Genomic DNA, 144,179 nt, shown 5'->3' on the forward strand with positions numbered 1-144,179 from the left:
TGAGATACCCTGCAGTGCCCGAAATGAGGCAGGATGCCTGTATTTAGCAATGGCCTCAGACAGCAAAACACACTGCGTAAATGAGGATAACATTTGCTCTGTCACTTCCCTCCTTCGTATCATCCAATTTTATTTTTTTTTTTATCTTTGGGAAGGTTAGTGAATATGCATTGACAGGTGGAAATAGTGTGGAAGTGAAATATTTTGGGAAAAGTATTCCCAAGAAAAAACCCCAGACTTTTGCCTTCAGATCCTTCTCTTTCTGTGCCTTTTCCAACAGATGAGTTCCTAGTAAGACTCAAATATATGGTAAGAAAAAGTACCTTGCTCAGTATTTTGTGACTTTGGAACTTTTCAGTGTGAGGCAAAACCAGACACATCTCATATTCCCTAATCTGGAATATGAATATCATCTCCTGGTTGTATTTTGTCCACAGATCAGTTATAGTGTTCTTCAGGGAGATGAGATCACCTTCTTGAGGGAAATTACAGCTAGAGATCTATCTTAGAACTTTTCCAATACCATGTATATCCATCTATTCATTTCGTTTCAAATGTTATTTTATTAATCTTTTAGGGGGCACATTGCAGTTTACGGTAAGTATATTTTTTTTTGTCATAAGAAGCTGTTTTATTATTAATATCTGTGTTTTCTAAATTGTACTTTTGGCTACTTACCTAATCTCATACAGTTATTTCTTTGTCATGTGAAATGAAACTCCAAAACTACATAAAAAGAATAAACTGAGAGAAATTAGAAATACTTAATTTGATGCGTTATATGTAGCAGAGGGACATGGTAATAATGTGTGCTATCGTTACATACAGATGTCTCTCTTCTGCCATTTCTAGCTAGCAAACTTATAGATGTTAAAGCAGTTCTTGGTATTCATCCCTCAGTGTGTCACTTTGCACTTTGTACAATTAATTTTTAAACCATTTTCTTTACTGCAATCTCCAGAGGATTTTACCTGGTTCTATAAAATATTGCAACAATCCTTTTTATGGATGTGTAATGCAACTTCATGTCACCAGCAAAAGTCATGTCAACACAGCTATATTTCTTGCCTAGCTCAGACATCAAAATGTTAAATAAGTTAAATCTCATATTTTTAGGAAAGCCTAGTAAGAACCTCCTTCCAATCCAATAAAACTCCTTGTATCACAATCCCCTGAGTTGGATGTATTTTATCAAATATATAATTTTCGTTGTCTCTGTGAAAACTTACTGTTTCATCAAATTTTCCCCTACTAATGGATGTAGTACAAAAATCAGTAGCTACTCAAAAATATTTTCCCCTCTTAAGATGCAGGAATTTCTTTTGGTCTTCTCTCAAGCACGGTAACTCTTTCAACTTGACAGATTCAAGGAAAATGTTGTTTTGATGGCATAGCTTATCTAGGTAGTTTGTCAGCTCAGTGTAACTTGCTAGTGGTCAAACTGAAGGTGCAGTTCTAAGAACCTGTAATTTAGTTATGCACATTCACTAACTGTTGCTTTTGATCACTGACTAGAATGTAACATAGAGATCAGTGTTCAGTTTTGTGGATGTGGAAGTGCGTGCCCATGTGTGTAGAAATTTTCAGAATCACAGAATTGTGAAATCATAAAAATGTTGGTTGGAAGATCATCTAGGCCAACCTCCTGATTGATGTGGGACTATGGACAATGCTGGATTAGGTCACAAGTGGCTCTGTCTAGTTTTTGGTGGATACAATTTGTCGTGTATTTGCTTGAGTGCTTTAACATTCAAGGAAAGCCAAAACAAATGGGTCACAAGTAAGAGTGACGTGAAATTCAGATTTGCATTTGAATGAATATTCGCAGATCTCTTTCATATTCCCTCGGGCCATGAAAAGTACAGCCACAGATTACTGAGAAATCTCTAGACTGAGTGATTGATATGGATTGTATTTGCCATGTAAATGTATAGTGTTTAATACTGTATCTACACAAATATAATGCTGATTGACAAACTTGCCCAGAAAGAGTCATCTCCTAGGAGGAAGAAGTTATTAACATTTTAAAAAGCAAAATCTTGAAGGAAGGCTGTTCAGACACTGCAAAGGAAGGTGGTACTTTGAAAAAATATGCGAAGGTATGAGCAGTCAATATTAAGGATTCCTTTGTTTTCATTGGAACAAAATTCAAGGTTTTTTTTTTTCAATAAGAGAAACACTTGATATGCAAACTAGAAGAATTCAAAAAAGGATTGAGGAGTAATTAATTTTATGATATACACTGTAAAATAAAAACAGAATCGTAAATTGCATATTTAAATTTTAAAAAATGAGAAAATGTATAACATGTTAAAGAAGTCTTTAGCATGTGAGCTCCACAGAGGACTACAAAGGGGAAGGACACTAGCTCTGAGCGTAGCCTACTTGCTCACAAGTTTCCAGAGAGCAATCCTCTAACACAAACAATATGCCGCTGTTCAGGGGAAAAAAGTAACATTTATTAGGTAAGTTTTTTTTTACCTAGGTAACTTACGGCACATGAGTAAGATATCAGTTGAAATAGTCACCATTTGCCGTAGTGCCCTGCTTTGAAGAATGAGAAAGTGCTTTCCATTTTAATGAGCAGTTGTAAAGGAGGATGTTAGTTCACACAGTGTCAGGGAGAGAATTGCCGATGGCATGAGCAAGAAGTATAATGAGTTTTGTTTTTATCAACAAAGTTTGCTGCATCTTCCAGTTTCCTTTTCAGTCTATGTGCACCCTCTTGTCAGAAAGAGTCCCTGCATCTTTCTTGACGTCCTCAGTCCTCTCTGCTTCTGTTGATCCCATACACCATTCTTTTCCTTTGCCTTTTGGTTCCTGTCAACCTTTGTCTTTTCACTGTTTCTCCTTCTGCTTATTGCTTCCTCTGCTGCCTGCTAAAATGAGAGACATCTTCTCAAAGGACAGCTGAAGTACCATAAATCTTAAAACAATGGGGTTTGTGACCATCTTTCCTAGGTTCTGATTGTCAAAAAAAAAAAAAAGAAACAACCTGACTCTTTTGAACAACTGTGTAGAGTGCTTTCATCTTCCACAAAATATCAAGGAAGGGCATTCAAGAGCATATGATCGTAGAAACCTATCACTTATTGCAAAACTTATAGTTAGCTTTTAAAATTGCAACTTCGGAAGGCTGCAGAAGTTGGTTCCTCACTTTGCTGGAGCACATCTGAAGCTGTGGGGCAGGCCTGCAACGTATTAAACTGTCTTGCTTCCTATGAATATTGCAAACAGCAAGCTCTCTGTGTGACTCCTGAGCCATGGGATGACTCACTGCAACTTGCTCTCTGCTGGAAGAGGACTTGATGTCTGCAAAATCCAATTCCTCTCCAAAAGCAGGAGGTGGCCCTGTGAGCCTCCCACACTAGCCCTCTGTAGACTCACCAGCAACAAGCAGAGCAAGGCATAAAAGGTAACGTAGGCTGTGTTTGAAGGCAAGCTGTCATCCTTGTAGTTCAACTGTGCCTAACCAAAAGTTGTTTTGAAATGCACTAACCTAGGGAACTAGAAATACAATTTCTTTAAGGCAACTCCACCTCTTTTTCTCTCTAGAACCTATAGCACTAGGGTTTCTCCCTCATTTCCAGTGTAATCGATATGAGGACTTACAGATAAGGTTGATAATTCTGCTTCTCAATCTTGCCTGAGACTCAATACGTTTCTTGAAATCACAGCCTTTTTATCAAGAAGTTACTGAAGGTGCAATTCTCCTTCGTGATTTCTCCAGCAGCAAGGGAGTTTCCAGGGCCAATCTATTTGCTCTTCTTCCCCACTTGCGACAAGTTATTGCCTATGCAGCAATACTTGTTCAACTGCTTGTGCAGTCATGACCTAAAATTGGTCATTGTAGTGATCCCATGTTTTACAAGCCTTGCAAAAAAAAAAGGGGAAGATGTCAAAGAGGATTTCTCAGCAATGGTGACTAGCACATGCATTCAATATTATTAAATACTTACAATATTCCAGGACTAGCACACCAACAGGAGATCTTGACAGCTGCCTGTTGGTTCCAGGCTCTCACAGATACTTATAATTAATTTTCTGCCCCATTCCTGCTTATTCCTTCAGCCTCCCCCCTTACCTGCCCTTCTCCCATTTACGCTCTCATCTGCTTTTAGCCTACATACTGCCTCTCCTTGGATTTCAGTATAGGTCCTCCATTCTCTAAGGGAAATTGTAGGAATTTTTTGTGCCCTGGTCTTCTATTTGGCCAAATATGAGAGGCTGGCACAGAGAAAAAAGCAAGCAAAGTGTTCTTCTGTAGGCAAGACTGAACTTGCAAAGGAGACTGAAGCTTCTTCTTCGAGCAGGACATTGGTCCTTGACTGCTGGTAGCACTCCTTATATCTTGCCTATGGCACACTTCTTTATAGTGACATTTATTGTTACATGTAGGGCAATTTATAAGGATGCGAATCAATGAAATATTCCATTAGTTTAAGGAAGATAGAGCTCCTCAGAGGTCTGTGGGTACGAACACAAAGTTTCTCCCAAGGCCACTTTGAGCCTGGCTCAAGGACCACTGGAGGCAGCTGGAATCTTTCAATAGGTCTAGGACCAGATGCAGCAGAGGATGAACCTTTTTTTCTCTTGGACTATCTGCCCTATTTATAAATACAATTACAGATGCAGTGGAGTAGCCTTGCAGTATTTGATCACTCACTGCAACACGGGAATTTTAAATCTGTGGGTGAACAATATTCATCCCATAGCAGCTCATCTTGTTTATTGTGATACACAATTACGAAAAGGTGAAAGAAATGAAAAAGTGAAGTTGATGTTTATTCTCCAATAATGAATTTCTTAAAGAGAGGTGTTTTCTTAGGAGCTATTTGCTGCAGGAAGCTTAGTAAAGCAGGTCTAATCCTGCTTAATATGAGTTACACATACAAGCGTAGATATAAACAATATATTTTAAATACAAATGGTCTACTGATTGAAATATGAAAACCATTGCTTCTTCCTTGCAATTTCAGTAGCTCATATAACAGAATTCCAAGATCTGTGTTTTTAATAGTAGTGTGTTTTTCCTTTCAGTCTCTCCCTCAGACTACTGGTATTATAAATGGTTTTTAACTAGAAAAACTTAATAGATGTCATTGAATTTTGCATTAAAATAAATTAATTATTACTCTTAGTAAGTGATCTCTTAGTAAGTTTTGTCCATCATGAGTAGAACATAGATTTGTTTGTATTCTAGAATCGTCACATTTTACAAGGTTGAAAAGTGTATAACAAATAATTTTAAATAATTTTTAAAGCACAAGTTAATTTTGTACATTTGCTTGCTGCCTTAGAGTGTTGTACTCATTTCTATGAGGCAGGTACTCAAACAGCCCTTCTCTAATAAGGTAAAAGTTGTAGAAAACACACATTTGAGAATTTGTAATTAAGTACTCAACTTGAGCACACTTAAAAATGCCAGAGGTAATGAATGATTCTTTGAAGCTTCTCGTTCATAGTAATCTTTTCGTGCTACAAAAAAAAAGGCAAGTAATACTGTGACCAAACAAAATTAGAACCATAAATCAGATTAGCCCCTTGCTTAGTTTTTCACTAAACAACCAGTTCAATAAATCACTCTGCATCGCCTATACATTATGCTTGCTGTCTTTCCTGTATATCTACATCAGTACAACAGTGTGCTGTACAATGTTATTTGATATATGCAAAGGAAGCCAATGGATATTTTTAAAAGAAAAGAGAATAAAAAGAGAGAATTTTTACTATTTTAAATACTGTACTATTTCCAGAGGATATTTGGTTGGAGAATAGGATCTGGCTGTAGCAGTGCAGTAGGAGCATGCAGTAAATTTCTATGATTTCTCCTACGGATACAGTCAGTTACTGGCTGCTATCATAAGTGACAGGATCAACTTCACTTTGTGAAATGTGAAGGTTAACTGTGTGATTCCTTTAGGTACACGTGAAATGACACCTTTGCATTTTCCTTTGAAGTTTTGTGTATGTGGTACATTCCTATCTATCTCTAATCTCACTGGCAGAGCTGGTCCATGACTGTCACAGTCTTTCACAAATTACCAACATGATTGCATTTCCCCGGCCTTGCAACACAGCCCTGCACAAAGTCCCACGTGCTTCTGCTCACACTTTTTTGCCAAAAATGCAGTAAATCTTTCCATGCGTTTTCATGGTATGGTCTAGAGACAACAGGAGTGTGAGTCAGCCGGACTCACAATGTTCAGAGAAAGAGAGAGTAGTACTGGAAATTTTATTGCAGTCAAAAGCAAAGAAAATCTGCTTTCTATTCCCCATGCTTCTACCAGTGAACAAACTGCAAAGACCTCAAATTTGACTGGCAATAAGGAGAGCTGACAAATTAGTGTCTTTTAGCCATCCCAAGGTAATAATAATGGATAAACAAATTAATAAAGAAATAAGAATTGGTCCTTGATGCATCGTTGATTAGATCCCTTGTCTCTCGACTCTGTTTCTGTGCTTTTTCTGTTATCTATTCAGTATCTCTAAATAGTTGGAAACAACATAAGTACAAACTGGAATGATGAGTACATGGGGTTTTTTTTATTAACATTCCTATCTTTTGAATCTGGGACATAAAAGCTGTTTAACACGTAATATTTTTATTTATAAGTATTGATTTTTATGTGAAAATATTTTTTTTCTGAAATCAAAACTATACTTAGGAACGGTGGTTCTGACCTAACTTCGGTTGGAAAGGTTCCAAGGTGGAGCTTGGGACTGTAAGGTAGATAAGTACTTGCAGGCTAGCTAATCATGGAATCATAGAATCATAGAATCTTAAGGTTGGAAGAGACCTCCAAGATCATCAAATCCAACCATCACCTTAACATTACCATTAGCTATCAATTACTATTCATAACAGTAGTAAATTGTTTGTCTAGGTCACAGGAAATCTTTAATCCGCATTTGTCAAAACAGGGACACACATGCTGCTGGTCCTGCATGGACTTTGCATGTTTTAGCTTAAGGTCTTTGGATTACAGAGGACTCTTTGTCTCATGTTCTTTTCACTAATGTTTGTGAATGGATCTAGTTTTCATTCTGTATAAAATTTTTAAGTAATTAATCCTAGAAATACTTGACAAAATGCAGCCTGCATTTTCCTGTTATTTTTATCTGTAAAGTGTGCCAAGAAAGAGAGATAATAGATACTATGAAAAATTGAGAATATTCTCCTTGTCTCTAGCATGCCTTTTGGCTTATTGAAGATATTTATAACTAAAGTATCAAACAGCCTGAACAGCTTCTCTTTTACAAAATGTTTTTGTTTACTACACTGCTTTTTTTTTTTTTTTTAACTACACTGCTTTTATAACTAAGCTGCACAGCTTCTCTGTGAATCAGCCAGTAGTCTCCCCTTTCTTTTCCAGATGAGGTAGCTGGGAAGCCATTCACTCTTGGCTTGATCCTGGCTAGGAATAGAAGCCAAGTCTGCGAAAGAGCTGACTTGTGTGTCATGGGGAGTCATGTTGCCATAAATTGGGCATTTTAAATCTTTGTAACTTGATAAATTGATAAATATTTTTTTTTAACCGTTGGACTTCAGAGAGCCCAGTGAAAGAAGAGAAGCCCGTCTGTCTCACAGTTACTTCCTGTAAACTCATCGCTTAAAGGCTAGATGAACACAGAGGTGAGCTGTCCTCTGCTGTTCTTTGCTGAAGTGGAAAAGTTGAATGTATCAACAAGTCATTACTTGTATTGTATTATTTTAACTTTTGTAATATAATATATAATGTAAAACTGTATTTATAAGACTCCTTGTTGGACCTTACTTGGGGAACTTGGATTTGTTGACATATACTGATTCATCCAAACTAGTTTTTGTAGTTCTTCATTTCCTTCATGACCAGAAGGTGATTCAGTCCATTGGAGATTTGAAATTAATCCTTTCTAATGAGATATCTTTGGTCACTATGACCTCTTCAGGAGACAAATTTGCTGGCTTCTGATTTTAAATCTTGTGTCCTAAACTCACTGCCATGATTGAGACACTTATCCACAGTTCTGTTCTGTACACAAACAAACAGGATCATTTACCAGGGATGTCAGTCTCACTCCTTATTCTCTAGTATTAAATTTTTGCTTTAAAAATCAGACATTTATATACAGGTTATTTATTAATATAGTATAGTATTTAACAATATTATATACTGAGAGCCTCATATGAGCTATGAAAATGAAAAAAAACACAAAGGTACGGTATAGCAGATTCTTAGTGACATTGTATATTTCTGCTAGTATTATAATGTACTGGGTGGGCTGGGCATAAAAATGTCTGAATAAGGAAAGGATTCTTTATCCTTATTTTCACGTATTTGTATAAGGCAAAAGACTACCAATTATACATTCCCAAGAAAAAAAATAATATATGTGAATATTGTTAGTGAAATAATTTTATAAAACTTGAGACCTTGTTGTCTAATATTACCTAGATCCTGACGTACTTGACTTTTCATCTCTCAGTCAGCCAACATAAGCCAAAAAGTGGCCTAAAGGCTTAGATGTTCCAGTGGTTACTCCAGCACAATCTAATCTGTGACCTCTATCCCTTTGGTTTTTATAATGTCCTTAAAAAAACATAGTACATTTAAGTATGTTAAAGTGCTACTGGCTATAATTAAAGTTCTGTCAGCCTTTCCATTATAAATCCCTCTTTTCAAGGTTTAATATCTCAGCGGTTTCAATTCCCACTGGGCTAAACTTGATACAGAAGCTGTCAGCATGAATGCAAATCCCTCCTACCTTCAAAAATATTTTCAGTTCATAAAGTTGCTGGTTTTTATTGAGTCCTACAATCTGCAAAAGTATTTCTGATTAGCTCCCCTCCCAAAGTCTCTCACACTGTCTTGTCTCAGCTTACATAAGTCAAGAAATAAGTGTGTCCTGACTTTGAAATGCAGAAACACATCGATGGAGTTTCCTTTTTCCTTGTTATAGGCTATACGTTGAGTGCAGCTTCTACCCGTATTGCAAACTGCTGACTTCAGGTTAGATCTCCAAACTCTTCCAGACTACATGTGCTAGGATGTGGAAAGTAAAAGTTAATTACCTTGGGCATAAAGTAGTATACCTCATACCTACCTTTTCTATCTTTATTCCTTAATACTGGACTGCATTCACTAAAACTTTGATTAGAGGCAAGTAGGTGACTCTGGGAGAAATTAGCAGACAACTTATTTAATGAATTTCTTAGGTTGAGGATAAGCCTATAGCCACTCAGTACCATTTTGCCTGACCATCTTCTACCTTAGTAATGCAAGTTGTATTTCTAGATAGGAAGGATAATGACTATTCTTGGTCTCCAATATCAGAAACAAGTATATCTTGAAAGCTGAAGCAGCTCATGCAGAGCACCTTGGAACTGGCCTCAGCCAGAATGAAAATAATTGTCAACAGTGTGATGGTCTTTTGTTTTCATTGATGTCCACATTTCAAGTTGTTATGGAACATTATAGAAAAAAAAGCATTGGTATTTCCCTATTTCTTACAAATGAAACACATTCATTCTTTTTTTTAGGTTTGCTCTCCTACATAGACTCTCAAACAATTGATGTCTTAATTAAAAAATATTGCATCAGAACTACTTCATCTCTTCCATTCTGAGTTCATGGATATTATATTCCTGAACAGCAACTCTGCTTTACCCTCTCTCCTCCTCCCCTCTAGGCTTGTATTTCTGGAAGTGGAGGCTATTTATGGGACTAAAGACCTCAGAAGTAGAGGGACTTGGATCAACCCATTCTGAGTGACTGCTTAAACTTTGGGCTATTACAAGAAAGGACCATCTGGCTATCAAAGTGGAGGAGGTCATTTCAGGGTTTGGAGCTCAATTTCACAACCACAAAAAAAAAAAAAAAAGAAACCTAGATGAATCTGCAAATGATATGGCATATCCAGATTTTGAAAAGTATTGTTTTTCTTTGGTGTTTCTAATTGACTACCCTTGGCATGCCAGTGAGCATGAGTCCTGCTGCTCTCAACCCCATTCTAGGCAGTGTGTCCGGAGACACATGTATGCACAAGGATTCATGGCTGTCTGTGTAAACTTTTTTAACACTGCAAAGGCAGAAAAACAGAAAAACCTCTTGGTGTGTATATATATATATATGTATGCATATATATACTTGTGAATACATATACATGTTTATACACATATACTTTGAAAGGATACTTTGCCTTTGAGTTTGTTTACACTGTGTCAGAATGGCAAAGGGAGAACTGAGATATTGTCAAAATAACTCAGATACTACTGTTTTATCAGCAATAGCAGGAGAAAAATGACAAGCTGTTCATCACAGAAGATCTATGTCAGGTCTGAAATAGACTTCAGTGCCAAGTACCACCTGGGAACAAAGGAGACGGCTATTTTGGGCCCTTATTAGCATTTCCTCTTCTCTACAGAAACCACTTGCCTTCTCTTTCAGAGGTGTTTGTGGCAGGTTAATCTTGGATAACAGCCAAACTCCCACCCAGTTGCTCACTCAGTCTACCTCCTCCATGGGACAGGAGAGAACATAGGATGAGAAACTTTGTGAATTGAGTTGGCTGTTGTGGGCAAACCAGACTCCACTTGGGGATAACTATGTTACTAGAAAATAAAGTGTTCAAGTAGTGGGAAACAAAAGAGATAAACATTAAAACCAACATCTTTCCCCTCCACTTTCCCAGGCTTAACTTCACTCCTTCACTCCTGACTCCTCTACCCACCTGTCTGAGCGGCACAGGGGCTGGGGAGCACAGGGAAGTTATGGTCAGTATGTAGTAGCTTGTCTTTGCCAGTTCTTCCCTCGAGCACTTTTCCTCTGCTCCAGCTTGGGTTTTCCACAGGCTGCAGTTACTTCCTTCCTACAAATCTTTCCTTTCCTCATATCTCTACACCATTGTAGGTACAGTGGTTTTAGAACTCAAGAGCTCCAGGCTTCCTGGAAAGCTGCTTATAGCTTATAGTAAATAACAACAACACCCATCTGTGACTTCTTTTGTTACTGCGCAGTTCTAAACAGCAACCAAGCCAAACACGGTGGAGTAAAACAATGAAAACCTCTCACCTTTCTTATACAGCAGAAGGTGCAGAGATGCCATGTTATTTCTACAGTTAGGTTTCTAATGCAAACAGATTTACAATGAAACTAAAAAATGGGCAATTTATTTTAGTCTGTTTAAACTGGTTGTGGTTTCATTAATACAAACAACTGAAAGAGTCATATTTCAATCGAAAATAGTAATTTAAGTGGAGATGTGTTAAGAAACAATTGAGAGCGGAGAGTTTTCTAAATGCTTAGGAAAAATGCTTGTTGCAACAAAATTAGGTATTTTCACATATAACAGCAATATGTTAGTGGAAGTGTAAAAAAAAAATCCACAAAATGAACTGTATGTAACTAGAACTAGTCTTAACACTAAACCCTTAATACTGCAACATTGGCTGCCCTGTCAGTTTAGCCCTTTATCTGCTTTGGCTAGAAAGCATTGACTGCTATAAGCATGTCAGTGGAATGTATCAATAGAGATGTAAGGACTTACCAGTCTAAGTAATAGCTCTATTGGCAAAGTGAATAAAGAGGTTATCAATGGGGGAGCAGTATATACCTCTACTCTGAACTGACTCATCCTTTGGGGTTTCACTTTTTGAACTGTCACTTCCTATATTATTTTGTTATTTACTGTGATATTAAACAACATGACAAATAGCAAGAATCATGTGGAAAGTCATCTGATACACTTCTGTCATGTTATCATGTTTCTTTTTCTTGTGACTGTCTTGCATCTGATAAGCACCCACAATTTTGACTAAAGCTATAGACCGAAAGGAAAAGACTACTTCTTTGCAAAAAAACTGTAGATTTTCTTTCACTGCAAATCAGGATATTTGATGTCCTTTCCAGCAGTTATAATTCATGGGCCAAACTCAAGAATGTAATATGTAGTAGTATAAACTATCTTTTTGAAAAAAAAAATGATAGGATATTCTGTTAGAAGCCAAAGATACTAGACATTCGTGAATATGACTTGGAACTAGCCTTCTGTGTGGAGCCCAAATTGGCTGGGGAGTAGGACTGGTAAGAGAAAAAGGTGCAAGAGATGAAAAGATGCACGCACCATAAAATAGTAAGGAGGAAAAATGAGTCAGAGAGATGGCCAGGACAGTTAGAACTAATCCTGCTTAAATTTCAAATAAAATATGCAATCAAGAAAAGTTCAGCGTCCTACTTTCTTGAAAGAAAAGTTGAATGCACAGTGTTGCTTTTGGTCTAGTTCGCGTACAGCCCGGTGCCAGAACACACAGCCACTTTGTCTGCTCAGAAGCCTACAGCTGTTGTGCTTTTCAGTTTGGTTCACTTGAGTTCTTTTGTCATTCAGGTGCACTGCCTTATTGAACTAAATCCCCACGTATTTGGAAGTCACCGAAAAGAGGCTACATTTGTAGGCAGTCTAACTGTGCTTGTTATTGTTTGTGACTTGAAGTGGGTTCGTAAGATGATGGAATAAAATATTAATGAAAATGCATTGGAAATGTGTTAAAGCAACCATTTCTGAAATAGCTAAAAAGAGAGCTTTTTTTAGGGGAAGGAAGCACTTTAGTTTTAGTTTTTAAATATATTTATATACACATAAATATAAATACACACACACAAACGAATGCACATCCTTCTACTTTTTAATGTATCCATAGATATCCAGCTGCAATCATGGAACTTCGTAATAAACTATCTTATTTTGTTTACTGGACAGATTAATTTTCTGATCTGCCAATAGTTAATAATGATCGTAATATGTGGGAGGAAGGTGCTATACCAAACACACTGGATTTTTGTAAATCTCTTTAACATTGGCAAGATCTAACAAAGATGCATGTTCCTATTACAAGATTTACACAATGCTAAATATTTTTAGATTGATTTCAGCAGAAGTACTCAGAGACGACTCTTGCAAGAGTCTCGAGAGGATCTAGTTTAGCATTAATTTTATACAAATGAAAAAGCACAACAAATGTAATATAATTTGAACATTTAATCTGTTTACCTTTTAACCTTTATGAAATGGTAGACCTTGCATTTTCAACGTAATAAATGATTTGCAGGAATTCTTCCCTAATGTAAATCTAAGATTTTTTTCTCATACCTATTGATTCTGCTTTAGTAATTTTTAATCTCTCTCAAACAAATGGTGGAAAGAGGAGTAACAAGAAGGAAATAATCAAATGATTGCACATAGATTATTATTGCAACTAGTTTTTCTATTGTTTGCAAATATGAGAGTATTAAACTAGAATAATGTACATCAAAGTGAACCAGAGCTCTATCTAGTCTTTTTATTTCAGCTGAGATCTAAACATTTGTCTCCTATGAGATAAAATAAACAGTAAGACAAGGACATACCAGCTCACACAAAACCTAGTAGGAGAAGCTCTGGGGTTTTTCTTTTTTTTGCGAGGCTTTTGGATTTGAATGAAATTAGATGGTATCCAGTAAATGTAACATTTCTCCCATGCTGTCTTTTCTCGTATCTGTATTTTCACAGTGCCATCTTCATTTGCTAGAATATACAGCAGAAAGTTGTTTGGGGGGAGTGGGCAACAAGGCCAATAATTTCTATTTTGAGCTTGGATCAGAACTCAGATGTGTTCCCTAATTCACTTCTTATCCACATCGTTAAATCCCTTATTCAAAGCTATGTAATGCACATCTGGGGTCTCTGCACCCTTATGGGCAGAGAAAAGCTGGTGTAAAGCTGTGATTGTGACTTCATTCTTTCTGTAGCATAACTACATCAACGTGAAGTCATGGGCTCTGGTTTTTTTTTTTTAAGAAATGGAGCAAAGAATAAAGTTTTCAGTTCTCCTCTGGGACAACTTTTGAACTTTTGGGGACAGAATAATTAGCACCCTGTGGTCAGTGTATAAGGGACATCTATGCATCTTTCCTCCTTTGGAGTTTTGGTATCTGTACTCCAGATTTGGCTGAAGAGGCTCTGATATTATAACACTTCTGTAAGTAAACCTGACAGGTTAGAACATGAGCTTATATTCTCTCTACAGAAATTTATGGTAACTAGGATTTCCCTAGTGAATACTGTTTGTAGAACTGTGTTTCTAACATTTCATTTCTACCTGCTGATCCTGCCTGCCATAGGAAACGTGAATGCTGCTTGATTCCCATGTAAGCTGAAAGTGTGTCAGGTGCTCTTAAATCTTACAACTGTGCATGGTTTCTATCTAATCCTTTACATTGACCTTATCACTACGATGACGCAGTGTCTTACCCACTACATGTAGAGAAGATCACTGTGCTCATAATTCTAGATCAGGTGTTTAGTAGTTACCAAGGGTTTTGAAATGTTCCAGATAAGACATGGTAAGAGATAATAAACTGAGATGATTGTCTTCATATATCCTCTGAAGGCAATTTGATTTTTCAAGTTATGTTTGCAATAACACTGAACACATAAAGACATTGATGTATTTTAACACTGTTGCTAGAAATCATAAACAATTTTTGTTGTTCTAACTCCATGATGGAAAAGAATCAGCCAACTTGTTTTGTTTGCCCTCAGGTCATAGCAAAGTGTTGTACAGTTCACAAAATTAAAAATGGCAATGAATAAGTAACTGAATTCTTTCTTGTGTGTTTCCAGAAATTAAAAGTGATTTATTTTCACTAGCCTAATCTTTACCTCTTATTTGTTCATTAATGTCTCTCTGACTTCATAGCTTCACAGATGTGGCTGCATTTTTCTGAGAGGCGCAAGGAAACTGCAGCTGCAATTTTATTTTTACTGTAAACTGCAGCAAAGCATAAGGTTTGGGTTATTAATGAAACTGCACAAAATTTGCTAAGACAAAAAGAGGCAAAAAGCACAGGGAAATGCAAATTTATCTGGACAAAAAGACTCTGTTCCTGGGTTAATTAAAAGAGGAGTGAAAGAGTAAGAATATGTTTTAAAGAGAAAGCAAGGAAAAACATAAAAATTCAAAGGAAAAAATAAGGTGTAAGTTATCAGCTGTAAGAGGTGAAAGGGCTCAGGACCTTTTTTTAACAAGCTAAACTCCTTACAGAGCAAAATCAGCTTTCAATGCACAAAAATTTTCTCAAGACAGAAGATATTTTTCCTTAAACTGAAAGACAGAGTGCTCCGTGTGATAGTTACCTCTCACTGTAGTGTTGGATTCCAGGGTGCAACAGGAACAGAAAGGATTGATGGAAAGCTGTGCACCTATCATTAAACATCAATCTGCTTCTCAGTTAAGAAAATCACAGAAAAGTGAGACAACATGACTGTACAATTTTGCATTGCATTTCCAACAGAATAATTACAAGAAACAGTAGTATGAGGTCTCCTTTCAAGTTTGTGTTAAACGTTTATGATCCATTGCTATTAATTGTTCATGGTCTGCAAATTAAGGAAAATACTTTATTGGCATAAAATCAGAGCAGTAATGAGAGATATGGTACCTTGAATACTAATCTCTCATCATTTCCTCCTGCACACCCTTGGTGTTCTACCTGAGCTCTCCAACTCCTGCTTCTTTAGACGAAGAGAGCTTCCTCAGAGAAAGCGGCAGTAGACAGAAGGACTCAGGCACATTTTTTTTTGCATTTACTGTTCCTGCCTCACCCTTGCCACAATTTTGAGAGCATAAGTGCAAAAGCAAATTATCACAGTGTTAGTAAACGTGATGATAACACCTCTGCTTTTACATGGTGCATGGGTTACCTACTTTCTTTGGCTTGTATACATGAGTAGTGAGGTGCTACACCTTTATCTTGCTAAGCTGTGCTTACTGTAGAGTAAAGGTAAAAACACAAAAAGTTACTATGAAGTAGCCAGTGCATCAACAAGCATTTGCATCCTAGCCTTTCTCATTGATTTGTTATGTGTATGCACGTACGCTAGAGGCATTTCTGCCACTGCTCTTTTCAAACGAACTAACCAGCCAAAGAGTCAGGATCTTTCCAATTGTTCTTTTAAGGAGATGAGTAATTTTAGAGTCATGATTTTCTTTAGTGCAATTCTGTGCATTCGATTTTCTACATGGAAAGAAACAGAACGCCACAGCTCATAAATTTAAATTTATTTTAGTTAACAAACTCCAAAAGCTTTCCCTGTACGCTTTTTCTCCTAAGATTTTCCCACACTGTCTCTAGACCCATGCTCTGTTTCAGCACACTTCTTCCAGTCTCTGGATCAACCCCTTTTGTGTCTGTTTCAACATGTGAATCCCAGCACAATTTCACACATCAAGAGATTGAGTTACTGAGCAGGCCTGGTGAAACAGAGTGCGGGCAGGTGAGAAGGAAGGGAGTAATCAGTGACATGAATCTGTCTCTAGCAGCTATTTTCAATGAATATGAGTCTACATTATGCCAAAATATCACAGTGAGAGCAGGTCAGTGGAGAAGCCACCAGCTCCTTTAGCTCCAGTGCTTGACTAAAAAGCTGTGCAGATGATTACCTGACCTAGAAACTGGCATATCCACTGCCATGGGGAACCTGCGACCATGGTATATGTTAGCTGTGGGCTGGTGAGGTACCACTTCAGCTGCTTCGGTTTCCAGGTGTCTAAGTCTGTGGGTTCAGTGAGGGTGGAGAGAATTTGCTTCACTTGCTGGCGGTTTGAAAAGCCACTGTGCAGGCCTAAGGAGAATAGGCATTTTACATTTAAAAAAAATAGCGAAGGAATTATGAGTTTTAGCATACTTTTGACCATTCTATTCAAAATGAGTTAATTAAACTCCAGAGATGAGAAGACCTATTGCAACATTGGGAACATTGACCTTTCCCTTTGACTGTCACCTTATTTAAATAATTCCAGGTTTAATTAACTGACTTGGAATGAATTGATAAAGGGTTACTGTCACTTAGAATTTCTCCTCTTTGAAATGCACCAGTTCTGTGCAATTGCTGTAGCCTCCTATGTTCACTCTAATTATTAAAGTGAATAGTTTTAAAAGTTAGATTTTTACTTTTAGGTGTCTAATAACTGGCTTGTAAATACAACTGGAAATGTTTACTAGGATAAATCATACATAACATATACATAAACATCCAAATATATGATGGTCTATAACATTTATCTGGATCAGTCACTCTTAAAAAGTTAGGTTTTTTGTTGTAGTCCACAAATATACAGAAAAGGTGTTGGTGGTGTTATTTTTTAGCATGAATTGTAATAACACTTCAGGAAGATTTACAAGTCCCAGCTTGCCAAACTTGGTAAGAATTCTAGCTCGAGATCCTGTTTATTGAAAAGTACCTTCAAAATACCTGAGAAAATAATTTGGCTATGTTGATCAAGATAGTCTGTAGGCTGAGGTTACAATTTTACCAGAAAAAAAAAATTAGTGTTTTTCTTTTTAACCTTTCTATTCTAATACACTCACACTTGCCTTTAGCTGGAAAGCCAACGAATGACTGAGAAATGAGAAATTTCTTCTCTTCTCTTGGAGAGGTGGAGGAATATCTTTCCAGTACACATGAATGATGCAGCCTTGGGATATTGTGCTCTGAGACTGGCACAGCTCTGCTGGCGAAAAAAAAAAAACCTTCTAGAGTAGTAGTAACAGCACAACTGCGCTTCTTCTGGTTTAATATAGTTCACTTTCTTATGGTGAGACTGTAAACTGCTGTTAAGCTGGTTTCACTGGTGTAAATAATATTTACAGTCCAACTGTTCACAGGTAGGGATCCTGGTATTGTAAACTGCCAAAGTGCTCATAATGCAGATTTGGCTTAAGATATCAAACTAAGTAATAGATCATTATGTCATCCGTTACCGAAATCCACAGTAGAAGCTCTGTGGAATATCTTAGTCTGAATCTCTAAGGTCAAGTATCTTCATTTTGTGGATCATAGATAGGACCATTACAAAAGATGTATCCAGAGTCAACATTCCGAAGAGGATCCAAAACATATAGCCACTGCTAAAGCGGGATGGTCCATTTAGAGTGAAATCTTGTGGCCTTATATGAAAATATATGGCACACACCTCTTTCCATACTTACAGTAGACATAATTTTTGGGATGCCTATTGGCGTGGGGAGCATGAACCTTGCAAAAATGGTTCTCATGCCTATGCAAGAAACCTACAGAAAGCCAGATCTGAATGTGTCAGATCTATCACATTTTCACTGGGTATACTGCTTATGTAGTAACATGAACTGGGGTCTTTTGAAGCACATTCAATAAAAAGTGCTTTATACGTCTTTCTGTGCTTTGTATGAACTGCTATAAAAAAGATGACTTCTCCCTGGCCCTAGAGCCAGGTGGCATCAACAGGACATCACTCACGTTGCTGAGAGCTAGATGTCAGAGCTGGATGTCACTCACACTGCTCAGAGCTAGCACCCTCCAGAGCAGATGGGCCATGTCCACATTGTACAGCCCTGTGTTTTCCCTTGGCTCCACGTGATGCCCCTTGGGCCATAAACCAGAATTTTTGTTTGTGTTTTGATTTCTTTTCAATACAGAGCACCAGAGTTACTGTGAAGGCTGTGTTGCAGCCTACAAACAAAAGGAAAGTGAGGAGCATGAAACTGAAGGTAAGTGTGATACACGGGTGTGTCTGACAGTGCAAAGCCTGCTAAAATACGGTGATAGGAGGATAACGGGAATTAAACAGATACAGCCTTATCCAAGTTGCCTTTTGAGGTTGATTTCTAGAGTAAACCATTCCCCAAATTGTGGTTGGAAGAGAAGTAGCTTGAGTAGTTGTAAACACACCCGGGAGACAGGTGACTATTAACAGTGTGGGCACCTAGAGCAGAGTGCCCTGTCCCTCTGTTCCTGGGCCCTCTCTTATTTAGCTGTACCAGCAAAGCTTGTCCACATAGTAGTCAAGATTTCCAAAATCATTTATACAATCCTCTTCACTTTCTTTCACCCTCTTTCTTTTTTTGAATATATGTATGTAATAGTGTATGTGTACATATATATAACTATGTTGAATACTATAGGTTAGTAATACCATATATGTGCATACTGTTATGTATGTATGTGTTGATGTATATGCAAGCATATGTGTGTAATTTTCTAGATTACTTTGAACTGTCAAATAAAGGTGTTTGTGGTTATTATTCATGACTCAGAAAGGCAAAGAAATAGCCCTAAGGAAGAGCAAAGAGAAATGCAGAGCTTACAGAAAGCACATCTCAATTTTATAGATGAGGATTTCAAAATATACTACCTGCTTTATAGTGTATCCTTATCATGAACCATCAATTACAATAGTCAGGAAAGTGATACTGTGGCTTAACGACATAGCACATTATTATCTGACCTAAAGAGCTGTGAGACACAACCTCCATCAAACCTCCTTTTATTATCACTTTGTACTTTCTGATCACATGGAATGGATTCTCTGTCTCCTTGTGTAACTTGCAGGGATTATTTCGCAATTCACTGGTGTCATTTGCTGTACCTCATAATTTGCCTGATGAAAGAAAACAAAAATACCAACTTCATTAAACAGCAAATAAAACTCAGAGTAAAGACAAAACATCCAGCATGAATACGAGTAATTAGTTTCTTGTTACAAACGAATGTTTTGAAAGACTGGCTTAATGGTTAGGTTTTGGTTTGGAGGGTTTTTTTCCCCTTTGTCTCTAATATTTTTCTGGATGTAAATACTGATAGGGTTTGACATTATAAGAACTTCCACTCTGCCTCTTTGACCAGTGTTGCAAATAATAATATTATGATTTATTCTTTTTGCAGTGCTTAGCACCTTTGATTGCAATGCATTCAGAGAATGTGTTTATGAGCAATACAAATTAAGTCCTGACCATAACAGGGATTTATGACTCTTGGAATGGGATTTAGTTCCCTAAATATAGGTATTCAATGACATACTATATGCACAGGGTATCTTTCTTGACCTCCCCATAATTGTCTTGTAGGTCCTGTGTCATATCTGATAGCCTAGGTGCCTATCTCAGAATAACAGAATCATAGAATGGTTCAGGTTGGAAGGGACCTTTAAAGGTCATCTAGTCCAGCCCCCTGTAAGAGTCAGGGACATCTTCGTCCAGATCAGGTTGCTCAGAGCCCTGTGCAACCTGGCCTTGAATGTTTCCACCTTGACCACTTGAAACAGCAAACTGCTATTTTTAGGTTCTTAGTCACTCCTCATGAGTATTTTATACATTCTCAAAATGAGAAAAGTAAAGATTCATCCCTAAAGCAATGTTATGTACAAAGATCCAACCGACTTGGGACAAAAGGAGCCATTCTGGACAGTGAGATCTGCTCCCTCACAAGTCTGAATTCAAATAAGAGATCTTCTGGCTATAGCTGCACTACAAAGTCCACCTGAGTTGGCCAGAATCATGGGAGATCAGTTGATAGCCAGATTACACAGATTAATTTTGAAATGGACATGAAGAGAAAGGTAGTACTGGAGTTAATTCTGCCATGAAAATACATTCACAACTGGACAGTGCTGGTTCCTTTTCGGGCAGACCCACACTGAATGTTTAGGAAAGAGGAGATTATTCATTCCCATGTCCTTGACTCTGGGGCCAAATCTCTTCTTCTGTTCTGTATCTTTTGGCTTGTCCTCAAGGAAAGTAAGACATTTCTACATTTTCAGATTAATTTTATGATTGTCTCTTCCTTACTACGAACCAAAGTGTTCAAAAGCACAGCAGCAGGCAAAAGGCTGCAGGAAAGCACAGTATCTGGAGCAGTCACAATGTTATTGGAGCTGTGCGAAACTTTGCTTCTTGGGTTTGACAGAAAAATTAGGAATTTAAAATGTTGTTTTGAGTCTACCTTGTAAGAAATGTATATATACTCCATTTTTGTCAGCCAGAAGAACCTCTTTGCTGCAGTAGTTTTCCTCAAACTGAAATAGTGCATGCATCTCTAAATAGAAGGATTAGGTAATTTTAAGGAAGATCTTTTCTCTCAGCTGCTTCTTGGACAGAAACAGTACTGCCAGTGGGAGACGAGATTCCCAACGGCTTCCTGGTGACCTGGCCTCATTAACCAAGTTGTAAAATATTCTGATGGGAGGAATCAGAGTCTCTCCTGCAGAGGCCATTCTGTTCTGATGGCTAAATAGCCATTCACCAGGGAGGAGCTGAGGCACCCAGCCTTCCGTGCAGGCATCCCAGGAATTAGGCTGGCAGGTTCATTCTTATTCTTTCAGATCCCTCAATCAAACTGTTGGAAAAGAGAATAAGTACATCTTCTCTCTGCAAAACTTTTCTTTCTGGGTTTTGACCCATTGTGAATGATATTTTTACATTCCTCGACCAGTACATAGGTAACAGGTTCCTTTGATTATAAAAATAAGTTATTTTAAGTTCCATTGCACTGCATTAGTGCAGCATTATTCTTATTCTTATTCTTATTCTTATTCTTATTCTTAGTATCGTCATCATCATCATCATCATTATCATTATAATTACTACTACTACTACTACTACTACCACTACTACTACTACTACTACTACTACTATTACTATTATTACTGTTGTTTATGTTTGAATCAATTGAATTCCATTTCAGGAATAAGTACCTGAAAAGTAATTTGAAGCCAAAAACTTTCTAATGAACTTTAATGCTACTGTATAATTTTTGTCTATTTTGCTATCATCTTGTTCGAATTCTGTACGTAAGAAGAACTACCACTACTTGCTGTGCTCCTGTTGGCAGCTTGCTTACATAAGTCGTAACTTCTATAGAAGCCCCTAAATAGCTTGATATAGTTTTCATACGCCTGATCTTCAAGCAAAAGTCTTTTTTATTGTGATGTCTTTACTCCTGCTCAAGCTGAGCAGCGAGAGAAACAAGTTCTCCATTTTCCTCCTGGGCAACTTGTACTCCACTTTTGCAGAAACTTGGATGATCTTTTTGAATTCTATCAGGAAGAGATATTCTTCCACAGTTATTTGGCACTGGCGTGCACTGGGCCACACAGCAGTGTCTGCTTGCATGCATTAAGCAGTACACAGAACTAGTTAAACTGGATGACTCTGTGGGGTTTAGTAAATCAATTGCCATTTTCATTTGGGACAGCACTTGAAATCCTAATGAGAATAACAACACTTGTAATTAGAAGTCTACAAAATCTTCTAAAATAATCACTTAAATTTAAAATGTAAATGTGGCTGTAATTAATTAGTCTATTTAGAATAAAGCTTTCTAATTAACAAATGTAAATTGGGAATTTTCTGTAGATTTCATAAGGACAAAAGTGTTTCTCATGGGAGCTGAAAGGAGATGCGTTTCCATGTGAATGCATATTAAACGCTGGTGGCTCACACCTCTGCACAAGCCTGGGGCAGTAAGAGGGGTTGTCTGTGAGAGGGTCATATTAACATCAGAGTCGTCGTACAGATTTTTTTAAGACCTGCAATGCAAAATCCTACTTTTTAAAATAAGAATGCTTTAAACTAAGGGTTATGTTTTTCAAAGCTGAAAAAACTGACAGAACTAAAACTGAGTTCCTCAAAGAATGTACAACAAAGATCCTGAAGTAATACTGTGTTGAACTCTGATCAGAAAGGATGACTGGCCATCACCTCTCTACTGAAGCCAGTAATAGATTATAGAAGTGAAGAAAAAAAAAATCCTCAGGACATTTAAACTTTTGAAATTTGATTTAATTGCACATCAGGTTCACACAGAGAACAAAACCTAATAAGCCCAAAGTGATTTTGGTACTTAGTATGTACCAGAAGCTGGAAATTCTACTTGGAATTTAGTATGTATCTATATATTTTTTTACTGTTAGATTATGTTTAAATTCTTTCACGACATTTCAGATGTACTGAGTCAGTGGTTACCCTGTTTCATTCCAACACAGACAGGAGAATTGAATTGGCAGATTGCTTGGGTATACCATACATCACTGAGCAGAAGAGTAAATAATATGTAGCTCCATGCTGCCATGATATTAGGTATTTTCATACCACACTGTGTCTGCATATGGGCTAGTCACTACAGTCTATGTTCAACTTCTACATACGGTCAGCTGAACAGCTTTTCAGACTCCTCTGACTGAGACTTGGTCCCGATTGACCACAAGAGCTTAGATACTCAACTCTCATTGAATACATGCCTTGTAGATACCTAAATGTGTATAAATGTAGATATCAAGATCTGCAGCCGCATCCCAGTGTCTCTGACTGTCCATGAAATAATGTCAATGTGAAAAAGATATAAAGCCCAAAATCTCCAAATTGAAATACATCTCTAACATTTTGCTTCAGAAGTTTTTTGCATTAATATGAGTGCTTCATTCCTGCAACAGTTTATGTTGAAACAACTTAGGAAGAAAGACAGAAAGAGTGAAGGAGAGAGGGAGATAAAGAGGGAAGAAGGAAGGAAAGACACAGAGAGAGAGAGAGAGAGAATGCCAACAAAAATTTTCCAACTAATGTAATGATTATGCACTATACTATTTTGGTGGAGCTGCCATGTGTCTAATAAATATGTTTTTCTGTTTATTTGAATAAGGCAGCCATCTGCCTTGCAGAAGGCAATGATTCCCAATTGTTACTGGCTAGAATCAAATTAAAACTGTTCTATAGAGATAATGGTACATCTCCCATTACTCTTACCCTTAGTTTTGGGATGTCAATCCTCTAATTAATACATACCTTTTAAAGTTCTATCATCCTAGTGATTTCAGTATGGTATAATAAACAGATATACATTAAGTAGAGAGATAAAAAAGGTAAACGAAAGCACCTTTCATTGAAGAAAATGCATTTAAGTTTGAATACGGGCCTCACTTTAGCTCTCTGAAGCAAATGGACTTTTCTCCTTCTTCTTGTGCAACGGGAGCATACCATGGTATTTCTGATACTATATTGTCCAGCAAAACAGGTTTTTCCCTAGCAATTGAGTGCTATTGAAAGGATCTTATGTTAATTCTTTAAAAAAAATATGTCACAACATAGAAAATATTACTCATTTTTAATATTACTTAATTGGGACTCCAGCAGTATAAGAAATTTAGTTCCTTGAACATATTGGAAGTATGATTGCAGTACGTCTGCAAGCCTCAAAAATTCCCATGTGAAAAGCAAAGATTAATTGTACAGTATTCACACCTTTTCATTGAAAACTAACACCATAAAACTGTACAAATTGCAATTTGTTTCTTTTTCCCACAATCCCTTTGGCTTTTAAGGGATGTTCCTCAATTAGTTGAACTGTGTTTCCTCTTGCTTGCTAAGCACTTTTGGTCAAACAAGGAATGGCAGAGGTCCACAATTAGATCAAAAGATCAATCCTAATGCACCATTTTCTCCTCACCCTCCTGCTTTAATAAAGTGGCTGCAGTTCTCCAGGGGACAACTCAAAATTCGAGTACTGATATTTCCAAATTAGCTGACTCTGTGACCTTGCTAGTAATTGCGTTAGTTTATCAATGTTCAACACAATTTATTACTCTCCAATATGTACCAAAGCGTTTATCTCTCAACACTAACAATATTAAAAATCTAAACTATCTGTTGAGAAACAAAGGATTATTCAATAAGAAAAATGCATAATAAAGTGGAAAACACTACACTGGTGGGTAAAAGGATTAATCTAGTAGCTAGTCACAAGTAATATAAGGCAAGAATGTTTATGCTGTATTATATTTAGGGCACTTTTTAAATCTCCAAAGAGCAGATAATTTAAATAAAACCTTTATTCTTCTTTCATTCATTCTCTCTCTCTTCCCCCCCCCCTTTCTTTTAAAACCAGGAATGAGCTACAGCTTTTTTATATCACTGAACATATTACCCAGGCTCCAATGAGAAAAAATGAAGACTGATAAAACCTTATCTAGGCATTTAAAAGTCATTTGGACACATTGATCAAAACTCACTCTGAAATTAAACATATTAAATTTAGATGGAGGAAAAAAGGCATTAAGTTGATGGAACCCAATTTTTGTATGAAGCAAACAAATGGCATCATTTCACCAACCTTCTCATCTTGATCACGTTGCTATGCATTATTTAAAATATGCACTTGATTTGGGTAGTTAATAAGCTATCTGTAAACTTGGAGTAAATTTGATTGTGGACAGTGAACTTCTAGTTCCTACAGAAAGATTATTGATTTGTTTTTACTTCTGTGAGATGTGAGTTTGTGGCATGGTGCCACCAACCATGAATCAGTGTAACTATCTCTGCTTATGGTGAGATAAGAAGTAGAAGTGCACAGAGTCTATGTGATCTTTTAAATGATCCCATTTACTTAGAGCTGTCAGCAGCTCAGCAATTCTGTTCGCCAGCAGCAAGCTTACACAATTCTGCTGTTGTGAGCATTGAATCTCCTCTAATCTGGAGGTTTCAGTTGAACTTCCAAATCAAATGGAAAAAAACAGCTAATATTTGCCCTATCCACAATTAAAACCGTGGAAACAGCCAACATGGTGTTCTAATTTCTGCCCTAGAGAAACACTGATTAAGTCTCCTGAAAATCTGCAAACTTCTGCATTCCATTCCTCTTGAAATTAGTTGTCTTCATTTACTTTGATAAGACCAATACTTCGACTTTTTAAGTTCATTGGGGCTATGCCCGCATTAGAGGAGGTGTGGAAAAATAGAAGCAGACACACAGGGAAAAGTGTTGCAAGTGACCACGTGCAACAACGTCCACACTGCCTCATTTTGGGGTGGAGGGTGACTTTGGACTAGTTCTATTCTCATCCTGAGAGTTGCGTGCCTCAGCTATCAAAGTGTTAGGTGGTTCCTGAAGAACAGTTTAGAGTTCAGCTCCAAATGAAAAGGATGCTGTTCCCTGAGGCTACACCACAGTGTGAACCAAGACAGCAACTGAGGATGACCAGGGAGTTAACTTCAACAATACATTCCTGATCTGACCTAAAATAGTAACACAGCCAATGAAACCTCATAGTAGATGAATTTTGCTAAATACACACCGTGGAGGGAAGGGATGCCATCCAGAGGGACCTTGACAAGCTTGAGAGGTGGGCCTATGCAAACCTCATGAAGTTCAAAAAGGCCAAGTGCAAGATCCTGCACATGGATCAGAGCAATCCCAAATCCCAAGCACAAATACAGGCTGGGTGGAGAACGGACCAAAAGCAGCCCTGAGGAGGACTCGGGGGTGTTGGTTGATAAGAAGCTCAAGATGAGTGGGCAATGTGCACTTGCGGCCCAGAAAGCCAACCACATCCTGGGCTGCACCAAAAGAAGCGTGGCCAGCAGTTCGAGGGCGGTGATTCTGCCCCTCTACTCTGCTCTCATGAGACCCCACCTGCAGTAGTGTGTCCAGCTCTGGAGCCCCCAACATAAGAAGGACACGGATCTGTGGAGTAGGTCCAGAGGAGGGCCATGAAGATGATCAGAGGGCTGGAGCACCTCTCCTATGAGGACAGGCTGAGAGAGTTGGGCCTGTTCAGCCTGGAGCAGAGAAGGCTTCGGGGACACCTTAGAGCGGCCTTCCAGTGCCTAAAGAGGGCCTACAGGAAAGGTGGAGAGGGACTTTTGACAAGGGTCTATTGTGATAGCACAAGGCATAATGGCTTTAAACTGAAAGAAGGTAGATTTAGATTAGACATAAGGAAGAAATTATTCACTATGAGGGTGATGAGGCACTGGAGCAGGTTGCTCAGAGAAGCTGTGAATGTCCCGTCCCTACAAGCATTCAAGGCCAGGTTGGATGGGGCTTTGAGCAACTTAGTCAAGCAGAAGGTCTCCCTGCTCCTGGTAGAGCAGTTGTAGCTAGATTATCTTTAAGGTGCCTTCCAATCCAAACCATTCTGTGATTCAGAAAAAAAAATAATATTTTCATTGTAATGATGCAGGACTCATCTGTAAGGTGAAATTAACAGCAGCTAATTTTACATTTTTAAGATTGGCAGCATGAGCTGAACCCCAGACATGTTCATTTCCCTTCGTGAACTGTAACAGGATCCTATATGATTGGCTTAGACTTCAATAACTAGATTTTAAATAGTGAGATGACTCCTACACTACAGGGAAATGGAAGAACCTTCACGACAGGCATAACTATCCCTACATCCAGTGTATTGCCTGAGAGATCTTTGTGTACATCAGTGTAAATACCTGTTCTTGTTTCCTCATACTATTTTAAAAAGGAATTTATTTTGAAGAGTACTGATCTTTTAAAGACATAATACTTTTATAGAAATCCAATTGTCACAATTCCAAGGTGCTTCAATACACTGTTTTACATGTGTGTTACAGAAAATCCTTATTTTCACTCAATATGTACCTTACTTCATGACTGAAAATTATTTCTTAGTCTAGAACTCCACCAGTTAACAGTGTGGCACACAGCCTTCTTCATGCACCGTCTTTTTATACTGCATCGTGTTGCTCTGACTTAAGGTTTTTTTCTCCATTCTGTTTGGCGTCTGTTGGTCACATTAGGTTACTGCGACTGGATATAATAGGACGTGACACATGACACATTTGAGAAACATGCTGAATGCAAATGTGTTGTGGGTTTTTTTTTTTTTTTGAGATAAAAGCCTCACAGTCTGTTATTTCAGTCTATTATTTACTTGCATTGCCGTACTTACTGATACAGCACCAGGGCTCTGATGTGCTAACTCCTGCACAAACAGAACAAAAGCATATATCCTACTACATGTACCTCTAGTAAATAATTACGTGCAGGATTCACTACACTAAACTTTAGGCAACCAGATGACATGCCTGAGTTTCTATTCACCCCAATATCTTTAAACAATTCCTGTCAAAGAGAGATTAATTCTCACCTCTGAGAGCAGCTATGATCTAGTCTACTTCTTTCTATTAATGATGGGAATAAATACTCTGGATTTGTGCAAGCACTAGAGAAAGCTCTTGAATAATTCTTGAGAAAGACAGTTCTTTGTTCCTGATGTGAGAGGTTGAGATGTCAACTGAGGTGGTCTTTGAAAATAGACATTTGACAGTTTAAACTCCTTCACACTGACTTTCTTGGGCAAGTCAGGGTACTCTGTGGGATGCATAGTGTTTGTGTCCTGCTGTGTCCTATATGAGCCATTAGGTTTTGAGGGGTACCTTCAAGGTCACATAATTGCTTCATGCATCTAGTTGGTTTTGATGGTGACGGAATCAATAGAAAGTATGGAAGGAGCAGAGCAGTTGTTGACTGGCATAGACGGTTTGGGGATGTTGTGAAATCTCCATCACTGAAATTTTTAAGAGAAAGTTGGACTAATGGCTTTCAGGGATGAATTAGGTACAATTCATCCAGTCCTGCCTTCATCACGGCTTTGAGTCTATAAATGCATTGATTCACCATGTTGGAATTCATTCTAGCTGCTGCTTTATAAAAGCCTGTCTCTTATTAATGGAAAATAAACTGCAGTCTGGATAATCTAAAGCTTGGCTTGAGGAGTTAGCATCATATTTGTGAAAGAAATTGGGAAAAAAAAAGTAAAGCTAGGTGGGTGTGTGAAAGCAATTTTGTTATTCTGCTTACGTAGAAAGTGAAATAGGCAATGTAGATAGATTTATGTTGCTATAGCCTTCCCCAAAGATCAGAGAACACAGGTTGATTTGTGTTACACTGCTGAAAACCAGCCACCTTTGGAGCAAAGCTGGACTTCTACATCACACTGTTTTCCCCTGGATCTTCTTCAGATTGTGCAGTGTCCATGTGATCCTCACTTATACAAATATCTTGTTTCTGTGGGATAGGGTTGTTTTTTTTTTTTGGCAGGGGCAGGGGTTTCATAAAGAGTGTGGAACTGCATGCCCTGGGACTGTGGTGGGATGTGAGACCGTGTGAGATGCCCAGGACTGCAAAATCTGCTGGGATAATGCTGGAGGACTGTGTGGGGAGAAAGAAGTCAAGTCTGGTACATACTGACTGTTGGGAGCTCTCGTTGAGGTCAGCTATCCACCAGACTCTGCAGATTTTCTCTTGGAGAGATCTGGTTGAAGGAGTCCACAATAGAGCCAGAGACAAGTTAACAGTTAAGCAGTGTGGCCAGAGACCCACTGCCAAAGGTCTTAATGGTTCTCTATTATTTTTCAGTAGAAGCATATTCTGACAGTCCATATCAAGGCTCCTGACAGTCCGTGCTCCTGATCCCTTATCCTCCTGCTGGCAGCTCCTTGATCAGCAAACGAAATAATTTCAACATCCATTACAAACTAAAAAAACCTCAACCCCACAATGCTTCTAGAAGAGTGTACTCTGTGTTGATTTGGTAATTATGAATCTCACTTCACCTCGAATCTGAGATTCTGGAAGGAAAACCTAAGGTTATTTCTGACAACTAGCAGTAGCCTATGGCTACTCCCCCACGCCTCTCCACTCTGCAATCTATGCAGAGCAACAGATCTCTTTGAAGGCATCTTCGTGTCCCTTCTTCATCTCCTCCCCTCCACTGTGCATGCCTAGAAAAGGTCTGGTTATCCCTGGCAGACATTGGAGAAGACTGATTATGTTCGTTGTGTCCCGAGTCAGCATTTCAGTAATTGATTTTGGGGTGTTATGTATTGTGAATTACTTCTTAATCACAGAGGCTCCTTCTTTGTTTCCCTCTGATTCTTGCCTGCAAGAACTGCTAAGATTTTCTCCCATTATCTTCCACTCATGTCAGATCTACTGGATGCGGCTCATTGAGACCTAAATGTATTTCAGATGTCACAGGTGGAGTCGCTGAGAGCATGTAGTGGGGGCATGACTCTGCTCCCATGGAAGTCAATAACAGTTTCACAGTTGACTTCACTTGAAAGAGAGCTCAAGCCAAAGCTCAGTGCTTTTGAAAACCATACCCTACATATTTAAATTCCTCTGCTCTTTCTTCATGAGCTGGATTTTCATAACAGTTTTCCTTCTTCCTCTGGGAAGACACTATCTACTATCTCCATGAAGCATTATAACAAAACAATTTAAAAAATAATGATGTCTGTGTCCTTTTATCACCACTTCAATCTATAAATGCTTTCTGCTATCTCATGAAGCCTGTACTGTCTCATAACGTTACGTCTCATCGTTGGGTTATTTCATTACTTCCCTGAGTGTATAAAGATATGTAGCAATATAATTAACTTCGTACTTTGGAGTGCTTACTACCAAGCTATTTGAAAATTATACCAATATATGGTCATAATAAATTGAATATTTAAGAAAAATTAGTGATACACAAAAATACTAGTGTTGCAGGATTCATTCACTTGGCTTGTAGCATCACACTAAAAGCAAGAAGACATGCAGCATACATTTTCTCCTGATGCAAGTAAGAGCACAATAATTCCATGTTAGTGGCATTAGTGACTAAAGTAATACCAGTGGAAAGCACAGTTACTTTTTTTTTGTGTTAATTGACAAATAGCTAAACATAGTTCAGGTACATTCACAGTTCTTCTATTCCACAGAAAATGTTATGTCACAGCCTTTCAGTTTGTCTTATGGGTCTCCCAAGAGTCAGTAAGAACAGCCTGAATCCAGCCCGAGCCAAACAGCCTGGGAAACCATTTAGGTAAGTGCTCTGTCCTGCTGTCTGTTGGTCAAATTGTAGAAAGAGACTGAAGTAGCTGACCTCATGCTCATGGGCAGTACGCAAGCTTCACTCTTCTTCACCCTCCCAGCAGCTCACGCCCCGTGCTTAAACTGTTCAATTTCAGATAAGGCTTTTGATGTGGAGAATAGAGTTGTTGCTATTTAACTGAAAAGCAATTGAATTACTTAATATATTTGATACTTACTTAGTAATTACTTGACATATTATGAGTGAGTAGCTCACCATAGCTGGACCCACTTGAAGTCTGGGTGGTGAAACCAAGGTAGAAGAAGGATCAGGAGGTCTTTGATGTATTAGGGGTGGTGTGCTTGCATTCAGGCCCAGCATGCCTGCAGGACTCAACCTTCTGCGCTGTGCTGACATCTGGCATCTCGCACCTTAGTGACACAAGATGCAAATTTTTCAGTGAATTGGAAGAGACAAGCTGGAAGACCCAAAGTCAAACTTCCCTTTTTATTCAGCTCGAAGTCACTATGACAGATGGAAGGGTTCAGCTTGAGCAGAGAGGCAGCACTGCCTTCTCCCACGTGGGAACAGAATCTCAGATCAAATGGATGGAAATCAGAGACGTTATTTGGACTGGGCCAAGCTAAGAAGGAGATGGTATAGGTTATGGTAGAGTTTCTCTTAAAAAGAATTAGTCAACATTCCCCTGCCTTGAAATGGAGAAGAACTTATCTGACAGGATTCATGGGCTCTAGGGCTTCACTATGTCCTAAGAGCAAGCCCTGAGATACACACATGTGAAAGTAAAAGGAAAATGAAAAGGCCCAACAGGTTAAGGATGCTGGCTGAAGATCTATTTACATAGTTGGTCCTGCCTCATTATCCAGTTCACCCATTGTTTTCCAGATGCTACTTTTAAACGCAGCCTTCATGCTGCTTCATGAGATTCACATTTTTATTTATATACATTTCATTGCTGGTTCAAACACTCAACTGCAGGATTTATTGTCTACTCCCTAGTCCAGTGAACTTATATGTATATATAAAATATGAGGTGGAATAATTTGAAGAGGTGAAATTGAGAGAGAAAATATCTGAAAGTAAGCCATACCAGTGTATGGAGTGCTCCCTTAGAGAGGACAAGGAATTTGGGTTAAAATTATTGTTCCTGATCAGAGGAAGAATCTGGACTTGACTATCCCTGAAGTACAGAATAGGACAGTATAATTTCACCTTGGTTTTCTTCCAAAAATGACCGATTTGGTGCCTCAGTCAAATTGAGAGCTCAAGAATATAAATAAGGAATAGGAATAGATTTCTCCCTTCACCTTAGAATTGAGCATAAATTTTTCAAGACTGATGCATCCTTTTCTTCAGTATTTCTTCTAGACTGTTTTAGTCCTCTCCTTTTTCACAGAGTGGTCTTCTTCATATTTCACCTTAAATGCTTTATATTTGGAGTACAGCGGTCCAAATAAGTACTGCAAATATCAGCAAGTATAAATGGCAATATATGCCTAAATGGCAGAATTAGCCCTTACTTTATTATTATTTTTCAGGTAGAGAGTGAGATTCAAGAAACCTTTTAGCAGCCAAAATTCTGCCTAGACAAATCTCAGGAATTCTAGAAGGAATCTCTGTTTGGAAGAACAAAACCTCACCCATCACTGCGGTGATGAAAGTTTTCATAAGTGGTCACTAAACAAGAGATTTCAAATAGAGTTGTAACATTTTGGGGTTTTTTTTCGTAGGTGTTGTATCTGACCCACTATGCAACAGGTTGCAGAGAGACTGGAAACTCCTGGTGACAAAAGGAGCTGTGCTTTGGGCCTATTCAACACCAAAATGCCAAGACCTCAGGAAAAAAAAAAAATAAAATACTTATGCATCTCTGACTGACACTTTGAAGTCAGGGGAAATTTGAACTTGAAGTTTTTTGGGATACTTTTTTCAGAGTTTTCTGTCTCTGAAACAGGAGTGTGACTGAGGTCTTATAAGGACATTGTGAGATGGCATTCATTAACATTTGACCACTGCAACAATGAAAAAGCTGATGACAATGATAGTTCTGTCTTTGGAAAAGTGTTTGAAGTGTTAAAAGCAAGTTTCTAAAATCAGTTTCACCTTGTTAGTGCTTTCAGCAAAGTTTGATACCCTTAACATGCATCCTTTTATTGCACTGTGCTATTGCAGGGTGTTAAGAGCAGTTGCTGTGCTCCACTCGAGAAGCGGTGGCAATTTGGCACCATAGAGTTACCTCAGAGAAGGGTTGTAGACTGTAATTACTTCATGTTTGCTTTTGTGTTTTGACACCACCAGGTGAGAGGTGTTGGTGGTGTGCATGGCATGGTTGTCATTAAATATAAGCGAACTGAATGTTTGATGAAGTGTGAGGTGGTAGCTGAAGAAAAGATAAAGCAAACTAAGCATGCAGAGTCAGACCTTCAAAAACAATCTTGATGTAAATGAGGAGAGGCTTTGTTAGAAGATCAGCAGATTGCAGAACTGTTCAATCCCCAAAACAGTTTGCAATGAAAGCATTTCATGCTATGCTACCGTAGTATGATAATTTTTATCCTATGGTTTTATTGCTGAAGCTGTGATATTATCGGTGTATATACATACCCATACAGGCAAACCTTGTGTAATGAGATTAATGGAAACAGCAATAAATATGTTTTCAACATCATGCAGCTGGCAAAAAAAAAATGAGGATTTTATCATGAAATGCATTGGGTCTACAAAAATATATTAATTTTTGGAGCACTTATTGTTATTATTGTTATTGTTATTATTTTTATTTCTAAGCCTTTCTAGACTTCATTCTTTCAGATAAAAACATGCATATCAGCTTTGCAGTTTGATTGCCTTATGGGCATAAAGCTTTGCATATTTACTGCCCATGAATCATATAAGTATGTGAAATCCAGTGAAGATTCAATTTTTCCTGCTAGATGCACCTCTAGCCGTTTAATTAAAATATGTATTATTAATAAAACTAGATTTAAGTCATATTTTTTACAGATATGACTGAAACATTAAGGGCAAATTGTTTCATACTTTCATAGTAATTTGCTTTTAACGTTTTGTGCCTTAATAAAAGTAATCCTAGGATAAGGTTTGTAGTGCTTGTGACTTCATGATGTTTAAGTTACTGAAAACATTTTTAAGAGCGTTCCAGGACAAAGTCACATTTACTTTTGAAATTAGCTCCAATTTTTTTCTGCAGAGGGAACCCTACGTAACAGCAAAATGCAATAAAATGTAACTATTTAGAAAACTGTGCTTGGTGCACAGATTGCAGTCTATTATATCCATCTTGACTAAATCTGTGTGAGGCTATTGCTTCATTCCAACCACTGAGAAACCTTTAGATGTCACAGTTTCCCTGTTCACTTATCTTCTATTTCGTGGGAAATTTCACTGGCTTTCCTGTAATGTACTGTACGTAGCAATACTGATAGCTGCAGTGTAACTAACTCATTTACACATACCTGTTGGTAAGAGATCGATAATACTCTACTTCATCTTATCCTGCCTACCATTTAATTCTGCATACATGTGGCTGTAACGGAGCTTTTGGCTGCCATGAGCTTATTAATTACTCCTAAGAAAGATTTGAATTTGTAATTTTAACTTCTGACTTATAATATAAGCCTAATGGAAGTGTTAACAATGGGAACTTGAGATCATATCTTCCCTGAGAAGAGTGTAAAATGCAATTAAAGCACATCACTCAATTGTGATAAAAAATTTCAGATATGGAAGTACATTTGCCAGTCAGAGAGGAAGCAGTAATTAAGTGACTAGGAGGAAGAATTTATATATTTTGCATTCAATTAACTATTTTTTTTTTTGCCTGTGAAAGATCATTGTATTTCTGTGCACAAGTCTGTTGGCATCTATGGTTTATTATTTCATTGCATATTCCTGAAATTAGTACGTATCAGTAAGTTTCCTTGACATTACAGATGCACATAACACTTTGGCAGTTGAGAAAAAAATATAGAGAAATCTGTGAGAGGTCTCCAGAGAGAAAACAGCTCTGTCATGAGACCAGCCTCCAGAGAACTCATGAAAACTATGTGAGGAAAGATTCCAATTTTATCTCAATTTAGCATCAAATTTGTGGCAAAGATATAACCGATTTTTAGAAGTCAAGTACAGGAAAATAATTTGTATTCTAAAGTACGCCTTTGCCACACAGTTATATCTGTGCATATAGCAAGTATACCTTATAGTTTGCATATACTAATGTGTTGCTGATTTTCATAATTATTCTTTTTTTTTTCTCTGACTATTTAAAGGGTAATTTGACAATATGAGATATGCCAAATAAAAATATCATAAATTAGTTTAAGGAATAAAAATGGCTTAAAGAATCTTGACTCGTGTCTTTTAATAAAAAGCACAAAGTTTGCTGAAATATTCACTTCGTACAAATCAGAACAAAATTATGCATGTATTTTCTTTATATTTGCCTGCTTGGTTTTTGAACCTTCCAGAGTCTCATATTCAAACTTTTCTATACAAAGTATAATTAGGAGAATATTTATGTTAGAAAAGGAAAACAAAGATTCCCATTTAATGACTTCTGAAACTAGGGCTTTAAGAAAAACTGTCATGAATCATGTTATGATCTCATAACACTTTAAGAATAGCAGTGCTGGACTGACGGCCAGATCTCTGGTCAAACACTTATTTCCATAAACAACAACAACAAAAAGCATGTATATGGGTAAAATATTATAAAGTTACAGATACCAAAAAGACAAAATGTATTCGGGAGTACCAGTCTGATTTGTTACTGGCAAAATGTTCTTTGCTGTGGGGAGTCACACTGTAAAAAAGCAAGACATAGTCTTGGAAATTTAAAACTATGGTGCAAAACAATAATAATCAGAAGTGACATTATAATGATACATATCTGCTATATAACTGTACAAGTGTGTACACTGTTATCTTAACACTACCAAAATACATTTAATGTATTTTGTCAAAAAAAAAAATACTGACATGTTTCCTCAAGTTGAATTGTTGACAGTAATATATAGAGAATCTGTTACACTTGTATAACATACTGCATAAATACCATACTTACTGCATAAATTCAATAATATTCTGAAATATGCATTCTAAAAACATATTCTAAATTCAGAAGACATTTACTTTGTCATATTTGTAGCTGTCTTTTCTGCATTTCTATCTTTGAATGATTAAGCTGATCTCTCATGAGTGCTAAAGGAGAGAGTGAATATTAAACTTACATGCCTAACACCTTTTGGGAAATTTTACAACAAATCTTTCACAAATGTTCATTTTAGAAACTTGTTCTCATACAGTTTTGCAAAGAAAACCTTGTGTTTCATTTTTACTTCCTATTGCAAAAAAACAATCTTTAAAATAGACTATTGTTTAGAATACAGAAATGACATATTCCTCATTCACCAATCACCTCTGAAAAAATCCACATTGCTGTTTTAGTAGTAGTACATAAATTCAAAATTGGATGAACTCACAAATATTTCTGATATAGAGGATATTATTTAAAAAAAAAAGTTAAATTCATTATATACATTGTTTTGTAATGAATTATTAATCCAATCCTACTTTATACGTGATTTGACATTGTTTTAATTAGTGTAGGAACTTCAGACCCTTGGTGCAAAGCAGTAAAAAATTTTATTTCCCTACCAAACATAGCCTTGAAAACAGAGAGAAGTAAGAGATAAATCCATGACATCAAAAAGAAAGTATGCGAATCACAGCTATCAGACAATTAATTTCTTTTTCTATTGATTTCTGCACTGGTTTAGAAGAGGTACTGTATTTCAGGTGTCCCTACAGTTCATGCTTTCTGTTGTCGAATATACTGAGTTGTTTATCTCTTATATCAAGATTTGTCCCTAGCAGTAGAATTGAAAATAAAATGCTATTTTTACTGAATCCAAATAAGACACAATTCTTAAATCAAACCACTGTTTATAACTTCATGTGTTAACTTTGCCTACTGATTTAGTTCCAGATTTCGTAAATTCTTTCATCTCAGCACTATTATTTTAGATCTTATTGCTATGGTTCTGTTTTCCAGTACAAGTATGATTTGTGAAAGATCAGATCCTACTTATCTGTGTAATTTGTCATTCTATTATCTGGAACTTTAGACAGAAAAAAAAATGAACTCTTAAAATGTCCAGTGTTCTGATTAAAGCTATGCACACAATATATTTCACCTTTAATATGACTGTCATATTAACAAATCTGTTTAATTCTTTCTGTTTTCCTCATTAATATTACTTCAGTACTATTGTAAAGAAAAATCATGTTTGATATTTAATTTCTGTTTCTACACTGTTTAACCTAACTACACGGGAAAATGTTATTAAGAGCTACCACAGCACAGAATAACTGAAAATACTAAAAGGACACCAATATATGTGATGAATAATGACTACTCCTTCTCCAAATGTTATTTTTCAATATCTGCTAATAGCTGAAATAAAAGGTGAGAGAGAGTTGGACGGGCAGGCAGACAAACTGCAAGTACAATTTGGCAAAAGAACTTGAATGGCATTCATTTAACCAACAGATGTCTACATCTGAATACTCCTTCCTAGAATCAATGGAAATAAAGAGAAAAGGCACTTCCAGGATGAGATTAATTTCATCCTAAAGTAGACATCCAGCTCAGGTCAGATGAGCAATTCTCTAGAATAACTTATTTAGCCACTTCTTTGTAGACACCTACAGAGTAGACATGTAGAGCCAGATGGAGAAGCTATCCTTTCTTCTGTTCATATGGGATCGTAACATCTTTACTTCATTCCATGTTTTTATACGTCTTCTTTTACTCTGAAAAAGGGAAAAATCTATCCTTTTCTCTCACCACAGTCATTTACCTCTGGAAAAGCAAGAAAGAACAACTGCAGAGAAAATCTTTGCTGGGACTGAGAAAATTCCACTGTCTTACGAAGGAAGAGTGGATGTCTCCTATATTTTGATTTTGCTACAATAGTCCCAGTAGTTTGTTTCTCTTTAAGCAGCGCACTGTTTAGAGGACAAGCTCCACCACAGAGTTGGCCGGCCAGAGGGATTATACTGTAGGTCACAGGAGTAAAGCGGTATTGGTTATTCATGTTTAGCATGTGGAAAGCATTTGCCTGTTGCTAAAGAAGTGTCCGCTGTTTTTACTGATCACACAACAGTATTGGCAATGAGTGCACAAATCAATATGCACACTATTCTTCCTTGTACCGCAGATTTTATTGCACTGCTGGTATTTTTGACCTCTGGGAGCGAACTCGATGCTTTTGGTGGGCCCATGGGGCAAGCATATTTGTAAAGCGCTGCACTAATTCACTGCAGGAACAACTTTCTGCTCTAATAGAACATACTTTTGGTAAAATCAAAGAGTCTCTGCTCTAAACATCCACACATAAAAGAAAACAAATTGTTCCATCAATAGTGGAACTAATGAGTTTCTTTTCCCTTGGATTGTTTCCTGTGTACCCCACACCTTTCTGCTACAATAATCTTCCTTCCAGGTGGCACTCTCACCATAATACCTTATCTGTCCCTCGTACCATGACTGCTTTAGAACACTCTCGGTTGCTCACTGTGCCCAGCCCCCTCACCAAAGTACTCTGTGAATTGTTCATTGACTAAAAAGTAAGGTACTTGTGGCTTTGCCTGTTCCTCTGTGGGAGGATTCCTCCATTACTTCTACCTCTCCTTTCCCACAGTGTGAAAAAAAAAAATTATTCGTCACATGTTTTTACACACTTGGAGTTCGATTCAAATGTCAGTGGCCAACTGAAGGACAAATTTTAGATAAACATATAGCAAACAGTCCTCCTAGGAAAATGGGCAGGGCAATGGGACAGAGCACTGTCGGATATTTGTCTGGTTACCTCCTTTTCATCTTTTCTTACCATTCTCTTCTGCAGACCTCTTTCGTCACCTATCTCTTCCCAGTCATTGACTCAAGAGGAACAGCTTTCCCTGGGCTGACAGACTGTACAATGGCTTAGTCTTAAGATGCTCAGCACAGCAATTTCAAGAACTTGTCACTGGGACTATACTTGTCTTTATCGAGGCTGTAGGGTCATGGAAGTACCATGAAATCAAGCACGCTCATTAAGGGGATTGATCTGACCAGAGGTAGATAGCTACTGCAGAGATACATACAGACGAGATAGTGGCCGTAGGCTTTCCATATGTGGAAATAAACTGGTGTAATTCTTTTTATTCTAATGCCAGCAGAAATATGTAGCTGATATATAAAGACCTTTTTTATACCACTGACTCTCAAGTGCCACTAAAGGCCACTTAAAAACTTCGGTAGCATGAATTCAATGCTTCCAGTTCTTGGATAGGCAGCCTAAACTGACCCGGACCTCAGGCCACATACAAGTCTCATTTGTCTTTGTAGCAGGTAACACCGGGGAACTCTGGGAAGAAACTCCAGCCAATTTTTCTCACTAGTGTTGGGCAAGTACCATTTCTGACCTCAAAAATCACTACTGAGAAGCATAATAACAGAATCACACAATCATTTAGATTGGAAAGGAGCTCACAAGAACATCTAAGTCCAAACTCCCTGCTCAGGTAGGGTCACCTAGACCAGGTTGCCCAGGGCCACGTCCAGTCAGGTTGTGAGTATCTCTTGGGAACTTCTGCCAGTATTTGACCATCCTCACAGTAAAAAAAAAAAACGCTTTCTTGTGTTCAGGAGCAGTATCTGTGCCACAGTTCTACCTGACACATGAAATAAAGAAAACCAGTTGTACTTCATAATCATTAAAGGCTTTGTGAGTTAATTTAGATCTATAATAATGGTAATTTATATACATCTATATAGATATATACATTTAAACATATTATATCTGAAAGGTATATGAATGAACAAACATATAGAATCCACCTCTTTAGGATGTCGTGGTTTATAAATAGTATCTTAGAAAGCTACATCCTATTTTAAATCCCAAAGACAAACACTTAGCTTTGCTTAAGTCAAACCCAGACCTTCCTGCATTTCTCTGAATGTAAAGAAAATGCTTGTAAAACAATTCTTACTGATAAACTGTATGCAATATGATTAGCCATTTAGGATTTAAGGTACCTTGGAGAATGAGTTTTTGATAACTGAGCTGACACTGTGTCCAGAATACGTAAGATATTGCAAATGAAGGTCACTATCAGCTCTGGTTTGAATCTATGCAAATAGTAATGTATCAATGCACTATAATGAACCACTCAGCTCCGACTGTCACATAGTTCACCATGTTTAACTGAATTCTGTCTCCTGTTTTGATCCTGATGCTTTTTTTGATCCTTTTCTTTGGGGCTTGTGAGTGTGTTTGGAGTACAGGTATTGCTTGACAGAGTCAAGCAAAGGACACATCAAAGGAAATTCCAGTTACTTATAAGGAAGAAATTCTGCACTCTGAGGCTATGTAATCTCCATCCTTGGAGATACCCAAAACTTGCCTGGAAAAGAGCCGTGAGCAACCTGCTGTAACTCTAAAGCTGGCCTTGCTCTGAGAGAGGCTGGACCAGGTGCATTGCAGCGGCACCTTAAACATAAATTATTCTGTGAACTTATACAGGGGAAGGAAGGAATTAGGGACAACATATATCCCCACCCTCCCTTGTTTTCACCTGCTTCACATTCCATCTCCCTTCCTTACAATAGCAGCTGTTTTCAGCATGAGTGCGGAGGTAAAGGGCTTGATGCAGCAGGAATGGTCCTAGCTGGGAGATATTGCCAGGCGCAGCATCACTTTTGCCCTCTAACAGGGCCATAGGAGCCCCAACAAATAGGTCAGTAGCTTATGTTACTGCTGGCTTCCAGATTAAGTTATGTAGGTGCTGTGGACAGTGGCACCCTGGCAGCCCCCGGCTCTTCACAAGCCTAATGGTTTACAGCAACAAAATCACTGTCAATTTTACCAGCTAGTCCTAAATAACTTTGCTGTAAGAAACCTCCAACCACCTAAGACAGCCTGTGTAAAGCAGTGGAGAATATAGAAATAAATGAAGTGGAGATATTTACATATTTAATTAGATATCTACCAACTAAAGATGAAGGCTGGAGCCCACACAGGTGAGCAGACATCTTTCCAATGGCTCAGACTGATGTTGGATAAAATTCTTCCTTGGTTATTTGGTACAAAAAAAAAATGTACTGAGCTGAAGTTTCTTTAATAATTCTTTAAAAGCAAAAGAAAGAAAAATACTCAATAAAGGAGGTATGACAACTAAAGCATTTCAGTTGCACATTCTGCTAACAGATCTCATAGAAGATTGTAGGGCTGTTCAGTAATCTCGCGTTAGTCTTACAGGAGAATTGATTTGGTCAAAAAGGTCAGGAAGAAATAGGTACTCTACATGTCCTCGTGCCTCTGCTGCAGCCTGCATCAGAGATTATATCAGCTGCAGAACATGTGCTACATGAGCATACATTACGTTAGCACATCCTAAATTTTACTTAATTTGAGGGCTAGAAGGAAAGAAAGAAATCCTAATCTGAGAAATTCTTTTTTTTTTTTTTTTTTTGGAAGGGGAAATACAAACAAACTGCAGAAATCTGTTTATGATTGGTTCAATGGTTCGGAATTTACTGCTGAAAATTAATTCCCTGAGACAAAGAAACTTACATTGCCATTGAATCCGTGTGTTGTTGAAGAAAAACAGATGTGCAATTGTCTAAGTGTGAGAGAAGCAGTTCTGCAACTCCAAAAATAAAATAAAAAATGGTAGTTCCAATACATTAGGTTTCCGTACAGGGGCTGTCCAAGCATAGCTCTTTAGCATTTGACTTTAACAGGTTGCTTCAATAGTGCAAAGAGCCAGGTGTGCTTCCTTCATAAGTATTTCCCTGTGTTCTCTGGGTCCTGAGCATCCTTCTGTCACAGTTTCGAGACTGCTTGGTCTTCATGTGGCCACAATTTACAGCGTTTCCAGGAGCAAGTTGTTCCAAAGATGTGTCCAGCCTACTTCTATACTCCAGTAATCTGCCAATAGATCCAGGTTTAAATCTATTACCCACTGCAAACGTTGCAGCAGCCACACATTAGTGTTATTGTCCTCATCTCCAAACCAAACAGTTGCAGCCATAAAATCCTTTACTTTTCATTGTATTTGACATTTGTTGATTTGTGCTTTCCTCGTTGTAGCTAAGTATTATTCAAAACTGAATTTACTTTGCACTTTTTTTTTCTTAGAATAACCACAGTAGAAATTCCTGTTCTGTTAGAAGTGTGGATATGCAGAATTGATGACTGTGAGGTCATCTGTTCTCTTGAGGACACCAGGCCCTCCAAACCAAGAGAGCAGGGGATTAGTTCTGCAGATTCTTGGATATGGCTCATTACTAGAGCATTTTCATCATGGGAACGTTTAAAGCCTTCCCTGAACAAGCCTTTATATCCAATTACATCACTCTGCAGTTCAGAGCAGGATTCACACTTTCAAGGAAAATAAATTAAATTTCCTCCTATAAGAGTTCACAGACAATTGAACATTGAATATATGGACATTCCATTTTTGTCTTTTGTTTTCATTGATTAGCAGGCATAAATACAAATAAGCACAAAATAATTAAAGTGCTTTTCAAAGAAAAATGTTGAAAACTGAAGGAGTACCCTGCTGCAGTAGAAGTATATCAGACTAATGCCATTTTTAGATTCTTCACTGCAACATCTGGATGGCTTTTAAAATAAATAAGTAGAAAGTTGTTTTAAAAACAGAATCTTAACTATAAAATCATCACTTTGTTATCAGGGAATGGCAAATCCCACTAGCAAATGCCCAGCTTTATATTTCTTTAATAGTTCGAAGTGCTGCAAAGCCTGAAATGGGTCAAACTGCTTTTAACCTGTCTGAAAAAAAATCTGAGGATGGGATTGTTCAATTCTATCAATTCTTCATTTCCTATTACCAGAAATCCTATTTGGGGGTTTCAATATATGAAAGGTAAAAAGATCACAAGGCAACACAGAAGCAGGTAAATATTGACAGATCCAAAGCACATACCAATGCCCTACTGAGAGTTAAAACAACTGCCTGTGCTGCTCAGGGACCAAGTCAATCCTATGGATGGGAGCTGTCAGGGTAAAACTTTCGACATTTTCTCATTTTTGCTGTATAAATGTGCTCCTTCTATTAGATTTCTTTATCCCTTTTAGCCTTTCTAAATGACAATTAAGTCTGCCTACCCTATCAATAGCAGGTAATTTATTTGTTTCTACAGCTGAGCCTGACCTTCATTGATTTTATTGGAGTAATTTGCTGGAAATGATTTTTTAATGTTAGATTTATTACAGAGGCACTTCATTGTCCGATAAATGAAGTAAATTGTATTTTAAAAGTAGCAAAATGAAGGAACCCCTGAAATTTGAATGAGTTTTTTACAAGCGTTTTAGCTCAAAATGTCCCTTATGCATCTCTTGTACAGACCCCAGTGTGCAAACAAGAGATTTTATTCTGGGTTTATGTATGCCAGCTTCCCTAAAGCATAAGCCTGAATTGCACCGAAGCTGACCTGAGTGCTGTGAGCAGCAGTGCTGTAGGGTCACCGGCCATGTGCCGTGATGGACTGTGCCCTCCCCGCCCACCCCAACTCATGCTGTGCGCACTCATTCAGCTCAACGGAGCTGATACTCCATACAAAGAAAGGTGTTGAAAATGAGCCTTTGGTGTGTTTCTCCTTGCTGTATTTCTCCTTTTATTGCCTGTCTCCCTCAGTTTTCAAACCCCTCGCTTGCTCAGCTGCATTCAGGAGGAGGATTTGTGATTTGCTCCCCTTTTAGATCTGCTTTCTGTAGTGGTTTAATTGCTCTGCGTACAGACACTGCAAACTGTCCTGCAGAATCGTAAATTAAGAATTATCTCTCAGTGTATCTTAAAATCAGATTTATGACAAAGACATAAGTTTCCATTGCATTTAGATTGAAAGAACAGGATTTGTTATGTTGTGTGCACTTAGAATCATGGAATAGTGTGGGTTGGAAGGGACCTTTGAAGGTCACCTAGTCCAACCCCCCTTCAAGGAGCAGGGAAATCTTCCACTAGATCACTTCACCTTTCAGGCCTTTTTGTGCACAAAAAGTGTTGCAACACCACGCTATACCAAGCAAAGTTCATTTTCCAGGAGCTTCCTGTGCAGCACTGCGTCTCTGTGCTGTCTCAGTGAAGGGCTCTGCCTTCGAGCCGTGACTGCAGCCCTGCGGGACCAGCAACGACGCTGAGCAGTATTGGCGCATCCTCCACTCTGGCGCAATGCCTCCCTCCTGCTGCCAGCGTTGCACTGTGGAACTAACGCATGACATTGGCTGCCACCGTGTTGTTCACACCACTTGAATAAAGTTGGTGTACACACAGCTTTTATCTGCTTTGTCTATTTAAATTGCAAGCTCTTCAGTGCGTGGATTATCTACTACTCTGTATCTGCGCAGTGCTCAAAAGACTGGGTGCACTTAGAAAGTGAAGGGATACCTTTCACTTTTTTGTGTGTGCACTACCATAATATATGATTAATAATAACAACAACAATAATAATACAGTAAGAGCACCTGCAATTATAATGACTTTCATGAACAGGAAAGGCGTCCTTTTGATAAATTTACATGGTTTTTTGTTTGTTTGTAAGTTAAGTTTACATTTTTCAGGGCAGATGGTGAAAGTTAGACTTGTAAAAGCTGTATTTAGATACCTAAATAAAAATATCATGACTCTCAAAGTAATCATTTATGTTGTTAAGAAAACTCACTGTTTAGATGCCATTTAGTCAGACAGGGTCCTGAGTGCTCTAACTGCTATTTTTTCTGCAATGGCCAAAGACACCATTAACAGTTTCAGTGGCTTTTTGGGCAGGCATCTCTGAGACCGTCATGTGGCACTTCAATAGAGGAATTCCTCTGAATACCCTACTCTTCCCACCCACCTCCCAAGCCAGTATAATTCCCCTTAAACAGGAAGCTGATGCCTAAGCATTTTGCAGATAGAAATCTAATCTGAATGGGTTGCACCTGAGGGAAACACCAGCGCTAGTGAGAGCTGGTGTTTCCCTGTGCTTCTACAAAGGATTGTATGAAAAATGAAATCTTGAGTTTCATTTGAGACTAAGGGATTCAAATCTCTGCTATTCTCTATCTGAACAAGGACTGTGAAACAGCATCCCAGCTGAATGCGTTAACCATTGTTCCTAATCCTAATCTAAGAAACGAAAAACAGTTGGGTTTTTTGAGTGTCTTGGTCCTCTGGACATGCATGCCTCTGGTCTGTCGGTTTAAGTGACTGATCTCCACATGCTCCTTTTCACTTCTCTCCAAGTTAGATTGCACATCTTTCTGCTTATTTCTCTTCTGAGGATCCTTCATGTGAGTACCTAACTGCCCACATGTTTCCTACCTGGCTGCCTGATCCATAAAATTCAACTTATTTTCAACAGCCTGGTCTGCTGGTCTGTTGATGTATCTGGAAGCAATGTGTGCTCAGTATTTTTGAAAATAAGGTGACTATAAAGTTGAATCTGACTTTAGCCTAATTTTTGGCATCTAGATACTAATATATTTAGGTTTTGTGGGTATTTATAGGCGAAAAAAACCAACCAACCAAAAAACCAGATAAGGAGTAGCCGTGCAATAGGCGGTTATTTAAACACCATTTGAAGCAACTTCCACAAAGTGTATGCCAGTGTTCTCACTTTATTTCACACTGTGCACTTTTTGAAGATAACATCAGCTTGCAAAACAAAACTTAAAAATACAAAACCATGAAAAGTTTTGAATACAAAACCTAGAGTGTTTTCAGTTTAAATTTCCTGGCTTGTTTCCTCTCTCTATTTCTGCCACCATTATTGATATAAGTAATCCATCAACATATTTTTATGGATGATTAAGAAAGGCTGACCTTTCCTTTGCAGGTACAAATAGGTAGTTCTTCAGAGGCTGTAAATGAATGACAAGATAATTCTATCCATTTAATATTGAAGTGATGTTGATAGTATCATTCTTCTCATGTTTGAAACAGGAAAGTATAGAGACCTTTCTCCCTCACTCTGCTCTGCTTTATGTGATGGATTTTCTCTCTGACTAATCGCTGTCACATTAACCTGCACTATTTCATCCTTCAGAGCTGTCAAGATAATGACGATAATCGAAGTGGCTCATTGTAGGTAAAGGAAATTATATGAGCAAAGTAATATCATAAAACAGTGTTTAAATATTTTAATTTCATTTGTCAGGGCTGCCCCAACACTTCATTACACATATAACCATCTCTCATCAGTGGAATTAGTGCATTATTCATTACTGTTAATTATTTTCACATAATGGCTGCCCTGATATATTTAACCTCCACATTATATCTCAGATAATGGGCCTGTAAAATTGAATTGTGTGAAGAGCGGAGTTCTAAAGCTCATTTGCAGAACATCAAAGAACAAAGAAGAGGAAAAGAATTCTAAATGGGACATTTCACCCAGCTGGGGCCAAACATTTGTTTCTGTCTGATTTGCATACAGAAAATAGGTGGTTCAGAAGTGGTTTAACATTGTACATGCTGTCTGCTCCTATTACACAGCCAATTAGAATTTGTTAATGTTCTGAGTGTTTGAGACAATTTACCAGCCAATCTATCGTCTGAATGGTAGTGAGCTGGAAAGTTAACAACAGAACAGAGTAGACCTTTCTGAAGGACAGACCACAAAGGCATATGACATATTAAGGTGTCACCTACAGTTAATACTTCTTCTGATGATTGTCTATATTGTAGAAATAAATTAACAAAAACTACTGCTCAGGACTAAGAAGATCCACATCTGTGAAATTCCAGTCGTACTCTGTTCATTACTTAGTTTTCTCTGGGCCAAATTTTCTTATGCAGTCTGTCATGTAGGATGTGGAAATGGGTGAGGAAGAGAACACAGCGTCCTGAACAAGTGTATCTGCATTGAGCGCAGCAAGCTGTGCCGGCAGACTTCATGGGCTCAATCCCACACAGTGCGTAAGCAATACGTATTACCACCCGGCTATCTCCAGTGGTACTCTGCCATGCTGGGGTTAATGTCTTCATTGGTGTTTCAGAGGATGGGAAATGTAAGACTTCCTTTTCTCTGCTTTGACAGGTGTTTTGAATATACACCCCGGTAAAACAAAGTCAGTACAGGTGTGGGACTTTGGCATAATTTAGCTTTTGAGGAGCCAGTTGAATTACTAGAAATAATTTCAGCTCTAAGAAACAACTTGAAGTCCACTGTGTGTCCACTGTGACTAACAGTGTGGATTTAACGGAATTGCCATAGTTTTTCCCATTTAGAGGCTTATCCATTATTCACAGATTTCAATGGACCTGAAAAGGCATTGAAATCAAAACACTTTATGGACATAGCATTTATCAACTGTTCAACATGTTATGAGGACTAAGGTCAGTTCAGCAAAAAAACAGACTTTTCAAACAGTTTATGGGAATTTTCTTCAGATTTGAGTCTCAGAGTATTTGTGAAATTCTCTGTAAATTCCCACATAGCTATATGAAGCAATTTTTGCTTTCATCAAAAATTTCAAGATAAATGACATTTTCTTCTGAAATTCACGTGCAGGATACACCTTTGTTCTGTTTCACACCTATAGTAAATTTTATAGATTTTTTTTTTTAAAAAAAAGCTTCAGATCTATTTCTTGCCTATTACAGAATAACTTTGGGCTGATGATGGCACTATGATCTCAGAGGTGACTCAGCCAATCAAAAATCAGAAAATGTTTAATGACTAACAATGCAACTCACTTGAGGTCATTAACATACCTTAGTCTTATTGGCTAAAAAATCATATTTCACAGGAATGATAAATGTCTTTTTGCTAAGTGGCAGTAGGTTTTTGGCCATATCATTAAATATTCATACAACATATACATAAATCTTCCCCTACTTGGCATCGTCCAGAATTCATTTGGAAGAGACCCATTTATTTCACTTTGTAATGTTTTAAGTTTTTTTGCAGGCTTCAGCCTCAACCTCCAAACTCTAGATATAGAGTAGCTAGAAAGGAAAGGAAAACTACATTTGCATGGACCTATCTTAGAAGCCTTCTCTCCTTAATCTGTCCATCCTCAGTGTTTATTTCTAATGAATTCATATACAGTCATTTATGCACCACGAAAGCTGTGTGAACAAAACCTGCTGTTGGTCTCTGCTTTCTAAACCATTTTTATTTCATATGATATTTTCATGGTACTGTGGAATATGGATAAAAAGAAAGACTAGAGAGTCTACTATATGAGTGAACTAATTTTTCCATACCTAAACATCATATGGACTTTGGTCAAAGACATGAAAGATATACAGTGTTCTCAGAGACGTTACTTTGGCTACTCCAAATAGGAATAGACTGATAAGAGTGATCTGTCTTTCTACTCCTGCTCTATCAGAATTTTTTTCTCTTCAGAAGCAGCTACTACTAAGCGGTTAAATTTGTCTTGTATCTGACTTTCACTCCAAGAAACATCTCAAAGTCAAAGCTCCCTACTCAGATGAACTATTCTCTATGACCCATGTATCCTGTACTGAAGAGACAAACATATGAGTCTTGACAGAAATGCAACTTCATGACACCAGAACAATGTTGTACTCTGCTGTTTATCTTTGACTGAAAAAAAAAAAACAACCCTGAAGTGTTGGATAAGGGAATCCAAGGAATTCCTCAGAAAGTGGAAGATGCCTGAAGAATCACAAGTCAATATAATTAAAATAACCTGTGATTTTGACTACAATGTCTTTTTATCCTGGATACCCATTATGTATCAGGTATGCTTCTCCTCAACAGTGTAGTGCCTATAATTCTATTATTACTTCTATGAAGTGGTAGTGGATAAGTTAGGTCCTTTGAAAATTTACAAAATACTGCAAAAATATTTCAGTAAACATTTCTAGGAAGTAAGTTTAAAAGCAACGACTAGAATTGCATTTGAGTGGTGATGAAATATGTCACTTGATACTGGAGATTTTTTTAATTTGTTTTGAGTAAAACACAATTTTTCCAAGATGCAGAACACCCAGAATTTTTACACAAAAACCTAGATCCTCCTTCCAGTCTCTAGCTATATATAGGTCTGTCCAATCTTTTTGTCATACATTACAAGGTATTTTTGCAAATTACTCATTTTCTGTGACAGATTAGTAGGTTATGAAAGTATATGTGTGGAATAATTGAATGCATAGATTTTACACTTGTCTATGCTATATATGGTATAATATTAATGAAACTTCCCAGCAGAAGGATCTGAACATAGGAAATATTTGTGTCAGATGTGGACATCTCAAGGCTCTGTGGCCCTATCGCAACAGTGCTCTGGTGCTAGAGGCTAAATTCTCTTTTTTCATTGCAAAGTCAGCAGGTAAAATGCATAAGCAGCACAGAGAGAAGGTAAAGATGATCCTCAGATACATCCAAGGAAGTGAATGACAGAGTGAGGTTCCCTCCTGGTGCTTCTCTCTTCTAGACTTCTATTGGCACAGGACCTCAGCTTCCATGGGAAGAGTTCACGGCAGATCCCCCAAGTGGCCTGCCCTGTCCTTGAGCTGTTCGTCTCACCCAGGTCCTACCGAGCTGTGGTCTGCAGCTTTGAACCTTTTCCTGAGTAAGTGCTGTCATCACGTGCTGATCATACAGAATAGAGACAGCACACTGGGTATGGTTCTGTTGTCTGAGTATTATGGGAAGAAAAGATCCAGAATGAATTACTCTATTTCCAGAGGGGGACAGGATTTTGGATACAGTCCAAACTGGATACAGGGTGCAGAACTGTATATATATATAATGAGACAAAAATAAATGAAAGAGAGTGTCTCTTGAACACTTTCCACAAACACTTTTCCCAGTCTATTCTACATAACAGGAATGGAGCCCCCTTTCTCAGGTGCTCTGAATTTCCAGGCTGTGTGTGATCTATAACTGCCTGGAACGAGGTTGTAGGGAGGCAGGTGTTAGTCTCTTCTCCCAGGTAACTAGAGATAGGATGAAAGAAAATGGGCTCAAGTTGTGGTAGGGGAGGTTAAGGTTGGATATTAGGAAACACTTCTTTACTGAAAGAGTGGTCAGGCACTGGAACAGGCTGCCCAAAGAAGTGGTGGAGTCACCATCCCTGGAGGTGTTCAGATGTGTAGATGTGGCACTCCAGGATATGGTTCAGTGGACATGCTGGTGTTAGTTTGACGGTTGGAGGTCGTTTCCAACCTTAAAGATTCTATGAGTCTATGATCTGCATTAGATGTTTCTATTAGTGTGCATCCTGTCTCAAAACTAAGATTTGCGAAATTGTCACAGACTCATGTCTGCTAATTGTTAATCACAAGGACAATTATTGTGACCAGATTTATTCATTAGAGGAAGGAGAAAAGCTTCAAATATGACAGAGAAGTGAGATGGTTCTTCAAACTTTAAGTTTCAAAACTGAGTTGAAAGAAATCTATCACTCCCATCTTTTCTAAACAAAGATTTTCAGGAAAGGAAAGAGAGAGAATTTTGTATCAGATGCCTTGAAAGTCCTATAGAAAAAAAAAAAAAGGAAGCTTCAGGGTATATCTGTGCTTTGCAACCTGAAAAAAAAAAACCCTAAAGGTTTAGAGTCAGTAGTGAACATGCAACCTCCAAATGTCACCCGGAAGTCAACAAATCTTTTAACTATCATTTAAAGAACAAGAAGGACATGGACCAGTTGGAGAAGGTCCAGAGGAGGGCCACGAAGATGATAAAAGGGCTGGAGCACCTCTCTTATGAGGACAGGCTGAGAGAGTTGGGGCTGTTCAGCCTGCAGAAGAGGAGGCTCTGGGGAGACCTGATAGCGGTCTTCCAGTACCTCAAGGGGGCCTACAAGAAAGATGGGGAAAAGCTGTTTAGTAGGGCCTGTTGCAATAGGACGAGAGGTAATGGTTTTAAAATAGAGGGGGGTAGATTTAGATTAGAAATTAGGAAAAAATTTTTTACGATGCGGGTTATAGAACACTGGAACAGGTTGCCCAGAAAGGTGGTGGAGGCCCCATCTCTGGAAACGTTCAAGGCCAGGCTGGATGAGGCTCTGAGCAACCTGATCTAGTCAGGGATGTCCCTGCTCCTTGCAGGGGGGTTGGACTAGATGACCTTTGAAGGTCCCTTCCAACCCTAACCATTCTATGATTCTATGATTCTATAAAGGGTTTGATAGAAATGCTTTAGAAAAAATATAATTTTTATTTTATTTTTCTCCAAATAAAGCCTTAGCAATTCTATTATTTTGCCACATTTCTATTGTAAATTTAAGGGATGATTTACCTCACTGAGGGGTGCATATAGTTCTCAGATTGTTTTAAATAACAGGATTTCTATAATCCCAGATAAGGAGTGTACTGTGCACTCCTTAGCTACACGTACCTTCTTCCTGTTACATGCACATCCTACTAAGTGCCCAGACAAAAGATGTCCTAAGGCTACCTCTTCAGACAGTGAGGTACTTGCTGACAGCTCTGGGCTGTAAGACAAATTAAAATAAGCCGATTTTTCAGTCTGTAGGTCTAATGAAGCTTCTGACTTTCACTTCTGTCGATGACTATGAATAAAATTCCCTGACAAGAGAGATGACAGGATGTTTAGTTTTCTGATGAGGGTGATTTTTAAGGTGAAGACCAATTCTGCAATTCCTATTTCAGTTCTCATCAGTGAGAATCTCCTGTCATTAGAAAAGCAGGAACAAAAAGTTTTCAAGTCCTACTTCTCCATTCTGACTGCTCAACTCCCTTTTCACTACTGCTCTGTGGACTGAGTGCTGCTTGGGGGTGGGATGGACACCTAAGTATATGTAGAGCAGCAATTCAATCTCTGAGTTTAATTTGGTGACATGAGTGTATAGTTGTATTTATCACATATACATTTCATACATATTTTTTTACGAACACTGCCTGTTTTGTTCAGAGCTTCAAAATATGACTTCAACTTAACATCCTCCCAGTGATGCACATCCTTATGCCCTCAGTCACTCACATTCATTTCTGAAAGCTTCGTTGTTTTAGAAGATGCAGACTACTAATTCACCAAACCAAAGAATCCTGTAAGTGGCAGGGACAAAACTACACTTGCAGTCTGGAAAATTATTTGAGAAAAAAGATTCTATCTCTCTTTTAGTGCCAGAAATATTTACATTATTATTTTATATTACTGAAAACTTACATATAACTTGCAACAGAACTTAAGATAGATTTTGCTCCTCATTTTTTCACGCCCTGAAAAGCACAGAAACTATATTTAGACTTTGCACAACAGATAGAATAGAAAACTGTCTTTCAGGACAAAGAATAAAATTTCCCATGAGAATATAATGCAATCATTTAATGAAATATACAGTACCAAGGAGCAAAGATCAAGTATTAATTTAGAAGTCTAAGTTGCTGAATGCCTTGTTATGATATTTGAAATTATTAATGAAAAAAAAACCAGAGAAATGAGAAGTGCTCATGAGAAATGAAAAATTATCAGCTGCAGAATGTTATTATTGTCTTTGAGGAAGAAAGGGAAAAAGTACATTAAAATGTACACCTAATCTTTATGGAAAATATTAAATCTAAGTTCACTAATCATTTTCATATCATTACCTGCCTAATTGTAAAGGTTAATTTCTTTCTTTGGACAGATGCTGAAAATACATATACTGATCAACCACGTATGTGTGTCAAGGCTGGTATGAATAAATTACCAAAAGTAGTTGATAAATTCCTTTAAGATACAGTGGAACAAAAAGATCTGGAAATGTTTGGTTGTTTCCCAAAAAAATTACGTTTGCAGAATTTCTTTTTTCATTCCTGTATGGGATCCACATGAAAAAAAAACATGTGACTTATTTTCACACTGCTGTCCAATACAGAGGTGAGGAAATGGCCACCCATCCTCTGACAAATGAAAGGTATGTCTATATTATTATTTCAAGTTGAACTGCTGATGTACTTCTGAAGTAAATTTTCCAGCCATTCTCACATAGCATGCTTTGGTTCACTTTGCAGAAAAAATCTTGGAGCACATGAACCAGGTTCCTCTTGGATGAAACAAACCCAAATTTTTTTAAAGGGGTCTGAGGTAACCCCTGAAATGTGTAGTGTGGATGTCAAGGTCTCAACGATGTTTCACCCTACAAACCTCTTCCTGTAGTTCTTGCTAAACAGATGGAACAGAAGCCAATCTACCCTGTAGATCTGTACCATGAAGATTTTGGTTTGCACACAGATCAAGTGGGAAGCCTCATGGAAAACAAAGTTAGACAATTATGGTGCAAATGCAGCTGAATTATTTAGGATGCAATCCAAAGGACAAGAAGCTTCACCATTCCTTTTTAACTAACTGGAAAAGATAATGCTTTTATGGTAACTTTAGTTGGTGTTTCCCTGTCTTCATTAGCTATGACTCTATATTCTGTACAGCTTTTTCGATTTCTGCAAACTCTTTCCTAATAACATGTTTTCTGACTCTCCACCAGCTTCTGCAGCAAAGAATAAAGGTCTCTCCATTAGATGTTCCTCATGCTCATTCATCCAGTTACAAACTGGTGTGTACTTCTAAATACCCATGAGAAAAATTGTTGTCTATTTCTTTCTTGCTATACAGCTATTTTTCAGTAGTTTAAAATGTTTGTGATTGTAATACTAGCATATACAAACATATGAATCTTTATATTGGTTTTACGGACAGCAGATTGGTTTTTAAAAATTCTGTAAAAAATTGCTGGGGAAAACCAAACCAAGAGAATATTTTAAAATGGTTTTTTTTTTAACAAATTTTTCTTGTCAGAAAAGTCCATACATTTTAGTGTTCAGTCCTGTCACTTGGTATAGATTTTTTTTTTTTTCTGAGGAGAAATATCTTCCCACCGACTCTACCACTGAGAGAGATCCTGGTTTGGGAAAATACCCATATTCAGAAAAGCGTAAGATAACTTTATGTGTCTGCAAAAATTAAAGCCGCATTTATATACTTGATTTTGTCATTAATTATCTCATTTAATAGGGTTAGGTCTTCAAGTCAGACAAGCTATATTACAATATGTTCCTAATAACTATATACATTTATGGAGCTTCATAAATTGTTTTTAAGCAAAATGGACCTGAAAAATTCAAGCATTGTCATGAACATTAGCGTTGGCAAGATCAGTAAAAAATCTCTCTTAAATGAATGGTCAGTGGAACCCAAATTTGCTGCAATTTGTGATGATCTGAGAAGAAAAGAAAAATGGTCTGCAGCTGTTTAGCAGGTGTCTCTCTAATATAAATGTAAGGTGCAGCAAGAGTAAATACCTCTTTGGAGTACGGAAGCAGTCCAGCAATATTCACCCACTTCAGCATATGCAGGCTTGAATTCATGTGAAAATCATCCCAGTGAATTTGATAAGAGGGTATGATTCCTAATTCAAAAATTTGTAAACAAAATGAATGCTTTAGTTTCAGTTATAGAATCTGCTTTGTTTGATTGTCCTGTAGTGCTTTGCAGTAGAGACTTATTTTCATTATACTTTTTTTTACCTAAGAAGGTCATATATCATAGCCTCTGTCATAAATCATAGCCTCTACGGGTGTATGGACCCCAAGGAAGCTGACTTATCCAAAGTCATACATCTGGTGAGTGACAGGAACAAAATTCTTGCTTGTTCATCATATGCTTTAAACGGCATTAAATAATGCTTATTTAATGTGGAGTTACGTAACGTGGGGGTCAGTGATGTACCCAGGTATATCTACAGCTAGAGACAAGTTTATAAGCACATACTTAGAGAAGCAGACATCCTTAAAGAGATGCTTGAGTTACCCATATGGTCAAAGAAAGAAGTATATATTTTCGAAGCACTCCAGAGGGAGATCCTGTCTGCACATGATAGCTATCTAAACTCACCCGTACCTGTCACCACCATTACCGCAAGCTACATAGCGGCAAACTCTTTTAACAGCCACTTTAATCGGCCAGATTTTCTTGACAGCTTAAAAACAAATCTTGGATTCAGAGCATACAGAGAACTACCATTTCCTCACACCATGCGTACAACTACAGATAAATACTCTTTCTGACAAGAGAAGCACTAGGAAAACTACTTTCCCCCACCTCCTTGTCCCCCTTATTGCTACTAACAGCAACAATTTGTGTTAGATGTACTCAACCTGGCTATACAGAAGAACATCAGAGAAAATTGCACACAAAACTTTTTATTTCTCTGAACCACTCCGTTTTTGGAGTTGACTCCTTCTTTGGTGTGAAAACTCTGTATTTGCTGGATTGTCATACGTCTTCTACCTGACGCAGCACACAGAAAGAAGGCATAAAATTTGTAGGGCTTTGACTGAAATACAGATTTTAATGTGAGAATATTAAATTTAGGAGAGGTTTTTTTATCTTTTTTCTTTTTCAGAAGCAGACACACTGACTATGGTATACTGTATGATAAAGGAAAAGAAGTTTTCTTCAAGCTCAGTTTTGTGTAGGTATATGTAGGGCTTTGGTTTTCTTTCTTTGACAAGAACCTCTATTTCACCAGCTAGACCTTATTTCAGTGCTTTTAGGCTTAAATTAAAATATTTACATAGTTAATGTGACATAGAAGCAGATATTTTATTTGAAAACATAAACACTAAGTAAGTCAGTGTTGTTTTCTGAAAGATTTGATAACAAAATTTTGATAAGAGGTTCCTTCTAAAAATGTCCTGATTACCTTCTGATACATAGGGCATTTAATAGGTAAAATGTTTCAATTTGTCCACATGCAAATACAGCCATCACGTCCAAATGGATATCTCTCTTCAGAAGTCATTAAATCTTCTGGCTCTCATCCTTGGAAATCCTCCCACTCTCCCTGCTTCTTTCACCCTATAATACAATGTTTTTTGTTAGACTTTTTCCTACTTGTTAGTCATTGCTGATAGCAACATTGGTGGTGGACAAGAGTTCTGAGTTTGGTGCCACAACATGCTTTGCTGTGGCAAAAAAAAAAAAAAAAAAAAAGCATGTTCTGCTATTAGACCTCTGACACAACCCATACAGACCAGTTCTTATGTCCGGATGTCCCGGCATTTGCACAGTGCACAGTGCTGTGCCATTGCCCAGTTCCAATGCTAAAGAGCCTGGAAGCACCCTCAAGGATTGTCTGAATTACCCACTTCTGGCTATATCTCTTCTTTTATTGGTGTGGCATCACCTTGCCAATAAAGATACCTGTGAGCTCTTGGCATGCCTTTCTGCAAAACCTAGAATAGAATAGAATAGAATAGACATTTTCAGCTGGAAGTGACCTACAAGGATCATCCAGTCCAACTGCCTGACCAATTCAGGACTGACCAAAGTTAAAGTATGTTGTTAAGCACATTGTCCAAGTGCCTCCTAAAATGCTGACAAGCATAGGGCGTAGATTACCTCTCTAGGAAGCCTGTTCCGGTGTTTGACCACCCTCTCGGTAAAGAAATGCTTCCTCATGTCCAGTCTAAACCTCTCCTGTAACAGCTGTGAACCGTTCCCGTGTGTCCTATCACTGCATAGCAGGGAGAAAAGATCAGCTCCTCCCTCTCCGCTTCCCCTCCTCAGGAAGCTGTAGAGAGCAAGAAGGTTGCCCCTCAGCCTTCCAGTATGATCTTCTCCATCATGTTCCCAGGATCTGAGGTAGGACTACGATGTCTGTAGTTCCCTGGGTCTTCCCTCACACCCTTTTTTGTAAATTGGAGTAACATTGGCTACTTTCCAGTCAGCAGAGACCTCCCCAGACTTGCAAGACCTTTGGCAGGTGATAGAGAGAGGTCCTGCTATAGCATCCACTAGCTCCTTCAGAACTCTGGGATGAATCCCATCAGGCCCCATGAACTTGTGAACATTCAGCTGATACAGCTCATGCCTTACAATTTCAGTGTCCACAAATGGAAAGTCACAGCTCCTGCACTCATGGTCATATGGACCAAGCACAATGTGCTTTGATCACCAGCCCCTATTTATTCATAAGTCTGATTGTTCTGATGTCATTTGTGTCCCTTGACAGTTACCACATACACAGCCATAGCTAATGCCTGAGCAGTGTACCCAAACTCCTATCTTGCTGTAAAAGCAGACCTACCCCACTGCTCTGGTTTTGAAGAAGCTCTGGCAGTACCAAAAGCCGTATGCAAAACCGTACAGGCACATAGGCTGAGAAAGGCTGGGCAGATCAGCTTTTATTTGAATACAGAACTCCCCATAGGAAATTGCTGCCCCATTGCACCCATTGCTCCACATCATCTTTCTCCTCCTCTCTGAGCTGCAACAACTAATACACACAGTTATCTTATTCTTGTAGAGTGCCCTCGTTAGTCTGATCTGTGAACATGAAGGACACACTGTACAGAGACTTCTGGATTATCTCAGGATGTCGGTTGCCCTGTGAGAACAGGGGGCATGACACATTTCTAGGTCTATGTCCCACAACACAAACACCATTTATTCATCCCCCAGCTCTGGTAGTTACTGATGTCTGACATGTTTTGTTAGAAAACTGTCACAGGCTCCTGCAGTTCAACAGGCTAGCTGGGAAGGTCCAGTTCCTAGGCTTGGAGGTGACATTTCTTTGTCTGAAGCAGTGCCTTCTGAGCAAAGCTCTCTTCTCTTCTCTTCTCTTCTCTTCTCTTCTCTTCTCTTCTCTTCTCTTCTCTTCTCTTCTCTTCTCTTCTCTTCTCTTCTCTTCTCTTCTCTTCTCTTCTCTTCTCTTCTCTTCTCTTCTCTTCTCTTCTCTTCTCTTCTCTTCTCGCTTCGCTCTGTGGCATGAACAGGCAAGCTGATTGACAGTGAAAGGGGACAAAATTTAGAAAGGGCACCAGTTTTAGACTAAGAACCTAACTGGGTGTGCTGCGTGACCAGTTTGTGTGTGGGTGGACATTGATGCTGGCTCCCCAGGGGGAGCCCAGCAGCATGGTGCTTCCAGATTAGAAATCCCTCTGCCTGCTGCATCGTCAACCTCTTCGTATGAAAGGTTTTTTGCGAAGTTATCTCAGACTTCAATCTCATCTTTGCTTCTGGAGAGGACTGAGCTTGGTCTCAAGAAGTACAGAGTGATTCCTGTCTAGGTTTATCTGGCTTAAATATTCCAATAAATGTCACTTTTGAAAAGGATACCACTGTGCCGAGGTGAGAATTTGGACTTCAGAATAATCCAGGCATTACTTCCTTCGTGCCTGGAGTTGTCTGAAATCAGATACCTCCAGAACAAAGAGATAATTTGGGGCTGTATTCAGCACTTTGGAAATAAAATGTGCAACACTGATATGTGCCTTGCCTCAAGATCCAGTGCTGGTACTGAGGAGAGGGTATGGCTTCTGAAAGTCACCCTGCCATGCACACATAGAGGACGGACAAACACCCTCAATCCTCTCTCCCTGAGTGGCTTCTCTGGAAGAAAACTTTGAAGGTACTGAGGCTAGAAAATGAGATTAAATTTCCCCAGAAAATGAAACCTATGTATTTGGGAAGAAAGAACAAATCTACTTTCTCCATTGCAACTTTTACCATTTATATGTGTATGTGGTATATATATGATATATTTATATATAAAAAGTATATTTGTATTTTTTATATATATGTGTGTATAGATATGGTAAAAGTCATGATGGAGAAGCAGGATTTATTCTTTCTTCCCAAACAGACAGAGATATAGATATATGGTGAAATAAAATAATTCTAAAATTTTTACTGACTGGAAAGAAGAGGGAGAGGGAGAAATAATGTATCTTCTATATATGCTTTATAATACTGGGAGTTACTCAGACTGGAGTGATAGGGGTTATATAAAAAGTGACAGCAATAAATAAATTATAGTTTCACATGAAATGATGAGAATTTTGAATACGTTGTTAAAGTAGTTTGGGAAACACTGAACAATATCAGTGAGTTGCTTTACATTCAGTCACTGGAACCATCTGTCTGTTGAATGACAGCTCTTCTGGTAAATGTAAACTATGTCGCTAGTGCAAATGTATGTGTTAACAGTAAACGTAAATGTCTTCAATGGAAACAGATTTTGTTCCCTATCAATTCATATCTCTCATGGTCTTATGATCATTGCAGAGCAAAAATACCTATCACATTTTAATACTTACATGGCAGTAGTCCTTATTTATGTAATTCCTTAACATCACTTGGATCTCGCCAAATAAAGTAAATGATGTCATGATTAAGATGAAAATATTTTCAAATTCACAACCTACTGAAACTTTTACTCCTTGCTGAAAAAATTGCATGCATAAGCTCATCCTGAAAAACAAAGTATGGTGATAATCCATAACTTAAAATATCATATATGATATACAATAGCATATATTTTGCTTATATTTCTTATTCTATTCATTAGTCTGTTTATCTTTTTCACTTGCCTTTGGTACTACTACTAACAGTTGAATGTACTTAGTCACTCGTTGACTTCCAAGTTCTTATGGAACTTTATCATTATTAAGAAATTATTTGTAATAAAATTAATTTGATAAATTATGTTGTTAAATTATTGCCTTTCTACACAACTCTTCCAAACAGTTTGTAATTTTATAAAAGTGTTTACCTTTAGTAATGAATCTTTAAAAGTTTCTTAAAAACAATTGTAATTTCATCAGTATTTCACAAACTATATTAATCTATGATTTTGTTATTACTTATTTATTTGTACTGCTGTGTGATCAGCCACTGATAACACACTTGTTTTCTCAGGAGAAAGATTATTACTCTAATAATAAACAAGACCAAAGAGTGGTAAGTATAATTCTTCTAGAGAGAATAAATTTGTATTCTCTTGCCAGGAAAGCTGGCAAGGTGTGATGGTTTAGCCCAAATTATCACACAGTTTCTCACTCACCCTCCCCCTCCCCAGTGGGACAGGGGAGAGAGTTGGGAAGGAAGGAAAACTCGTGGGTTCAAATGAAGACAATTTACTAAAATAACAAGGGAAAACTACAATAATAACAGAATATAAGGATATTAAAATATACAAGTGAACAATATATGTTTTCTCACCACCCGATGTCCCAATGACCGATACAGCCCGTCCCGAGCAGTGACCACGGAAACAAAACCGAGCAGCAAGCAAAGGAGCAAAAGGGAGCCAGCAAGGTAGAGGGAACGATGCCAGCAAACGAGGGAGAAAGATGGATGCCAGGAAGGCAGATACCCTCCCTGGCCAGCCCCTACTTATATACTGAGCATGACGTTTATGGGATGGAACACTTTCTTTGGCCAGTTTGGGTCAATTAGTCTGTCTGTCTTTCTCCCAGCTTCCTGCATTTTCAAATGCAAAATCTTGCAAAAGCGAGACTTGGAAAGCAGGACAGTGTCCTTGGTCTCATTCACAACAACTCGTATCATCAGGGTGTTTTATCAACATTCTTCACATATGAAATCCAAAACACACCAGCTACTGAGAAGAAAATTAACTCTATCCCTGCCAAAACCAGGACACAAGGTTACAGATAGTTTTGCATATTTAAAATACTTATCTTAACTTTTCAGATCTTTCTTCACTACTGACAAAATAATTCACAACGACCTGATATCTTGCTTCTTTTTCTTCTTATTGCCATTTGGTAGATCTCCAGGGTTTAATTGATAGCAATTTTTAGAAACTCCCTCTATGTGAAACCCGATGTCAATCACAACTTTGTTCAAAGCCCGTTTGATGAATTATAGGAAAATGGCAAAACCATTCTAGAGCCAAGTACTGCACAATTGTAATGAGGAGTTACTGGCATGTCAGTGACTGAGCATGACTGATGCTTGGTATCTGTTGAATTCCAGGGATCTATGTATGCAACATCAAATTGTGAACTAGTATTCATTACCTACCTGATGTCAATCCCAATACTTCCCAAGCTGCTTAACAGTTTAATACATTGTATGTTAAGGTTCAGATTCCCAAGGGAAATGAGGTACTCATATGCCTTTTCAAGTGTCTAAATCAAATATGGGAAAACATTGGCAACAATGCACCCAGGCCTGATCCTAAAAGCACAGAAAATCAAAATTTCTGTAGCTGTATGTGTACATCTGCCTAAGTCTTGGCACTGTTATGCTGTATTGGTGCCCTTCTTTCAGCCTCTTACTTAGGTCGTTCTTGGAGTCATAAAACAAGAGCTTGGCTGCATGAAGTGCAGGAATAGCCAGGTAAGGCTCTGCCCCCTCTGCACACACATACAGGAGGAGGATTTTTTTCTAACTTTTCCCCTCACAGCTTTGCCGTTAGCATAGTCTTGTAGGATGTGAGCTGTCTGGTTGCAGAGGATGCTATTGTGTCAGAAGGTGGATGAAGACAGAGGTATAGACAAGTGGCTAGGAAACTCTGTGTCACGAACCGATGAAGGTCCAGTTGTGAGAGGTACAAATTTCTCAGTTACAGAATTAAGACACAGCAGTGTCATACGCATATGTTGGTTCTTTATTTCGTTCACACACAAAGGGTAATGGGGGGAAGAGAAAGAGAAAGAGAGAAGAGAGAGGAATAGAGAAAAAGAGGGGAGAAAATACCACCACGGAGAGTCAGCGTCCTGAAAGTCCGTCTTACAGAGTGGGTGGGGTGGGCGCCTCAAAAGGATGACAATGCCACCACGGAGAATCGGCATCCCGAAGGTCCGTCTGAGTGGGGTGGAGGTCCACACACGGGTTCATGCGGCCACCCTTTTTGTAGTCCTTTGTATCAGCCCCTTCGTCTTGATATTTTTGGGGGCCTTCACCAGTCCTTCCATCTTAGGAGGTCAGGTGCTTCCTGCCTGTGGTTTAGCTTGTGATTGCTGCATTCTGCTGATCTGTCTTTATGGTGGTGGGTGTTAGCTCTCTGCAAATGCAGGGCCCGCTTGTCCTTTGTAAGCTGTGTGGTTATTTGAAGCATGTTGATACCTAATGTCCAGTAAGACAGAGTCCACAAAGTCATTTTACATCCCCCAGAGCTGGCCTCCATTGTGCAGTCACTTGGCAGTGCTGTGCAGGCTTGGTATCATCCAGGGCCTGAGTTCATGCACAGGGTCTGGCTCTATTCTGGGGAAAGAGTATAAAAACAAGATACCCCGTTTTGCAGTTTTTGGAGTTTTTAGGCATGTGTTGCTGCTTCAGCTACGAAAACAGGATATCTGTCTAGACATCTGTGGTTCGTCGATGTTCTGCTCGGTTCCTTCCATCGTTTAGTGATGTTGAGACACTGATTAACCTTTTCAGTCTCTGACACTCGGGTAGAAGGTAGTACTGATTCCTTCTCTGTGTGAAGGAGTGCTTGCTTTATGCAAAGTGAAACAGCTTAACAAGAAGACCGAGAGCTTCCAGACTCAGAATAACTGCTGTTTGCTGATGAAAGCATTCTTCATCCAGGTAGGAGGCATGGATTAGTGTCCCTCAGGCAGAGACAGGGGAAACTTAATGCAGTGCTGTTAATGCTCCAATCACTCAGGAGCTGGTCCCAAAGGTTATTGAGGTATTCAAGTATCTGAGACAAAAGATAATATCTACAAGAAGAGAAGATACACCACCGACTAAGACTAAGACTTTCTGTTTGTCTGATAAATGGAATGGAAATCATTACCTACAGAAGAAGTTGCTGCATTAGAGCTCATGAATGATAGGTAATGTCAGTCTTCCTACATCCTCAACTATTCTAGAATTTAATGCTGGCTGTTTTTAATTTTGCCCCTTTTAGGAGACATGTTGGATTTGAGGCTGTGGTTTGGACACATCTTCATCTCTACGTTAAACTCATTGACATTTTTAATAGGTCTTAAATATTCATTCTGAAGAAAAATTCTTTCTCTTTCAATATATCCGAGTTATCTGTTCTAGTTCACCTCCCCTTGCTTTACTTTCCACAAAGCAGGGCTGTAAACTTGGTTAGCCTTGCACCTTGTTTTCTTCAGGACCACGTAGGTTTAGAGCAGGTATACCAAAACTGAAGAAGGGAACCATGGGAAACTCCTATTTGTTATTTATTTATAAACTTGACATTACACATCATGTAAAATTAAAATCTTCAGCTTGTTCTTGCCCCAGTTATTTTAAGAACAGTCTCTTCAGAGCTTTAACAGCCCTTTGCCATAGATGGCACAAACATGTGCAGTTTCCAGTTGCTGAAATTTGTTCATTTTTGGCTGTGGCCTTCATTTTATTTAGGAGCTCATTCTAATAGAAAGGAAGTCATCATCTCTAGCTGGTTGAGTTTCAGAGAAGGCACGAAGTGCAGTACTGTTTCACATCTGAAATATGGCTGTAGCAGACATGGGAAGTGCAGGCCAGGAGGGGGACAGAACTGACGCACCCTGAGGCACAGTATTGTGTTTAACTGCCCAGTCATCCTTCAATCTTACATTTACTATGGATAAGTCTAGGGCAGCCCTAGTTCAGATGGGAGGTGCCACCTCCAGAGGAAGCAAAAAATAAAGTAAGGATGGAAATACTGGAAGAATATTTGGCCCTGGCAGGAGAGCGGTTTCCCATTTTATAATTACAGGTATAAAAAGTGCTAACTTAGCAAACTGCCATAATTTAGTTTCTACTAAATTGACCTTCCTTTTGGACTTTGCTAGAAGGCTTGCTTCATTAAAACTCATTGAGTTATTAGAGATATTTGGTTGAAAATTACTACAGGAGCACAAAGTATTCATGGCAGGTTGAATCATAACTTCAAAAGTGAGCCTTAGTAACTCTGAAAAGATGAAGTTGACTCAGATTTCAGCCCAGCTCTGCTGGTCCATAAACATGTATTTCAAACTTCTGTATTGGAGGGACTAGAAATATCTTGTAATAATTTTTTCCAGTTTAAATCTGAGGATATTTCTGATGCTTAAATTATTTTCTCGTTCTACTTAAAGTGAGTTTTGACTTCATCAGTTTACCATAAGCTGAGCAGAATGCCCTGTACTTTCTTCAATCATTAGACTCAAAGATTGCTCTACAAGGATGAGTCTTTTTAAGCTTTCATAAACATTTACCTTAGCATCTCTCTTAAAACATCTAAGCATTCTATTGTGTCACTACTCCATGTAGCTTCGTGCTCTTATTAAATCAAATATGTCATCTTGTGCTGCTGCCACCTTAGAGACACAGGAGACAGTGCTCTGGAATTGTCAAGGGACATGAGAATGTGGCCATTATATTTTATACAGCATGTTAAATGATTAATATTTGTAAATTAATGCATTTAAATTATATGTGCATGAGACACTCCAAGCCTTGCAAATATATCCGAAAGACTCATTTGAAAAAAATGCACCTGACAACTTCTCTTTTCCTGCTGGTGTCTATTTGGGCTGGTCGAGTGAAAAAGAAACAGTCGAGTGCAAGAGTTATAATACACAAGATATAGTGTATTTCTGTACAATTATAACACATTTAGGAAGGTGTTGCAAGGCATAAGACTGAAAGGCCAAATGACTTTACCCACTTGAGAAATGCAATAATTCCCTAGAAATGCACTGCCTGGAGTATATTATTACTGTTATGAAATAGAATTCATGAATAGAAAGAAGGAAAACTGTGAGGAGGGGGACAGGACTATCCATGCACGTACCGGCTAGTATTAAAGTGGGTATGACATCAGTCACAGCCAATCAAATAGGCTCAGTAATGTCCAAAGTACTACAGACATTTCATAATTAAGTAATGAGACATGACAGGGCATGAATTGTGTTGTATTAATTCTCGTCAAGTGTGTTGTTGTAAGGCAACAGAATAAAGGTTGGGTGCCATTGGTCCAGCCAACTGTGAATTAATCCTTTCCCTTTCTCACAATGGAAACCTCTTATGGTGGTTTTATGAAATGTTAGTTTTTAAAATATTTATATTGTTAATTAAGTGACGAGTTTCTAAGCCATGACGGCAATCAGCACAACTCTTTCCATAATTCTGGGCAGCGAAGTGTGCTATCTGCTACTCCCTACTCCGATCCTCCACAGTCAGTCAAACCAGCTGTTTTCTATTGTCCGTTCGCTAATGTATTTTAATAGTCTGCCTCCTAATGCCTGCTCTCATATCTGCATTCATTTGCATATAAGAAGCATCTAGGTATGCCAGTAATGGTTAGTAAGTCCTTTGAGCATATAAAGTGCTATGGAAGTGCTAAATATGGCTCTTGTTTACCATTCAAAGAGAACACTAATGTAGTGGGGGGTATTGTGCATGTCCCTTGTTAATCAAGACTTTGTTCCTCTCACTGTGATGGGGAGGAGTGTTTTTTAACACTAAACATAAAGCTTTTGAGTTTTGTGCCGTTGCAAAATTAGGGCATCCATTTTTCTTTGTTAGTAAATGACTTCCAGTTAGATCCCACTTACTTAAAATATCCGTTTTCTATAGTATTCTGTGTGGTACTCCACACTGCTCTTTAATTCAGTATAGACCATTTTCGTTGGTGATCTGAGACCGGCTCAGGGACCTAATGCTAGTGCTTTACATCTCCAGTAAAGGTTCGGGCTTTGACTTCAATAGGAGTCGATTCACGCTTAGTAAGCTCGTGGAAACCACGTTCCTGAACAGGCTGCAGATTTATCACCACATTCATCCTGAAAAGTACAGCATGGTTGTTTTGCTGTATAAAATCATGGAGGGAGATGCCTAGACAAGCAAAGAAATCCACCTGAGCATTTGTCTGTGATTGCTGTTCTGCTTTTATAGCTAGAAATGCTCTTTAGCACATAAAAGTGCTACTGAAGGGGCAGAGGTGGCTCTGTGACACGCATGCATGGGGCAGGATGTCACTGTAACCTACCAAATGTCCAGATGTTACTGTCAGTGAGAAAACCCAAAACTTCACTTCTGCAAAGAAATTGCAGAGCTGAATGCCAAGGTGTTTGTTTTGTAGATCCGTAGGAAGACAAAAAAGCCTAGGCAATATTATTCGAACAGGCATGAAAATGCTGCACTAACTAGCAGATATAGATGATGTGCTTTCCTGACCCTAACACCTGTTATTTAATTTCATGAGCAAAGATATGAAAAAGTTTATTTGGTGAACATTAAGCAAACACGTATTATTTCAAAATGTTGATAGTAATTGCACTTCTACATGTCATTCATTCACAAGCCCTTTGTACACTTAACTTGCCTCTGATAGTAATTTTCAGAGAGAGCAATTATTTAATAGCATGTGGTAACCCAGACACATAATTGAAACTGGAAACAACAAAAGGTATTATCCATATTTGAAACTGCAACTGTAATTACAGGTAGAAAAACTATAATTACCTGGGCTGGAATTGTTATTCATTATTGACATCATCATAGGATTTGAGCCAGTTCATTTATTAATGATGTTCCTGCAAAGAGAAGAAGAAATATCATTCTTATTATTGTATACTGTAATTACACACTTGATGTCCAGCACTTGGCTCCTAGCATTTTATGAAGTTTAGATTTATTCATACGTCATAAGAAAAATGTTTTCTTTTTCACCTAGACATCTTATTACTTTGTTTCCAAAAGATTATTTGAATTTTACTGGTGCCTCATTCTGAATGGTGTTGAGAGCTGTCCCTGGAGTAAGGAACACAGCAGCAGCCAGGTAGATTCTCAGTAGTATGTCGTATTGAAAATTGTATATTACATTGTATATAAATGTACATACAGGTCCATATACAACCCCAAAAAGAGATATATATAATGTTGTTAAAATAAGACGATATATTACACTGAATATTTTTAGAGCTCTTCTCAGCCTGACCCATTGCAGGACCTGCCTTCATCCAGTCACTATGCAAGGGCATGAAGCAGTTTTGTTTGGAAGCAGGCAGTCATGAATCAAGGCAATGTGGGAATTTTCAGTAAAAGGAAGCAAAATATTTCTTCTCAGTGTCTGGGTGGCCTGGGCCCTCTCAGTATCTGGATGGTATCTACTAATCCCCTTCTCTGCTGATTTTTTAGTATGCCCTTTGCCACTAAGACTTGAGCAAACTGACAATGTAAGGTCCATCTGGTCCAAACCTCTTAACTTCCATCGTTTACCCTTCTGGGCAAAGAAGTCAGGCTGGTGCCTTGGAATCTGGAACGATGGACACAATTTGTGTTTTAATTGTGAATTATTTTATGTGTGGCATAGATACTTCTTAGTAATGGACATGGAGTAATTTACTTAAACAAATAAATTAAAATAAATATAATTAAGATATTTCTAAATATGCATGAGTCCACGAGTAGTTCCAGGCTAATATGTACTTACCATATATACTTTGTTTTGCTCTATGGGCTTCTCAAGCTTTTGTACTTCCCCTACCTTAGTTTTCATCAGGTTTTGTGACAAGATGTAAATGACTGTTAAGGAAAAGAACATCACTTGGGTTAATAGTAGATTTGCACTAAGTAGTAGATTTGCACTAGGTTATCAAAGTGACAAAATCAGTATCTGATTTGGCTTACTATCAAATGTTTGATAATCTTTTTTCCCACCTTGAAAACACAGCCTTAGAAATATTTTTTTTTCAATTTTAAATTCTTATTAGAACAAAAAGTAAATATTTTCCTCTCCTTAATGACTCTTACTTTCCAAAGTTCACAGCTCAAGTCCATTGCCCATAGGTAGGAATTTAGTGCTATTTAAAACACCCTCGGTTTCAGCATTGACTCCTAGTGAGTGATTCAAAAGCTGGAACATAGGTGCCTAAGACTGTTTAGATGCCTTAGGATATCCTATCTGGCATCCAGCTGCTGCTTCAGAAGGGCTCCGGTCTCCCACAGTTCTTGTTTTATCTCTGCCAGCCTCATGTGGATGCTGTGAATACCCCAGGATGTTTAAAATTGTGCTAAACAACTACGCTTAAGCACCTGACTGTTCCCTGCTTGCAGAGAGCATTCCTGCAGCAAGCAGCATAGGTTTATGTTCACGTTTCTGTATTTCTAAATGCCCCATGTAGGGGCAATCCATGACTCTTCAGAAGCATTTGACAGCCCACTGTCTTGCCATGAATATTTACATCACTCTGCCTATCGTATAATAAAGTACGAAGCCTCGTATGCTCATTCCTTAAACAATCAAAACATACTTGTAGATTAATTTTAATGCACATATTTTTTCCACTTGAATACATCGTGATTAAAAGTTCACGACCTTGATTATATTATGCAATTTGAGAAATCACCGACAATGTCCATGGTGATTAAATATTCCACTTTGTAATTATTTTGTAACTTTTGTTCTGCTCTTTGCTCACTCCAAAAATTATCATAAAATTTTGAAAGATGTCCTCAGTGCAGAATATGTCCATAAAATATTAAATATTCAATTTTCCTCTATCATGGCTTGAAAAATTCATAATTACATGATGATCCACATAATAACTCATTCTGAAAAGTCAGATATGGCACTCCCCCTGTGACTGAGTTAATAATTTACTGCTGTGTGGGATTTTCACTCTGCACTGTTAGTCTTGGGAACATTTATTAAGCAAATGTTCATTTGCAAAGATCAGAATGTGAATGAAGAGGGTAAGAATTTAATGAGGAGTGACAGACAGGTGAACTGATTCCATATAGTTCTTTACTACAGGAGAAAGCAGATAGCTTTATCTTTCATAGCCTCGATAGACACATGAAATGAAATATAGAAGACGGGGCAAAAGGGAAAAAAAAAGGTGCTTTCCTACGAGGGCCAATGGAAGGATAAATCAGAGGAACTCACGAACATCATTCAGACCAGCTGAAATGGCTGTTCTTATTCTGCACCTTTGGACTCGTATAGCAGCAATATTCAGACTTTTTATTTTTGAAATCTTTGCCCATTTTTTTCAATAGAAAATTTTCAGCATTAAAGAAAAAAAAAAATCAAGTCCACGAGTACAGCACCAGCTTATGTGACAGCAATATCCTCCTGGAGAAGTTAGACAATTTTTAAATTTTTGTTTCAATATGCATTGTAGTTTATGGTCACCCTTTATAATTTCCAGATGTAAGAAACACGTGCAAGCAATATCATGTGGGAACTAGTATCACAACTTCACTTTTTTTTTTTCAGTAAATAATGAAAAAGTTTGCTACACTTTAACCATATAAGACCTTTACATGATTTTTTTTTATCTCATCTAGTCAAACCTAAGTTGAATAATATTGATCTTGGTTTTTCTTTGTAAATGCAATTCAAGAAAAATGAAATGCCACAGGAAAATTTTATATTTTGATTCAAGTTCAGTTTTGCAAAATATTGAGCATACCATTTCAGATATAGCAAAAAGCTAATACACTTATTCAAGACTTGTGAAAGAATTTGTTGTTTAAAAGCAGGTGAGTATCAACTTAGATGTTTTACTGACTAAAAGACAGTTCATCATTAAATGTGCCATGACTTCAACAAGATCAAAAAATTATCTCACAATCTATTGCCACGGAGGGTGTGTAGGGATATAACATGCAGCTATATTTTCCAATGATTTCCAAATGTAAGCTTCCAAATGTTAGGATTTATACCTTTTTATACCCCAAAAATATATTGTCTCATATGTCCTAACTGAAATTGGGCAAAACTGGAATATCCTATTGGTTTACTTTATTAATTTGCTTTCATTTCAGTACAGATGTTTTTCAGTGGATTTTTCTTCTCCACAAAAGTTTGAATTTCCTAAAATATTTTTGGCCTCCAGAGCCCTGAAATATCATTTCTGAAAACTGCAACATTTATTTCTGAGATCTAAGACAAAAACAACTCTCACGAAGATTCAAATTATTCTTTGGATGTGTTATGCTTCTTTTTTAATTTCTTTTTGGCTGTAGTGGATGATTATGTAATCAATTACACACTATACATTTATTTTTTGAAAAAGGAAATAGTACATCAAGGGAGATGTTGGGACAAAACTATCCAAAACATCATTTTCTGAAAAAGGTGCAAAAAAAAAATATTTTTGTTAAAAAGTTACACATTTTAAAAGAGAATTTGCAAACACTTGGCATCATTATCATTTTCCTGGATATATATTTCTCTGGATATAAAGGTTTCAACTGAAGATGACTGAATTTGTTTCAGCACTTGATTTGATTACAGCTTTTAATTTTCAAAGGTCAATCCATAGCTGTGCTGAAAAAGAAACAGAGGCTTTGGCCTAAATATCTGATGGGGAATCCCAAATTCCATCCTTTATTAGTGGACAGTTATCTGACAAATTTAAAAAATGAACAGACAGACACAGGAAAGATTTAGTTTAGTCACTCAATGCAATGACTTTCACCTGGGCTTAAAAATGTAGGAACTTTTAAAGAGAAATAAAGAAATGCCTTTTTCTCTCAACAGGCTAGGCAAGAAGCTGATAGTGATGAGCTCTGATATAGACTTCTGCACCATTTATATCAACACAGAGCCAAATGAGTCAAATCTCAGTGACCAGAGCATAGAAAGTAGGAAAGTTTGAATAGCAGGTGAAAGAGAGGGTTTGTGAAATGCACATCCTTCATTTCTCCTTCAAGGGTATGTAATATGAGAAAGTAATGAAGATGACTGACTAAAGCAGCAGTAAAGATGACTGGGAGAAGGAACATAAATGGTTGCAAAAGCTGGCAGAGGTAAAGGTAACTATCTCATGGAAATTACTTACATGCAATTTCTTAATGACTTAATTAAGTAACTAGTTAACTACTTAGATTATCTAGATACAGAACTCTCTGTTTTCAGGTTATTCCTAGTCTTTTCAAGGGTCAATTTGGAAGTATCTTATTTAACAACTTCATTTTTGACATGGCTCTGAAAATAAGAGACTGTGGACAAGGTTTGTTTTTAACATAAATCTGTGGATATATTTAAAGAGGATGAACTGGGATGTCATAAAGGGAGAACAAGGTGACATTGAGAACAGAAGAAAAAAAAATCAGAGTAAATTTAATCACACAGACTCAAGACATATAAAGAGAATTTTTCCTAGAGCTTATTGGTTAGATATGACAGAGATGGGAAAGACCTACTTACTGATTGCAAGAAAAGAAACTCATTTGACCAAAGACAGATGTATGCCATTACAGTCAACAGGGAGAAATAGGCAGCACTTTTATGGCGTAGTCCATTTCATCCAGAAATAGATATTTGGCAAGATTAGTGATTCCTTAGTGCCTGTTTCTCTAAAATGACCATAAAGGAACCCTAGGTTGACTACTTAGATATATCTGTGTGAGATTAATTTTATCTGAGAGAACTATGAGCCACAAAGGTGATGTGGCCATGAAAAAAAAAAAAAAAAACCAATCCTTAGGTATGTCTGTTGCAGTATTCCTCAATAAAGATAAAAGAGTGTCAATGCCTTTGTACAAAATGGAAGTAAAAGTTTGTCTGCAATAGCTTGGACTGCTTTCACTATTCATTTTGTGTAAAGAGTATGTTCAAACGTGAAGAGATGTAGCAGAGTTACTATGACAGATAAGTTTGGAATCTATTTCGTATGAACTTTGGGGTTCATCAGAAGTTAACAAACACTTTCAAATTCAAGTATAGCATTTCCAAAAAAAAAAAAGTATCATTGCCATGATTTCAACAAAGGAAAAGTGCATGAAAAAGGATTTAAGAGTGCCAGCCGTGGTTGAGGGGGACAAGTTTCTGCCCCCACTCCTTTAAGTGAGTTGTGGCTGGTGGTAATGCCAATTTCTTCACCATACCCCCAGGTCCAGCTCTCATTGTAGCTGCCCCATATCTTAAGACCAACAATATTCCTTGCTTCAACATCCACATTACTTCCCAAGCAGGGAATCCTGACTTCTCCTGTGCTGAAGTCTCTCCATTGTCACCATTATGACAAATAATATCTTGTACCAAAATTGTGCTCCTAAAACATTTCACCGAGATAGAAAAGAATAACACATTAATGAAGAGATGAACATGATTTCAAAAGAATAGTGGGCAGGAGATGTAAAAAAAAGAATTTTTTGGTGTCATGGTGAGATGACGTCCAAGAGTTCTCACCCAGACCCATTTCTTCAGTATTTTTTTTAAAAGTAACTCTTATACATATTTTTAACTGTCACTGAGCCAGACAAGGTTGTTATAAGAATCTAGGATTAAAGGAAATCACCAGCATTTGTAAAATGTGACTTAAGTTTCTGGTAGCTTTTATGAGTAAACATTTTTTTTAAAGTTTGTTGAATTTATGTACCTCATTTGAAGACTTTAAACTTACCTGCTTGAGGAGGCTTCTCCAGACATAAACTCTTCTTCAGCAGGTCCCTTTTCCTCAGCTGTTTGTATCTATGAAGGAGGTTAAATCTAGTTGAGTTTCCTAGTATATGTATATTGAGATAATTTTTATTATTTGCTTTAGATCTGTTTTCAAGGCAACTTTACTGAAAGAATATTGCATTTTTGTGCACAAGATAGGGATGGGAGAGAAGAAAGAGTTGAGTGCAATCTTGAAACTTTATCATAGGTACTTTGTGTGAAGTACAGCAAGGACTCACTCTTCTTTCTTCTGCAGACAAGGGTAATAATAATTAGTAACCCCCATGTGAGTTCTGAGCTTCTGCTACAGGAACAACGCTATTCAGACTAAGCATCTTGTCTCTTGAATTATACAAATTGTATCATCCAATGATTGGAGCAATTCAGTCTTTTGCTTCAAGGCCTGCGATTCAAGCCTAGATAAAGATATGTGAGTTTAGGTGTTGATTTGGAGGTTGTCTGCCTGAAAGGTAAGTGGAATATCCAGAGCTTGATTCAGTTTCCTGAACATAGATATTTACAGACAGGGCAATTACGCTGCAGGTCTATGGAGGACTTGTAACTTTCTGGTGCAGCAGCTGAAGGCCATGCCCTGGGGCATTTCAGCTGATAGCATGTGCCTGTATGAGGCCACCAGAACTGACCCCCAAGCCAATAAGAAGGCATAACTGTTCAGCCCACCCAAAAGTAGCAATCTGTACTTCCTTTGCAAACTCTCTCTCCAGACTTGATCAACAGCATAGACTAGACCTCCATGCTTGGCTTACATGCATTCACCCACACATAGACTCCTAAATGCAGAGGTCTTAACTTCAACCTGAATCTTGACTCTCAGACCCAATTCAGCTACTTCAATATATATGTTTAAATAAAGATATTTCAAGTTGGACTCCACTGGAGGTGCCCCAGGGTATCCTATTTAGTCTCCAGCTTCCACCTGGCAAGTGCCAGGGTCTCCCACAAGTTCTATATCAGGTTTACTACCTCCACACAGGTGACTCAAGGTTTGGTACTTTAGGCTGTGTGAAGTAGCAATAGATTTCTATATCTAGACAATTAAATCAAGCCCTCAGTGTTTCTTGGTGCATATTTCAGAGGAAAGGGGAAAAAAAACCTCAGAAGAGAGAGTAACCTGAATGTGAGGTGCCATAAACAATGAAAATAAGGACTTCTAACCTTTTCAAACATTTTAAAAATTCTACTTTTAAAATTTTGTTTTACTTCACTAGCATTAAAATGAAATATTTCCAAGAAATGTCAGTGCCGTATGTTTTCTTTTCTAGAGTGTGGCTTAAATGGTACACAGTGTTAAAGAACACTGCAGACTTTGCATTTTGTCTGTAAAAAAAAAAAAAATTCTCTAAACAGCTTTAAATTGCTGCTTTCAAAATGTTCTTTCATCATGCCATTCATGTACTCACGTAGTACAAAAGAACAGCAACTGGCCAGATCTCCCTAGGAGGGACAAAATCAGTTCTGCTGCTTTTATTCCACCTTATAAAAGACTTAGCACAAAAAGTTTTTGTCAGAACTTAATGCTTTTGGCTTTCTGCATGTAATAGTGGATGGTGCCTTGGGGCCAGAGTTCAGAACATCACTACTGAGCTTTAAACTCCACCAAGGCCAAAAGGAAAAAAAATAAAATGTCAGTATTAGCATTTGACAAATCAAATCGTTTGTTAAATGTAGAGAAAAACTGGGAGAAGCAGGAAAGATAGGCTTGCTGATTATATTGGGATATTTGTTGTTTATACAGTGTTATTTTGCAATGACATATACAAACAGAAGTTTTGTAGAGGCCTATTCAAAGTTTTGATTGCGTCTGTTGTAGATATAAGAGTATCTAGAACTTGAGCATAAGAATGAAATAAACACTTCAAGGCACATTAGAATAAAAAAACCCCCACTTGTTAATAGAGCACTAAGAACAATAAACTATGTGGTATAGTTTGGCTTGGAATGTTCATAATGTAGATAGTTAAAAACCTTCTTGTATAAACTACTCGTGTTAGTGAAGCCATACTGAATTTTCCAAGATATTTGTGAGTAAGTTAGTCCTTGACAGTGTTATAATTCCCATGATGCTATAATGATAACCAACATATAAGTATACTAAGGATATTCTGAAGTACTTCATCAATTGATTTAGTTTACAAATGTAAAAATTACATAGCTAAGGGGAAAATATATTTAGTGAGAAGATCAGATTATTTCTTCAGAAGTGCCTTCTGACCTCTGCTGTGTAGTTTGACTCTATCACACCAGATGAGAAATCTATTATCAGTATGGGATATACAAAACATCAGCTAACTAAAGAACAAGTGTCTAATTGGCCTATCTTTATCGCTGGTTTAATCTAACAAGCTACAGGACATATGGTTTAAAATTACAATCCACTTTCAACCTCGTAACTCCCTTTATTTAAAAAAAAAAATGAATAGAATAAAATCATCACTGAGGTCCTAAATTTCTTTGCAAAAAGTAGCTAAATAAAAAAAAAATGCTGCTAAATGCAATAACGAAAGAATGAAGGATGTTAAAAGTCATTTGGACCACCTGGGCATGATTAAGGAATAAGTTGCACTCAAATCACCTAATAAAAATATTCACAACGTGATGAAAAACTGTCAGTTAGTTTTGAAATACAGTAAAGAAATTCTTCAAATTAGATTACACTGAATGACTGTCTTTGACAAGATAAATCTTGTCTTCCTTTGATCTTCTGATAATGCGAACACATACTCTTGAGACATCTGGCAAGAAACACACAGAGGATCCTCACTTGCTAAAATCAATAATATCCATTTCCATGCCTGAGAGACAGAAACGCTGGCTAATAACAGAAAGATGCTCACTGGAGGCTGGAAGAACACTTGTTTGTGACTAGTTCAGTATGCCAGATTGACTGTTGAAGAACGATTCAGCCTGTTAAAACTCCTATATCCAGCACTGTCACATTTGGTTTCTGTATCTGCCAAATGCAGTAAAGGCCGATTATGCAAGTCAGCCCTGCCTGAGGGCTTGTCTATCTTGAACATTCAAATTTCCAAAACAATTCTATTGCTTTCTTTCATGAATCGGTATTTGTGCTCTATTTTTTTCAGTTTTACTTTTCACCTTGTTCTTCACCTCCTTTATGGCTCATAACATCTCTGTATTACGTGCAGATCCAAACGTATCTTAATATGCAGTGCAGAGTCAAATCCATGCATTTAATTTATGAAGGGTAAGTTATGTGATTTCTCTTTGTATATGAATATTTGTCTTCTGTGTTAAGAATGAAATGTTTGGTGGGGAGGAGGGCAAAATCTCTCTCTTTACTTTTCTTGCACATTGTCTGTTATTTTGGGGTTAAGAGCCATGAGCAGGGTTCTGTCAGGTTACCATAGGTAAAGTATGATTATGTGAAAAAATCTTCCTTACTATGAATATCTTAAAATAAAACTTGATAGAGTTAGCAAACACCTGAGGGCTATTGGCCTGCACTATTTCATTTAATCCTCCTGTGCATTTTTTTTAAGAAGTAGGATGTGATCACTTGCTACCTTTTCCAAGAAGCCCAGTCTCATTCTGTGCATAGTTAACCATTAATGAAGAGTAGTTGTGTGCTTTTTCTTCTTCTTATGCCACATCCATGACTCAGAAGATAGGATTCCAAATTTTCTTGTGGGTTTTCTTATGTTGCTCATCCACACATGATAGCATACTTTGGAAATGTGTTAATTTGTATTCATAATTGTTCTTTGAATTGAGAGATGTTTTACCAAGGGAGACCTGATTAAAATGTCCAGTAATCTGAGATGCCTAGGATCTGCTATTTGCAAACATTCAGCCTTTTACCATGCTATATTTTCTAAGCACAGTGATACTTGATTGCATCTGTGAATAATCAGCAATCATACAGATCAAGCCTCTTTACTTTTCTGCTTTCTTTACTCCAGAACCTTCTACTTCTTCTTCAGATTTTCACCTAATCATTGGCATCAGGTTCTCTTATCCCTTCCTCAGTTTCTTATACCTGTCATTTTCCCCAGTCAGGGCTAGCTCTTCATTCAAGTGCTGGCTCCTTCTCAGATGTTCTGCTCCCCAAATTAGTTGCATTTATTCTCTCTGATTTACCAGTTTTCCCCTGCCTCTAGCTCTTGGCCAACATGTTTATCCACCTCCCTTTGTTTCAACACTGTGGTTTCCTCTAAATGTTCTAGGTATCTTGTCTGAATAGTCTTAGCTTCAGCCATCCAACTCTTAAATAAGTCAATTTACAAAGTAACTCTTTATAACTCTTTCTTTCTTTGTTTGGTGTAGACTAGTAGAGCTTTCTGCACTGGTAGGTTCTCAAAAAAAAAACTCTGAAGAGATCTGAGTGGGGAGTTTCTACTGCATCTTTCCAAAAGTCTATGATAATAAATATTCACATAGAGAACCAAAGGCTCATTGACATTGCCTAACAATGTATCTTTCCTAGCTTTGCTCTTATAAACTCTTAGAACCTTCACTGGGGGGGGGGGTCAAAAAAAACCCCTCTGAGCTCAGCGTGTGTTCACTGCTTGCAAACACATTTAGATTGAACAGTTAGACATTTGCAAATTTTGAACTAACGAAGAATGAGCCTTTGCAAGAAATGTGAAGTCACTTTCCCATTTTAGGGGCAACAGCCCCTGACTACAATCACTGTTAGGCCGTAGCTCAGGGCTTAAAAGTTGGAAAAACTAAGTCTATGACTGTAGAAAGGGAAAGGGATCCATTAGATTTGTTGGAGGAATTGTTAGACTGAGATGTCAAGGACGACAAGAAGATATGAGGACAATATTAGCCGGTTGATTTTACTGCAGGAAAACACTGCATCCACCTCCCTAGCAGTGAACAGACTCAACGGCCATGGGATTGCAATACAGGGACAGCATGGCAAGAGGGAAATTGCAGCTTTTATGTAGCATACAGCTAACTTCCAGGGGGACTGGAAGAAAATTTCTCACACTGTGTTTGATATTACTGGCTGATTTGTGATGATGTACATCTTCAAATCAAATCACATGGAGTATGGGGGTCAACAGGCACATAAACTCTTGCTGTCCTACGAGTAATTGGGACCTCCAAGCAGGCCATGGTCCAGGAAAGGACAACTCTGTAGTGCTCTTTTGTCTTCAGAACTCCCTTGAGTAAATCTGATTTATGCAAGCTTGCCACTGAGGCCAGAGTCAGATCCCCGTTGTACAATAAATAGTGCTATTAAATGATTCATGTTTTATTTCAAGCATTCTCTTTCTAGGGCTGGCACTACGTTAGTCATACAGTTATGACTAACAGTATACAAAACCAAATAAATTTCTTCCACGTAACAGAATAAAGCAGTTCTGGTGAGCTAGAAACCAGTTGTAAAGTACAGAAGATCAGTGTAAATATATTGATGTAGTGGGTTGATTATGTACATTTTAACAAAATATATATTTTGAAGAGGGCAGGAAAATAGGTTTTGTATATTGTTATAGAGATATATTTAGCAGCTTTCCAAGTATATTTATCTTATGTTTTTCAGAGAAAGATTTTATTAGGGAAACTCAAATATATTATTTAGATAAAATCACTTATGGTACATTTGAGGTTTTATTCAAGTTCTCATATACTGTTAATTTTTTTTTTTTAATTGTGCAGTTTTGCAAAATTAGTCCCAATCAAGAGATTTGTGACTAAGATGAGTTTTAGGTATTTAGTTTTTAAAATAAAGATTTAATGCCTTTTCAAAAATGTAAAGCTTCTGACTTCAGTGGAGTTGGCACTGCCTTCTGCAATTCATATGGCTATAGGTACAGATCATGGAACTGTTTCTAATAAAATTGCTCCCAGAATGCATTATTGGAGACTTTCTACCCTTTTTTCTTCTTGCAAACAACCCATCTTCATATTTCTGGAATGACTGAGGCAGACTTCCTGCTGAGAGCAGCCTCATTCACCCACAGAAAACCAATTTTAATTCATTTCTTGAGCTTCAAAGGAGGGAGGAGTCCTGTGGAAAAAATAATAATAGGAAATAATTGTAAACAAATTATCGATTATCCAAATCTCTCTACTTAATGAACTGTTAGTATGTTTCCCTCTATATCGACTACCAAATAGGCGGAAATAAATTCAGTGTCAGCCAGGCTGGTTGAGTAATTGACGTCAGAAAATGTATACACAAGTGGTAAAGATCAACATCCTATGTACAAAGTACAAACAGTAAGGTTTATATCTCTACTGGAAATATGAAGTATGTATAAATTGGATACCAGTATGTATACAACATATACTTACATAGATGCATATGCATATGTGTAATTGCATATATATGTTCATATACATGTAAACATTTTAACATACTATATAGAATTATTGCCATAGAATAAGCTGTGCCTCCAAAAAGAAAATATTTTGTAAGATATGTAAACTGCAGTCAAGGCTGCATTGAACTACTCAAAAATTATTTGGTTAAAGGGTAAATACACCTTGTACCTCATAATGAAAATCTTATAGGTAGGGGTGGAGATTAACACTGCAGGCTGTCTGTAGAATATTAATAAAATTCAATATATTTTCTAAAAGGTATAATTTATGTTTTGTGGAAATGAGTCTCTTTTCTAATAAAATTCTTCTGTCCTTCATTCTGTTCATATAATTTTTCTATAAATCATCCTGTAGGAATTTTTTCTAAATATTCATCTCAGAGAGAACCTATTTAAATAAGCCCTCTTAGCAAGATATTTCAGAATTAAAATTACACCAAGAGCAATACTTTATCCAATATGCTTCCTTCTATAGAATGTCTTAGTGACTAAAACAATATTTTGTAGAATTACATTATGATCTGAGGTGATGCTTCTAGTATATAAATACTGTGTAAAAAAAGATCAACAAATTATCTTTAACCATTTTAATTTAACCCATCTCTGAACCTGTGGAAAAGTAGCTGATTTTTTCTCCACATCTGCATATATAGTGAAAAAAACCTAAGGGCATTGCATTCAGCTTCACCACAATGAAAGAATAAGAAAGGAGAAAAGTGCTGCTGGTTATACTTCATTTTCTTGGTTTTGCAGTAAACTAGAACACCATGCTCTTTATAGTCATGTAGAAACAAAGGCTGTGATTTCCCTGGAATTCTTGGGGAGGTTTGATCCAAAGAATGAGTAAACTGTATTTTTAGAGAAAAAGGTTGGAACCAAAACAAAAGACAGTTATTTTCATTGAAAGACAGCAAACAAGAAGTAAATGAAGGTTAAAATTCCGGAAGTGAGCCCATAATTTTATTTTATTCTTTAAGTTCCTACTTCCACAATCTGTAGAGGAAGTGCACAAAAGTTTTACTGTATGTGTTTCTTGGTAAAGGTCATATTTGCTGGAAGAAATGGCAGTTTTTCCCATATAACACATAAATCCTACTAGGACATATTTGTTTCTAAGATAAGTTTCTAGGAAACTTGGAAACTGAATATAGTAATGCTATATAGGCAATACTTGGTGCCTACAAAATACTAATAAAGCTTGCATGGAAACTGACGGATGCATAAGAGCAGGCAAGCAAATATTTCATTAAACAATCTGCAGTATAGACTAGCATTTCATATTTGGTCAATAATAATGTCATTACTAAACAATATACTATATTTATATCTCATTTACTACATATAATAACACATAGCAATATATAGTGGTATATAATGATACACACACACACACACACACCCCCCCTATATATGTACACATATATTACTTCTAGACATTATACCAAATACAGACAGCTTACTACAGTCACTTCTTCTCTCTCTGAGGCTAAAATGTTCACCTATTCCCATCTTTAGTGTCTGTAAGAATGGCCAATAAAGGAAGAAATGTAACAGTGCCACATGTAGATTAAACTGCTTCTAACATCCGCTCCCACATTGGCTACTGCTAGTTGTGGAATTGTCCCCAGCTTGCTGGCCTGCAAGTCACAGTACAGAAGAACATAGCACATTTTGGGCCCGCTAGGATTCATCTGCTCAGAAGAGGTCTACGTATAAGATGGTCGTTTTAGGATGACTTTACAATTAATGGAAAGAATGAAACTCTTCCAAGATAATATTCATTTAATCTAAAGCAAGTATTTTAAATATGTCAGGAGGAGTGTGATAGAAGAGTTAACTGCTGACCTTAGACAATCATGGGAATGGGCATGTGCAGGATGTTCAAAGAAGGAAAAGAATAATAAAAAGTTCTGCCAACTCATATTTGACAAACAAAGGAGAACAGTTGGACCCCCAGAATTCACGTTGAGTTTGGGTTTTTTTTCTATTATTGTTGTGGAAAGCCCAAATATTTTTGATATCCAGCCCCCTTTTGCATACTGTTACATTCTGAGCAGTGTTCCTGCATGTAATTATACAGCTCTTGAAAATATCTCCTGTCATATTAGAATGTGTCCCTATTAATTCTAATTGACCATCCTCTGGCTCTTGCATGATGATGTAAGGCAAACAGATATGGCCCACATTCTTTCTCTCTACCTTTTTTTTTTAATTTTATTGACTTTTAATACATAGCCTCATCTTTTCTAGAGAAGAATTTACATCTTCATTTTTTTTTTCTGAGTTTTTATCATCAAAAGGTCCTTTTCTGAACTTTTTGTAAGGTGCTGCACTTCTGCGTCTTCCAGAAACATCCTGTCTAGATGTGGCTGGTGGATTTGACCTAGGACTTACGGGATGCTCATGCAAGAACTGTAAGGTTGGATAGGGTACATTGGGGCATCTCAAATGACACTACACCTCCCTGTTTGAGCAACTGAATCCAAAATATAGAGTCTCAAATCATAGAATCAGAGAATGGTTAGGGTTGGAAGGGACCTTCAAAGGCCATCTAGTCCAAACCCCCTGCAAGGAGCAGGGACATCTTCGACTCAATCAGGTTGCTCAGAGCCTCATCCAACCTGGCCTTGAACATTTCCAGGGACCAGTTGCCATCACATAGGAATCTATATACATTTAGGTGCCATAAAAATATCTCACATATCCACATAGTGTTGGCAGATATGACATAAAATCTACAGTAGATGTGTCCTCCTCTGGAGCAGCAGCTTGATGTGAGGTGGAAAACACCAGGTCTCTCAAACATCATTGGATGTCAATGTGTTGACAACTAAATTAAGCCCAGAATCCCACCCTTAATTTAAAAATCGGGTAAATTCTGAGTGGTTTAATTGGATTTCCATAGTGCCTCCAGAAAATATGTAGGAAGCTCAACCTTCTCACAACTTTGAAAGGTACTTGCAGGAATAGAGCCCAAAGCACTCCGAAAAAGAAAGTTCAACTTTTAAAAAAAAATGTGCAGTTAACGTATGTTTTCCTCTTATTTTAAACAGTCTAAGAGGTAGGCTGCTATTGCAAAACACCTTCTGTAGTTGAAAGATGGAGATAGGTGCTCCTAGAAGACAGCTCATCTTGAGCAGTTGCACCTCAGTTGAGTTGCCTATGTGTAAATCAGATGCCCAGGGGTGCTCACCTGGCCTCCAGGTGCCGTTTCAAAAGGGCCTGTGTCTCCCCTAGCTCCTGCCTTACCAATCTGGTGCAGGTGACTCGGCTGTAGAGCATTTCGAACATCAGTTGCCTGTGTTGGTAGCCTTGTTATGTCCTCTGTGTCTACTTTAGGGGGAGCCCAACCCTCAGAAGTACCAATTCCTCTCTATTTGCTGTAAGAAGGCCTAAATTAGACCTTTCAAACAGTAAAAACTAGTAGGGCTGGCACGTGCTTTTTGCTGGTGAAACTGATCCCCACAGGAAGCATCAGACTTAAAGGCAGCCCTAATTTTTTAGAAGGATTGAAATTATCTCAGAGCATTTAAAAAACACACGTGACTGGTGGAGGGATTAAAACTTTTTTTTTTGTTGTAGAGCCTAAGATGAGTTTTAGGCACTGGGAGTTAGAGATACAGACTCCGTGAGCACGTCAGTTTCTAGCTGTCTGGTATAGCTTACCAATGCCTCTGACAAGTGTGTGGATTCTTTTTTTCCCCACAGCTCAAGATAGGATTATTTGAGGAGCTAATCTTTAACTAAATTTTTCCTTCTAAGATCTATCAATAAAGGGACCCAAAAAAAAAAAAAAAAAAAAAGGTGAGGTGGGAGGGTCGTGTTTGCTTCTCTGATGTTCTAGCTTCTAGAGTTCCAGAAAAGCTTGGTGTGCTCTGTTTAACCGCATAAATGCAACTATCCTTTGAAATCCTCTGTTCCTATTTTCCCTGCTGGAGCTGGGAGGTGCGGTTCTTCTTTGAACTTCAGCTACTTGCTAATAGCGGGAAGCTGGGTTTTTTTGGAAGATCTACATCCAAATCTGGTCTGCCTAGATTGTAGGAGGTGTTACACCTCCTATAAACTTATTCTCTCTCTATTTCTGTACAGTCTCCCCCTCCCTAAGGGCTTCCCCTAATGCGTATGTAGTCCTTATTCGGTCTCATTTTCTCTCTGAGAAAATCATCCAAATGTGTATGCTTGTTCTTTTCTGAGTAGCAAGGACCACATAAACCTTTTGAAACAGAAACTTGAATTAAATAGGAAGATATTTACCAATTTAGCATTTTGCATGCTCCCTATGATATTCATGTAACTGATATTCAACTTTTTACTAATTTTGTAACTACTATTTAGCATGGTTTCTTTTATCTCACTGGCATCTCTTACACATTGATAGATTTTTGTTTCCTCTGATTTTACTCCCTTTTAATGTTCACTTTACATTTTGACATGCTTGCTCTGATTTTCTTTCTGCAAAATCTTTCCTCTTTTACTCTGTGTCATTAGCAAAATACAAAATGCTGTATGTGTAGGTTTATTCTGATTTTGTACTAAGCATGAATAATTGTTAGATTCATGTTCATGAAAGACATAAACTGTACTTGTATAATCTCTATCAAGAAACACATTAGAATAGAATAAAAAAAAAATCCAGCACTGTTTGCTCTCTACTTCATAGCCATATATTTAATTAAGTTGTGCTGCTCCTAAAATTCAGAAAGCTTAATCTTTTTCTGTTCTTAAATTAAACTCCCTGTGCTCTACAATGACCAAAACAAATAATCTATGACCTACAAACAAGACACTTGCATTCCCTAAAGATTTACTTCATCTTCTCCTCTAGGTTATACATCTTTGAACCTCTCTTTTCTGTAACGACCTTCTGGTGCTCATTAGCATGCTGATTACCATTAACACAGCTATAATGCAGCAATTTTCTTGGTGTATGTCGAGGAGAAATGCTCATCTGAATGCAGTCAAGGGACAAAATTAACTGCATAAATCTACAGCACAAACTGGATCTCATCCAACTTTACATGAGTCTTCCTCCCTCTGCTAGGTGTGACATCATCATCTTGCTCCCTGCTGATGGCTTAATAAGTATCCCTAGGTTCCAAACTATTTAATTTACCCCTTCTCTAAATTTTACAGTTCCAGTGATAGCTGGCCACCTTGCTGTTTTTCTCTTAATATATGTTTACCTTTATGTTTATCTGATTTTTTATCTGTCTCTCCTAATTAGTCCTCGAGTTACATATACATTTATTAAACAAAGGTTATTCAAAAGTATTGCATGTAGGTATGTACCTGTGTGTCACTACTTTCATATTTTGTGAAATAATTTACAGAGCAATGGAGTAGGATATTTTCTAGCAAAGAATATATTTACAGAACTAAGATTTTGGCTGAGATATGCATGTTCTGATTATAAAATAATTATTCCACATAAGAGGTGGTAAATATTGGCCTAAGTATGTTGCTTACTTTGACTCTGAAAGAAAAACTTTTCCAAGGAAAAAAAAACCAAGAATTTGTTTCAAAATGACACAAACAAACACAAAACCTGGCAATTTTTGTCACAGGATGGTGTGGTGGACCATGGCGGACTGCAGAGGGAAGAGGATTCAGGCTAATCTAATTCAATCAAAGGCGTAGTTTGGGGTTTTTTTTCTGATTGTTGTAATATTTAAAAGTAAACCCCCATAGTTCTCTGTATTTATATAGATCTTACTTTCATTCAATTATCCAGAACTAGTCTAATCAGGAATAAAGGGATTAGGGGAGGATGGTTGGAACTAGATGGTCTTTAAGGTCTCTTCCAACCCAAACCATTCTATGATTTTATGATGATTCAATATTATTTAGTTCTGATGAGGAAACACATAACTAGGAAACAAACCGGCTTTGGATATAAGAAGGAGATATTCAAAGAGAGCAAAAATGGGGAAAGAAGAGTGACAACTGACAAATGAGGAGGTAACTAAGAAGAAAGAGAGGAAGAAGAAATTAATCAGGATAAAGACTTGAAGGATGCAAATCAGATGGGAAGGAGGAGAGAAGAAGAAGAAAGAATCCTACTGAAAGGTACCATGGTCCTGGCACCATTTCTGTTCAGAGAGAGGAACTTGTTGACTCATTCTTTCTTGTTGACCTTAGGATCAGGTTTCCTAGGGCAGAGAAGGAAAAGGCTCTCATCCTGGCAGTGAATAAAGGACTTGGCTGGAGTATGCATCAAGACCTGGGAAACGGGTAGTTTTCCAAGCCTCATGAATAAGGTACGGCTAAAGTGGATAGCAAGGAAGAAAGAAGTTGCCAAGGAAGTGTATCTGTAATACACCAAAAAGTCTTGTCCTCTTCCCTCCCTGTGCAGGGCATACCCCTTCTCTCTGATCCTGACTCTCAGGAGCTGCACTGCATTCCCATGTTTTGTTGGGGAAAGAGAAGAGCCAGGAGGAAGACAAGGAGGAGAAAGCAAGGTATAACTTCAGTAGTGTATTAGTGTCACTTCCTGATGAGCCTTTATTGCCTTCTGCTGTGTGTCTTTTGCATCATGACAATCGTGTGGTATTAGTATAACTTCTGTGAGCAGGGACCATAATTCACATAAATTTAATAGACTCCTCAGGGTAGGATCAGTTAGAAGTGCACCAATCCTGGCAGAGGTTTGTTCAACTTGTTCTTAAAAACTTCCATTGATGGCACTCTTATGGCCTCCCTAGGCAGCTTAATCTACCATTTTACTGCTAGAAATATTTCCCAGATGTCTACCTGGAATCTCATTAATTTAAGGCCATTAATCCTGACCTCTTTCACCATCTTTTATATAGTCTAAAAAATATAACTATGTGTCTCCTCATTTTTCTCTCTACTTCACAATTCAGTTTTTCCAGTCAATGTTGCTAGTCATCTAGCTAGAGTATCAACAGTCAAGGGGACCAACAGGCAGGAATTTTTTTAAAAATAGTGAGCAAAATAGACACCACTGAAATTTTCTAGGATTAGTTCTGTCCTATGAACTGTAGAAGCATAATCTGGCCTATCGGCCAGCTAAAGGTAAAGCAGAAGAGTGGATATCTTGAAAAAGGTCAGAGAAGTATCCAAGATGAGAATTAGAAGAACAGTGGATGGGCATGCTTTCGTACTAGGCAAAGTCTGAGCACCATTCATAGGAGTTTCAGTTAGAAAATCTTTACTTTTATAGAAGTAGTCTTCTTGGAGCAGGGGTTGCAAAATAATCTCTAAATAAAGAAAGGTAGTAATTTTCAGCTGCTTGAGAATTCAAACATCTTTCAGATCATTGCCAAATTATGTTGAACTAGCAACACAGAATCATAGAAATTGCTCAATGGATTAAGAAATTATGTGCAAGTCAGAGGTATACAGTCAAAGGAACATACATGGGCATACACCTTAAGAAATCATTGCCCTCCCCTAAAAAAGAGGGGCAGGAAGATTCACCAACTCTGCCACAAAGATGTCTGTATCCACCTTATTCGTGGTGGACTCTCATAATTAATGGAAAGAAACAGACTTGTTTGGGATGTGATTTCTCTCATCTATTTTCATGGCCTATTTTGTGGTGACATGAGTCATTCTCTCCTTGGAAGTACCTCTTTCTTTCCAGGAACAGAAAAGGAATATCAGACAATAAGCTCCAGTGTAGAAGTCTGCAGCAAGTTAGGTTATGCGAATTGTCTGTAAACTGTGTATTTAGGCTGCCCTAGTCTCCATTTTCTGCCCACACACCAGACAAAGTCAGAAGAAAGGCCTTGACTCTTACATTGTATTTAAACCTTTGCTTAGTTCATCACTGTATTGGAGAAATCACCCTTTACATTCGATGCCCATGAGACAAAAACCCTTCAATTTTAATTTTGCTGCTCTTTGAGGCTTATTCTTGAGAGAAAAGTATCAATCCAATGACAACCATATCTTTGGAAACTAGGTAACTGGCTATATCATCATTTAAGGTTTATATAATGTTAATCTTGTACTTATTAGCATCTTATTAAATCCATTCATTTTTTATTTTCAGTATATGAAGAAAATCTCTTTATTGAACTCTCTGCAATGATGTCTAGAGAAGTGTCCAATTATGCTTTCCCTAGTACTTACTAAAAAAATATATTTCTGACCAGCTGTCGTGGTTTTGTTAGTGAGGGGGAGGCTAAGGTGGTAGCTTCTGTAGGAAACTGCTAGAAGTCGCTCCCCTTTGTTCAGGGGACTTGGCCAGGCCTAGGGCGGACCCACTGCTGGCCAAGGCCGAGCCGATTGGTAGCAGAATGTCCCATGATAATACCTCTGCGATAACGTATTTAAGAATGGGAAAACAGAAAAAAAAAGAGAGAGGAGAGAAGGTGTGAAGAAGCTGAGCGGGGGCAGAGGTGCAGAGGGGGAGGCGCAGGCCTCATGGGCCTTGCAGGCCTCACCCTCTGGCCTCTTGCCAGGCGGCCGACTGGGCCCGACTCGGTCCAGCCTGGCTGTAAGAAGTGGAGAGGAGATGAGAAGTGAATAAGATGTAAAAAAGATCCCAAGAGACATCTACCATCCTGTTGTGAGGAACGGCTGCAGACGCCAAGGTCAGTTCAGAAGAAGGGGGAGGAGTAATGCGGCTCCTGGCCAAGATTCCCCTGCAGCCTGTGGTGACGGCCATGGTGGAGCAGGTTGTCCCCCTGCATCCCATGGAGGTCCATGGAGGAGCAGAGATCCACTTGGAGCCCATGAAGGACCCAGTACCGGGGGAGGTGGATGCCTGAAGGCAGCTGTGGCCCGTGGAGGGCCCGCTGGGACAGCTGTTCTGGAGGGACTGAACTCCGTGGAAGAGATGACCCACGCCAGAGCAGTTTCACGAAGGACTGTGGCATAGGGGTGGGACCCCCACCATGGAGCAGGGGAGGAATGTGAGGAGTTCTTCCCCCAACCATGAAAGCAGCGGCGTGAAACAACGTATGATGAACTGACCGCAACCCCCATTCCCTCTTCCCCCCTGTGCCGCTCAGGGAGGGGAAGGTAGTAGAGATAATGTTAAGCTTGGGAAGAGGGAGGGGTGAGGGAAGGTTATCTTGTTGTCTGTCTCATTATCCTGCTGTTTGTAGTAATAAATGATCAGTTTTCCCCAAGTCGAGTCTGTTTTGCCCGTGACGGTAACTTTAAGGATTTCTCCCTGTCCTTGTCTCAAACCTCGAGCCGTTTTTCCTTATATTTTCTCTCCCTGTTCTCTCGGAAGGTGGGGGGAGTGAGAGAGAGACTGCGTAGTCTGGTCCTGATCAGGGCTGAACTACAACACCAGCTAACAAAATTATCTGATTACCTGTTCCTCTTTTGCTTAGTGAAGTGTTGATTTCAGGGTTACATTAGAGTAGGAAGTTCATAGCAGTTTCTCTTTTAATTTGATGCAAATTCTTCTGATTATCAAAAACTCATCTGCTTAAAAAGAAAGGATTCACAAGGAAGATGCAGTAATAAAAAGGTTGGGGCTTTCTGGTAAATGTAGAACAGAAACAAAACTGGGAAAAAAAAATAAAATATTTTTGCCAAATATTGTTAACATGTGTCATCATGTTTAACAAGAAGTAAGTGTGAACAGCTTATTTTCCCTGCCTGATGACTGACTGTAGCCAGCAGGTAATAAATTCCCTTGTTGTTGCTAATAACACTGACAAAGAAAACAACAATCTGTTTAGTGAGCTGTATGAAAAATCGGATATCGATATCATATTAAGTCATCTAGAAACGAAAGTCCTTTAAGCATTTTCCAAACACAGAATGGGGCAACAGGAGGATGCTGCTGTGGTGATGAATTGTACACCATGCTGTCAGTTAGATGAGAAGGTTGCAGTGTAATCTCTTATTCTAGCTCCTATGTGATTTGGGTGTGAATGAAGATGTCATGAAAGTATAGGGTATCTAAAGCTCAGGTGAGGTTGTGCCTATGGTAACAGTTGTAAGACTTGGCTCTCAAGCATTCTTGCTGTACACCTGTCTATTAGCACCCCTATATATCAAAACAAAGCTGAAGCATCTACAGCAGCTTCATTTGCACCTTCACTTCCAAGGGATGGAAATTCAACACAAGGATGAACCAGAGCACAGCTCACAGAAAGGGACCGCAGGAAGTCATGGGAACTAGGATGTGCTGTAGCTTGAATCGCATCCATCGCTGTTAACTCACTTGTCTTTCTGCTGAAATGATAAAATTGAGGGAAGGAGGATGTCTTTGCTTTCCAAATTTATTTCTTCACATAGAACTCTGGATGCTGTGACCCTATGTATTCCCTGATTTTAGATAGCTAGATCAAACACTATGAAATGGAGGGGGATATTGAAAGTTCAGGGGCAAGCTGAGCATCAGGATCAAAGGAAGAGGAGGAAAATGCAGTCATACTTTACTTTTACAATAACAAAACCAAACACTAGTGCACATGTGGTAAGAGGGAGAAAAAGGCACTGCTAATGGCAATCAGCATGTCCTACTGGTCCAAGGAATCCTAATTATTACATTTGAAAAAGCTGTATAATACTCTGGAGGACTCAGTTACAGCAAGCTAAGAAAAAGCATCTGCTGAGCAAATGCTGGCAGCTCTTCTGTCAAAGCCAGTGCTGAGCACAGCTGGGAATACACTATTATCAACACCAGAAGACAAATTCAGCAAAAGATTTGGGTGCCTGGTCCCAGAAATGGAAGGGGATCCAGAAAAGCCTGCAGAAACCACAGAAGCATCTAAGACACCAAGTATGCTTGTGCTTTGGCTGTAGAATTTATTTGGGGGACTAAAGTCTATTGCCTGGGCATGTCTGAGCATCCAGGTGTCATAAAGCCATTGAGACTTACCAGATGAGTTTCCTCTGCTTAAGTCCCTTGCTGGGCTTGACGTGTTGGATGCTGCATCACATCTGATGCACAGTAGCAACCCTGAAATCCACAGTCACAGATATTGTCTTTCATAAAATAAGCATTTCTCCCTTTCATATAATAAAATAATTCTTACAGTACTAGTTCAGAAACTGAGAGATCTCAGCTTAACCTGAGCCTGGCTTTACGATGCACAGCCTCACATCCTATACACATGGGACATACAGGGAAGGGAGAGCACAGATCTTCTTCAGTCACGCTGTTGAAGCTGCCCCACTCTGCAGAAAAGTTTTCAGTGTTTTGTAGAAAAGGAATAAAGGGGAAGGAGGAAGAAAGCAATAGTGAGAACAAGAAGCAATAGTGAGAACATGAACTCCTCCTGGAAGTATGGTGAGTTACTTGATCCTCCTGGAGAATGGGCTTCCCAGAAGATGTAATACCTACTTTCTTTATCCCAATTAGTCTAAGCAAGAGGTAGTTATCAGGCTGGGCAAACTAGGGCAGTTCTGATGTGAGTAACTTCTTGTCTGTGAGCTGATTTCTGGTTTTAGCTTGATATTATTATTAGATGTTTTTATTTGGGAGATCACCATTGTTGAAGAAATAAATCACTTTCTAAAGTAGATAAATAAAGTGGATCTAAGAGTCCTTGCTTTTGTCTGTCCCCATATTGCCATATGGAGTATGGTATCTTATGACTGACAGCAGCTGCCCTGGCTGGTACTGGGGTACAGCTGGATTGTGATGCAGAAGAAAAATGTTCTTCAGTGCACCTTCATCCCTGCTAACCATCCCCAAGCTGCATCTCAGCCTGCCCGGTCCCATCTCCAGACCATAGTACTCACTCATTCCAAAATAAATGGATCCCTGAAGTGCTCCCTTTAGTGTTTCTGTTTTCTTCACTTCATGCAGACCTCACCAAGTGAGGACTTCCGTGCCCTGATGAACTGTCAGCATAAAGTGGGGCAAGCCACAATTTCTTCAGAATAACACCAATGTTGTGCATTGATCTTGTACATATACATCCTACAAAATATGTTGTCTTTCTCTTTCTCATTTTTTTTTCTGCTCACTAAAAACAAATTTTAGTCTTTTTATTATTCTGATGAAGACATACAAATTTAAGATCTCATAATTTATTAACTGTTTGTTTAATTTCCTTCAAATCTGGCAGGAAATTCTACCTCAGATGCAGACCTCGTATGATGCTGTGAAGCAGATATATATATATAAAAATATATAAAATATATATATTTTATATGTATATAAATTAATTGCAATTTTAATATGGAAGCTAGTGTTTCTCTATAATCTTATGTTTGTTTATTAGTAACAAAGGATTAGGTGCTTGCAAGATATATAGGCTTTAAAGTACAAATATATAACGCAAGTAAAAAAAGAAGTTGGCATGAACCAAATCTACACGAAAATCTAGGAACTGAAGGATTTTGATAAGGGAAGCAAAAAGACACTGGAAATCTGTGATGAGTAGAATTAAAGATAACAGAAAGGAATTTTTGAAGTGAATCAACAAAGAACCAACGGAAGTAGTGGCGTGGAATTATACAATGTGAGTATTAACACAGAAAAGGCGGAAACATTCAATAAGCAAGTATTCCTATAGATGAGAAAAAGTCACATGATCTTAAAGTCTTTAGAGGATGATGAAACACTTTCCAGTCCAAAAGCAGTTCAGTTAAAACACATATACCAGAATTAATCAACCACAAATCAACAAGTGACTTCCACGCAAGAAATTTGGTAGGTTTCTAAAAGAGGAGCTCCCTTGGCCATAGATGCTGTCTTTTCAATAGCTCTTAAACTACTTTGAAGCTTAAAATTCATAGTGGAAAACCTAACATAAATAGCTGAGATAATAATAGACTTATTGTCCTGTGCAAAATAACAGATTACATGGAACTTCATTAACAAAGAATTAAAGCACAATAATATAATAAATGCCAATCAATATGGGCTCTTGGAAATCACTGTAATGTGATTAGAAGTTTAGTTGCTAAAGGTAATTGTATGAATACAACACACTAAAACTCCTGTGAGGCATTTGACTTGGTGACTTGTGACATTTTGATTATGAAATTAAAACAATATATTATATAGCACCAATTAAATAGATTAAAAACAGACTAATTTATAGCTCTCCAGATGTAATTTTAGATGACTAATCATTGTTGACTGGGTACATTTCTAGCTAAGTTCCAGTGTGTTTAGTTCTATTTAACATTTTTATCAATGACCTGGTATAAAATGTAAAATCATCACCAATAAAGTTTTCAGCTGAGATAAAGATGGAGGGTGCAGCTAATGATGAAGAGGAAAGATTGTTGATGCAGAGTGATATGAATCTCTTCTGGTTTCAACCTTAATGCAACAAAATAGTGTGTATTTCAGCACAAGCATGCAGAAAAAAACAGCCGAATTTGGATTATCACAATGAGTTTAATTAATGACTGGAGCATGATTTGTGGCTCATGTTATATGGAAGGAAAACAGTTTGTATGACCCTGTTATAAAACAGTAGGTACAACTAGGCAACTTGTCAAGCAGCAGGCAAGATGACTGTGCAGCACTGAAGTCTTGGTCATCTTTGCGAAGGCATCGGGAACCCTTGTTCTGACTGTGACAGATATGCATAACCATTGCTGGTGGAACTCAGTTCTCTCCTTTCATGAACAAGAAGCAGCATTTATCCATCTCATATGTTTACGTATGTGACACTGAAACAAATATTCTCCTAAAACACATCACTTCTGTGATTTATCTGAGGTTAAAAAGGATGGACAGAAAAGCTGATCTTCTCAGTTAACATGGTTACTAGATCAACATATGGGAGTTACTTTGATCTTGACTCATGCAAGATATCAGGAAAAAGAAGCCTCCTATTAAAATTTCATGCCTTATAATTAATGATCCCTTTCATAAAATTGCCTCTAATATCTTTGAATCTTAGACAGACTGAGTCTACCTGCAGGGAGAATTTTCTTTGCAGAGATGCATGGAAGATCATAAATTGCCCTGTTTTAGTAATTTATTGGGTCTTCAAGGGGCTAAAACTTCCTTTTTCTAAAGAGCAGAATTCAAAAGAAATTTCCTGCTGCAATGAAATTAAATACAGAAACGTTAAAGATCTACAACAGAACCAAGTATTTTATATGCAATGTCTTCCAAAGAAACTTTTGCATCTAAGGAAATTTGTTATAAGATTTATTGTTTAAGACGCCAAAAAAAAGTAAATTATATATATATAGATATAGATATACAGCTTTCAGTGTAACATAGTGTTCTGGTTAAGTTCAAACTTGCGATATCAGCTGACTCTCCAAAAATTATCCAGACATTGATTATGAAAAGAGATTAAATTAAGTAATATTTGCAGTATATACACACACCAAAACAGAACAGTATGCCCTTACAAACAGAAATCTAACCTGCAAAGCAGCTTGCAATGAGCAGCTAGGAAATACCCTCACTGAAACTGTATCTGTAAGAAAGGTGCTGTGAAACTGATGAGCAGGTAGGAAGCTGGTGCAGGGTGCAGTCACCCCGAGCAGGCACCTGAGCAGTGTCTAGACATCAGGAGCCTGGCAGAACCATCTGAAGATCCAAGCCCACGTTTCTGATGCTGCCAGTGAAGCAAGGGCTTGGGTACAGCATGTTGGGTGATCACTCAGGATCCTTCACCACAGGCTTTCTGGGACAACCGCCTTTTTCCCCTTACCTACAGAATATACAATAATTGTTGAATCCCTCTGTAAAATCAAGGAGTAGCCTACAGAGACAGATCTGCTTTATTTATGTATATTAGGTACCTAGGTTTCTCAGCTTATTATAATGTTGCCTGAGCAATTGTGCTAGTCACTTTGATTTGCTAAACATAAAATTTGGGTAGAAATCAGCTCTCAGTCTCAGGCTGCCTGGATCCGCCCCCATGCATTCACAAGTTTGAAATCACTGTCTGCTAATACACTGGCTCTCATATTTATAAAAGCTCTTCAGAAATCACAGAAATCTTTAGCTTGGGGCAGATCTAGACTGAAGTATTTATGACAAGTTACAGTCAAAAATTTTCAAATTTTTTCTTTTTCTTTTTTTTTTTTTAAATGAGATCAAGTTATTATTAACTCTAAGCCTACTGCAGCTTCAGATAAAGTAAGGTTCCCGTTTTCCACTGTTGACTCGCTGGCTGAATTACACTAGTACTGGTTTTCATTTCTGGCTGTTTAGAAGCTAGAGATCAAAATTACCTTTTTTTTTTCCTTTCTTGTCTTTCCAGCTGTGTACAGTCTAACTACTGATGCTATCGGATTCAAGGAGACTTTCCACTGTTATCCTTCAAAGGCAGCCAGAATTATTATACCAGTTATTTTTCCATATTCCTGCAGAGAAAGCCTTCTTAGAACTTTCACTTTTGCTTCTAAACGTACAATGACTTGTGAAGAATTTATTCAGCTCAGACAAGGCTGGGTGCATCCTAAAAATTATTGTAGTTATTTATACACTGTTTTGCATTGTGTAATTGAATTTGGTGGTTGTGAAAGCCTTGGAGATTGAAATATTTTGCTTATGTATTCACAAAATGAGCTTTGGAGGTGCAAGTTTGCCCAGCTATCCTGAATGGTGGGCCTCAGGAGAGGCCTGCTACAGGACTCAGAAGAGACTGTGGTCTTCAGAGCCAGCAAATTCCTAGGTTTTGTGAGATTAAACACAGAAATCACAACCAGAAACTCATATTGATTCTTTCCGGTGTTAAGTGTTTAACTTTGAGACATAGCTTTTCTCGCCAGTCCCCACCATTACAGGAGGGGAAGACAGGCAATCGCTGGAGGTCATAGACAGAGTCACCCTATGTGTCTCTGTTGACCATGCCAGGCATCTGGACACCTCACACACCTAACATCTTATTTTCTGCTTTCTATGTTAGAGTGCACCAGAACAACCCTCAGATGTTACCAGGTCTCAGCTACTGCTGCAGTGAGCAGAAGACACTATAGTGTCATTATATGGTGACACTATTTGTCCCCTGGTCCCGAAAAGTTAGTTTAAGCTCCACACTGACCTTCTCGTTCAGACTGCAAGTTTCTCAGAGGTGTATCAAAGCTGGTAGCTGAAGTGGCAAACTAATCACTTGCGTGTATTGCAGACTGCTGCAGGCACTGGGGTGATAAATTGTCCAATTTTACTAAGCAAGGTTGCTCGGATAAAAGGGACTCACAACAAGGGTATGTACAGCTGTCTTTGTTATGGACTAAACAATAACAGCCATGGTTCTGATGCTTTTTTTGTTTTTATTTTTAATTGTCAGAGTCTTTCTCAAAAAGAGAACACACCTTAAGTGAAAAGGTTTTAAAAGCTGTAATTTGCATAAATATTTTAGCTCATTTTTGAAGTACTAGCTGTCATGAAAGCCTGTTTTTCCATTTGTTTATAAAAATAGGAAATTGTTACCATTTTGATGTCCACTGAACACAGAGCAGATTAGCGTGGAGAACGACTGTATGTCCTTGTATTCGCAATGGCTGACCTGCCCCCATTGCAGCTGGAAGCCGTAAGTTTATACTTTTGCATTGGCCCCCATGATATTCTCACTTTCATATTTAAATTATTTAATATTTTAATTTTTTCTCAAAGCCATAGTTGGAGCTATACTTTCCTTTCTAACCTATGACTATGTCCCCTCACATTCAGGTGTTCAGAGTATTTGCAGACAGTCTAATATTTTTTCCTTTTTTTTGTAAATTTATTTATTTCACATGTCAAAAAGGTTTTCACACATGCAAAACATACATAATGTATAGTTTATCTTAGTTATAGTAAGACAACAAGATTATTGGCGCTGAAGCCATAGATATGTATTACTGACCAAGACATGCTGGCATATGCAGTATCAAACTTACGTGAGCATTCTCTCATAAAATTTGCAGACAAAGTAGACAGGCTTCATTTTAAGTTTGTCTGAAATCCAGTTTTTTACTCAAAACAGTGTATGACACAGAGTGAAATTTATTTTACCTCTTTTATGGCCATGTAAAAATTAGATATGTAGTCTAATTAGGTATTTTGTCTGCTTTTGAATTCATTGTGGATAAAGAGTTACCCATTGAGGACTGTTTCTACCATCATTCTCCACTTACCAACTACTATCAGATTAATTCATTTCCAGAGGAAACAGTATCAGAAAGATGGTACAAGGCCAATAAAATCCTTTGTATATTTTAGTTCCACAAAATCCCTTATCTTTCACTGAAACAAAACATTATGCAGGTATAATCTTAGTCACGTACTCATTCCAAGTGAGCTCCAGGGAGAAGTTCACAGCATCAGTAAAGTTTTTAGGTCCGTTTCAGCTGCTTTTCTGTTACCATGTCAATGGGACTCTGTCAGCTAGCTTTACTATGATAGCACTGCAACCCCATGTATACACGCCAGCCTTCTGCCTATACTTCTGTCAGTACCTGAGCTGGTGCGATTACAGTGATAAGTGCAGCAGCATGTACAGCATGTACAGTGATAAGTGCAGCAGTAACTTCAGTTGTAAATTTTGTTGTGGTATAGACATGCCTTAGGTGTCATTTAAAGGGTCATAGATGACAAATATGCCTTGTGCCATAGTTTCTGAATCTATAGGAGTCACTGCCATGTCATATGCTCAATGAGGACCACATCTGGAAAACGAATGCAATGTCATGATACTCAGTGATGCCATGCTTACTTTTCATATGCCAGCTTCCTGTGTAATAATCACAAAACCAAGTTATCCTCTAAAGTTTTTTCACAATGGGGTGGGAAATGTCTAAGATTAGGACTCACAACAGCAGCATGTTGGTAAGTTAAGTGAAAAAAAAGGGAGAAGAGTTAAATGCCTGAAATAACCAAGGGGAAGCATGAAAGGGAAAGAAATATTTGAAATCCTGTCCTTTCCTGGAGTTAGGCACGTACGCCAAGAAGTAATGGAGAGCACCTGGGACCACTGTCTTACTCCTTACCCTGAATTGCATATGTCCCTTAGGGGAACAATAGCTGGCTGGCTTTTTTTCGTTCTAAGAGCAAACTGGAGGAAACTTCAACCTATGATGACTGGGGCACTCACCCCAGACAGGTTCTGTGGCATCTTCAGCTCCTGACCAGCTCTTAGCTCCCACAGAAGGTGTTACTCAGTGTAGCCAAGTGTGCAAGGCTCAGAAACCTTTAAACGGATATCAGTCTGAGCTCAGATGTGAAGCAGCATAAATCTGTCACCATTGATAACAACATCAAAGTAAAATGGGGGAGCAGATTTAGTTTCTCTAGGCTACCGTGCCTGCAGCTGTTTATACGACAACTCTTGATGCGTAATGTGTAAGCAGTCACTGGGCAACAGAGGCCGGTTTTGTTTGCTCCCTTTCTAAGGTTGATATCTCAACAAGAGAGAAAAATAGAGAAGAATCTCTTCTGGTCTCAGGGGAAAGGAAAAGCTGGACCAGCTAATCCCTTACTAAATGTTTTGTAACTACTAGTTAATGAAGTGCATATACTGCAGTTCCACTTACAGTCACTGGAGAGAGACAGTTCTCTTTGAAAATACCCAAGAGTGAGAACCAACTGGACTGGTTTTACCCTGCTCCAAATAAAGGAATAATGGAACCATTGCATTTTCCCGTCTGTACCAGATTACATCCCTAGGATCCCACATCCACAATTTTCTTGCTATTTGCATCCTGAGCTGTTAATAACAAGAGGTTTCTCACTCAGAATAAGATACACCTTGTAGCTGGGACACAGAATTGAAGTTCAAATAGCTCCCTTTGTTGCTTAGACTGGTTCTGCAGCAGCTTGAGAACTTGGCGTGGAAACACCAAGCAAGGAGCCAAGACAAGTGAATGTTTAAGACAGGAAATGGTGCACAGAGACATGTAGAACAACCAAAAATAGTCATTGAACTATTGATATAACCCAAGGACAAGGCTTTTAGCTGCAATCTTCACCTTTATGGCTATGTTAAGAGTTGACTCAACTGAAGTTGTTGGGTTTTTTGGGTAGTGTCCAGAGTAGGTAGGAAGAGGGAACTGATATGGCAGAGATAATAGAGAGCTGAGAGGTAAAACAAGTTAAGCTGGAGAAAGGCACTGAGGTAATTTGAGAAGGTAACTGGGGATATAAAATGCTAGCGTGCCAAAGGAAGAGAACAGCTATCCTGCAGGGAAGGAGAACAGTGCATGGAGAAAGGAGAGGAAAAGAGGAAGGGTGGAAAGGTGACCTGAAGTCCTGTGGCCAAGGTGAACAAGGCATCTGTGTATGATAACAAAATGTGACCTACAGGCTGGAGTGGTAGGTTTGGGATGCTCTGCCTAGGAATGTCTGCAGCTTCATAGGATTTTTTTTGTCATATATCTCCAGACCAGTCTGACTTAACCTTTCAGGCTGAAGGATCTACTTTGATCGTGAGTAGGGACAGGGATTTTGCCCTGAGTTTCTTTTGACACTTGAATCCTCTTCACAACAACACAGAATTGAGGCTGAAGTCTCTTGCTGTAAACACTGAAATCTCATAAAACAAGAAAATCTGTTTTCATATTGAAATCACTTCCCAGGCACAGTTTCACATGAAGGAAAACTTTTCTGTGAGAAAGGTTCCAGATAATATGGTTGTAGGCAACTACTGTTGATGATTAGTGCTTGTCCAGAATATATTTTCTTTTTAATTAAGAAGAAATTAAAAATACGTGTTTGTTTCAGATTTTTTTTTAAATCACAGGCTCTTAGAAACAGGTAAATGACTCAAGCATTGTCCCACATTTAAATATTTTAGATAGCAACTTGCATAATTTTCAGTTCTGAAGTTTCAGTTTTTCTTGGGAAACTGGTATAAAATACGACAAGACTGCTCTTTCACTCGTACGTTAGTCTGCAGGATAATTTAAGCATAAAAAATGTACTGATACTGCCAAGCCTTTTCAAGTGGTTTAAATAAGCCTAATTCATACAAGTTATAAAAAGTATATGATTCTACACATAAGTAAAGTTTGAAAGGGTAAATAATTCACAGACAGGAGACCTGAAGAAAACAAGTTTATCAATAGTTTCTCAATCTATGTAGACTATGCAGTATTGGTGCATCTCACCTATAGTTTCTGTTAGAGAAATAAAAATATTTCTATGGTGCTAATAATAAGAAAGGAAATAAATAATTGGATGATAAAGCCTGTCTATATTTACAACTGTTCTTCCCATAAATATGAGCCTTGAAATGTCTTTGTACTGAAATTCTATATTGTAAACAATAATGTAAATGTGGCCTTGGTACTTTAAATTATAGAATGAGTCTGCTTCATGCACTGTTTTATGAAAAATTTGTTGCACTATATTGGGATAAACTCTGGTCACATTTACACTAGGGTATCCACAGTATGTTTGGGAAATGGGTGTATTAACAAAAAAAAAAAAACCAAATTTTACTTAATTTTTTTTTTTTTAGAAATATTTCAGACTAGCAGTTTAAAATGATAGAAGAAAAAAAGACACAATCTCATGTAACTTGGTGTACAAAGTGTTACATTCAATTAGAAAATATAAGGAAATTAACATGCAGGGGCATGCTGATTTAGCATATATTAGAATACTGGACAAGTTACAATTTCTTGTGTCCTGACATGTTTTGCTATGATAAAGGCCTGGCAAGGCTGGTAGGAAAAACTTCTTTGCACATTGTATATAAACTGCACAACCTTTGCTGTATCAACTTTATGCTCCAATAAACAAGACAATAATGACAAATTATCAAAGCAGTCCTCAGATGTGACCCTCAATTGGAAGAGCAGCAATTTAATGAAGACAAAAGCTAGGTGAAAGCTGCTAATATCATTTACTGATAAACAGATTTTCTCAAGAGGCTCCTAGCTCAATCCCCTGAGGCCCCATAAACCTGCATAATTCCATTTAAAATATTGTACAATTCACTAAATTAGTCTTTGAACATCCTTACTATCCAATTACGAAGCCCCAGCATGGACAGAATAATGAAATTTTTCAAACGGTGGAATGCATGTGGTCTTAACAAACTTATGACAAACACAGAAATTAGCTTTCAGTTTTGAAGCCAATGTAGACTATTGCTAATGCTTCAAGTCAGAGATGAAACAATAAAACACTATTGCAGTGGTTAAGCAGGATGTGAAAAAAAAGAAGTCTTTGACTTACACAGAATTCTCAACACAGGCTACCTTCAGGAAAAAAAAAAAAAAAATCATAAGATTGAATGATGTTTTTGCATTTGCAAGCTATTTGGCCTGCTTAAGTTCTAGTAAAAGCTTTACTGAATAAAGGGTACAAAATACCTCCTGGACAGTTTTATCTTCCAGGCAGGCAGAAAAAGGCGAGAGTTTTGGAAGTGAAATTTATTTCTGTTCAAGCATTGCAAGCTGTATTATTAAAGTCGTTTGTCATGGTTTGAATATTTCTGTGTGATTCACCATTAAATTGGCCTTCTAATTACCAACTTTGTCATGAAAAGCAGTTGGGCTGCTTCATTCACCAGAAAACTTCAATCCCTTAATAATAGCTTGGTTCAAATAGTAGGGGAAATCTTGTTATGCTTCAAATTTAAAATGGGTAGGATAGACATTCAAAAAAAAAAAAAATCAAAACTGAAACCCAATCTGTTAATGATGGTTTCAAATGCTACCCAGAGAATATTTAGAAATTATTTTTAATAAAATATTTTTTAATTTGGCGGGTAAATATTTTACCACTCAAACATGCAAATTCATTTATTTTGAATGTTTATACAAAACTGAAATGAATTGATGTAACTCAGTGCAGTGAATATTCACTTAGACAAAAACCTCATGGTCCTAATTCCTAATGCTATAGAGGCTCAGGACAATGTACAGAAGTGATTGTGCAATTATTTGTCAAATTTGTGCATCCATTTAGAATAATCATGCATGTTGATGTTGTAACCACACTTATAAATGGTTAGGAGGATATCAAACCGATTTCACATATCAGATATGCTCATGGAATGGTGATAGTGAGGTTGTGTACACAATTGTGAATGACTTTCTCTGATAGCTGTGGCATGCCAAGTGCTTCCCCTTGAACTCTGTACGTTGAGATCTCAGTACCCTTAGAGCTTAGTTTATATGCCAAATCATACTTAAATAGTTTTTAAAATGTAAATGTGGGCTTTATTGTATAGATTTCACTGTATGATAAAAATTTTGTCTTTCCTCTGTAACAAGCATTTTAATAACATGAATCAGGCCACATGTATGTATAATATATAGTCTATATATTTACATGCAGTCTACATCTATATCTATCCATCTGTAAGCTTCTATTAAGATTTCAGTTCTTACTAATCTATCTCAAAAATTAGGAAGCTGAGGATTAGTGCCTTTTTCTGTAAAACTGATACTGATTCTTATTATAATTTGCAGAATAAGTCTGGAAATCTTGTTAGTGTAGGCTTTTAATCAAGACTTGGCAACATTCTACTCTCCTTAGGCCCTTCTTGCTCTAGTATAAAAAGAAAGATTTTCCACGTTAGGTTTTGGCAATTCCATCCGTTCCAATAGCTCCCATTCAATATTTGACAAAAGATCAGGCGAAAAGCCTTCCCAGGGTACCCAAACAAAGACATAAAACCTTGTTAGCTGTATCTAAACACAGGCTGCGATATTGTGTTGACCTTATCTTCTAAGGGAAAGATGACCTTTGCTTAATAGAAACATACTTTAGCAGGAATTAAGATACCTTGAGTCCTTAAAAGTCAGACCCACCTATTAGGTTGCTTACATTTTTACCACTGTATCCTTCCTGGGCAAGTGAGGGAGATCTGCCAAGTAAGTCCAAAAAAAAAAAAAAAAACCCTGGATATGGTCATCAGAAAAGGTGGTAGGGTGAGGAAACAAAAGGCAAACTCAAAGGATTTTCTATCGTTACTACCCAGGACTGTTATTGAAAATACAATGATGTGTCTGACACAGTTGAGCAACAGAAACCAGCAGAAGGCTGAGGAGGAACAGGTACTGAACAGTAAGATATGAAGATGAAGAAAGCGATGCAATGAATGACCCTTTGTTTTTTCTTTCTGTATTTTCTTTAACAAATGTGTTCATGGCCAATGTTCCTGTGAAGCACAATTCACTCCCTTTTCTGAAACAACAGTTGTAAGTGAAATTAATATAGGAAGTAAAAAGACTTAGAAAAGTGTCTCAAAGATTTCAGTCAAAAGAAGTTGGAAGTTCTTCGTATTTCAGAAATCTATTAAATGAGAAAGCCTGAGAACGCAGCTCCCAGGTCAGGATGCGTAATAATCCACTAACTAGTGCCCTGCTGTGCTACAAGATACTTCAGGTCTTTCTACAGGCTGTCTCAAAAGCCTGTGGGATTAAATATTTTGCTTTGACTGCAGCTGTACAAAGTCCTGAATCTGGGTGTCTCCTCAACTACAGACTGTGAATTCGAATCTACGAACAATAAAAGAGTAATGGATACCAACAGTTTCTGCAAAATCCTTCTGTTTCGACAAGAGAACGTATTTATCTGCAGGGTACTTTCCTAGATGATGTTCTCACTAACTGTTGTACATAGCCCTGGGGATTATGTGTAGGAAATTGTTGCTGATTACAAGAAATTACAAATAAGTAAATGAAAAATTTGGAGTACTAGCATGAGAAAGAATGAACGTAGGGACGTGTGGTAGCAGCAAGCCTTTGGAAGATGATGGTGAGATACACACAAAAAAGGAAGGATAAATAGACAAGAACCCTACATGACTGAGAACAGACAAAGTATTCAGCCTTTTGAATTTCTCTCTGTCCTTGACCAGTATAATTCTCCTTCATAGTCCTTTGCTCCTGTGCTGCTGTATGTTTCCAAGAAACGTAAGAGGAGTTGTAGTTCAGTAGCTCTGCTAAGTTGAGTTTCTGCTCTTTAGGGTGAAGTAGTTCAAGTTAATTGCTTCTGAGTTGCCTATGTGACTGTGACTGAATGTAAGTCATTTGCCAGCTTGTGTCTGAGCACCCTTGCTAGGGAGGGCAGTTGGTCTGCTCTGGACTAGGGTCAGCACAGGAATCAACACAGTGAGGACAACTGGGTTGTTTGGGCTACAGTGCAATTTTGAGATGTCAGCTAATACAACAGCATAGAGAAAGTCAAGTAAATCAGTATATCTGCCAGCAAAGCACAAATGGAGAATGTAACTGTGAAACATAGCTTCCTGCAGGGAGGTTGTTATCATATCTGACCAGGTGACCAGAGAACACCTAGATTTTTTTTTACCTGAAATACAGGAATCTGGGGAAAATTAAAGACTCCATCATCCTGCAGAAAATTGCTTCATACCTGTTGTTGGATTTTTTTTTTTTACTGCGGCAAAAGTATCATCTCAGCATCCTGGAGGAGATATACTTGAGGTCTATATTATGGAAAAAAAAGAGGAAGATCAAGGGAAGAAAGAAACTTAGAAGAAGAAAGAAAACAGACACAAAGGTCTTTCTGGTAGGGATGCTGTCTTTGTACAATGTCAGCACAATGGTGTCCTGACTATTATCTAGATATCAGCCTAATATAAATGATAAATTAAAATTATAACTAATAAGAAGACAATGGTGGAAGGAAGACATTCTCAGAAGTAAAACATATTGCCATGGTTGTAAAAGATTAACATTTTTCTTATTAAATGATGAGCTTGCTTTTTAATATCAACATTATAATAGACTATACTATGAATCTCTTTATCATACCTAAAACACTGTTAATTCATCTTTCATGAATACATTAGAAGAGAGGGTTTTCCCATAGGCAAACACATCATACATATTTGCAAATGTCTTACATAATGATGCAAACACTATGCACAGAGAGTAGCTGTATTATGGTGAAAGGGAGAAAAAGCACAGGCACAAAAAAGACTTCCATTCAATTTCATTAAATACTTGAACTGACAAAATAAAGTCCAATTTGCTGTATATAAATCTTGCAGGCAAGGAAAAGACTGCTGCTTAAATTTATTCTTTAGTTTATATTCAGCTATTCATAATAAGGAGTTGATGACTGTAGATGGAACAAGTGATTTGTTAACACGTCAATTGCATTTGTTCTTAACATAAAACACTGCTCGTTTTGCAGTTATGTCTACTAGCAAATTCCTAAATATCTTCTTATTTGGGAAAGAGTGCGTGCATCATACTCTACTTTAAAAAAAAAAAACTTATTGATATACTATAGTATGGAAATTAAATTGGAAATCACAGCCATGGATACAAAATAAATAGTAGTCATTTTATTTAGCTTGTTACCATTTAGTCTAGTCCCAGAATATTATCTTGATGGCAAACTCTGAATTCATGAAGAGTTACATAAGGGCCCTGTTGTCAAACATAAAAACAACGTGTTTAGTGCCTGTTTTGTGTCTACATCGGAAGTTTTCTTTCATTATCCACCAGCCCCCTGGATCTTATTATAGCCATTGTTTAATTTGTGCTCTGTTTTACAAATGACACTTGTACAGGCCTCATGGGGCTGCTGATAGAGGTGTGGCTGTCTCCTTCCCTCGTGTCAATTCTTTTGTGAACCTCTATAATTAGCCACTTTACAAATTGAGGAAAATGAATCTGTTGTTGTGAAGTGCTCGCTAGTGCTAAGTCAACCATGTGACAGTCCAAGCTGGTACCTAAAAAGTCATGGCACTCAGCTGTCCAAAGTGTTAACAAAATATCATTGTGGTAGGTTAATACGTAGAAATAAGGTATGCTATCACCAGGAGAACTTAGAGAAGTTAAAACCATTTTCTTTGCTTGAAATATGTATACTTCTTTCAAAATGAAGGACTTCAACTCCAGTGTCTTTCTGGGAAGAAGTTACCAAATTATACAACAGAGGGAGTCACGTGTCATGGCTTAAAGCTTACACTGGCCAACTCCCAGTGTTTTATCTACAGGACTTTATAGGCAGAACATCAACTCAGTAGTTGTCTCTTGCAAAGAAAAATTGTGTCCTAGCTTTTAATATGTCACATTTCCCATGTTCCTGTAAGTTACACCACAGTTAATTTTCTGACATTAGCTTGAATAAATAACGCTATTTCTAACAAAAATATAGCTCGCACTCATCCACATTTTCCCTATGAAATATTCTTTTATTTGCTTTTGCAAACTATTTTAGTCTTTTTTTCTTGTCAATTGAAAAACAATAGCGTGTTTCAGTTTTTAGTAATCAAAACCCGACATTTTATTTTCTGTATTTGGCTATATTTTTATTTTTCTGTGCAAACATGATTTCTTTAAAAAGTGGCAATTTTTAGGGGTCAAAAAAATGCTTTTTACTAGGATTTTTTTAAACTGGATTATTATCTACTGGTTCTGTTGTCACTATAGTAAAAGGATTTCAAGGTGTTAATTTCATAGGCATGTATATATACACACACAAAGACGCACTTACATGTGTTAATACATATCTGTAGATGTCCACCCAGAGTTCACCATGCTTACAGCTATTGTACCTAAAGGAGTGAAATGTACCTAAATGTGTGAAACTTATTTACATGAAGTGCATTTTCCTTGCTGCAGAAGCAACCTTTGAACCAGGAGGAGGAATCGGAATCTCCCCCATTCTCAGGTGAGTGATTTAACCACTGAGCCCAATTAGTCATGACATCTTCTTCCCGTGTAGTGGGAGGACACTAGTAAGGGAAGTGGAGCAAGCCCTCCCTCCTTACCCGGAACAGATGGTTGCTCATTGATTACGGCATCCCTTGAGAGGTGGGAATGCTGGCTTTGAACCTCTGCCAATGGAACGGGAATTAAATCCACGTCTTCTTTAAAGGGTCTTCTAGCCACTGAAAAGGAAAGCTGCACTGGGGAGACTTTTTGCAAGAAAGACTGCTTTTTGAAAGGGATAGAATGCAGTTAATCTGAAGCTGGAAAGATGATTTCAGGGTGTGAATTCAGGCTGATGTTGGCTCTTCGTTGAGCAGGGCTCCTGAGCTGCTGGGATATAAAACACATTCCTCTTCTAAGTATTTCAGATTAGCCAGCCAGGGCAACGTCACCCCCAGTAAACTGGCTCTGGTGATTGTTGTTCTGATCAGACTGCCGATATGAAGTATCTAACTTTGTTCAGGTGCTCTGGGAGGGATCTAAATCCAGAACATGACTCTGTGCATTTCAATTCAAGCTTTTATATTTCTGAATTTTACATTTCCAAAATTATTTCTACACTATGGGAAAGCTCACTAGCAGTGAATTCAATTGTGGAAGCACTCATTTTTCTCTGTTTATATTGTGCTGATATGGACAGCCCCATACCAACACAATATATACAGATTTTAAGAACCCAGACCTATAGTTGAACAGAGTGGTGAAGAAAGTATTTCCCTTCAGAGGTCTATCTGGAGCAGACAGAGATGTAAATCTTACTAACAGAATTGTGTTTGTGTTGGCTGGGTAGGTAGAAGGAAAAGAAGAGGTTCTTTTCCCACCCAGTGGTTAGTGATGCCAAGTAGTTCTACAAGAAGATGGAGCACACTTTCCACTGTCCAGACAAATTCTGACCTTTATGACTGCACAGCTCAGTAGCTGCAGTTTGCTGTTACAATAGACACTTCATTCCTGAATACATGCTGCAGCAAATGAGTCTAGGGGCTGTGTCACAAAAAAAAAAGCTGGAACATAACAAGATATGCAGCACTTCGGCACCCTTCCAGCCACTCAATGGCTCACACTGCCTGAGCATTACTGCCTGTTATCAGATTCTCCTTGGTCAGTATCAGCTGGGCAGCCTTTACAAGAAAAGGGCTGGAAAATGCTTAAAACAGATGCAACATTTCCTCCTGTGAAGGAAGATTGGTGGAGAAAGGAAGCATATAGATGAGATTGTGGTGACTGTGGTGTTGGCTGTGGCAGAACAGACACCTAGATGGTTTTTGTCACTACTTATAGCAGTGAATGTGATGGAAACTGCTTCACATGCTGAAGGAGTGAAACCAAGCAGCCAAGGTGAGTAAAAGACAACTCGTGGCTATAGAGAAAAGCTTCATATCAGTATTTGAGGACTAGTGCAGGAGTGCAAATCCTGAAGCAAGAAGGAGACGAAAGATAAGACCCAGCTGCCCCATAAGTAGTGGTATTCATATCAGTGAGTTATGTAAGGGATAGCCAGTCCCCATCTTAACAAAAATCCTGTCTTGCAATCTCCTCTGTAATACAGTCTTTATTGTAAGTTCTTCCCACTTCTTTTATCTTCTGAGTCATAAACTCCTCTGAGGCTAATGAGGGAGATAGCAGTATTATTTTCTCTGAATAAGGTATGTACCTACATTTTCTAGCTTGATATTATTCCACCTGACTACAGAGAATTAAATCAAAGAGGCTGCTAGGGAAAAAACCAAGCTAGGAACAAAACAACAGCAGAGATGAGCTATCTCCAGAGAAATGCCAAGTGACAGGGAAAAAGGCAGGGAGTTATTAACTGCAAGACAGGCACCTGCTTGTCTCCAGTCAGGCTAACAGGTGTATTTTCCCTGACCAAAGCCTCAGAGAAAAAGAAAATTAAATTGTTTAGAAAAGAAATAAATCCCTGGCTAAAGAAGGGTGATGTGGGGAGTGTTTAGTAATAAGAAAATGCTGCAGGGAGGCGGTGAAAGTAGGGGAAGCAGGAACTGCCTGTGACTCCCAGGCTAGGAAAGGGGTGTCCACTCCGGGAAAAAAAAAAAAAGTTAACAAAACTCACAGGAATAAGCAAGATTCAGAAATAGGTCTTCTGCTGTTTTATCTCCCTCCTCAGAATGCTGTGTACTGTGCAATGAATAAATAATGCTCTGTTTTGAAGAAGCAGCCTTGTAGGCGCCAAATACAGCTGGATTTACTGCTTTTTGCACAGGTGAAAAACAGAGGGCTGCAGCCCAGTGATCCAGTCTAGGGACTCTGCAAGTCTATCTAAAGACAGGCTGTGAAACCTCTCACGAGCAGAATTCGCTTGAGAGAGGCAAAAAGGGCCTAAAATACAGCTCATTATAATAGGGATAGCCATAGTTTGGACTGCTGGAAGTTGTACTCTTTTGCTTCTCTCAAATTCTGTTGTGGACCCGAGAGAAACAGATGCCAAATATGCAGGGTGCAGCGGTGTCTTCTATGCTTTAGTAACTGTGCAAATTGCCAGGAGGCATGAGAGTATCACAAAAACATAGAATCAGCAAAAATAATGGCTCGGTATCCCACCTGCTTTGGAAATAACTGAAGGACTCATCCTGGAGACTTGCAATGATTTCAAGCCCTGGAAGAAGAAAGATATTTTAATGAGAGTTTATTAGGGCTGTGAATGTTCATTGTCCTGATAAGCACTTTTACTTCTAAATAACCATTGAAATCCACTGTGAATCAGTAACCACCAAAAGTGGCTGCTGACTTAGTGCCATTTATAGCCTAGAAGATACATATACATCATAAGGACCATTTCTACACTTATATATCGTAAGCCTCAGCAACAAAAGAATGATTAAAGAAAGATAATGTAATTCTTAAAGGTATTTTCACTACAGAAAAAGCAAGGTGTTTCAGAAGGACAGCATGCTGAAGCTTCCTCTGCCACAAAATCCATCACACTTATTTTGTTATTGGAGAATATTTATACCACTTTGATTCTCAACCTGGCAGGTCACATAAACATTGAATTCCCTTCTAAAATAAATACATGTATACACACATATAAAATGACTACACGCAAGCTCATACACACACACCCTCCCCCTTAACTGTATAGTTTTCCTGTCCCCATTTAATTGTTCCATTATTGAGCCATATTGACTTATAGCTCTTCTAAGCGTGCATCATACAAGTAACTTACAATTTACTCTGTGTTATTAATTCCCCTTGGCAAGTTGAAATTTTAAATAAAATGGCCAGAATATATGAACATGATGAATTGAAACAAATTAGATGTATTACTCTATGTAGAAGGCAGTATTGACCTATTCTAAAATGCATTATTGGGCCAATTTTAGAGCAGAAGAATCACAGCAATTGATTAGCAGCTGTTAGAACGCATCTTACATCAATATGTAAGTGTATTTTCGACAGTTTTCAATGTGCTGTTGCAAGAACTCATCTGCAGCCTAAGTTTTGCTCCCCCCTCCTCCATCCAGCTTTAATATGTTTATCTGCTAAAGCTGAGGTGCGAAGGGCCAAATTCTCTGTACTCGATCCTGCTGTCAGTGCTGCTGGTGTAGATCGCTTAGAAGGAAATGGGATTATTCAGGATTCACCCTGGCTAGTCAAGAGACGATTGTCCTTTGTGCTTTCTACCAGAAGGAATTTTGCTGTCTTGGATAAGATTCTCTTGCAGTGATATACTTTAGAAATAACTTCCGAAAGTCAAGCAAAAAGCAGGGGGAAATGAGCTTTTTTCTCGCCGCTCAGCTACATTTGCTCTGCCATCTACACTATTTGTGGGACTCCCCACATTTAACAAGAAACTCTTTGAAAATCTCCAGGCCACAAAGCTACTCACAAAAGAACAAATAATCAAAATCAATATTTGAGAGAGAATTTGTTTTCCTAGGATCAGGAATAAAAGCATTTAGAATATTCCTCAGTCGCATGCAAGGCAACAACAACAACAGACATTGCTCATTAATCTCTTCATGCAGTTGAATTAATGACCCTTGATGTGTAGTTATAGTCTCTAACAAACACACAATAATTTCTATCAGTTTCTATATAATTTCTATCAGTTAAAGAGCAAAGGTTGCTTTGCTTGTAAGGGTGAAACAAAAGTAAATTCTTTGGTGAAAGATTAAAAGGCATCTGTGCTAGACCAGCATGAATAAAGGCATAACATTTAAATACACTGGATTCGATTTTATTTCACAGCTTTTTCCATACAAATAAAATCTGCATGTATGTGTGCACATACTCATTTTAAATATGCAATAAAAGGCATTTCTCACCTAGAATAAATTGTATTTGTCATTTGGTACAAAGCCCCTTTCAGAGAAATTGTTGCTTTTTCACAGAGGCTCCTATCCTTCTCATTCCTTTTGTATTTTTTTTCAATCAGCAATGGATATACATCTTTGTTAGCCTAATTTGGGGGCCTACAGAGCAGGAAGAAGGAAAGCACAAAGGAACACACTTGACATATTGGTCTATTTGCTACCTCTTTTAAGCTCAATGCATACTAATGAAAGTCATCCAAACTATTCCTCCCCACTCCTCACTTAACAAGCATAATAATAAATGAATATTTAAACTAGCCGCAAATATATTAAGCGGAAACAAATAGGTTTCATTTGTAACAAGTGCACACAGGTTAATTAACAAGAAGGAGCTTTTGTGTTGAAACAAGGCTCCCTGATGCTGTACATGCAGGTGCCGTTAAGGGCCAATTGAGCTCTATAGGATAATTATGAAGTACCATTGTGCTCTACCGTTTGTTAACAAAGTGCTGCCTGCAATTTGCCTAAACCTATAAACCATCATCTGTGATCCTCAGCAGCAATTAAGTGACAAACATCTTCTCATCGGAGACTTGGGGAAACAAAAGAGACGTGATAGCGTTTAAGGAGCCAGATGGATATTTCAGAACGTCAACCCTGACAGCCCCCCCTTTCCACAACCAAATATAAAAGGGGAGCCGGCTTGGTACCACGCTGAGGGGGAGAAGTCGCATCCCAATTATTAAGAGGAGGGCAGCGTTAATAATCATAGGAATGCTCATCTGAACGGCTTTTCGTGAGAAAGCTTTGGACTAGCAAACAAGCAAGAGATAAAACCCTTTCCCCTCTCAAAACAGCTGTAGCTGCAGCTCTGTTCAGTCTGAGTTGGTTTATTGGTTTGTTGTTTTTTTTTTTCTTTTTAATTCTTCCTTCTAATGTCTTGTCTCCACAGAAGATGAGTTTCTTCCTGTGAATAAAAGTGTAAAAATTCCTTTTTTTTTTCTAAGAAAAAGACAAACCAACAGACAGAATTTTCTCCAGGGCATAAGTTACTAATTAGTTCTGCAAAAATAGCCTGTATTAGGGAAAATGATAGATCAGCACAAAGAGGCATTTTAAAACAAGAGATCTACTCCTCCTGTAAAATAATTGATCTAAAAGTTTTGAAGATGTAATCTTTAAAATGCTTCTGTAAGCTCAGCAATAACTCCAGAAGCTATAAACTTTATAAAGGCTCAGTCAAATTAGTTCAATTAATTGCCTGGTTGGGAGAACCTCCAAAACTTGTGGAAGCTCTTGTTTTCATGGATAAGGATCTTCTGGGCATTTTATTCCCTACATTAAATGATGTCGTCTAGCTGATCTGTATAATTGGTAGAGCTAAAAGGCTATTCAGTAACATGAAAAAAAAATTATAAATGTATGAGTTTTGCTAGCTAGTCTACGTTTTTTTTTTCCTATTGCCAAAACAACAGCATTTACAAATGTTTTCCGTAACCATTTTGAAGCTACAGTTGAGTGTGTTTTAATATACCATCAGGTCAACAGCTCTCTTGAAAGGAAAAATCAACCCAGGGCCAAACAGTCAGACAGGCCTAATTAAGTACTTCAGGAGTAGGAGAAGCGCTCAGATAACTACAGCTGACTTGACCCCTTTCTTTGTACTTCACTGGGTTCCTGAACACCTTTGCCACTTTCCTCTGGATTTATGTTTTTATGAATTATTTAAAAACAGCAACTTCAGATCTGCAATTAGTTTTCAAGGAAACAGATGTGAGAAAATAATCGCAACTTAAACAACTTAAAAACAGCTCCGATCTTGACAGAATGCAAAATGCCAGGTTTCCAGGCCTGTAGAATTCATCACTGGGCAAAAGTGTCATTAATCCCTGCGTGCTTTCTGGCCTTTTCGTAAGGTGCTCTATCAAATGTCATGGATCACCTGGAAACCTAAAAATAACGACAGAGCATTTTTTTTCTTTAATATGGAAAAAAAAAAAAAGTGAATTCTTTCAACTTCAAGAAAAACTATGGGATAAAACAAATATAACCAACGTAGGCATGCTTTACCTTTGTATATATAGCAATGCACCGTGTTAACTCACTTATGATGGAAAACTGACAATAAAGTATTTTGTCATGCTGGAGACTTTCTATTTGTTTTCCCACTGTGTATTTTTTTTAAACTGTAACAAATATGAGACTGACTAAATCTAGAGTACTGAGTTCTTTTACTACCTCCAATGGCACCCCCAACAACTCAAGATTCATTAGTTGATTCCTTCTTTCCGTGCTGAAAATTTTCTCCTTTACCTTAACAGAAGTCCTGCGCAATGCTCAAAGACGCATCCTATAGCTTTTCGCTAGGCAGATTGATGGAGGCCTGCTCCTACCATCATGAATATCACTGCGTAGCCTCCTCTCAGTTCTGGTGCTCATGCACAACCTTCTAACTCACTTGACACAATAAGTTTCATTTTAGGGACGCTTTGACTTCAAAGTACATATGAGAAAAAAGCCAGCCCTACATACAAGAAGAGATATACAAATGGAAATGAAAGTTGGAGTCACAGGCACCACCTTGAGAGGTATGCACTGTCTGAGACTCTGCAATCTGGCAACAGCAGAAACAAAATCATTGAAAAAATTAATTTAATCTATTTTGCTCCTTCCTTTTTTTGGGGAGAAGAGGACTTCGCTGCTATTTTCGAGATACAGTTAGGTGTCATTTTGCCATTAAAATATCAGACCAGAGAACATGAGTTTAAGTGAACACATCTGATCTAATTATTCATCTTGTACTGAATGGCAGCACTTACACTCTACAGTGAGCTGAATTGACACTTCATATCTCTGTGTTTATTTTTTTAATTCTTTGCATTTAAGCCTCATTATGTTTCTTTAAAACCGGCACATTAAGATCCATTATATTGGTGGGTTTAAGATAAATATAGACCTCTCAAGCTTTTGTTGGCTCTCAGGTAACTGGAAATAAAGCACTTAAGGGAAAGTCTGCACAGCCTGATCCTATATTCAAAACAATACCAGAACTGTATTCACTGGGAAGTTCTGACTTTCGTTGTGATTCTTGATCTTAAATGACCTTGGAGACTATCTCTTGTTTCAAGCAAATGCTAGGTAGATCTTCAAGTGACCTGACTTTGTATTAATGCAAGACTGATCTCTAGATAAAATTTAGGATTGCATACACCTATGCCACAATCTCCAGTTGCCTCAACAAACCTCTCTACCTTGGCTAAGGATACACAGAAAATGCATAAGAATGGGTTACCATCATTCATATGTAATCGTCTTTGTTATCAAACCATTTACAATTTAATATCTTCTCTACTGGACTGAATTTTTTCCTGAGCAGGTAATATCTTTTTTTTGTGTGCAAATTTCACCTAAATTATGATAAAAGCTAGAATTAGTTCTTCATTGACGTATTTTCTAGAGCAATGGCTGAAAGAGTCGTTCATGACTAAGTGATTTAGTGAGAACAATTTTAAAAGTCTAATGAAAGTGATAAATGTGTTATTTAAACATCTTTTCAGCATTTAGTTTGCTACTCTACTCAAATAATTCATTAATTGCCAGTTATGCAAATTCCATTCTGTATTTACAAGATTTTTTCACACTGTAAAGCATTTTTTTAAATACCTACCATCACTGTTTTATTCTCCACTGGCTAGACCTTTTAGAATATTATATCCTGTTAGTTTATAAACACATGGATTGTCACAGCCCATATAAAATAGCTTTCAAACACTATGAAAGAAAAATACTGCTTACAACTAGAGGCTTTTAACCTAATTAGCATAACTAAGCATAAAAAATAAATGATCAGAGACTATAACGTGAAAAATAATTGAAAACAATGGCTATGCTTCAGAACTGTACAAATCAGACCAGTGGTTTGTCTTACATTATTAAGGTCCGAAGAAGAAGGATGGTAAATAAATGGGAAATAAGTACTGTAAAGATGTGTTTTGGGAACTTACATTGAGAGTGTGCAATCCAAATTACCCAAGTGGATTTAAATATTTGAGTTTTATTTGGATCTCCTGCCTGTATGGGCTAGGAGGAGAGTTAATAACAATCCACTCACGCAGTCCTTACCCATAAGAGGAGAGGGCTGAAGGCAGCAGTTCTGGAAAGCGATGTGGAAGTCAATTAGTGGTAACATGCATAGGTACAGCATTTCCCTAGAGGGTCCTAACTTATCTCAAAAAGCAGCAATGATAGCAGAAAAGGTGATCAAGACCGACAGAGGAACTTTTTAAAACTGACTGGTTGATATAAGCGTAAGAATAGATAGAATTTGAGGAGCCTGGCAGCATGGAAAAAGCAAATCAAGAGAAACGAAGATCTATAGGGCTTTCCCTCGTAGGTCTGATCTGGCTCCTGTTTGAAAGGATGCATAAAGAATCTCTTCTGTTATGTAACATACCAGACTGAAATCGGAAGAAGGAGTATTTGTCCCTAAGAAGTTTTCCAAATAATTCAGCCTTAGAATTTCTGCTTTGGGAAGGAAATCTGTACTGCAGTCTACTATCTCTTACAGTTACTTAACAGAGCACATAATTCAGACTGATGTGATTTTTTAAAAGCAATTTGCCTTGGCAAAAAAAAAGAAAAAAGCATTTGTTTCGAGGAAAAAAATACATAATCTATTCTTTCCTACTGTTTCTACCAAGTAATAATTATTAGTTGACTTAGAGAATCGTTATGGAAAATTAGGCAGCTAAAATGGACATTGCCCAACTTGGAATTCGAGCAGAATTGTATATTTAACAGTAGTCAGTGGATTTGCAGAGCAGGATTGCCGTGTTATGCAGAATTGTAGCAAGTTCTCCCAGTTTAGTTCAATATAAGAAAACAGATGCTGTATCAAGGTTCAGGTGAGTAAACATCCTCAAACTTAAGAAGTTCATGGAAATTAGCAAGATAGCAGTAGAACTGAAGAAAAAAAAAAAAAAAAGGAAAGAGCTATGTTGCCGTCATATAAGGCTTTGGTTGGAAGAGGTCACTAAAGCACATCTATAAAGAGGAAAAAGGAAAGAGCGCAGCACTCGAGGCCGGTCTTTTCACGCCTAGAAAGCAAGTTTTGCAAAAACTGTTGACGAACGAACGGATCTGTCCGCAAACACCAGGAGCTGTCATCTGGGTGATGACCAGAAGGTGGCATAATCTCTACATTGATTGAGGCCTGTCAGCTCCGCTGCCAAGCACCACAAAAAAAAAAAAAAAAAAAAAAAAAAAAGAAGCTGTTTTATTTGCAAGCCGCGATGTTATCGCTGTTCTCGGGTTACAGACCATCAGACCTGCCGGTCACAGCTCTGGCTTTTCTGGTGGTTCCTTGCTACATCGCCATGAAAGTCACTTGTTGGCTTTATGCAGCTTTAGCAGTACCGTATATTTGGGATGAACACACTGCGTGATTTTTTTCCTTAGTTTCTAGCACTTAGGTTAGTGATTTTTTTTTTTTTCTCTCAGAGGAAAATAATCAACATTGTCTGTCGTTGTTAAAAAAGTCATGCTATTGTTTAGTCATTATGGACCTGATCCTGGACCTCTGAAGTCTGTGGGAATTTTGCATAACTGTCCTCCATAGAATCAGTTTTAGAGCCACTCGCTATCAATCTGTTCCATTTTGTATGCTTCAAATATGGGGATATTTTGTGAGGGAGCTGCCATGCTATCAGTACATAGACTATGTTGTCCTGTTAAACTAAGAGGTCTCACTTCAGGGTAACACAGCGGTTACCTTTCCCAGGTCTCAAGCATTCCCAGAAAATATCAGGACCGATTCATAAAACCCGCCGTCGGTTGCGTTCACCTGATTCCCTGATCTCTCCATGCACTGACTGGGATGTGAGAATGCACCCATAGCTCGCTCTTCACTTATCTTTGGAAGTTTGCCATGAAGGGTGCTATTTAAAAAGAAATTCAGTTGACTCCTCAACGGCCTGGTCTATTTGCAATAGAAATAGGGATCTTTTAATTTACTGTTACATCACCTCTCACTGAAATATTGGATTACCTCTATGTAAAAGAAACTTAGTGCAGGGAATGGCTACTTCATTTTGTCTGTGAATTTGATTTCTGTAACTCCACTCCTATGATTTGATAAGTGTGTATGCTTTACTGTAGTGTTCCTAAAAGGAAGGAGAATGCAACATGGTAATGTAGTTACGGAGTTAATCTACAGCAAGGGGAATTTGGATCATTCATCTAGATTCTTCTTTTTTTTTAATCCATTAAAAGAGTTAGAGAAATGCCTCCTTGGGTTTCAGCATTTTTATTTTCACATATTGTTATGTCTTCTTCTCAACAAGAGAAGCTTCTGAGACTTTCATTAGCACTTATACTTTCTTCCCAGATCATTCTGCCTAAAAGCAGGCAGGGAGTCTCGTGCACGTGGGGAGAAAGGAGAGACCACGCAAGGGGTGAACCTCATGGTTTCAGTGCCGCTCTGCAGCCTTCCGGGCTTCAAAATAAGACCTGCACAGGTGCTGCTGGGGGACTTCCCTACCCTGAGTGCAGCACAGAGCCAAGTCTTGGGCTGAAATGCCTTCAAATACATACAAAAAAAAAATGTAATCAACCATCATTGTTCATGGTGATGGGAGAAAGTTATCAAAGAGGCTTTAGAAGAATAACTGCTTTGCTATTTCTCTGCTCAGCTAGTAGGTAGCACAGGCAATGGTCCCTGGTATGGCTGTCAGTTATCTATACAGACAAGGTGCAGACCAAGACTGCCATCATAGACACTTACCAAACAGAAAGTGCTTGAAAGGGTTTATACTGGAACTCAGTATAAACCAGCTCCTGGGTTGCCCTGAATCTTCAGTTTTGTTTAGAAATGCTGGAAACAAAAGTCTCCTCTAAAAAAAAAAGAAAAAAAACCAAAATGAAACAGACACAAATCATTTAATAGATGTTTCTGATAATTTCTAGTACACCTTTCTTTCCTCCAGTTGTCAAAAGTGGGGGGAAGTAAATTAATTAAAGTTTTTGTTACCATTTTCTTGATGTTTCTGAACTCAAAATACATGGTTTCATTTAAAATTAAATGCTGACATTTTACTTAACATAAGCATCAAATCACTCGGCAGTTACGTATATGCTGTATTTCAACCAACTCTGTTAATAGAATGGTATGTTGAACGATCAGAAAAATTTACTTCTATTCTTTATATAATCTCAAATACAAAACTACTAAGATTAATCAAAATTAACCTTGGAAAGAAAAACAGATGAAAATACAGATAATTTACTCTACATCTTAAATCAGATTGAAGTACTCATAATTAGGCACAGATATTGACCTAAGGTATTTAAAAATTGCCTTACAAAATTTTTCTACATACTTATTTGCACAGTTATTGGATCTATTAGAGACTTAAAAAAAAAGTTATACATAACTTCATTGTAAATTTTCAAAAATCAATCTGAAATCTTTATTTTGAAATCGTTATGCTTTCCATGAACCCTTTAGGAAAAAAAAAAAAAAGCATAAGAGCTCCTACATAATGTAAAAGCCCAAGTGAGTTATGCACTTTCAGACCTTTGTCTCACACACTCAATTTGACAAAATCTTACATTTATACCTTGTAAAGCTTTTTTTTTTTTTCTTCTCTACAGCCTTGTTGAGAGGGACTGTGTAAAAGTATGAGGCACTAAGTCAGATATTCAGAAGTCCTTTATCTTCAGCTCTGCTTGGCTTAATTGGAGTAAAGTACCATTTTTTTCCCCTATAATCCCTCAAGCAACTCTATGTGGAAAACATCTCTTGTGCTTTGTGAATAAATCTTGAGGGTTCAAACTGTGAAGTGAGAGCAATTGGACATTTTTTATTTAAAAAAAAAAAAAAAGAGGGAAAAAATAAGAAACGAGATTAACTAAATGAAGTTGAGGAATGAACTGAACTGAGTTTTTCCTGTCTCTGCCCCTTGGAAAAGTCAGGCTCCTTCACTTGTTTTTGTTTTAATACAAAATTCAAACTGCTGTTGCAAAACACCCTTATTGAACTTACTGGATAAAAAAAAATGATCTGAAATGTTCAGGCTTCAGTGAAATAGGTGTTTAAAATGTTTCAATTAATAAATATCAGGACTGATAATGTCTTGCAGTAGCATCTCCAAATTCACTACAATCCCTGTTAATATCATTTAATGATCAGCTATGTAGATGTGTAACTCTTGGCTCCTGGCAAACTTCTGACTACATAGATGCTATTTCATCTTTATTGCCAGAAAAATGAACTAGATTCTTAACCCAAAAAGATGTAAAATTGTGTCAATATTGACAGGTCACTTTCCTCTCATTACCCTGCTCTTTATGTCAGACCAATAGCATGAGAGGGATGAAGATTTTTATAACAGATGAAGTTTTGTTCAACATCTGATCCTGGGCCAAAGGAATTCAGACTGACTCCTCAGATCACATTTGTCTGAGCCATGAGACTGTACAAATGTGGAGGCTGGAAAAGACTTCGGGAAATTATCAGGTTTAACCAGTTCTGCAGAGACAGGATTAAATATGCCAAGGAAGAATTCATTTTAAAAATTACTATTTTACCTTTTCTTTTTTTTCTTCAGATGATTGGGCAAGATCCTCATGCATTGCAAAATTAAACTAATTTAAGCCTCATAGGTCATTAAATCCTCTTTCTGAGGCTGCCTCCTCAAAATTGGCTGGCCTATTTTCAAGCTGTGGTGTCCATTAGTTTTCTCACTAGAAATTTTATTTTGTATGTATGTATACTCTGTACAATTAGTATAACCTGATAATCCCCAGGTTAACACAATTTAACATAACTAAAAATAAGAACAATCAATACAGAAAATAATTGCTCCTTGCAAGTGTATGGTTGCCAAGCCACTCGCTCCTAGAAAGCTGGAGTTAATACATCATCCTAACAAATAAATTATTGAGCTATACTGAGCCAATGAAGCAATGATCTTCATTCAACAGATGAGGTCTCACACCTCTGCACCAGCCAAAAAAAACCAGCTTTCAACAGAAATGTGCTTCCTCTGCCTCTTACCACCTCCTCTAAATCAAAATCCGAAGATTCTTAGGAACATCCTTAATCAGTTACTGCTACTGGGACAGAGGAGGCAGGTAGTCACTTGAATACTTAGACCAAAACTATCTGGAAATCCCCTGTATGTGGTACTTGGCTTAGCAAGCAGATCACCACCTGCCACAGAAGTTGGCGTTTCTGAGCAGTTTTCAAGGTTGCCCCATATCGAATGCATTGCAGCAGTCAAATCAGGAGGTATCAAAAGCACAGAACCCTCTGGGACTGCTCATCAAGATAGGAAAGTTCCTATTATCTGGCTGCCTGGGGCAACCAAAACCCCACTTAATTACTGCCCTTCAGACAAGGTGGAGACCTGCATTTAAAAACTGTATGTGCACTGAGTGAGCAGCACACAAAGCTGAAATGGAAAAGTGGCTCCCTGCCTCCGAGTTTCCAAGTACGTGTCCTTGAAGAGCAGAAAACTAGAGGGGGAGGCTACCATCCTGCCTGCTGTTTTCCTAACTTTGTCTGCGTGGTGCAGACAGCCGGTCACCATTGAGACTCCATTTCAGAAACCGGGGATATGGCTAGTTCTCCAAAGAGTGAGCAGTTTGTATCTTCCCCTCTAACAACAAATCTCTGGCCCATAATGTTTTTGAACATGGCACAATACTTTTTTTTCCTCCTAAGCTGTTATAATTGTATCCCTATGACCTGAACTCTTGACAAAATATTCCAAGCTGGCACTAGGCAGTCTGTGATAAGCTTAGGTAAAGAACCTATAATTTGATGGCATGTTGTCAAACGATAAGGAATGCCAAAATCTTGTCAGTACTTACTTGTAAGGAGACTTAATTTTGACTTGTCCATGTGCTTTATACTCAAAAGTACAAATGTCTTTTTCAGCTAATAAGCAAACACCAGTTATCATAATATGTTTTTACACACCGAAGGAGAAGTTATTCTTTCAGAACTGCTGTAACATATTAAGTGTGTGACTATAATTTCCCATATCGCTGCTCTTTTGTAGATGTGTGGATTAGGCAACAAAAAAGAAAACTCAGGATGGTTCTGAGATCCCTGTCATGTTTTTTTCCTTCTCGGCTCCCTACACTTCTGTTGCAGAGTGGAAAAGGTCTGGAGTATGGGTAGAGCCATGCAAGTTAATCAGGGTCAAGGGCTAAGAACAGGCTCACGCACACTCAGAGAATTCCCATCTGCCAATACTTCTTCCTTATTTCTTTGTCTCTTCAAGAAATAAACCCATATTTTGCATTCTGTGCTTGGCAATCACCTCCATCCCTCCTGGACCACAAGACTCCCGGTTAAAACAGCATTAGTTTCCAAATGGCTGGCTTTGCTCTGCATTGCACAGGGGTGTCTCCAGTTACCTTCAGACACAGGTTACACAAACGTTCTTCATCCTCAAAGCACCAGCTATAAACCTTAACATCTTGCTCTGGGCACATGAGGCTATATGGAATGATGGCAATTGGTAATGTTGAATTTTGAAACTTGAGTGACACCACTATGATAAAAGGGCATCCGTCTAGGTACTGTATGGTTACACTGTCCACTTCCTCTTTGTTAATTTAGAGACTGTCTTAAATTATTAAAGTTAATCTCTCTTTTCTCCTATGAAACAATGATTTTTGTATAATACTGCTGACTTTCACATTAACATTTTTGACTGTTCACAGTTGGTTTTAGGAGGAAAGGCTTTGACTGAGACAAAATACAAGAAGATATGCATCAGACAAAACTGTCTTTGACATGGAAGGGAAGCATTCAAACACATACAACAAACAGACATATAAAATAATTTTGGGGACAGAAATTACAATGTACAATTTCTTCTGAGAAATTCAGAAAACACCATTATTATGTATGTGATGCAGACCCCAGCACAAATACGAGAAGTGATGTTTTGGAAGGGATGTTTTGATGTATTATAAAGTGGGATTCACATTTTTACAATGCTTCCAGCATCCAAGCCTTGAAAAAACAGCTCTTCTTGGGCAATAAAAAACAAACATTCCCTCCTCCTAAATAATTAGTGACATTTGAAAGTGAAGATGCGTTGTCAAAACTGCTCTATTCTTTGAGAAGAGCATAGAAAGACATTCATTTATCTCCCAACTACACAGTTGGTTTTCTGTGCAATTTGAGATTGCAGTGATATTGCTTTAGTTATCCCCTACAAACTAGCATTAATTATTCCTCACTCTACTGATTTAACATTGCTTCTCCACGTGTACCACAAAAAGGACAAGCACAGCGGGATTTTACTCTGTCTCAGTTCCACCTCTGTAATACATGCATCTCCTTACTGCATGTGCCTAGTCCTTGATTTAAATGCTTCTTTTCTTCTCTCTTAAGAGATGCAGGAACAAAAAGTCTAAGGTGGTTAGTGTTTTCAACTCAGCATGTCAGCAGCTGAAAGCACATGCTGTGGCCCCAATCCAGCAAAGCACTGGGACAGATGTGCAGGGCAAAGCACACAGGTTCACCTTGCATAGGAATACCTCTGAGTTTGCACTGAAGTAGGCTCTCAAAGGCTTTAGTAGAGTACAGCTATCAGCAGCAGACAAGGCATATATCAGATATGACCAGATTTTTTGGGTTGTGATTAACATAGACTGATATAAAACCAGATAATTGTTTTTTCAACATTCGTAGAATTACAGAATAGTTTGGGTTGGAAGGGACCTTTAAAGACCATCCGGTTCATCCCCCCTGCAAGAAGCAGGGACATGTCCAATTAGATCAGGTTGCTCAGAGCCTCATCCAGCCTGGCCTTGAATGTTTCCAGGGATGGGGCATCCACCACCTCTCTGGGCAACCTATTCCAGTGTTCTGCCACCCTCATTGTAAAATTTTTTTTCCTTATATCCAGTCTGAATCTGTTTCTTTCTATTTTAAAACCATTACCCCTTGTCCTATCACAACAGGCCCTGCTAAAGCTTTTCTCCCCATTTTTCTTATAAGTCCCCTTTAGATACAGGCAGGCTGCTATCTCTGGTTTCCCCAGACCCTTCTCTTCTCCAGGCTGAACAGCCCCAACTCTCTCAGCCTGTCCTCTTAGGAGAGGTGCTCCAGCCCTCTGATCATCTTTGTGGCACCCCTTTGAACTCACTCTAACAGGTCCATGCTTTTATGTCACATGCTCCACAGGTGGACGCGGTACTCCAGGTGGGGTCTCACCAGAGCAGAGTAGAGGGGCAGAATCACCTCCCTCAACCTGTTGGCCACGCTTCTTTTGATGCAGCCTGGGATGAGTTGGCCTTCTGGCCTGCAAACGTGCATTGTCAGCTCATGTTGAGCTTCTCACCCACCAGTACCCCCAAGTCCTCCTCAGGGCTGCTCTCAGTCCATTCTCTGTTCAGCCTGTATTTGTGCTTGGGATTTCCCTGACTCAGGTGCAGGACCTTGCACTTGGCCTTGTTGAACTCAAAGCGCATCTACTACCATCCTCTTCTGATATCAAGGTACAGAAGAAGAAGAAGAAGGAGAGATTTGAAAAGACAGACATCTACAGCACTAGAAATCACTCTGCTAACAAGGAATGAGGCAAGTGTCTCTGGGAAAAATTATTTCACCTAATATCACAGAAAAAGAGCAACAGAAAAGAAATACTGAGTGTTCCTTAAAATATGTATCAGGTTTTATTTTACTAAACATAAGTGATTTAGCAAAAGTTATACTAACTGAAACACGTGTTTCTGCTGTAAGGGATGATTCTCTTCTCTCCCAGCTATGGCTTGCACTGTCTGCAGGTCTTGGATTCATCTTACCAGAAATGGACTGCTGCAAGCCAGACCTCCCAGGACCCCAGCCTGTGTCCTCTTAATAATGCTGTATTAAGATTTCTCTTCTCATAATGCAGACATGCACAGTAGCACAGATAAACTGCAGTTTAACAGTGCATATTTCCTTCCATTGATGTGCTCTTATGTAGGTATCCACTGCAGGCATCTATACATTAAATGAATTAAGTAATCTCTGATTATTAGTCTGGCAAAAAGGGGAGCTCAGGGGTTTTTGGTTTTTTGCTGTTGTTTTTTTTTTTTAAATAAAAAGTCATTGTGGGCTTAGCTAGTTTTTTCTGAAGAGTGACTTGACTAGACCAAAGCTGGGTTGTTTGTAGTCTTTTCCTTCAATTCATTGTATGTAACAATGCTAGAACAAAAGTTAAAATCACAGCAAGAAAGCCTTAGAAATTAATTATAACTACAGGACATACAAAGACTATATAATAGTCTGACAAAAGACAAATGATTTATTGTATTTCCTTGAGTTATTGATAACCTTTAACTCATCAATAATGAGTGGGAGAAATGATGTATTCAGAGAATGACTCTATGTTCTGTTTATGCAACAGCGTTTGATGATGAATGTGTTGCAAGGAGGAACGGCTGGGAATTCAGCACTAGGAAAGTTTCTGTGAAGGACTTTGCGGTCACCAGAAGGGAATAATATCACCCCACACGTTTTTTTAACTGAATCTCTTCTGATTTTCTTCTCTGGAACAGGTGTCAATTTTTGGCTGCCAGTGAGTGACAAGTAAAACCCATTAAAATTCTCTGAAGCTGTAGAAACGGATCAGCAGAGTAGTCATCTCTGGAGTAGGTGAAAATGTGTTTAGCTTTGAAAGACACTTGTGTTCTAATTCTGTGCGTTCATTTCTTCTCTCGTCCTGGGCAATATAGTTAAAACTACTGATATGAAAAACAACAACAAAAAAATTATCCCTGCTGGAAGAGTTTTCTATCATAAAGAACCAGTTGATTGAGACAAAAAAAACTCCTCAACCACCCCCAACCCCCCAAATCCTTCCTGGAAGTGGGCTAATTAAAGCATTTTCTTCAACAGAGCAAAATCACTTTATTTGGATCTCTATCATTTTGAGTTTCAAATTACATATTTCCATAGAATTTCAGATTACATTTTCCTGAGTGTCTGATTTCCTAGGAAATTATTTAAATTCCATCTTTTCATTTGAATTGGAATGAGAAGAAAACTGAAATATAATAATTCCTTACAGGATAATTCTGTAATTTTCAACTATTACTACCAACTGGCAGGATTTCTTAGGAATTAGATCAGAAGGGGTTTTAAGAGCAAGAAGATTTTTCTAGTGAGGGAAAGATCCAGTAACAGTAAAATTTATTTTTTAATACAAATTTTAATTTATGAGGAAATACTCAGTCATCATAGAACTATCTATTCCTGCTGCTTTCTATGATCTTGTTTCAGCAGAGCACTTGCATTCATGCTTGGGATCTTCTTGGAGCATTTTAAGTGAAGAATACGCGCAACTAAATAAAGACCCTTCTATCTGTCTTATGTTCTGGCTAATATAAGCACAGTATCACATAATTCGTATTGTAGAATCTAAAGAAAGAAAACAAGCGACCTAGTAAAAAAAATGTTAATACAAGAAGAATTAAGCAATTTGAAAGAGAAAGAGAGAGGTGTAGGTGTGTCGAAACAGTCCCACATGACAAGTTGTCTGTTGTCTTTAGAAATTAAAATCTGAGCCTTATATGGAAGCACCGATAATAATATCAATAGCCTATGTGAAAAGAGAAATGTTATGTCTAGCACTCTAATTGAATAGAAATAATGGTGATTTTAATAACATGCATGTGTGTATGGTGGTGTCCACAGGTCACAAAGTACTTGAGAAGCACATCTGATTTGAGGCTCGGGACACTTAATCCTTAGTAGACGGAAGGAGCCTATAACCATCTACTTCTCACAGCTGAGGTGCAACAGATAAAATACTTCAGCTGTGTGGGCTTCAAGTCAAGCAACCTCCCACATGTGGAGAACTGAGTGGTTTGATTTCATAAGGAGCTGAATACTTCTACTTGGACCTAGGTGCTGTGCCTGCAACCCATCACGGACAAGCCTGAGAAAGAACTGCACCCCCAGGCAGTGTTATTCATGAGGGAAAACCTGTCATTTTTCAGTTTTTATAAATGTAACATTAGCTTCTTTCTTACAACATTTTGTGGCTTGTAAAAGAGGGATAGTGAGAAAAGGGTTCATGGTTTTGAAACAGTAGGAATGAGGGAGCTAAGAAATGAGGACAGACAAAAAACTTCGAACATGCTTAATTTCTCCAACCTCCCTAAAAAGTGAAAATCTCTTTTGTCTGAATTTTGCAATAAGCACTCTTTGCTTATTTCATCCAAACGATCTCATGCAGAATTAAAAATAAATGAAAAGTTAGAAAAAAAAAAAGAGTCCTAAAATCACGGTGATTGTAAATCACTAAGGGTTTATAATGATTTTCGCCTTTTGTGGCTTGCAGCCTAGAAACAGGATAGACAGTAAGTGCTACTACTGTTAGCTAATGGAGATTCTCCTTTAGCTCAAGTGGTAGCGCTGTTGCTTTGGGATACGGAGGTTGTGATGTCTTGCCTAAAGGGATATAAGTGTTGCAATTCAGGTCCCAAATGAGAAAAATTCTTCACATTGGTGCCCAATTAGTGAGCTGATTCCTGGTGTTAAGTCTAATGCAATTTAGCACGCACCTGCTGAATAGCACGCACGCCAGATACCAACTGAACGACTCTGGTTCTTTGTCTTTGTTCATGGAGAGTTGAGCGTTTTGTTGCAGGGTAGGGAGTAGAGCATAGGGGCAAGGGGCGTTTGTGAACATTTGCACAAATTAAATCTGCAGATTTGCTTCAGCAACATTTCAGAGCTGCTTGCAGTTGCTCTACGGCAAATGGACATGGATATTCACTGAGAGCATGACTCGAGTATATAAAAGTTATACTAACAAAGGGGTAATTCCTTACCATCCCAAGTGATGATAAGCTGAACTATTGACCTAAAAGAGACCAAAAGAGACAATTCCTGCCTTGAGTTTACAGTTTGAAATATAGAGAAGAGAGGACCCTGCAGATACCCCAGTTTATCTTATTTTATTCCTTGGATTCTGGATTTCTTGTGGACACTGTGGAAAAATGCAAAGTTTGGAAAGGATTTGAATGAGATCAAGTTAAAGGCTTTTGCAATGCGTAAGCTTGTAGTAAGCTCACATAGTTTTCTAAGGTTAGCCACAATTAATTTATTTAGATTAAAATAATTAAAAAGATGCCTGTCTAAGGATCTAAATTTCCTCATATATCATTAATAATATGCTAAAATCCCAGAAGAATGAAAATAATCATACCAACAGGAACTCAGCCAAGTAGCATCCTACAGAGACTCCTTTCCAACCTTTTATCTTTGTGGGAAACATACCTTCTGCCCTGTTAAAGAATGCTATTAAACAGGTGTCATTTAGAAACAACTATAACAGGATATTTTGTGCCAAAAAAAAAAAAAAAGGAGCTGAAGCTTTAGAGACTCGGGGAACGCCAGGAAGCACCCAATTACCCCTCTTTTGTGGAACAAGAAAGAATTTAACTTTGGCATCCCCTGCTGACCAGAGATAGCAACTCTAGTATACAAAGAAAAAAAAAATTAATTCATATTCAAGCTAGTTTTAGGTTCTAGAAGTGTGGCAATTTTTAACAAACATGTTAATCTGCAGAGGTCTGTGGATGACTGTGAAACTCCAGAGTGCTGATTTAATATTTTTAGTGAGAAGTCCTATCTGGAAAACTAGCTGCTACATTTTGTCTCTGAAGCTGTCCTAACTTCAGTTTTTTATGTGGCTTTAAAGTGCAAGACAGGGTAAACCAGACGGCAACAAAAGGCTCCCAAAGCATCCAATGCATGGCTAATAATCTCAATAGTATCAGTCAAAAGAAAAAGTTGCAATCTCTTAGCTAGACACAGCTGACAAAAAAAAAGATTGGCACATTTGCTATACACTCTGATTGTCAAAAACTTGTGGAGGATCCAATCACCCACTTACATTTGCCTCCTAAAGGGAGTAAGGGCACACTGAGCTCTCATAAGCTCTCATTGTTTCTTGCCCCTTCTCGAGTGCACCACTGTTATCAGCATCTGATCTGATTTGGCAAAATTTTGTCAGCAGTTCCTTTTTTTTCCAAGCTGCCATTCTAGATGTTTGCTCACGTAATCCAAGTTAGACAGAAAAGCAGCCAAATATCATATGTTTCTAAATGAAATTGTGGAGTATAGCAAAATAACCAAATTACTTATGAGATGTGCTCCAGTTTAAAATTAAGAACATGCACATTGATGTGGTCTTTTAGCAATAATCGTCTTATGAGAACAGTTCTGGGCTAGAATTAGAGCATATACTGCATTAATTAAAGCATGAGCACAATGCTTTAGGAAGTGCAGGTAAGAACTCTGGCCTCTTTCAGCTCTCACTTGTCATGCAGCAGAAGGAATTTCAGGTTGGAAATGGGAGACTCTATGGTGCTGCCTCCGGTCCAGCAGACTGAATGTCTCTGATAGCAGTTTTCTCCTCATCTGCAGTAAGGCTGGAATGTTACCTTTAAGGTTAAAGTTATGGATTCCTCTCTCAGAAGACAAATGCACTTCTGTTAGTAGCCTAAAAAGGAAGAAAACTCTCAGAACTCCCTATAGCTCTTGCCATTCCACAATAGGACACAAAGACTAGAATTGACAGCAGTTTAAAGTGGAATAAGTTCAATATTTTTAACTGACTATTTTAATAAATTACTAAGGGACTTGTGGAATTATGAAGCAATAGTTAAAGTTACTGGGCTGGAATTTGGATGTTCTGGGTGAAACACAACAGGCTGGGCCATACAAGAATTCAAAGTAGATTATTTTAATTAGTTTAATTATTGTGATCCTTAAACCCATGAAGAATGGACATATTATCTAACTATCTCATATCTATAATCTAAATCATAAAATCTTTTATTTTAACACAACATTCTCAATGGTCAGATGCAACCTACACTTGTGTATTATTTTTTTAACAGGATCCAGTAGAATGCAAAACTTGCAAAAACTTTAACACTTCATGGCATAGCTGAGAACTTCTCATGTTCTTCTGCACATCCACAACTGAAACCAACAATATCTGCAGTTCACCCTCTGCAACACAACTAGGAAAAATGATTTTGCTGTTGCTTCTGCTTGCTTACTGGTTTCCATCCAAACCAGAAAAAAAAGGCCGTGCTAATTAGTTGCACAAAATTCAGCACATCAGCTCTGAGAAAAAAGTGACTTTTTCTTTTAATTTCTGGACATCTTTTGATGAGCCACCCAGTACTGACTCAGCGGTGCTGGACCTTCACTTGGGGCCCAGAACTCTGCAGCTGCTCTAGCTCTGCATTTGCCTAGAGCAATGTGCCAGCTGTCTCTGACTGTATTACGCCACAGTAATGCGAACAACTGGAAGCAATAATGTATCTCCCCATTTGCCTAACAATACCAACATGCACAATAATTCAGAAGACTGAAGATTTGTGCTGTAATTTAATAAACCCCATGCACATTTCTACAATTGAGTATCACATCTGTGCAATGGATCCTAGAAGTGTAATATTCTTTTATAAGGGACCATTAACCAATCTTAAGTTTATAGGTTTCCTTAAATCTTTTTCATCAGCTGTTAAACTACAGTAAAGAGAAAATTGCCTCTTATGAGACAAGGGATAGTAAAATACAAAGACTGTGATTAAACGTCAATCAATTAAGGATTATAATATAATAAAAATGCTGACTGATGATTAAAATGAGTACTTTCTGGCAGAATTTTATAAGCAATATTAAGAATTATTTTAAAAAGTCAATAGAATAAAACCCACTTACATCTTATTATGTATCAGGGACACTGTCTTAGATCTTTTCAGAGAAGAGGAGAAAAAAGAATTGTTATTCTGACAAAAATACCTAAGAAGCAGCTTGTTGTCGATCTCCACATTAAATAGGATAAATTTCCTTCCGTCATTTATTTTATTATACCCCTGACTCCTCCATTTTAAATCCGTTTCTGAATGGAGTAAATAATGTTACATGTTTTAGTTTCCCCTGGCATTTGGCAAGTTCGTGCAACTAGGCAACATTTCATGAAAACAGGTAACAGATCATGCATTAAACAATATAAATAAGTGACACACAAAATATTATTTCATGTAACAGACCTCAGAGAGAGGCCCAGCTGAGGAGGGAAGAACTGTAAATGAAATATTTGTGTGTGTCTTTTTAGTGAAGATGATTTAGTGATCTTTTATGGAAAAATCCTATGGAATTTAGGATTAGACTTAAAGGATTCTACAAAAACTCTTACACTGAAAGAACAGTAATAGCAAATAATAAGCTTTTTATAGTTCATAGGAAACATTCAGCAGGAATAAATTTTTCTATTAAATTCTAGAGTCTTTTTCAAGAGAGCAATAGAAAAGTTTTCATTTTTAACGAGGGAAACTCCATATAATGTACATCTCACCTAATATTCACTTCCTGTTCTCCTGCTCTCACATGGCTGAGTGGCTGTGGGTAAAAACCACATTACCATCTAGAATCTTTTATCATTACACTTATGTTTTATCTCCTTCCGATTCACCATCTTTCAAAGCAGACCATATTTATTTCTCCATCCTCCTTGGACTGTGCCATGTGTTTGCCGAAGATCATGTATACTTTACTGAACTGTCTATCACTTCCATTTCTGCATGGGTCACACAAACCCTTTTAGAGAACATCAGTGCTATGCCACACTCTCACTTTGTCTTTTCTTAAACCACTCCTACTTTGATACTTTTTCCTTGTTCCTATCTGTTCAATAGCAGAGTAAATTCCTCCTTCTTGCTTTCTTCTTTTAACCTCTGTATAGCCCTTAAAGCTACTCTTTATCTTCTACTGTCATCCTCTTTTTTAACTAATTCTTTTAAGTGGCTCTTGTCCTATCACAAGTATCTCCTAAGCTTCACATCTAAGAACTAGAGGCTGTGTAAACACCAAAGTGAAGAAAGGCAGGTTTTTTTAGGAATTTGAGTCTTGAGCTTGAGAAATGGGTATTTAACAAAGCAGTCTTCAATTCAAATTTTGATTAAAGTTCACCAGTGGCATCAAAATTGTTAGGTAGCAGAGAAAAGCGTAGACAGATACACGCAGTGTGTAAATCTACTGCCCTTGGGAAATTAGGCTGAAAACTACTCCTTTATTCTGTTTATCTCTCTCCAGCTACCACAGCCTTTCCATTCTTGTTTGTCTACATAGCCATAGGATGCCCAATGTACAATTTCCTATTGCACATTTCTGAGTTGCTCTTCCACTCTCTTCCGTCCGATTCCTCTTAAAAAGAAGTAGCACCAAGAGCATGGTAAACACTAAAAAAATTCTGTCCTTGTTTGCACTTTATCCTTCTTAGTTCTCTCTCTCTTGATCAGATTCCCCATTCCCATTTCCTCTAACTATCCCAGAGGCCATTCTCAGGTCCCCATCTCTTCTTCACTGTTAGATCTTGTATTTAACAGTCCACATCTATCTGCAAGCAGACTTCTCCCCTCTTTTTGACTGTCTTATCAAAATTTAATTTAGAATTGGCAAGAAAATATCATTTATTTGCAAAACTTCTTCCATCATTGTTGGCAGTACTAGCAATTCCCAGTTCACCAAGATGTAAGCCATACTCACTACAGTAAAGAACAGCAGAAATTTACTGAGGTAGGCATGTAATCAAAATAATTTGCCATAATTCTCAGTTGTTCATGGAAAGGTGGAATTAAAATAATTCATCTTTGGACATACAATGCAGATGTTATATCCAAGCTTATCACTTCATCTCCTTACCCTAGATTCCTTTCATGGTCAAAGTGTAGAGAAGGATTTCTAGAGAGATCAGTTTACACTGAAGGTGTTAAGTAGTTTCACCTAAAGATCAGCAAAATGGGTCAGCCTCCTGAATTGACTCGCACTGCAGCCACATGATCACTAAATCAAATACCAAACAAGGGGAGAGGAGAAGAACCTATGGCTGTTGGTGAAGGACAAGACAAGACAGGCTTTCCTATCTTAGCCGTGAGTCATTTAATCAGTTCAACTATCAGTTCAAACTTTACTCTAACTGGACAACATATATGAGCTGAGTGGCATGCTCTGAAGGTTCTCAGAAGTTTTTATATGTGGAAAATAATTACAGAGTGACAGGGAGTTAGGAGTATGCTCACAGTCATGTGACATCATGTATATGTTCATGTTACAATGTAATATCATGTGGTCATGTATTTTAGTTTTTAATGGAAGCCACTAAACAAATAATGATCAGATCAACCATTACACACTGTATATTTCAGCTCTGGAAAAAAATTTATTCTATAAAATTGTATCTGTTCCACACACAGTCTTTAGAGTTGACACCATTTATTTGAATGGAAGTCCTGCTATTAGAAGCAGTGCAGAATCAGGTTCTTGTATGTATAATTTAAAACAAACAACTACATTTGATCAAGAAGTTATAGGCACCTCATTTAGAAAGGCACTGTAATATCAAAAAAATGCAATTACACTGATGTAAGACTGTTCTGTACCCCCTTTTATAGTGGCAGAGTAAAAGCAACTCTGACCCTAACCTGGCTTAAAAACTTATCTAGCTGACTATTTCTATTACCTGTCTTTCTCAGTTTTAGCATCTCATGACAGTAATAACCTGAAAATTATCTTAATTTCCTTCCACTTCTTGACAAGCATACTAGAACATCTCCCAAGAGATGTTGTCAGTTCACTGAAGAATAATAGTGATAATGATGATATAACAAAGGAAAACCATTTAGGTCACCTGTTCGGGCATATGTTTGTGTCCCAGCAGGAGTGAAAATTAGCTAAATAGCTGTCCTAAAACAGCAAAGAATCTATTCTTGCATTTCTTTTGTATCCAAAACAAACTTTAATGTGACTTTTGGTTGTGCAAGAGCAATCACAATAGTGTATTAGAATACATCTATTTTAAAACACGAGCTTTTTCTTTATAACTTTCAGCAGTCACTCCTCACTGACAAAACACTGGAATTTGACGAGCCTACTTTGTGTTGCCAAAGTCAACCACAGAACAATCGTCAGTCATGTGGTGTGAGAGCATATTATTTTTTGATGTCTGGAAATGGAGGGGTTGAAAAATCCGCTTTAAAGAAAAAAAAAATTCCTTCATATTTCAGTCTAAGTGACCACACATTAAAGTAATAGTGACAACTGTAAGTAAAAAAAGAATTGGAAATAAATGTAGAAGACCTTTTGTGAGAGAAAGTATTTTTTTAAGAAGGCTAATAATATTTGGCATACTCTCCCTGAAATATAGTAAAAGTTTATCATGAAGTTCTCTCTGGCATGTAACAGTTACAATAAATAGACCGAGGAGTTCCTTTCATATAGTATCTCAACAAAAGCATTCCTTACATTTTTATTCTTTTTATTATTCATATACTAGACTGAGTTTAAAACTAAAGTATAATTAATAAGAAATTAGAAAAAAAAAGCTCTCAGGTTACAGACTGAATCATTCTCTCCATCCTTACCGTGTGGTCATTTTTTTACTGAGGCAAGACATGCTTTATCCAACTATCATAGTCTTTTTCCTCTAAAGATTGATGACTCAGAATGCTGCACTAGTAGTTATCCATCACGTATGCCTATGGATGACCACGGCCTTGTCTGTGATCTGTTCTTATACCAATTAAGTTTGGATCTCTGCCAGCTGCCTTGTTATGCCACCGGGAGAATCAGGGAACCTGAATGATTTCGTTATTATTATAGATTATTGAACTCCTTCCAGCCTACTTGTGCTGAAGGCTGGACTTGAAAAAGATGAATCAGAAGCCAAAAGCAAATGAGATACTGTAGGATCTGTTCTTCATAGCACTGTGCAATGTTACTTAGAGCCAAGCAATGTTGTTTTGATTGGAAACTGAGAGAATGCAGAGTTGGTGCAGGAAACCACCTTTAGAGAAACAAAGAGTGACACTATAGAAGTGTCTTTTCCTGAAACATTTCTTCTATAAAATCCCTTCTTCAGCCACTCAACCCAATACTGTTAGGATGCATGCAACTCAAATTTAAAATACTCTTAAGTCTCTGGCCAGACTGTGGGTGGTAATAGGACAGTTTTAGGACACATAAATTATTTTTTTCTTTATTTCCTCAGTTTACTGGTTTTTATACATTGTTATTTGCAATCAGTTATCAAATACGTCCAATATAGTTTTTTATCCCAAGAAAAAACAAAGCAATATTTGTGACCCAAATTTAGGAGTAGAATGTACTAACTAGTTTAAATTACTCTTCCTTACAACACAGTACACTCTAGAATAATTCAGATACATCTACTTCTGAGAATAAGTAAATGCTGTTGCAATTTATTTGCATGCCCAAGTGTAGGAAGGAAGTTTCAATATGACCAAAGGGATAGAGCAAATTCTACCTCACATTTTAATCTCCTGTTGCAGATGCTGTTCTTGTTATAATTCTCTCTTCTGAGCACCTGAGGGGAATTATACTAGTTTAGTCTCATCCATATGCAGCTACTGGAGTGCACCAGACAAAGAGTTCATAAGCAAGGTTAAGGATTTCAGATTTTTCTCGTATTGGTCTTACGGTCACTTAGGCATAAACGCATGATTGAATTTGCCACCTTACTTCAAATAAGTTGACAATATTCTCTACTATAGGTGTAGTTGTCATTTACATCACCTTGACTGTGCAAAGAGGTCTACACAGAAGTGAAAACCAGGTCCCAAATTGCTAAGTGCCTGGTTTAGGATTTCAGATGAAATGACATCCAGATACCTATGCAGAAAAAGATCGATAAAATAACAGAGGTAGTTCCAAAAGTCTGGAGAAAACAGTGTCGTATAAGCATGGCAGAGTGAAATTATTTATCAACATGAATGTTGATAAACTATAGTCAACATGAATGTTGGGATGTCCTGAACAATGTTTTCAGAAATCTCTTGCTCCCAACTATTTATTCCAGGGAAGGGAACAGTATCCTTCATGATACCATGGATCTGAATGACCTTCCATTATGAATTAGGAAGCAATTTTTCCTGAACAAAATGAGCAAGAAAACTGTTAGGTTCCTAAGGCAAGGAAACTCATGTGCACATACTGTGTGCTTGCATATGTCTTCTCTCCGGCTTTGATAACTTTGCACAAATTTTTAATTGCTTTGGCAGCAAATTTCTGTGAAATTGCACATCTGGGTAGAGAGGAGACAGCCCAAAGCAAAGAAAGGGCTGTCACACAGGCCCACGCTATCAAGGCATAGGTTGATAAACTCCACCAGCTTCTCACATTTCTTAAGCTTCAGGAAGGCAGAACCCACTCAATGGAAATAAGATTTTCACAGATCAGACATCTTAAAATATCAGCTTATAGATGTTTGCAGAATATGAAAGGCTGAAAGAGTTGACTTCCAGATGAAAGTTAAGTGAATTTTGGAAAAAAAGATACTCGACATTGAACGTACCTTACAGAATGAGAATGAAAATGTAAATATTTACATCTAGGAATGAATTTGAGCAGAGACTTCAATTCACCTGTCCAAATACAGATGCAGTATTGCTATTTATTTGGTCCTGAGTATCTGAAACAACCACCTGGAGTTGGCAGATATTGTACAAGACCTACGGGAGAAATGCACAGTCTGGAAAGTCATCTGAAGGCCATGAGGGACATGATCGGGCATCTGTAAAGGGGCATGCTAGGGCATCAGTAGACACCTATGTTTTGGCAATTTCATAGCCTTACTGAGCTGTTCAGCTGACTAAACACAAGTTTAGTGAGCCAAAAAGTTTCTTAAATGCCATTGACTGTACTGACTGGAATGCCATTGACTGCAGTGGAAACATAGACAGATAGTTGACACATAGACATCTACATCATAAACCTTAATTCAGGTGTCTTCAATCTGTAAGCCGGATCCTGTCCCTCAGGCATCTCTCTTTCCTACGTGTTTAAACAGAAGCTAGTGATGTGATCAGCAATGAAGCAAAGACTGTCTACCCAAGTGGCAGAGTTAACCCACACTGGATGTATTAATTGTTTGACATGAAAAAGAGAGTGGGAATGAAGAATTTTGTGTTAATGGAATTGTGACCTGCTGCTTAAATTCTACCTGCTGCAGCTGGCATTCAGTTAATAGTCCATCTAGCTTGTTGTGACTATTTCTTTTGTGAGTAACATGCTTACCCAGATGGGATGTGTTCTACATGTAAACACAATAAAATGGGGACATCTTGTCTTCTAGCTTTCTTTCCCCACTGCTATCTTTCCTCTTCTGTTCTGTCTCACCCTCACAGGCTCCCCCTGCTACATATTCTTGTACAACTATATGATATAATAGGTGTAGAGAGGTAATAAGGAGGAAAGGAAAAGGCTTTCATTAATGGAAAATTTCTGGTATGTGGGAACCGGGATGTGAATTCATGACCGCAGTATCAAACACGAGTAGCCAGCTAGTCAGATTGAATCTTTGGATAATTGCTATTCACGCTCAGGTTCTAATCAATGTGTGATTTCAACTGTCTCAGAAAGTGCACCCTTCAGTTCTGGTCTAGCTTTTTACAGAGAAAAATATTTTTTCTGTTGCAATATTGCTGTGGAAAATATTCGTATTTTACTTGTTGTTCCACATTTTCTTATTTCTATCCTGAGTTTCCATAATGAAAATACTTTTCAAATATATGTATGTGTGATCCTTGATTTCATATAAAAGTACATTTTGAAAACACACTAAATTTTGTTATTCTTAAGTAATAAAGAAAATATGATAAATGGCTTTTCTTCCTCCTTAAAAAAATAAGGTCTTGGGAATATAATTTTCTTTACAACTCCAAGTACATGTTAAGTAGGCTAACATCTAAGACATTGGAGATTTTTATTAGATTACCAAAAAAAATACTTTCCTAGTTCCCACTTTGCTGAGGTTAATTAAGACACTGTTATGCATCTTCTCACTTGATTGTTACAGGAAACTGTACTTTTCCACTATTTCTCCTGCCCTACTAACCCCTAAGACTGAGGCAAAACCCAGTGACACTCTTTCTGGTTAAATCAAGCTATAATGAAATACTTTCTTGAACAAGTCTCAAAGGAAAAGACAGTAAAGGAAATGTCAGGCATGTACCCTTCAATTTTTTTCTTTCCTGAAATCTTGCAGCAGATCCTGAGTGACTCCACAGCACTGGCTACGGAGTAGGACCCTTAAATAAAACATCACAAGTGTTTAAAAGTGAAAACTGTGTGCAGGGAGGGGACAGAACCCTATTAAGGACTAATGCAATAAAAGATCCAACAGCCTGGTCACTGTTCTGATTTTTAAAACATATTTCAAAAGATCTTCTCAGTCTTGTTTCCGAACGGTAGATTGCATTGCTGTAAAACAGACATGGATGGATGGCTGAAACCGTGGTCTGCATACACTGGGTGAAATGTATCTATTGACTTACAAGCTGGCTGCATGTGTCAAAATGCAATCCGGTATTTTTGTAATAATAGCTAGCAGTCATAGTTGTAAATTATTTATGGCAACTATTCAGTGCAAACAGGTTAGTGCACACATCCTCTTCAGCTTGACTGCCCTGGTTTTAGATCACTCAGACATTCAACTCCTTAGAGATCTGCTCTTATCATTGCAAACCCTAAAAAGGTACCAAAACTGCAGTCATTTCAGCAGCTCAAAGCAGCTTAGCCATTTGCTAAAGTTCTACCTCAAGGTTCAGTGAATAAACACCATTTCTGCCCACCTCTTTCACACCCACCCTGGCCCTGGCGATGTAAGTTAATATCAGACATGAAGAGAGATCGATCTCTAGAGCTAAGACTCTGGTGTGCTACAATATCCTTGTGCAGAAACATGGAAGAATGTACATAGCAAAGGCCACTGATGATCTTAACACAAAGTGACATTTCGCTAATGCTGTGTTTCAGAAGACGGGAAAATGACAGCCATCCAATGGGTACTTCTGGTTAGATTTAAATGTGTACCGCACCCTATTGCAATGCAGTACACTGATTTTCCTATGCACACAACGATTGAATCTCATTAGAATTTTGCCCTCAATAGTCCATTTCAAGCAACAGCATAATCAGAAGATTGAGGATTACTGAATTTCATGTTTGAACAACAAGGTGCCAGACAGAACTAATCCATCACGTACAGAAAAATCCCAGGACTTGACTGCTCTGACAGATATAGTATGTCGAAACACTTACTGTGTATTAGTCTCTCTCTAGGACAAGTTCAACTAGAAAGAGCTTTGTCGGGACTGCTTTTGCCACGAAATATTCCTGATAGTTCTGAACCCGAGAGTGATTCAATTTAGTTTTGCTCTGTCATGAATTTGCAAATGGAATAAAAGTTTAAAATACACTAATAGCACTGATGTCTACCAGTTATGGGTGGAGTTTCTTGCAGACAATTTCGGCAACCACCAGCTTCTGCCTCAGTTTCCAGAGTTTGGATTTTGGCCTTTATAATCCATGACACTGGGCAAACAGAAAATCCTTGCAGTCAAGGCTGCAGGATGAGAAAAAGGGGACAGAAAACCTGTACAGAGGCAACAGACATCATTTCTCCTCAACTCTTCAGGTTCCTTGCCTGGCTTTTGTGCAGCCTACACCACCACCGATTGCTCTAGTGTGCTCCCTTGTTGGGCCAAGAGGAAAGTCCTGTCCACATAGAAGCAGCTGCTTACAGACTAGCCAAAAGTAACTCCAAGGCATATTCTCAATGAGAAACCTTCCTGGGGCTGAGAAGATTAAGCAACCAAAATCAGCTCTTCATACTCACTCACATCTCAGAGCTCTTCTTGTCACACGGCTAGAGTCTCCAGGGGAGAATACAGGGCTGTTTATGCTCATTCTCCACAGGGAATTTGAGGCCAAATCGATGTAATTTCCAATGTAGATAGGAAAAAAAGTGCTTTGCCAAAGACATGACTTGCACCCATGAAGGATGGAACAGTGCCCAATTAAATATGCACTACACAGGGTAACGACAAAAGGGCAAACACACACAGCAGCAAGTAGATCTGTTTGGAAGGAGAGAAGAATAATCACAATGCAACGCAGCATGTGTGTGACGTGCAGTAAAGCTGGTAAAAATGTGATGTTGGATTACCAACTCCTGTGGCATGATAATGGTCCCGAGTTTCAAATGGACCACATAACAAGAGGTCAGAGTGCACGCATGCCAAACGCTATCGTCGCATTCACTTTTTCCCTTTTTTTTTCCCTCTTCTCTTCCTGGTCCTGACAGTAAAATTAGATCACTGAGAATATCAGCCAGAAAAATCTGGCTGGGAATGCACACAGTTAACTAACATCCACATCACAGGGTTAAGAAACAAACATCGTTCTCTAACTTTCCTCTGTATTACACCTTTAATATAGATGGGACAAGGAAGAAGACCTAAAAGCAAACTCAGGAAAAAATGCATACAATTAAATATATAAAAATAAAATTATATCATTTACATTTAAAATTACTGAAACAGAATTATATAATTCTCCAGTTAAACACAGCTGAAAAAGAAAAGCAAATCCAACGCCCTGGATACATTTTACAGGAGTCTGGGAGGAATTCCACAGATCATAGGAATTTTCTGGGGCAACTTTCAGGCATAATTACTATAGTTGTTCAATATTTTAAAACTGGAACAAGTAACAAACATCAGAAACAAAGTACAAGGTGGCTTTTCCTCATTTGTACGCTGTTCTGACTTTCATTACTACACCAAACAGCCCAAATCTGTATTCCCGATGTACTGCACAATTCCCACTGCCTGTGTGTCTGTTCATTGCTCTGTGTCAGGCCCAAAGCATCTCAGCATGGGAAAACCACTCAGTACAGGAGGGTTTGAGTTTAGAGTATACTGCACAAACCTTTATTGCGAATACATCCACCTCACAGGTCTTTGTATTAAATTATCTGCAATCCTTCTTTAGAAAATGGAGACACCTCAGCATCTTCTGAAGGAGATTTATCCCATCTGAGATAGCAGCAGAAATTAATTTCTTTCTGCTTGTGTCAGAGGGCAATTCAGCCCACATATTATCCTCAATTGCCTTTGGAGCTGCCCATGTTTCTTTGTCTCTTATGGAAGGAGGTTCGGTGACTAACATAAATTGGAATAGTTAAAGGCTGAAGTTACATGAGAACATCTCATCTTAGTGATTCAATGTGCATGAATGGAAATACTTTATTTCAACAGAGGTGGACCATTTTGTTCTTGTTCCACTTTTGAATTTATCTCACATGTTTTTATTTGAATGAGAATTTATTTCCACTTGCAAAGTTAAAGACAATTAAACTGTTTTGAAGAAGACTAACTTCAGCCTTCATACCACCTCCTCAATAATTAAGATAACACTGGCATTAAAAACCATTTTGTAGTTTCTTTTGATAACTTTACTGTATTTTATTAATTTTTTTTAATTTTTACTGGACACATGATACTGAAATTTGATATAACTTTCTAACTGAATTTCAGTATTTATTAAAAAGAACAATTTCCCACAAAATTAAAGGCCTAACCTTGCTCATATCTGACATTAAGTAGCAACAAATGTAGACATCTAAATAATTTACTTACACTGAACATCTAGACTATCTATCTTTATAAACTCTAGAATATATTGGACATTTATGAGGCAGGAACTTGGCAATGTTTAAAACTGGTACCATGAAAGGAAAGAGTTCTTCATACAGGACTTTGAAAATTGGATAGTTGATAAGTTTAAGTAGTGCTAAGAATGCTAATTAGTACTCTCACAGCAAAAGCATAGTATATGCTCATCTAACTGTTATATTGAAAGAGCAGTTTAAGGAAAATTTAAAAATGTATCACAAAAGACTCATAAAAAAATGTGAAAAATGAGGAACATCTAAGAAAAAATTTTATCTCCATATGCTACATTAAGTCTTTCCGTCCAAGCAACTCAGCTCCTAATGTTCAATAATATTTTCTGGATATAGACATGTATGTATGTATGTATACATGTACATTGATGTTCATGTATTAAGGTCTAGGTGTATACAAGATAATTAAATTTTTTGGTTGCATTCCTCTTTAGCACAAGAAATGTACGTGACGTTGAAGTAAGACCTTACAGCAACATTAATGCAGAAAGCTAAAAAGGTTAATATCCTCAGTAGACAGTATCATTTCATCAATAAGAGAACTATTCAATGACTCTGTATTGGAGTGAACTCAGCACAATCAATTAGCTTTGTCAAGTAAACAGATCTGTCCCTTTGGCTGCTGCGTAACTTGATATTTCTTCCTGTTCTTACTGACTCCGTGAATGGAGAAATAAAATACCCTGAAATTATAGCAGCTCTGGCTAAGGAAAGACAGCTCTTTAAAAAAACTGCTTCACTGAAAGTGTCTGTCATTCTTAATCAGAGGTTTTTGTCTTCCAGCAGAGAAGGGCAGTAGGACAGGGCTCAGCCCAGCATCACACAATGCTTAAATAAAAACAGTATTTTCCATGTTTCGATGAATTAGATGCAAATCAGTTGGCAAACAAAAGAAAATAACTAATGTGCCCTGAACCACTTGACATAGCTGACTTGAGTAATTATCTTCACAATGTACCATCCTCTGCTTGCTTCATCATTTTTCTTTCTCTTGTTTTTGTTCTGGCTTTAAGAAAAATAATAATGTAATTAGTATAACACTAATTTGAAAGTAATGATTTCTATACACATTAGCAGGCTCTGAGACACAATCTATGATAGGTCATGAGATAGTGGTCTCAGACTGGCCTTGTGTAGTTTGCATTATGAAAAAAAAGCAGGGGAACAGGAGATCATTACTCTGCATAATTAGCAGGCTTAATTAAAAAATGGCCCGAGATATCAGCTGTAGCACCAGCTCAACAAACCCCCTAGGGCTTGTTCATAGATTCTGCTGCACTCTGATTATACCAGTATGAATCTGGAAATAGTTACCTGGAATCACACTCTCATATGAGCACTTGCTAAGTGCTGGTACACTCTTATTAAATTGGTTTGTTTGGCACAATTTTGTAAAACGATACAGGCTTTTAGACCTTTAGTGATGTGAAATGAAAGCATGGCCAGCAAGGTGGAGTAATTCACTCTATGGGGTTTCCAGTATTTCTCCTTTCTAATAAACGAGGGCCTCCAGAAATGTGTTTGTCCAAATTTCTCAAGTTCTGTAAACCCTGATCAGTTTGGGTTTGTTGAACAAAACCCAACTATGACAGCTTTAAGAAAAATAAATCATCTCAGCTTAAATATCTACATTTCAAATAGAAGTGGACTCAAATTTGAATTTCTTTATACACCTCAGATTTCTGATATTCACATAAAATTATATTTAAAATTTAACACCTCTCTCTTAATTTTATTTTTATCTATGCTGGACAAAGCACAATGCTTCTTTCGGAGGTACATCGAAAACTCTTCTTGCACACTACTGACCATGTAAACAGGCTGCTCATTCTAGACAGGCAATTGTTTTTGCAGAATACATCCAGGGATAGGTAGCAGCAAGGAACATAATTAGACATGTTAAGGAGTAAAGATTTTCCTGTGTTATTAAACCAGAGATTGGTTGATCCAGTCACAAGATAATTGTCCAGAGTGGAATGCCACTAGGACACTGGAGCAAGCAATGGTGATTAAAAGACAAGTCCCCTTTGATAGGTAGGCACTTTACACGTACTGGCAGTTAAAAGGCAAAGTTGGGATCACCTTTTCAAAGGGCCTTTGTAGGCTGATTGTGGGGGATTTTTTTATCATTGCAACTGTTATTTTTACCTGTTTAATAAAACTTAGTACTGCAAGAAGGAAACCAGACAAATTGTTTAACAGTAAAGACACGACTTTGTGTTCTTTCCCCCAAAATGTCTGGGGCTGTGAGCAGGTAAGGAATAGGTTCAAATCCCTCAGGCCCAGCCCATGGCAGCCAGGCACTCCGCAGCACCCCACTGGAAATGGGAGGACCTCCATGGCCCTGGGGCAGGTTGGGCACATCACCTCTCCGGGAGGCTGCCCGCCAGCACTGGAGGTAGGGCGCTCTCATCAGCACCGCTCTCACGCGTCAGGAACCTGCCCTCTCCAGAGACCCATTTAAGTACAAATCCTATTAAGATATTTAGATAATATGGCAAGATGCTTCTTTTTATGCTGAGCCCGTCCAGCTGATTAGACAGGGAAATCCTTGCTGTCTAGTCAAGAAGCTTTCTGGCATGTTTAACATCTTGGGACTATATTTTTGAGTTTCTTTAGGTTAAAGATATCCTCCTAGGAACTTATCTACCACAGGAAGGAGCAACTGAGGAGTATATGTCTGTAGGGAACAGACAAAAGTTTCTATTTCATGGGAGAATCCTGAACCAACAAAGTCCTGTGAGGGAATAAAATATCACACAATGTATTCTCTACTATTGAGTACAAATAGCATGCTTTTCAGCAGGAATGACAAGAATTTCCCTATGCCTAACTAAAAGGCATGAAGGAAAAGTAGAAATCACCAAGAAAAATGACTGAAGTATAAATCAATATGAGGTGAAAGGTCAACAAGCAGCCTGCTGTTAGTCTGCCAAAAAGTATTTAATACGTTCATTTGATATTATTCACATTCGCTAAAAAAATGATGTGAGAGAGATAGACATGCAGCCATACAGCTTTTTTGTCTTGGTGTGAGAAAAGGCTTTGGTGAGAAACATGTGCTGATCTGAAAGTAGCGTTTATCCCTAGAGCTTTTACACCCCTTGAGGGTTAGCCATTATTGCAAATGCAATGACAATCTTTCAATACAGACAAATTAGCTATTTTCTAGAGAGCTAATTCAGTTCTTCAAGTTACATTAATTTATCACAGTTTAATTACCGCTAAAATTATACTAATTCAAATTAGAGGTGGCAGTCATGTAACACATGTTATTTGATAACTCATGTGAATTCTTGAAAAATAATGTTTGTTCTGCTAGGACAGGTCCTAGTAATTTCCAGCTATAAGGATGCACACATTTGATAAAGATTTTTAACAGCTCCTAGATGAGGAAGTTTCTGTAGATTTCTGTCTTCACTCCAGTCTTCAGACATTTTCATAAGCTGCAGTTCAGCCTGTTCTCTGAGATGAAGGACGCCTGTTTTGGCATTTTCCAGTCTTATGTTTAAAACTGTTACAGTTTTCTTTATTTAAAATACCGCTGTAATTACAAGGCAAGGAAATTATGAGGAAAATTAATAAAACTAAGAACACTACAAAAATACTTCCGTAATTCAAATACATCCATATGTCTCAAATGGGACAGGATCATTCTTCCAAAAATAAAAGGTTAGACTAAAAATAAAAAGAGCAGAGAAGAAAAGCATGGAAACATATCATAAAATGCTAGGAGAGTAAACAGCTGACATACATGTAAACTCAGCTGAGAGGGATGTAGGAAACAGATAGGAGAGGAAGATACCTCCTGGGTCAGCACAGATCCTTGTGTGATACAAGACTCTGGATAAATGGATCAGATATTGCTATTTTAAAATTCCTGAGGTTTTTTTTCCGACCAGTATTTGTGCTGAAAAGCTATGCCAATGTTTTAATGTGTGAATTTTCTTCTAAATTTAAATCAAAGTTCAGTTTCAGTAACACATGTTCCTTACAAACACTTTCTCGCTTGCACTGAATAAGTCTACCTTACCCAACTTATCAGCCCTCTCGATGTACCAAAACAATATTTTCTGCTTTCACCTTCCTAGTTGTCTTTCTCATATTTCCTTTCTTTATTCCCCTAATTTTGCTAAAAAACTTTTTTTTGCACCTGTATCTGGTTGGGTTCTTCTTTCTTAAAACTGGGGGAACCAGAGTTGCGTTTAATATTTCACTTCTCTCACGTGTACCTTGTACAGATGCCCCATTAGTTCTCTTCCCCCATGGGGAATATCTTGGCTGCGTGCTCCCCTGGCTTTTCCTCAGTCAGCGCCAGCTGGTGACATGGACGTTGAGTGATCAGTCAGCAGCGGACATGGATCCTTATTCTCAGTTTCTCACATGTGGTGAACTCACAGCTTGTAGCTCAAGTTCTTCTTGTCAGTTCCCCCCATGCATCACCCTGTTTTGCTCCATTGAACTGAAGAGCTCTGAAACATAAATGCATCATTTTCAATCTGTGTGTTTCAGGATAGGCATTAAAATCCACATTTAATAAGGAATTCAGTGGGAACTCCTAGAGACTCATCTGATCTAAAGTCTACCAATTTCTAGGTACTCAGATACTGGCTTTCATAATGAAAAAAATAACCATATCTCTTTACTCTTCAAGTTGTAATTTAGAATTCTATCCTCTAAACTTAAGCACAATGTTGCACACAGTCATTTTTGTGCCATTTGGAACATTGCTTGTCTTCTTTATTTCTTCAAATGTCTAGTTTCTAAATTGAAATATATATATATATACATGACTAAGTGTCCTCTATAAAGTTCCAGAGGCATCCTTTTGTTCAGCAAATCTGTCTAAGAAGAGTTGACCTGCATACCTTCTTAATGTAACAGAGTAAGTCCAAAGATTCTTGTAATTTGCAGGGCTGGAATATAAAGAAAAATGAATGAAAACAAAGTTATTCAGGAAAAATTTCTGTTGTTGGTTGTTGAATTTTTTTCTTAGTGCATTTCAAACAGGTCACAAATATTTTGTGCAATTCATCTCATCTAACTTTGGCTGTTTAAAATCTAGTCCTTTTATCTTAGCTGGGTTTCTAGGCTTCCTCTGTAATGAATGGAGAGACACTTCTTACTCTTTCCAGCCTAAAATAGGTGTTTAAGATAGATGACATTTAATGTTTTATGATTCATTCTGCCTATCTTTAGATTTTCTAGAAGTTCATATCTTTCTTCATTCACTATAAAAGGAGTGTATCCAATTAGTATAGACCTTCATGAGTAACTTGGGGACAGACAAGATAGACAAGATGAACCTCAATCTTTGATCTAATACATTTTTTGAAATAGGAATGGTAATTAAGGTCCATGCTGATGCTTTTGAAAAATCCAGCCTTCTCCTTTAATGAAGTAAAATTGCTTGAAATGAAACAAAGGAAAATGAACTAAAATATCAAAGTCTTCAAATGGTCAAGAAAGAGAGACTTAGAAAATGGTGAGCCCTAAACAAGAAGGACAAATTGCAATTTAGATACTCAGAGAATTCAGTAAGTGTGAATATACATGCGAAAAAAAAAGAGTGTTAAGAACTTGAAAGTCAGAGGGAACTTCCCTTCGTGAGAAAAATCATCAGAAAATGAAAGATCTGCAGGATCTGGGGGGCTCACAGTGAGACTTAGATCTATTATGCATCGAGGAGAAAGCCTAGGACGTTTCTCTACCACAAAGTGTGAGAGGCATTTGGTACATCAAGGCTACGTTTTGTCTGTGGGCAAGTATTAGTAACTCCTGGTGAGTCCATGGGAGCTATGCACACTGGTTCAGAAGTGTTTCAGTTGTAGAGACAGATGCTGGCAGGGTAGTATTCACTTTGACCTAAATTTAGCCCTCCAGAAGCCATCAATTTTAGGCTAGACTGTGTTTACCGCCAGCACAGAGAGGGA

Source organism: Chlamydotis macqueenii, chromosome 1 (assembly GCF_036417535.1).
Source record: "Chlamydotis macqueenii isolate bChlMac1 chromosome 1, bChlMac1.mat, whole genome shotgun sequence".
NCBI lineage: Eukaryota > Metazoa > Chordata > Aves > Otidiformes > Otididae > Chlamydotis > Chlamydotis macqueenii.